Source organism: Equus quagga, chromosome 1, assembly GCF_021613505.1.
Source record: "Equus quagga isolate Etosha38 chromosome 1, UCLA_HA_Equagga_1.0, whole genome shotgun sequence".
In the NCBI taxonomy this organism is placed as follows: Eukaryota; Metazoa; Chordata; class Mammalia; order Perissodactyla; family Equidae; genus Equus; species Equus quagga.
The window spans coordinates 74,849,341-74,993,519 of NC_060267.1; the positions used below are offsets into that span (position 1 = coordinate 74,849,341).

Sequence of the window (144,179 nt, forward strand, 5' to 3'; positions counted from 1 at the left end):
CAGGTAAGACAAGGGGAAACCCAAAGTACAGACAAGAACACAGAAAAATTTTAAGAGAGTACAGATGTCATGACATTTATTAAAAGGCATGCTACAATGCTATACTTATAGGAAAAGAGATTAGAGATATCAAGTAATAGTCAGCAAATATACAAACTGAATGAAAATGGAATATACTGTAGTGTACAGAAGCTTGAATTAACCATGCACTACTCATTTAGAAAATATGTTTTTTAATATTTTATCTTCTCTTTGCATTTATAACATAATTCACTTCAACAATCACAGAATCCTTTTCTTCCAATGCCACAAACTGTTTACAAATGAAAGCTGGTACTGCTGCTTATCAAAATATACAAGACAATTGATGTTTCATATAAAACCACTTTATATGTTAACTTGTTCCCAAAAACCTTTTTTTTTTTTCTTTTTTGGCCTGGTTAAAAAAAATGTTGTTACAAATATTTACAGCATTTTCTTCTGTTAGATGAACATTCTTATAAACTGAAAACGGGAATTTTATGAACAGACCACGTAAAACATAAGACAACGTCCGAGGCTCCTAGCTGTGCTATGTTTTTTTTCCTTAAATACAGTACTGAAAATGCCCATCAACCCCTTGCCATCCTAATCCATTCTGTCCACATTTAAACTCCCATTTTCTCTAAGTAGTCTATTCACCAATAGGAAATAGAAAGTAAAGGCCGCTTTGCACTGGGTCTTCTTTCAGAAAGGAGCTTGAGGAAAACACGCTTAACAGAGAGGAGTTCAAACCACAACAGTCAGTCTTTGGTCAGAGCAATGAGGTGACATTTTGATGCAAAACTTTGCTTGGTCAGCAATTTTTATAATTAGTACTTTCTGGATGTGGGATGAATTTTTAAAAGATCTGGGTAACAATGGTAAGAGGGGAAAAAGGCCAGGGGATGATTTTTTTAAAATGACATCAAAAATAGCTATTTAAATATTTATTATTACAACTACTACATAGATTCGAGAACCGAAAATAACACAACAAAAATCTGTTTACAGTGCTGATTTAAGCTTGCCATAAAGAGCTTGCAATCATGACTATCATCACCAAGGTCACGGGACCACACATATCCCTGTTCTCTGGAACATACGCCTCAGGTTACAAAAACTGGGATGACTACCACAAAGCTTCAGGGTAGCTCTGTCCTGGACTTGCACGATGCTATACACTGAATATTATGTGACAAAGGCAAAAGTGTAACCGAGACTTCATGGACACAGTTACAGTTCTTTGCTTCTATGAACAGCCTGTGGGATAACATTCTTCGAAAACTATATAGTACATATTTCCTGAAAACCAGAATACTGACGCTACCTCAGTCTCAAATAGGAAGAAAAGGTCAATTAAGACTACTGAAGAAGGCACATAAACTTTGGTCCTGTTTTGTTTTTCTCCCTCTATAAAACCCCCAAAACTAATATTTTAGTAATTTTCTATTTTTTAAACCATTCACAACTAACTGTTAGAATCTGCTCTGAAAAAAGACTGCAAATAGTCTTGTAGATAACAACACAGCTCTTTTAAAAGACAGCTGAGTTATATTTTCTCTAAAGGAAAAGTTTTGTGCAATCTAAGTTGTATTCCTTTTAGCACAACAGTAGAATATTTTAAGTCTGGCAGTATTATTCTTGTTAACTACAGATCAAGACAAAGGAAAGGCTAAGAAAAATGCTTTACGCATAGTCATGCTGTCTTTTTGGTTTTAAAAATAGCAGTACACATTAGGTTTTCTAAGAGATATGCTGATAGTTTGGCAAACTTAGGGTTTTTAAGTGACTCATTGGGGGTAAAAACAGATTATTTCTGAGCTTGTCATCTTTTGTCCAAAAATATTTAGTGGAAAGAGAAGAGAAATTACCTGATAATATACTCAACGAATAAACTCTGCTGCATAATGACATGGAAGCTTTGAAAAGTTTCTATGAAACTGAACAGAGACATTCACGAGAGTTACTTCCAATCAACTGAAGCAGAACGTATGATCACCATCCTAGGTGGAGCCCAAACAGGCAGTGCTCCCATAAGGAATTAGGCAGGCAGAAACTGCCTCTCTAAAAACGGTGAGATCTGCCACTTTCAACAATGGAATCAGAAACATTACTACAAACAACTGAATACAATATTTAGTCTTAAAGAATTTATGGCATTCTGTAGGAACTACTGGGTAATTCTGATACTCTCCAGCAAGTTATCACTTAAGATGCTGGGTCATTTTTCTATTTGTATCTCACACAAAACACATTTTACTGCTATCAAGTTATTTAAATCTCAAAGCAAAACTTTTTGGCATTAATTGCTACTGTTAAACGTGTACTGCTATTTTTTAAAGTCCTGAATATATATACGTTGTGTAAAAGTCAAGACACCTCCAAAAGTGATAAGACAATACTCCTTAAAATAAAGTAAACAAACTTAAAAATAGGATACTATGATAGTTCCACAGCGAAAATAAACATTGCTTAGAAGATATCAAATAAATGCATGCCAAAACAAAAAAAAATAAAGATCTAGTTTTTCCACTACCCTGATATTTTTAAATCTTTTTTACAGAAACTATGCCAACACAAATACTGTAGACCTCTATAATTCAAACAGCAAGTAACCCAATATGGACACATCTATGTGCTACAGCTAATTTTAGATGGAAATTGATGGTTTCAAACACACTATTTTAAACAGGAATATCTCACTTTTCCAAATCTTGATTTGGTTAATTTTCTTTGTCAATAAATTAAAATGTATATAATGTGCATATGTATGTACAACATTAGAAGAGTGTATGTATGTATATACACTTATCTATACACACACACACACACACACACACACAAATCCCTGAAAAGGATTCAAATGTTCTCACTCCGATTTAAAGGCCATTCCCTACTTCAAAATTACATTCAACACCATTATGATCTCCATTCTGCTACACTTCTGCTACACTTACACTGAATGCTATGAGAATCATGAATTAAAATCACGCAGGAATTCCTAACTCAAAGCTAATGAAATAATCCAATTTAACATGCTACTGAAAATTCTAACAGTGCCTGTATGGAAGGAAAAAAAAGAAACAAATTTTGGGAGATTTCTCAAAGAAATTTTTTTCCCTCTGCCCATACTCAGTGTTTTGGTAAAAATATACCTCATAGGTGAGAAAAGAAAAACTAGATAAACAATTATACCTACTTATTCAGCCAATGCTAAAATTGATCCATTTGAAAGGTCTCAATTTAGTGTCCTCCTTCCTATTCTACGAACTGTTGCTCAGTGTTGAGTGAATTCTGCTTTTTAACAACCTATATCTTTTGTAGTCTCCAATTTTCCGTAAAATTTCTTTTGTAAAAACCTTCCTGTGTTCAAATTAATGGCTGGAATCTAGCAAAGAGATTGAGATATTCTTTTAAAAGGTGAGATGAGCTACTCTGAGAATCCGAAAAGTGTAAAAGGGGTGAACAAAAATGACACTTGTGACAAATTCTGCTTTTAAAAAATCTGGTCAAGCATTGAAGGAATAATTAACAAAAGCAAAGTTTCTCATTAAAAAGAAACAATTTACATTATACAATCACTGAAGCAAGATTAAAATGTACTCTTACATTCAAACAAAAAGAGAAGGACAGAGTATGAGAAAGCACCCACCTGCTCATCCTGCACATATGTGGGTACTCGGTAACGAAGTTACATTAACAAAGAAAAGCAAGTTCTCACTTGAGTACTGAGAAAAACCAAGTAATCCTGAGACAAATTCTAATGGGTGGTAAAGATTAGACAAGATCCAGAAACTGAGATTGCATTTTATAGCCCCAAATTGGTATGCTATAACTGGCAATGACTGCTATTGGTCACAATGTGAAGAGGCCTACAGGTGTGCACTGTTATTCCCCAAACCATTTACCCTTCCCCACCCCATCTCTGCACCAAAGCACCAAAAATTTGAATAGAAACTATTACTTATTGAAAACCACTTAAAATTGCAATGAAAGAAAACTTTAAAACCTTATCACAACAGGGAAAGAAAAAACAAAACACTCATCAAGACCACAATATAGCTTTCAAGATACTTAGATAAAACTAACCTATCGTATTATAAGCACATAATAAGGCACATAATAAGAAATTAAGTAAATACACAGTAATTCTGAATAAGTATTAGAGATTATAGTGGTACAAAAAACCCTTGAGATTAATTTTTTCTAAAAGAAGACCTTACCAAAAATAACTTTTAAAAAATCTGTCAAACCATATGATAGACCTGAATATTTTCCTTAAGACTGTAAACTTTTTGTTCTGAAAACAATTATAAAAAAGTAGTTTATAAGTAGGACTATTTTTCTTTTTAAATGTTCTAAGATCATATTACATGATTCAGCACATAAGTGTTATTTTGAAATTTAAAACATGATTTTGCCTAACAAAATTATTCATTATTCTGACACCTGAATAATGATTCTGGTTGGATTCCACTTAATTTCCTTGGGGACAGGTGAGACATTTCATTTCTCCAAATAGTCTTAAAAAGTTAGAGATACACATTATTCAAAGGAGTGTCTTACAGTGAAAAACAGAAACCATTGAAAGAAAACATGCAAGTTTATAAATTTGCTTCTAATATACCCAATTTGTTTATGTATAACAACTACCAATACATGTCAAATAATTAATGTAATTTATAAGTGAACTTAATTTCCTATAGGGGTCAAACTTCTGAATCATAAAGTTAAAAACCTGGTTGTAAGTAATTTAAATTACTTACATCAAGTAATTTAAAAAGTCTATTTTAAATTTTGCAAAGTACAAAGGAGTTTAGAAATGTTGTATAAGGCTGATCTGGACCCAACCTAAAAGAAAGTCTGTCCTCTTGAAATCTAATTTAATATAGGGAATTAAATTATTGAAAATTTTTTTTTTCCTGAAGATTATTTTCATAGAAGCTATCGTTCAAAGGAAAAACAAACCTTTGATCACATATTGGCAGGGGAAAAAAGAAAGAGAAAAGAACATCCCTTGATTTTTTTTGAATATACTTGAATATCAAACTCTGAAAGAGTTATTTTTGTGAAAGAGGCAGAATTGGTCTTGAGCTGCTTCAGTCTTATATCTGAAGGTTTTACTGAAATTATGGTCCAGTCTTAGAAGAAAAATTCACAGAAAAGTCAGATTGTAGATTTTGAGAAGGAAACTCTGAGGTGGTGATTTTCTCCAAGGTCATGGTTATGAAGCTCAATGAGGGCCTGGATTGCCTCTTCCACAGATCCCAACTGAATGAGTGCCATTTTGCGATCTTTCCTGGAAATGGTATAAGAGATATAAAAAGTATATACAATTAATTTTGCCTACGAACCTCCCCTCTAACCCTAGAAGACTTTATTGAATTACCTTAAAAATCTACATACCATATTAAAGAATGTTAACGTATTTCTTAAAAGCATGGACTTACTGAAAGAATTTAAAAGCCTTCACTGAACATCCAGCTTCTGTAAAAAGGTTCTTCAGGTCATCCACGGTGACAGAAGGGCTGTGAAAACATTACAGAGAGTCAACTATCTTGGCCCCAATTCTCAAATGAAGCAAAGATTCAATTGTCAATTCAACGGACAAATGCAATAGTCAAATCTCCAGAGTATCTTACATTTCAAAGAAAATAAAGCTATGCAATTAAGGCATGATTTGGATGTTCAAGGTTGACACATATGTGTCCTCAAACAATGGAATTTTGTCTCAAATCTTCTGCATAAAATGCAGGCAGGTATATAAAGAAGACGACTTTTCTATGTTCTTTTAGAGGGATTACTAGCCATACCACTGCCTTTAGTAATTAACTCCAGTACTTTCAAAGCTACTCCCCTAGTTCTGACTTGTCTGCTAAAGTCCAGAGTTCTACACTTTCAACTGCTTTCAGAGTAATTATGAATATGCGTATGTGATAGCCAGGCTCTAAGATGGCCCCCAATTACCCCTGCCTCCTAGGATCCATGCCCTCGGATATGCCCCTCCCATAATGAATAGGGATGTCAGGTTACCCTCTGTAACCTTTAGGGTATTGCAGAAATGACATGTGTGACTTCCCAGACTGAGAGATACTGCAGTTCCCACCCTGAATCACTAGCTTTGTACGAAACTAGCTGCTATTTCATGAGGACGCTCAAGCAACCCTATGGAGAGGTCCTTGTGGCAAGGAACTGGGGCCTCCTGTCAAGAACAAGGCACATGAGTGAGCCACTTTGGAAGTGATCTTCTGGCACCAGTTAAGCTTTCAGATGCAACCTTATGAAGCACTCTCAGCCAAAACCACCCAGCGAAGCCACTTCTGGATTCCTGACTCACAGGAATGGTATGAGATAATGAACATTTACTATTGTGTTAAGCTGTTAAGTTCGGGGGTGATCTGTTATGCAATACAAGATAACTAATACAGTGGTTTATCACAAGAGAGTTAACTGACTAAAAAAAAGTAGACTCTTCCTCATCACAGGATACAACAATAATGGCTCTGCAGGGAGACAGATATGAGCTCACATCCCATTTCTCATTCGCTTGGTATGTTACATTGAGTAAGTCACTTAACCTGGGCGTCTCAGTGTCATGATGAAATGAAACTAATGACCTTACTTCAAAGGCTATTATGAATAAACTGACAGAAAGAAAGTAGAGTAGTGGTTACTAGGGGCTGGAAATAGAGGGAAATCAAGAGTTACTGATTTAACGGGAACAGAGCTTCAGTTTGGGATGATGACAAGATCTGCGGGCTGGGCCCATGGCCCAGTGGTTAAGTTTGCATGCTCCGCTTTGGCGGCCCAGGGTTTCACCGGTTCAGATCCCGGCCGCGGACATGGCACCGCTCATCAAAGCCATGCTGAGGTGGCGTCCCACAGCACAACCAGCAGCACTCACAACCAGAATATACAACTATGTACTGGGGGCCTTTGGGGAGAAGAAGAAGGGAACAAAACGGATGGATCTGGCCCATGGGCTGTAGTTTGTCGATCCTTGAGGTAGAAGATGACTAAAGAAGAAGTCTGCTACAACACTGGTTAATACAGGTGGTCACAAGAAAATAATTTTTAGCTTTTAAGTAATCAACATGCATATGGCTTTGCAGCTTATAGATTAATGGAGAATTCATTTTTAACAAATTCTTAGATATACAAATCATTTGACTTTGCTCTCTTGGTTACTTGAGTCTTTACTTCTCTGCAAAGGGATGAACAAGTATGTACTGATGTAACATTTCTGCATTAACTTATTTGTATGCCCTTTTATAACCTGAAAGGCAACTAGTTGCTAATTCTCTGTTTGGAGAGAAAATTTTAAAATATTGCTATCTTTTACTTTTGGAGTATATGACTGGAGATATAACCTTCTTAAGACATGATGGCAAATAAATCACCTCACAAAAAATTAGTGAATAGGACAACTGCTATGTTAGAATAATTTCAGAGTTTCTACCTCTGCCAAACAAAATATTGTTGATTATTAATCATCTAAATGAATAATAACTAATTAGGTACATACGGGATGTTGGAAAGATGCAGAGTGGCTGATGGTGGGAAAATGTTCTGGAAGTTTTTAGAGCCAGGCTTTTTAAAGCGATGCAATGGACTATTGCTAAAATCCTTAGTGAGACCTTGGTCCTCCTGTCCCTCTCGAGGAAGCTGAACAGCTTGATGTTTGGACAGTGTAGCGCGAAGCACTTTCCCGTAAAGTCTCTGACCACTGAGGTGGTTCATTGCTGATGCACAGGAAGAAAATAAGGACAGTTTGAGTATTAAGATACAGTCTCTGTAACACTTGTATAAATTATCATAAATTCTTCTTATTCGTTATTTAAAAATATACTGTCAGTTTGAGGGTTAAAATGGTTTTAAATCCAAAAATGCTTACATATGGAAATGTACTAAATTGACTTTGTTTTACTATAATAAAAGAATAGCAATCAAACAAAAAATGACTATCTTCCTAGCAGAGTGCTGGGAACTTAGCAAGTGCTCAGGAAATGTGCTGAATAAATAAGTTTAATCTCAAGCAAAGAATTTTTTACAAAAAAGTCTGAGTAATAAGATGTCAACGTCCACTATATAACAATGAACAGTGAGGCGATGGAACGACATTTTCTTGCACCATCATTATGAAGTGTGCCCAAACTTTTAAGCCATTCAAATTAAGTTCTAGAGAACTTAATTTGGAAACAAACGAACGAAATAAAATGAAATAAACTAAGTCATATTTATTAGTCTAAACTTAATGGAAAAATGCCAAAATCAACCTCGAAACAGCAATAATATATTCAAGTATATAAACGAACTTCAGACTTCAAAGAGTAATAAATATTTTTCAATCTTAAAATATAAGCAGGTCCAAATAATAATGAAGACATTAGCATAAAGAGGTACTCTTCAGTAAAATTATATTGCTAGCAGCTGTAAGCTAATTTTATAGGAAAATTCAGACTTAAAGGGGCAGGTTATCGGACCATGATTACTTATCAGTACCCAGCTGAGCTTGATTTGCATCTGCCATCTGAACCAAGGCATTTTCTTTCTTATTAAACATAATCTTCACTCGATGTACATCACCATATACTCCTAATTAAAAAGACAAAACAGTTTTTAATGCCTGACTGTGTAATGTTTAATTAATTTTACTAAAACATTTAAAGAAGGCTTTTCTCATATTATATTTTATATATTCCCTGAGCACTTTCATACATACGCTCCTAAGTTTGTATCTCTCCTATGTTCCACATCTATTAATCTACTCACCCTTTTTCTCTTGGATGTCCCATAAACACATCAAATTTAGTATGTCCCAAACTGATTCATCTCCCCTTTCTCCCCACTTCCAATGTTGACTAACTCTGTTGATAAATATTACCATCATCCACAGATCTGCTCCAGTGAGACACCTGGGAGTCATCTTTTGGCTTCTCCCTATCCTTCAAACTCTTACATCCAATCAATCGCTGGCACCCATTGATTCTAGGGCCTAAACGCCCCTCACTTTCGTCCACTTCTTCCGTTCCTCACTACTATCAAAGCCATCATTGCCACTTCACCTCTGGCCTATCATAAGAGCCTCCTAACTGATCTCATCACACCCGATTTCTCTGTACTGGAGCTTCCCAAAGTGGGCTCCACATTTCAAAGGACAGGCAAAGAGATTCATTGGGGTGTGGGGGGAAAATAACCAAACTCTTATTGATACTGATTTGTCTATATAAACCAATAGGACAACTAAGTTTTTACTATATAGATGAAATTACAGGCAGATGCTTCTACAATATGAAGGGCATTCTCTCACTTTTTTCATTCCATCTATGAAAATATATTGCAGTTTATGTATTAGAGGGTATCGCCAATATTATAAAAATAAGACCCTTAAATAGTAGCATCATTACCATACTTTGCTATGTGATGACAGAATGACTAAAAGAATCTTCAAGGCATACAAAGGAGTGCTGGTTATCCTGTGGGCAAGCATCTAAGAAGAAGTGAACTTAGAGATGAGCGTACTTTTAAAATTTAAAACAAAAAGACAAGTATTCCAAATTAGCTGTCCTTCTCAGAAATGATATGTGGCTGAAATAGATATTCTTTAAAAAATAACACATACAATTTTTTTTCAAGTTGAGGGTGACAATTTTTTAATGAACGAGAAATTAACTACTTTTAGAAAGAAATGTCCTTTGGCTATTAAAGAGACATGAAAATGAATCATTAACACATAATTTTGTTTCTGAAAATTACATAAACGCACCATGAATAAAAACTTTTACAGTAATGGCAAATGAGCATGAGGGATCTCTGTGGGGAGATGAAAGTGTTCTAAAATTGGACTGTGGTAATGGCTGGACAACTCTGTAAATTTACTAAAACTCATTGAGTTGCATACTAGAGGAGATGAATTGTATGATTATAAAATTATACCTCAAAAACTGCTAAAAAAAATAAACTCTATTACCCACTAAAAAAATCTGAAACGATTTTCTGTTCTATTAAAAATTCTTTCAAACGAAGAGTACCAGTGAGTTTTAATCCCATTTGCTAATAAAACTATTCTAATGCAACAGTTTTCAAGATCAACTAATTTACGAGGAGGAAAAATGGAACTTTTCTAGGTAAAGTACAACAAAAATTAGTGAATTAGACTGGAAAATTGGTATCATAATTAATTAGGTACAGTGACAATGAAACTTCCATTTATATCACGTATCTTTTTCAGTTATGACAACCATGAAAATCAAGTACTAAAATAAGAGTGAATTTAGAATCAGACTTTGGAATAATGAATCAAAATGAAAAAGATTTTTGAAAATAATGAAGCATATTAAATCATATTTATCACTGAATATTAACAGTTTTTTTTGGTGAGGAAGATTTGCTCTGAGCTAACATCCATTGCCAATCTTCCTCTTTATTTTCCTGAGGAAGATTAGCCCTGAGCTAACATCTGTCCCAATCTTCCTCTCTTTTGTATATGGGCTGCCACCAAAGCATGGCTTGACAAGTGAGTGGTGTAGGTCTCTGCCTGGGAACTGAACTTGTGAACCCAGGCCACCAAAGCAGAGCATGCCAGACTTAACTACTACGCCATGGGGCTGGCCCAATATTGATAGGTTTTACAAAAAAAGTTTCATCATTAATAAAAATCTTTAAAATATTAAGTATTGCTTATTTCATTGCTCTTACATTTCTGTTTGTACATAGTATACTACACATAATGAGTATAGTAAAAGATGGATGAAATTTATGAATAATTATTCATACATAAATTAGGAGTACATGCTCAATTTTTTTTTAAACTGAGAGAGGAACACTATTAGAAAGTTTGGAGACTTTTCTAAAAACCTGAATCTCATTATGCCTCTCTCCTGCTTAAAACTATTCAGTGGTTTCTCCCTGTTCTTAGGTCAAAAACCAAGCTCGTTAATTTAGTTTTCAAAGCTCTTCCTGACTTCGCCCCATCCACCTGTCCAGCTTCAACTCCCTTACACTCTCCATCAGGCTTCCTTCACTTCCGAGCTCCAGGAGCTCTCTCTCTCACTGCTAGTATCTGTAAAAGGACATCCCCCTCCCCACCTTTTACCTGGTTATCACTTGCTCATTCTTCACAAGTCAACTTAACCATCAATTCTATTGGTAACTATCATTTCTATCTTTGATTCCCTCAGCTAGGTTAGGCCTCCCAGCTATATGCTCCCATTACAATCTCTAGTTCTCTTTTTATAAAACTTTATTGTAGTTGTAATTACTTACTAAGTCTTATCTGCTACTCTATCTTCAGTGTCGAACACACTACTTGGCACATAGAATCAATAAATATTAGTGAATGATGAAATGTGTTCAATCCACATCACAGATAATATTAAAAAAGCAAAAAAGTACTTACCAAATAGGATAAAAAGCCCATGCGGTGTGACAAGCTGTTTGAAAAGGATAATGCAAGATATAAGCACCTAATTTAAGTAAAAATTTAAAACAAGTTTACTTGTGATAATGACAGCTGACTTTGTTTAAAGCATTGGTTCTATACGCTTCTTCTATATATACTAAGGATGAATTTTAATAAAAATCCTTAAAACAAAACGTAACATTTCATTTGAATACAACCGTAGGTCAGAAGCTACTATACCTCCTCCTGAAAGATTATTTACATATAATACTTTTCAACTCACATCAGGATTGAGATTGGTGACAAGTAGAACAGAATTTCCTGGTATACCACTAGCCCCAGGAATGGCCATCCTTCCAGTGACAGCAGAGGAGGTGATTGCGAGAGGACCGAGAGCTCCAGGAACAGTTTGGACTGATAAACCTTTTTAAAACATCAAAAGCATTTCATATTCTTGTTATCTGGATAAGTTATATCTTGATATAACTTAAGTAAACAAATGAAGACAAAAACAAAAATATAGAAGAAAATGTGTCAAAGTACCATAAAGATATCAGAGGCTAGTTTTCTGCCTGTCTGTCTGAAAAACAGGTTCCTTATCCTTTAACATTATCACACTCAGTACTCTATTATTTATATAGTACTTTGAAGAGCAACTGAATTCACTGGTTGTAAAAGCCATTAGGCTCTTTGGAGGGTCTATCAACTACTAGCACTCCCTCTGTTTCTTGAAATAGACATATTCCAGCACATTTCTATTAAGGTGACATAATTTTCATATTGAAAATCAGATATAGTAAAAAAAAAAAAAAAAAAGTCCTTCAGCAGAGGTCAAATATGCATGCTAAGTAGTACTGCATGTTCTAAAATTGGACTGTGGTAATGGCTGCGCAATTCTGTACATTTACTAAAAAATCACTGAGTTGTTTACCTAAAACAGGTGACTTGTATACATGCAGAACGCATGACGTTCTGAATGGGAAAAGTGTTTGTAACCTTGTGAAGTGCTATGTAAACATTATTGCCATCAACAATATAGATTTACAGAATTCAGAATTCTTTTGTAACAAGAATTCTCAGAGCTCTCTACTCCTCTAGATATTCCAGAACAACCGAAAATTCTATAATACTGAAATATTGACATTATACACTATACTTAAAACAGCACACTTTCTCACAAGGTCCCACTATTTGTTTTCAGCTTAAAAATTATCTAAAGTAAAACCTCTAGTTTATGTAAAATGAACCAGTTCCTTAATTTATTGATTCTTTAAGATCAAAATTCCTTATTACAGATGGAGCCTGGCCTCTTTACCACAAATTATGTAATAAAATTGCAATAGAGTAGACACTCAGATTATTCTGCCCAACAATCTAAAAAGGTTATTACTACCATCATCCTGCTGAATTTTAAAACTGCACAGACCACCTTCTCAGGCTAGATACTTTCCCAAGAAATCTATACTCGCTAGTCCTTCAAATGACCTCTTCCTACGCCCCTCCACCCAACCCTGCAACTTCTGAATAAATAGGTCTCCTATATACTGCCGACAGAACACCTTAGCTATGCTCTAGGGTGTATACGTGTGCGTTATACATACCCCTCTACTAGACCTTAAAAGTCTTATCAACTCAGGAGCCTTCTTTACACAATTTTTCTTTCTTAACTTCTACTACAGTGTTTTATACAGAGTGTGTCAAAAAGAAATATCTAAATATCGAAAATGAGGGAAACCATACATCACTATTTCCAAATGTATATCGATTAAGCTTCAAATACATAAACAAAACGTATAATGCCTTGATTTTAATGGAATAGGTAGAGAATTCATGCAATTAAACATAGGTTAAGTCTTAAAACTAGCAAAAACCTCAAACTTAAACCTCAACCTTCTTACCACTCCATCCTTTTTAGTTAACTTCAACCTCTCCATTGACGAGAGAGTGGCTAAAATTCCCAGAATTAGAAAGGTAGGGTAGAAAGATTATTGCCAGAAAACAGGTATGTCGCAATTGAGTTATATCCATGAATCAGCTGGAAGCTGGAAATGTAACACGCAGACTAGGTTCAACACTCCAGGCTCCTGACCACCAGCCTCAGTGCTTGCTTTAGGCACCAGAGATAAAAACATAAAGTAACATTTTTTTTCTCCTTAAGTCATGACCAAATTCATTTTGTTTACTATCTGGCAAAGAGTGAGAGAGCCATTATCAAAGTACTAACCAACTGCTATTTCTTAATTACCTCTATTAGCGAAAGAAAAAATATATACATCGCCTGAAATAAACAGCATGCCTACCCTCTATAGTTATATTCTTAATCCATTAATGGCAAAAAAAAAAGGATTTACAAAAAAGCTGAATACTAAATGTTTATTAATTCAAATATTTACTGACTGCATAATATGTATTAAATGCCATCAAGGACACAAAAATAAATAAGACACAGGTCTGTTCAACATGTAATTGATACACCTATCAGGAAAGACAGAAGCAGCCCATACATTTTATATAATAACTGAAAAGGCAAACCTAGGATTATTTAATATAGTCAACATACAGTTATCTGGCAAGTACAGCGGCAAAGTACAAATGATGTAGAACATATAATGGAATTTTGGGGTTCAGAATGGAACCTAAGAGAATTATCTGTAAATACAAGAAAGCTGTGCATCACACAATGAGCCACTTTTATGATGGAGAGACATAATGCTGTTATTGTAAATGCTCCAAATATGCTAACATTTTTCATCTTAAGTTCCTAGAAAATACAGAACATCATTAAAAAATCATTTCAAATTCAACTTTTTAAAAGAGTCACCTGTACCTTGAGGAAATCCAATGGCTGGGGCAAATCCAGCAGCCCCTGCATATGGTGAGGAAATTATACCGGGTGCACCTAATGGGGAAGAGAAGCTAAAATAAATATACTACCTTCTATAAATGTTAGCAAAGCAATACAGAATGGTTCTTGGAGGGTGTATTATTGATAAGGAGATTCTGTTATGGAGGAAAGATTTGTTCAACAGGCAATCCTTCGTGTATAAGTAAAGAGCCTCTGCCACTGCCAGAGGCTAACTCCTTTCAACTGGGTTTAAGAGCACAGCTTAGCTGTTATTTGGTTTTGAGTTATTAGTTTATTTAGTTTTAGTTTATCTAGTTTTGTTACCGAGGTTGAGATTCTTGCCCTTATTTAGAGCATTGTTTCTATGTGAAAAGCAACAAATACTTATTACATTGCAGTGTACCTATGGGGTACTGACAAGAAGAAACACGAAATAAAAATCCTTGGCTCTGAGAGGCTCAGAAACTAAAAGTATGAATTATAGGAGATTCATATCTTGAGCGTCTAGTGGTTTAAACACAAATATAAGGCAAGTAGTCTAACACGAAGGGATCACAGAGGATTCACTGTGATTGATGGGAGAAGGTTTCTGACGAGGTAAAACTTGAGCTACACATTACGTAACTGAAAAGCACAGGCTTAGTGTGTACCAGATGCTAAACAAATGCTGGTATTCTTCCTGTTCCTTTCAGAAGCCTGGTGATTGTGGCCCATCAACAAAAACAGAAGTTACGTCCACTGGAGGAGTCGGTACAAGCAGGAAAACATTTTAGTTCTGGAAACTGTGAAGGTTGAGTGATGGTAAGACATTCAAATGGAAATGCCCATAGGTGGAAATGAGGGGGCAAACTCAGAATAACTTTTTTTTTTTTTGAGGAAGGTTAGCCCTGAGCTAACTACTGCCAATCCTCCTCTTTTTGCTGAGGAAGACTGGCCCTGAGCTAACATCCGTGCCCATCTTCCTCTACTTTATATGTGGGACGCCTACCACAGCATGGCTTGCCAAGCGGTGCCATGTCCACACCCGGGATTCAAACTGGTGAACCCCGGGCCACTGAAGCAAGAATGCGCGCACTTAACGACTGCGCCACTGGGCCGGCCCCAGAATAACTATTTTAAGACACATCTTTGTAAATCACCTATGTAGAAATAAATGTGAAAGTCATGAAAATGAGAGCTCCAATAAAAAGGGTACAAGACAAGAAATGAAGAGAGCTAAAAACAGAACCTGGGAGAATTAGTACACTTAAGTGGTAGAGGAAGAGGAACATTCTAAAGGAAAGAGAACAGCCTTAGAAAAAAACAAAAACAAGTGAATTACATAGTCCCTCAGGATCTAGAAGAACAGAGCTTGGGGGAGGGGGGTTCAACAGAAGTCAAAAATAATGAGAAATGTAAAAGGTAAAGAATAGTTTTAGAGCAATAGCGAGATGTTAGATTTAAGAGCCAAAGGGAGGTGTTCTTTTTTTTAATGATAGTGTAATGAGCATATTTATAGGAAGAAGCATGCAGGCTGGATTTTCCAAAGGAGGTAAAAGCTCATTCCCTTCATTAAAGAGAATTATTTACCAGTATTTGTTAAATAGGCAGCTGTGAATTATTAAAATAATTCAAGACAATATAGTCATTAAGAGACTTCAGGGATAGAGCTAGCAGAGCAAGCTTGAAATAGAAAATAAATGAAGATACAAAAAATGAGAATTACTGATAAAATAAGAAGGGAAAGGGGCTGGCCTGGTGGCTCAGTGGTTAAGTTCACATGCTCCACCTCAGCAGCCCAGGGTTTGCATGCTGGGGTCCAGGGCATGGACCTACACACTGCTCATCAAGCCATGCTGTGGTGGTGTCCCACATATAAAATAGAGGAGGACTGGCAACAGATGTTAGCTCAGGGGCAATCCTCCTCACCAAAAAAAAAAAAAAAAGAAAAAGAAAGAAAGAGAAACATATTTCTTGTAAGCACATTATGAGCCAAACATCCTTCTAGTGCTGAGGAAGCACTGAACAAAGCAGACAAGAATCTCTATCCTTGCTAAACTTACAGTCAAGTAGGCTCTAGATCATAGGTAAAATAATTTATTTTCAAAACAGACATAACTATATTTAAGGAACAAAAGAAGACTTAATTACTGTTGCCAAGTATTCACTTGTCTCTCTTTTTATTCACTTGTCTCTCTTTTTTTTAAAGATTTTATTTTTCCTTTTTCTCCCCAAAGCCCCCCAGTACATAGTTGTATATTCTTAGTTGTGGCACGTGGGACGCTGCCTCAGTGTGGCTTGATGAGCGGCGCCATGTCTGCACCCAGAATCCAAACCCACGAAACCCTGGGCCACCAAAGCGGAGCATGTGAACTTAACCACTCGGCCACAAGGCCGGCCCCTCACTTGCCTCTTCCATGTATCTCTGATGGGTCATGTGACTCGCAGTGCCTCCTATGGGAGGAGCGTATGTTTCTATGCAATTCCCACTACACTCAGTTACGTGAGAGGAATACACACACGGCAGGTACCACCTCTATACAGAAGCTTTAAGAGGCATTGTAGGTTTACACAAGCTCTCTTATTTTTTACTTTCTGCCACAAGAACGCCCTGTCTCAAATGGAGTGACGCCTTCAGCCTAGGTCCTCAATCACAGACATGTGAAGGAGGGTTGCAAAAGCTGATTCACAGCTGCCTAAAGGTCAGTCACGTGAGAGAAATAAATGTTTACTCCTGCAAACCACTGAGATTTAGGGGAAGGGCAAAGGAGGTTCTTTTTAAACACACAAAAAGATTAATACAGATGGCTATGGTGGGGGAGGGGTGAGGCAGAAGACTAGCATTAGGTTTTAGAGAAATGAAAAATTTTGAGATAACTATCAAAGAACATTAAACAGTGATAAACGAAAGAATTGGCAAACAATTACCATGGGCCAAATTTTAAATAATGGTTTCCAAGCAAAATACAATTAATAAGAACATTTGTTAAAATGTTACAAAAGAATCATTTATAAAGTTTTCACAAATCTATACTCCTCAAGTAAGCAGAAACAGAAACATTTTAGCAAAGTAACCTGTTAGACAGAAGGTTAGTATCTTTATGAAAAGATTATACAAACCTCTAAGGAAAAGGTTTAAAATTTGAATGACTAAGAATAGGTATTTTACATTTGGAGAATGTACCACCACAATAGCAATTAAGGCAATATAAATTAATAGATAACATTTTTACCTATGAAATCAGTTTATCAGTGTTATTTATAACAGCAAAACTGCAAACAAATAAGCTTAATGTCCAAATTGGAGAAGGATTAAATAAATTGAGTCAGATAAAAGAGAGAGACATTTAAAATATCGCCAACAGCATGTACTATGAAAAGACAGCACAATTATGATTTTTAAAAATGTGGGTACAGTAGCAGACTGAATAATACAGACCAATGTTACTGCAGAAAATGCGGAGCGAAAGAGTAAAAAGATCTTTAAAAACCTAATGGCTGACAAAATGATATTAGGCCAAAAACCTAACCCTGTGAAACTGACCTTTGGTTTTGTCAGCCTCACGGGGTAGGAGACACGATGCAAATTCCAAGGTTAGCCCAAGGAAGGAAGTCAACAGGAGACCCTCATGGCAGTAATCTAGAATTGTAAACCTAAAATAATCCACCCCATTTACACTCACAAGACAGCAAGGAAAGTTGGCCGGCCTTCATGCCTAGCAGAAAAGGGGCTAAAAAGTTCCTGAAAAGTTCTAACCAAAAGCAAGCTGACATGCAAATTCGCAGCCAAAATTCACACCTCTTAGCAGTCCAAAGGAAAATTAATAAAGTTGTGGACTTAGATTGAAATGGTCTCAAACACAGAGCCTTTTATGTCACAGACTAACAAATTCTCTCTGGAGGAACATACAACCTTGACCCTAAGCCTCAAAGAACTCTCACAATTAATCCTCTTAAGTAAAATGAATAACTCAGGCAAAAGAAAAAAGAGAAGTAATATCTAATTGCAGAAAGACAACTGCAAATATTTCACATGCTGGAATTATCAGATGAAGACTTAAACAGTATGTTTAAAGGAATAAAAGACATGCCAAAATACCCGGAGGGCAGGAGACACTTAAAAACAAAAGAACCAAATAAAATTCCTAGACAAATTTAACAACAGAGTAGACAAAAATGAAGACACCATTAGTGAAATGAAAGTTAGTCCCTAAGGAATTATTCAGAATGCAGCTCAGAGAGAGAGAGAAACAGAAAATATAAAAGAAAGTTTGACAGACTCAGAACACAGTAAGAATATGTAACAGGTCTAATCAAAGTTCCAGAAAGTAAGAAAAGAAACAGTGGGAAGAGGAAATATGAAAAGATAATATTTAGAAACAATACAAGACAACAATCCACCAAATCAAGAAGCCTAATGAGCTCTACTCAGAATATAAGTCCTTTAATAGACACATCACACTGAAACTATCAAAGGATATCAAAGATGAAGACAATGTCTAAAAAATAGCCAGAGAGAAAAGAGCTGAAGTTTAGTTGACAGTTGACTTTCTAAGAACAATGAAAATCAGAATATCATAAAATGATGTAATATACTGAAAGAAAAATACCTGTCAACCTAGACTTCTATACTAAGCAAAAATATCTTTCAAAATTGACCAAAAAAAAAAAAAAGACATTTTGGACAAATAAAAACTTCAAATATGTTACCACAGACTTCCTTAAGTGAATGCTAAAAGATGTCCTTCAGGAAAAAGGTAAGTGATCCCAGATGGCATATCTGAGTTGCAAGAAGGAATGAAAAGACCAAAGAGTCATATATGATTTAATGTGAATTAATAGTGACGGTATAAAACAATACTAACACACTGCCAGGTTAAAGTTTAAAAAAATTTAAATAATATCATGAGTTAGGAGGAGGTAAAAGGAGTTAAAGTGTCCTGAAGTTATTGTATTATGCAAGGAAAGGGTACAGTACCATTAAATTTATATTTTGGTAAAATAAATACAGAAATTAAAAATCCTAGATGAAAAAAAAAATCCTCGATGAGGGTCTTGCCCCGTGGCCAAGTGGTTAAGTTCGAGCGCTCTGCTTTGGGGGCCAGGGTCTCACTGGTTTGGATCCCGGGCGCGGACATGGCCCTGCTCATCGGGTCATGTTGGGGTGGAATTCCATATAGCACAGCCAGAGGCACTCACAACTGGAATATGCAGCTGTGTGCCAGGGGGCCTTAGGGGAGAAGAAGAAGAAGAAAAAAAAAATCCTAGATGAAAATACAAAACAGTGTTAAACTTCAAAAACAGTAGTAGGAAAAACAGAATAATCAACATTAATTCAACAAATATTTTTTGAGTGCCTATTTTGTGCCAGGCACAAAAATCAGTAAACTAAATAGAAAAAAAACCCTACCCTGGTGAATCTTAATTCTAAGTGATAAAAACAGAATAAAAAATAAACACAGTAATTAAGTTAATAAGGTAAGAAAGTGATAAGCACTATAAAAACAACAGAAAGACTCAGGAGTACCGAGGGAGGGCTGGTCAGGGTAGGTCAAAGAAGGCAGCATGAGCAAAATTTGAGGGTCTCTGGGAGAAAAGCACTCCAGGCAGAGGGAATGACCAGTAGAACTATCCAGAGGTGGGAATATACTTAACATGTTTTGAAACAGGAGACATGTCAGTTTGGTAGGCAGAAAGAGCAATGGGGGAGCATCGAAGGAGATACATATGTCAAAAAAGTAAAACTGGAGTAGACGGTATAGGGCCTTGTAATCCAATTTAAGGATATGGGCATTTCCTCTGAAAGAAATGGGAATTTTTGGAGGGTCATCAGGATTTGACTGAAATGATGTCACTTATTTCTCTCTTCTTATTTACATACAATAAACTGTACACATAGAAAAGGTACTTATCTGAAGAGTCCTGATGTATATTTAAAACACGTGAAACCATCATCATAATCAAAATATTTCCATCACCTCAAAAATTTCCTTGTGTCCCTTTGTAATCTATCTCTCTCCAAATCCTGTCCCCGGGCCACCAGAAATCTGCTTTCTATCACTACAGATTACTATGCATTTTATGGAATTATATATAAACAGAACCACATAGTAGGTGCTCTTTTTGTTTGTTTGTTTGTTTGTTTGTTTGTTTTTGGAGGAAGATTAGCCCTCAGCTAACTACTGCCAGTCCTCCTCTTTTTGCTGAGGAAGCCTGGCTCTGAGCTAACATCCATGCCCATCTTCCTCCAGTTTATACGTGGGACGCCTACCACAGCATGGCTGCCAAGCAGTGCCATGTCCGCACCCGGGATCCGAACCAGCGAACCCCGGGCCGCCGAGAAGCGGAACGTGCGAACTTAACCGCTGCGCCACCGGGCCGGCCCTGAGTAGGTGTTCTTTTTTAATGTGGTTTTTTTCATTCATAATAATGTTTTGTCTGGCTTTTTTCATGTAGCATAACCCTGTTGTTCTTATCAACTTATTCCTTTTTGTTGCTGAAAAATATTTCATCACATCGATAAACTACATCTTGTTTATCCATTCACCTACAGAACATTTCTAGAATTTAGAATAGAATATTTCTAGATTTTGTCATTACAAATAAAATTACTATAAACATTTATTTATGTACAAGTATTTGTGGACACAAACTTTCATTTCTCTTGGGAAAATGACGGGGTAAAATGGTCAGGTCATATTGCAGGTGCTCATTAAAACTTTTTAAGAAACTGCCAAACTCTTTTCTAAAGTGGTTGGACCTAAATTTTACATTGCCGCCAACACACTATGCTAGAGAAAGATGTTCCACATCCTTGGTACAATAAGCTTTTTAAATTTTAGCTATTCTAATGGGCATGCAGTAAGATCTTAGTGATTTTCATTTCCATTTCTCTGATAACCAGAGATGCTGAGCATCTTTTCATGTGTTTATTGCCATTCATACACCATCTTTTGCCCATTTTCAAAACTGGCTTCTTTGTTTTCTTATTATGGAACTATATGAGTTCTTTATATAACCTGATATAATTAATTTGTCTGATACATGTGTTGCAAATATTTTTCTTCAAGTCTGTAGCTTGCCTTTTGGTTTTCTTTTCCTCTTCTTCTTCTTCTCCCCAAAGCCCCTCAGTACATGCTTGTATATTCTAGTTGTGGGTCCTTCCAGTTCTGCTAATGTGGGACTCGGCCTCAGCATGCCTTGATGAGAGGTGCTAGGTCTGCGCCCAGGATGCAAACAGGCGAAACCCTGGGCAGCTGAAGCAGAGTGCAGGAACTTAACCACTCAGCCACTGGGCCGGTCCCCTTGGTTTTCTTGCATAAATTTCCCTTTATGGTTTGTGCTTTTTTGTGTTCTATCTAAGAAACCTTTGCATGTCCTCAGAGGTTACAAAGATTTTCTATGTTTTCTTCTACAAGTCTTATAGATTTAAATTTTACATATAGGTCTAAGATTCTTTTCAAGTCAATCTGTCAGTATGGTGTGAGATACGGATCAATGTTTTTTTTCCCCAATATAGATAGCCACCTGTACAAAAACTATGTGTTGAAAGATTTTTCTTTCCCTTTTGAATTTTTTTTTAAAGATTTTATTTTTCCTTTTTCTCCACAAAGCCCCCCAGTATGTAGTCATATATATATTTTAGTTGTGAGTCCTTCTAGTTGTGGTATGTGGGATGCTGCCTCAGCATGGCCTGATGAGTGGTGCCATGTCCACACCCAGGATTCGAACCAGTGAAACCCCAGGCGGTCAAAGCTTATCGCACGAACCTAACCACTCGGCCACGGGGCTGACCCCTCCCTTTTGAATTTTACATTGGCAATTTTGTGGAAAACCAACTGACTACATAGGTATGGGTCTATTTCTAGACTCTCTATCCTGCTTTACTAATCAATATATCTATTCTTTCAACACTACAAACTGGCTTGATTATTTTCTTTTCCCATTTCTATACAAATTTTACAAGTTCAGTGCATCTTACTAAAGTAAGAAAAAGAAATTATTAAGAGTTTATCAAGATTGCTGAATATGAAATGAAGAAACAACAATGCATTTCTATATTAGCAACAGCTAGAAAACAAAGTAACAATGATAGCTAAAACTTACACTGTACCTTTCCCAGGAACCATTCTAAACTCTTCATGTACATTAGCATATTTACGGTTCATCATAAGCCTACCAGTTAGGTACTATTTTTATGCTCATTTCACATATGAAGAAAGAAAAGAGCAGAGCAGTTCAGCAATTTGCCCAAGGTTTCACAGATCATAAATAAGAGGTCTAAAATGAGAATCTAAAAAGTATGGTTCTTAGGAATAAATCTAACAAAACATGCAAATCTTTACAGAGAAAAGTCTCTTTACTTTACTGAAAGTTTACTGAAAGATGTTAAGGAACATTCGAATGAATGGAGAGATGTACAGTGTTCAAAGATGGAAGAGTCTACTGTAAGAGGGTCAATTATCTTCTAAGTGACTCATAAAGTCAACGTAATCCAATCAAAACCCCAGTAGCTTTATTTTTTTTTTGAGGACTTGACAAGCTGACTCTAAAATTCATGTGTAAATGGTCAGGAATTGTCAAGATACTCTTGAAGAATAAGGTAAAAAGACTTCCTCTATCAGATAGTGAGACTTGTAGTAATGACGAAAGGAAAGACAGACAGACCAATGAACAACTCCCAGAAAACTATTTAAGCAAATATTAAGCTGAAGGTTAATGGTATATGTTAGCAATTCTGAAAATACCTTTTGTATATTATATAATTGAGCAAATAAGTAAAACTGAGGCTAATGAAAACTAGATTTCTCATTCCTGAAGAAGGGCGTTACAATATAAAAGGGTGCTGGATTAGAATTGGAGGTATCAGTTAAAACTTGTGGTTTTTTTAAAACAAAAACACAGAGAAATATATTTATGAAGTACATACATATATTTATCCTAGTCATGTCCATTTAAAGTGCTTAGAAACAATGATTCTCTATTAGCAATGAGCACATCTAACGCCTAGACATTGATTTCCAAACGTCATTTCCCACTAAAAGGAACCAGGATTCATTGGAGAAATGGCTGATTGCAGTGTTAAGGCAGGGAAGGTAAAAATCTGAAATTATCTTCTGCCAGAAAGAAGGGAGTGCTCAAACAATGATGGAGACATGGCAAAAGGCCACATAGGCCAAAGTGAAAGAGCTCCTACTGGCCAAATTTGGGATAGTTTGAACATAAAATGAAAAATGATAGTACAAAATTATAACCCATAGAATAAGAATCTACAAGTGCATACTGACACGAAAATATAAATAAATATAACGAGTAGCAAATAAGCCATAGAGATGTAATGCACAGTATAATATAGACAGTAATACACTACTACAATTATGTGATAAATATCACTTAATCAGCAAGTATATTACACTATATTAATGTATAAAGGTAACACATTGTACACCTTAAATTCACCCCATGTTATATGCCAAATTTATGCAAAATAAATGAAGGAAGGAAGGAAGTGGTGGTAAGAAAGAAGTCCTGCATAATAAAATCCCAGCTAATAAATGTAGAAAGCATGATGGTATTAGCAAATCACCAATACGGCAACCATCAGTTAACAATTTCGGACATGGATGCTAAAACTAAAGGATGAAAAGTGATAAGGAACAGTATATTCATATAGTCTCAATGTCGTTTCCCTACAAATAATTACAAAAAGAAAACCGTAACTTTCCTGGGAAGAAACTTGGTACAAGCCACTTTAATAACTGATCAAAGTTAATACCACCAGGAATAGGATAAACTGGCATCATGGGCCTCCTGATGTAATGAACTAAGAAAGACACATAATTTCAGGAAAAAAATTAGACACTCATACTGAGAGACATTCTATAAAATATCCAACCTGAACTCTTAAAAAATGCAAAGGTCATGAAACACAAAGAATGAGGAAATGTTCCAAATTAAAGGATTCTAAAGAGACATGACAGGGGCCAGCCCTGTGGCCGAGTGGTTTAGTTCACACGGCCCACTTCAGCAGCCCGGGGTTCACTGGCTTGGATCCTGGGCATGGACCTAGTACCGCTCATCAAGCCATGCTGTGGTGGCATCCCACACAGAGGAACTAGAAGAACCCACAACTGGGATATACAACTAGGTACTGGGGCTTCGGGGAGGGGAAAAATGGGAGACATGACAAATAAATTAGCCTGATACTGGTTTGGATCTTTACCAGAAAAAATTCCTGTATACAGAATACGATTTTGCAACTGGCAAAATCTTAAAAAGGTCTATGGCGTAGATAACAGTATTGTATACATGTTAATTTCCTGATTTTGATAACTGAACTGTATTTACATAAGAATGGCCTTGTTCTTAGAAAATACATGATGAGTATTTAGAAGTAAAGGGGCATCATACCTGCAACTTACTCTTCAATGATTCAGGGGGGAAAAACCTACCTACCAAACCCCCCTCCAACGCACACACACACAAAATCAGGAGATGATAAAGCAAATGGGACATGATATTAACAACTGGGGAATATGAATGAAGGATACAAGGAAATTCTTTGTACTACTCTTGTAACTTAAATTGTTTCAACAAAAATTTACTAAAATACCATGAACTTTAGAATATAAGTATATATCTTTATAATGTCAGGGTAATAAGATTTCTTATAACAAAACACAAAATATAAAGGAAATGACAAAGAAATTTGACTACATAAAAATACCACAAAGAGAATGAACCAATAAGCCAAAAATGGGAGAAACTATTTGCAACACACATAACCAAGAAAGGACTAGTGTCTGGGATATATAAAGAATTCCTACAAATAAACAAGAAAAAACAAGAAACCAAACACAAAAATAGGGAAAAGAGTGGAAGAGAAAATTCATAAGGGAGAATGACCAATACACAAATAAGTTCAACTCATCAGTACATCAGGAAAATTTCATAGCAGCATTGTTCAAACAGCCACAAACTAAAATAACCCAAATGTCTATCAACAGGAGAATGCATAAACAAACTGTGGTGTATTATACAAGAATCTGTATCTCACAGTACTGAGAATAAGCGATAGCTACATATATGGATGTGGATGAATCACAAGTCACACACACACACAAAATAAACAGCACGATTCCATTTACATAAAGTTCTAAATATAAGAGGAAAAGATTTTAAATTAGCACTTAGGGCTGCATAATGAGTGGTTAAAAAAACAAGCAAGACGCAGAAAAATAAAAGAACGATTATGATCAAATTTGAGACTATAGTTATCTTGGGGCTGGGAGAGTAGGAACACAATCAATGAGAGGGTTACAAAGAGTGTTTCTTCAGTATGTGTATATATTTTATTTCTCAACCTGGGGGGTAATCACAAGGGTATTAAAAAATGTATTTACATATTCTATAAACTTTTCTATAAGTATAATATATATCACTAAAATCAGGGACTGAGTGTTTACAACTTATCCCTAAGAACTTTAAAAGGCAACTTGTACAGCCAGAAAGGTAAGAAAAAAGGCAGGAAACTGTGGTGTTTCAGAAGCCAAGAGAAAAAAGGAGGGAATAGTGAACTCTGTCAAACACTAGTGAGAGGCAGAGTAAACTTTCACAGGATATATAAAAAAGTATTATTCTTTGTTTGATGAATCACTTATCTTAGGATGTAGACATTACTTTGCAATGACTAAGGATTTACTAATACACTGAAAAAGGATGTTAATATTCTATTTCATATTCAGAAACCCAAATTCTTAATCATATTTTTAAAATGTTCTCCTCCCACAATGCAGAAGATGAATTATACCAGTAGTCTATATTCAATTACTGGGATAAGTGCAGTTCTGCATTTGATAGCCAAGTTTTAGCAAACTTGAGAGCCTTAATTTCCATCACTGTTATTGAAATGGTAATTTCAAAGACTTTTGGGTCTGCCAAATCAGACATATAAGTAGAGACTGGCAACAAATATAAAACACAAAAATTTGGTCAGACCAAAACAGAAACTTTAAAAATTTTAGGAACATGAACTGAACAATTCACTTGACTTTTTCAGTTACAGACAACAAAAAGCTTTTATCTTAAAGTTACAAACTGTTTCCTAAGAAATTTTGGACAACCATTTGGCCAAAAATTCTTTTTTCTCAATGAAAATGGACTAAATACCACTTAGGGTCTCAATTAGCAATATTTTATGCTGTCATTTGGGAAAGGAAAACAATCACAAAGGGAAATAAAACTTCAATACTTTAAATAATAAACCACACTTTTGAGAACTGCAGAACCACAAAGTACATATGTTAACCTAATGATACACCAACTGGGTCCTCCACTGCTTCTTCCTTTACAGAAAGGTTCACTTTTAAAGTATAAATATATTGAGAACTAATTTTAAATAAAAAAGGAAGCTCTTCAATGTGACGTTTACAGAGACAATTCAGAAGGCTGTATTTTTATTAATGCAAAAATGCAACTTCACATAAGCTTATGGTAAAGATGGAAGCTCTGATGTTTAAAAAACAAAGCAAAATAAAATATATCTTCTTCTTTGAATAAAGGAAGAACATACCACTAATTTAGGCCCTTGTTTTAAAATATTACTACTTAAAAAGGGAAAATTATTTCTCCCAAGAGCACTTATGCCAATATTCTGTTGACTATAAACCAACATATTTAAACAAACGTTAATACGTAACACTATTAACTTGAAGCAAATGGTTGTACAGCTTATAAAGAACGAGTAATATTAATATTAGAAAATAAATTTGCGACTCAATTTCAGAAATTCACTTGTTTTGCCAACTAATAGAATCTACTAACATTGAGACTCTTGCTTTCCTTTAGAAATCCTGACAGAATCCAAGAAAAAGGCTAACTGACATATATGGATTAATAACTGAAACTTGCAACTTCAGAAAACTTGCTTCGTGACCCAAAACAGAACTACTCACCAAAAGCAGCAGCCATAGGCGGCTCAAGGGATGGCTGGCCATCACCAGTAGGAAGGTCTAAGCGGGTGAAGTCTCTGCTTTTGTCATTATTATATTTCACATTAAGGCTGGTGAGCTTGGAGAAGTCAATACGCAGAGTGCAGCATGCATTATAGATATTCTGGCCATCCAGAGCCTAAAGCATGTAAGAAAGGAACTCATGTTTTGCAAGACAACAACAATGATAAATCACGTAGCCTCTACTTTGACACAGAGTAGCAATCAGGTGTAAAGCAGAGAGCACTGGACTAAAAGCCAAAGATCTGTTTATCTTCCACCTCTGTCACTAACTGTGTGAGCCTAAGAGAGAAAAAGAGAATCTCTAACTCAGTTTTTTCACCTGTAAAATAAGGATAATCTCTATCTTGTTAGTAGTAAAATCAAATGAAAGAGGAGAAATGCAAAAGCATGGAAGACTATTATACATTACCGTACACTGTACTAGCTGTTATTATGGTTATTTTGTCCATAGCAAATATTTAAAGATATTTTAATTTTACATTTCATCTTAATTCTTTTTAGTCTGGTTTATATAGGTTAAGATAAAGCCTTTATAAACGGTATTTGTCAGAACCACAATAGATGAAATATTATAGGCTACTTATTTTTTCTCTTGTAAATTTATTTTGAATATTGAATATCTGAATAATAGGCCAAGGAAAATTTGGAGTCAGTTCTGATACAAGACTAAAGATCAATAACCCCTCCCTTCACAATAATACCAATTTAACAAAAGGATATTTGTAGCCACTTATGGCTTCAACGAATGCTCAAATTTATAAAAATAGATACCAGAAGCTAAAACACATAAAAATACAACCAAAAAATACACAAAAACCCCTGACTTATAGTAATAGTTATCGACAAGTATGCCATCATAAAGGTACAAAATCATACGCACAAGAAGAAGGTACAATAAATATAAAGGCTATCTTCCTAATCAAGAGCCAGACACTGTATGGCACACAAAAGTAATATAAACCTTAGTCCCTATCTTTGAAAAGAAATTAGAAATACATCAGATACCGATGCAAGACAGAATTAGGGTTAGGGAGAGATCTCAACAGGAGATGGGTCAAATATAACCAAATTGAAGGTGAAGTTCTAAAATCCTGTCAAAAGTCAAGCAACTCATGTACTAAAAAAAAAAAGGACACTGAATTGCCAGCAGCTTATTTCCTAAGATTTAATGTCTTCACCAATTCAGAGCTCAACAAGATTCAACACCGAATATGGGTGCAAAAATAGTGAAATCAATTAATCTTTAGCTGATTTAATAGAAGTAAATGAAGGCACAAGGGCAAAATAATTCTATTTTATTAGTCAGATTATGTCAGGAGTACTGTGCTCAACTCTAGACTTTAAATATGACAAACAGAAATGAGTCCCAGAGATTTGAGAAACGATAGGTGATTTGAAACCATTTCATACGGAGAAAGAAGTAATTTTTAGCTCACTATAATTACCATTTTGGCATAATGCGCATTCAGTGGGTCAGCATACTGAAGCAAGGCTTGAAACTGATTATTCTTTGTAAAGGTGATAATCTTCAAGACTGTGCCAAATTTAGAAAATATCTGGAAAAAAGTTCACATTAGGTCAAATCTAAGAAAAAAAATCAAGTTAGTGTTCCTTTGTAAATACAATTTGATTCATGAACCCCATTTTTAAATGAAAATAATTTCCTCTATTAAAACTATTGGTACCAAAATGACATAAATCAAGCCTAAGATGTTAATGTTTCAACATCCATGTGTGACTTAAAACTGCGCCTGACACACAACAAACACTCATATTTAACCTATTTTATAGCATGTCATAAACGGCAAAATGCTAACAGGAGGCTACAGCAAGAATTAATGCTGTAAGATAATGGTCTTACAAAGCATACAGATGGACGTAGAACACTCACACGGATCAACCACTTCACCTTGAGAATCAGCATTTACTTTTTATAAGCATTTTTTTTTTTAAAGATTGGCACCTGAGCTACCATCTGTCACCAGTCTTCTATTTCTTCTTCTTCTTCTTCTTCTTCTCCCCAAAGCCCCCCAGCACATAGTTACATGTTCTAGTTGTGGGTCCTTCTAGTCCTACTATGTGGGACGCGGTCTCAGCATGGCTTCATGAGTGGTGCCATGACTGTGCCCAGGATCCAAACCGGCAAAACCCTGGGCCACTGAAGTGGAGTGCTTGAACTTAACCACTTGACAATGGGGCTGGCCTTCCTACTTTTTTGAGATTTTATAGACAGAGAAACCACAAAATTAGAGGCTGCTGTAGTAATTCATCAAATACGCACAGAGCATGGTTCTAGGCACTGGGAAATAAGCAGTGAACAAAACAGAGATTAGCCTAAGTCTCTGCTCTTATGAAGATGATAAACAAGCAAATAAATAACAAATGTTTGGTCATAAAAAAGTGCTATAAATAAAAATAAAGGAAAAGGATGAGAGTGAACCGCAATGCAAGTTGGGAAGGTACAAGAGTGGTGAAGAAAGGCCTCTCTGGGGGCCAGTCCTGTGGCTGAGTGGTTAAGTTCGTGCGCTCCGCTTTGGCGGCCCAGGGTTTTGCCGGTTCGGATCTTGGGCACAGACATGGCACCACTCATCAGGCCACAGTGAGGTGGCACATGTCACAGCTAGAAGGACTCATAAATAAAACATACAACCATGTACTGGGGGGATTTGGGGAGGAAAAGCAGGGGAGAACGAAAAAGATTGGCAACAGTTGTTAGCTCAGGTGCCAATCTTAAAAAAAAAAAAAAAAAAGAAAGAAAGAAAGGCTCTTTGGAGAAGAGGAATTAAGAGAGGGCGGGGAAGGTTTCCTGACAGATCCCTGTCTACCAGCGCTCTTACAATACTTATTCTACTTTACCACCACAAAGGTTCACGGCCACGTTTACTACAATGCATTTTGTTTTCCTCTAACATCCCATTTTAATTTTGGATCTTAATAAGCCAGAAACTTGACCTTCTGCTCCTAAGAATAAAAGATATAAGTACTCCCTATGCTGGTAAAAAGTGGCTGATATCAGGGCTGGCCCACGGCCAAGTGGTTAAGTTTGTGCGCTCCACTTTGGCAGCCTGCGGTTTGCCAGTTTGGATCCTGGGCAGGGACCTACACACCGCTAATCAAGCTGTGCCATGGTGGCATCCCACATAGAAGAACTAGAATGACTTACAACTAGGATGTGCAACTACGTACTGGGGCTTTGGGTAGAAAAAATGAAGAAAAAGAAAAAAGAGGAAGACTGGCTCAGGGCCAATCTTCCTCAGTAAAAAACCATAAAAAAAAAAAAGGCTGTTATCAAATACTATGTATGAGTGTCCTTAATAGGCAAATGGTCCTGCTTTCTAATTATCAAAAAAGAATGATCAAAACATACAGATAGCCAACAGACACATGAAAAGATGCTCAACATCACTAACCAACAGGGAAATGCAAATCACAACCACAATGAGATACCACCTCACACCTGTCAGAGTGGCTATTACCAAAAAGACAAAAAATAAGTGTTGGCGAGGATGTGGAGAAAAGGGAAACCTTGTACACTGTTGCTGGGAACGTAAATTGGTGCAGCCATTATGGAAAACAGTATGCAGCTTCCTCAAAAAATTAAAAAATAGAACTACTATATGATCCAGCAATTCCACTTCCAGATATTTATCTGAAGAAAACTAAAACATTAACTGGAAGAGATACATGCACCCTTACGTTCATGGCAGCATTATTTACAATAGCCAAGATATAGAAGCAATCTAAGTGTCTATCAATAGATGACTGGATAAAAAAGAGGTGGTGTACACACACGCACACACACACACACACACACGACAATACCACTCAGCCATAAAAAACAATGAAATCTTGCCATTTGGGACAACATGGATGGACCGAGAGGGGATTACGCTAAATGAAATAAGTAAGAGAAAGGCAAAAACTGTATGACTTCACTTCGGTGTGAAATCTAAAAAACAAAACAAACAAAGATAAAACAGAAACAAACTCATAGATACAAAAAACAAACTGGTGATCAGCAGAGGGGAGGGAGATGGGAAGATAGGCAAAACAGGTAAAGGGGATTAAGAGGTACAAATTTCCAGTTATAAAAAAAAGTAAGTCATGGGGATGTAATGTACATCCCTTTATCTACAAACACTCCCTAGGTGAGGCCATCCAATCCAATGGCATTAATTACCACCCATATGCTGATGATCACCAAACCTTCAGCCCTGAATTCCTTATGCCCAATCCAGATTTCCCAATTGTCTATTCAACATCTCCCACCTGAATGTCTAATAGATATCTCAAACTTAACATGTCCAAAACACACTCTTGATTCCTGCTATACCTCCCATCCCTGCCCCAAATCTTTTTCTCTCCCTAGTCTTTACTAACTTAGAATAAGAACTCTATTTTACCAGAGGCTCGCATCCAAAATCTGAAAGGCATTCTTGATTACTCTTTCTCTTCATAACCCACATCTATTCAACCCATCAGCAAATCCTTTCAAATACATGCATAATCACCACGTCCCATGCCCATGTTCTCACCTGGGTCACCACCATCTCTCATCTAGATTATGACAAGAACCTCCACTTATGCCAACTTAACAAGTTAATGTTTATTCTTAACAAGAGTGATTATGTTAAAACATAAATCTCTCATCTCACTCTTCTACTCAAAATCCTCCAACGGCTTCCCATCTTACTCAGTGTAAAGATTATAAAGGTTCTGCATCAGCTGGCTCCTAACCCCTTCTCTGACCCTAGCATTTATGGCTTCCCTACTTTTCACACTCCAATGACATAGCTTATCTCTGACACTTGAACACATTAAGTATGCTTCCATTTCAGGGACTTTGCACTTGCTGTTCTTTCTGAATGGGTCACTATTCTACCACATATACAGGTAACTTACAACCTCATATCCTTCAAGTTTCTATTCAAATGTCATCATATTGGAAACACCTCCCCTAACTTGCCTCATCTGAAATAGCACCACTTCTCAGTCACCCTCAATCCGCCTTCCATGAGCTAAAGGAAAAATACTAGCTTCTACAGACGTTAGAAACCAGTTTAGCTAATGCCAACTCTTCAGCAAAGAATATAAAATAATCCGCTAATTAATTATAACAGGTGTAACCTACTCCACACTTCCAGAAATTATATCTTACTCACAAAACTACAAGGGCAAGAATCAATTTCTTACAATGCAATTTACTAGCATTTGATAATTACAGTTAACATTTCTTGAATACTTAATATGTCCCAGGCACTGCTCTAAGTGCTTTAAATGCATTAATTTGTGTAATCCTCACAATGAAAGTACAAAACAGACACCATCTTCATCCCCGTTATACAAATAAGACAAAGATGGAGAAGGGGTAAGTTACTGCCCAAAGCTATAGAGGCATTAAGTGGTAAAGGCAGGATTCAAACCCGCTCAAACCCTGTATCCTTAATCATTATGCTATACTACACTTTAGTTGGCTAATGGGATAGAGTGCCGGGGGGAGAGGGCTTAGTTAATGTAATTAGAGAAAGACTCTCTAAGGAGGGGAATTTGAGCTGAAAACTGAATGATGCAGATTCAGCTAAGTGACTCTCTCAGTGAAGAACGTTCTAGGCCTAAGAAACAGAAAACAAAAATGGACTAAGACAGGAACGAGCTCAGGGAAGGATGCGGGGTCAAAGTGCCAGAACAGCCAGAGTGCTAAATGAGCAGAAGAGCATTAGGAAATGAGGTTAGAGATGGAGAGAGGTCTGCGTGTGGGGACCTTAAGGGCCTTGGTAAGGAGTCTGGTTTTACTCCAACAGAAATGGGAAGGAGGATTAAACAAGGGAGTGTTACACCTGAAAGGCTGGGAGTCCTATCCCCGTGGTCACTGTGGAGGACTCTCAGAATTACTGCTCTTCACCTCAAGGACCTTATGATCTTTTGGGAAAAAAACTAGGTTTCTTACTGCTCTCAGGGAGATGATAAATGGAATGACAGGACAGGACCATATGACCCTGGCTAAGCTCACTGCTGACTGAAGGCGGTGAGCCACAGGTGCAAGAACATCTTTTGTAAATCAGTATAAGTCAACAGTAGTACAGTGTTACAGTAGCAAAGCCAAACACACACTGCTGACGGATCACAGAGTGTTCAATGTCACTTTGTGGGACAAACAGAAAAGAAGAAAATCCACCAAGAACAAAGCCAATCACTTAAGTAACTGCTGAACCCTTTTAGGGAACAAAAGGTGGCTATGGATACCACTGTTAAAGCCCTCCCTAGCATATGCTTCACAAATGCACATATTCAGAAAATGGTACTCAGGAAACCATCATAGGGAACACAGTAGGTTTTTTTTTAAACATTTTCATTTATTTATTTTTTGAGGAAGATTAGCCCTGAGCTAACATCTGCCACCAATCCTCCTCTTTTTGCTGAGGAAGACTGGCCCTGAGCTAACATCTGTGCCCATCTTCCTCTACTTCATATGTGGGATGTCTGCCACAGCATGGCTCAACGAGCAGTGCATAGGTGCACACCCAGGATCTGAACCAGCAAACCCTAGGCCACAGAAACGGAACGTGCAAACTTAACTGCTGTGCCACGGGGCCGGCCCCCACAGAAGGCTTTAATAAATTTTATATTTTGAAATTTACAGGCATGGCACAGAAACTGTACTGGGAAATGTATCTGGGCTCTACTGCCAATTGGTACAATGACTATGGCAAATTAACTTTACTTCTAAGGGTCTCATTTTCCTTATGTGTAAAATGTGGTAATAGGGTAAGATGCATTTCAGTTCTTAAATACACATGCACACACACACTCCTATGACTCTTCACTTAGTAGTAAAAATCCAAAGGTTTGGAAAACAGTTAAATGATTCTGGACTGGCATGGCATCATGCTGTTCAAAGTACATTGATATATAAATATGAAAATAACCATATAATATGTTTTAGTGTTTTAATATTTTAACATATGAGACGACAAGTATAGCGAAATGGAATCAATAAGTAGTTAAAGGGGACAAAAACTAAATGAAGCTTTTGGGCTGGACGTCAAATGTTTATGTAAACAGTAGCAAATAACTGCATGTTCCATTTTGAGAGTATGTATACATGAAGTATTAGTTAAAAATATAACAAGCATACAAAACAAAACACTGGACTTCACATTAGGAGGCTTGAGTTCTCATCAGTTTTTAAATTAGTTGTTCTCTACACTGATGGTACTTTATCAGGAAGAACTACTACCAGTGCTTTTTACAGGATTCTATGCTTTGTTCACTTTCATGCTTAGGTATAAAAAATATATAGAGAATTTCTCACACTCCTTTTTAAATCAGGGATTTTAAGTCAGAAAAAAGAGGCTGTCAAAAAATTATCGCTGATACTATTTCTTGCATAAAACAGGATGTTGAAGATTTTTTCATTATTTAAACAAATGTATCAACCAAAATCAACAACCTAAAAAACTACAGATATGAAACATCCAAAGTTACAAAGGTTCCATTTGACTGCTGTCACGAGCGCTCCTCCTTACCTGATGGAGAACTTCCAGAGTGACAGGGTAAAAGAGGTTTTCAATAATGATTCGGAGCACAGGGCTCTGCCCAGGCAGGACTGTGCCTTCATTGGTAGGAGCTCCAGGAAGGGCCAGACTTCCCGACTGGACAGCACTGACAGCCTGCAGCGCAGCTTGGACTCTCTATATAACAATCCAAGATGAGTACTTTTGGTTAAAAAGAAGCATTATATAAGAATCCTCAATATTAGCTGATGTAAAGTAATAAGTAATATAGTTAAATAAAAATACACATATCTACTCTCTTCCGGATGCACATATCCTCCATTTATAATCAGCTCAGTCAAAAGATTTGCTTTCTTATCACAATGTTTAAATCAAATAATTTAAGAAAAGTGCTTAAATTTACTTTAAGAAATGAAAAAAACACATGACAAAAAAGATGGAAAATTTGGATATGGTTTTAATTTCCTAATTTTTTTTCCTAAAGATTGGCATCTGAGCTAACATCTGTTGCCAATCTTCTTTTTTTTCCTTCTACTTCTCCTCCTCCTGAAAGTCCCCCAGTACATAGTTGTATATTCTAGTTGTGAGCGCCTCCAGTTGTGCTATGTAGGAGGCCACCTCAGCATGGCCTGATGAGCGGTGCCATGTCTGCGCCCCAGATCTGAACCAGCAAAACCCGGGCCGCCAAAGCAGAATACATGAACTTAACCACTGGGCCAAGCCAGCCCCTATTTCCTAATTTTTAAACGACAATAGGAAAAAAGACAATGTGAAAGTAACATTAAAGACCACTTAAAAACCAATCAAGTCTCTTTTCTTTTTCCCTCCCTAAACAATTGCATTCTAAAGCCTTTGGGTGGCATATGAGAGGTGTAAATATGGAGAAGAGGAGCTGCGGTGGTTCAGAGTCCAGGTGAGAAGGACATCCTGGCATGGAGCATGAGAGCCCGAGGAATGTAAGGAAAGCATCCATGTGGTAGGGCTGTCTGGCTAGCAGAACTGGAGTCCAAACAAGGTAAGGAAGGTATCTACCCACGTGTGGGGCTGGCTCACTGCTGGATATCAGAATCTGAGAAGCATGAGAAGGGTAAGAAAGGCATCCAGAGGAAAGAAGCCTGGCCAGGAGCGTCAGAGCCCAAGGACCAGCAGGAAGGGGTCCACATGGTGTAGGTAGCCAATGTGGTAAAGACAGTCTGAGCAGGGTGAAGAGGTCATCCCTGAGGGCCTGAATGAGGTAAGAAGGTAATTCAACAGAGGGGTAGGTTCGCATGGAACATTAGAGCCCAAACAGCGGAAGGCTGACAAGTTTCTAAATATCATATTCCACTAAAAGCAACCAGGGTGCCCTAAAAAATGTCTAGTTCCAGAGCTGCAGCAAGAAAAGCACAAGATGAGTGTATATCTTTTTTGTTGTTATTGTCGTTGTTTTTACCAGACTTCAAAGAAGTGTTCAAAGAATGACAGGAACATGCCAAAAGAACAAAGAAGACAGGTTGAGGGGGCTCCGTCGGCCAAATATAGGACAATTTGAGAATCAAAATAATGATAACCAATAATAACTCATCAAATAATACAGAAAAAACCTTAAGTCCATACTGATATAAACAGACAGCTGATAAGGAACAGTATACTTGCATTGCCTTAAAGTACCTTCCCCCAAAATACTCTTATTTCCCCCTTTGTAAGTCCTAACTTGACAGTGGAGAAGCCAGGCAAACACCAGCCAAATCAAGTGATTGAGGAGCACATGACCAGTAAAGCAACATACTGAAATTACGTACCACCTGATATGATGCAATGAGGGAAAAAAAGAACGTTACTTCTGTGATGTTCCCGTCAAAGCTACATACACTGAATGTAATAACAAGGAAACATCAGACCAACTCAAATCGAGGGACATCCTAGAAGATTTACTGCCTTTAATTTTCAGAAGTGTCAAGGTCATGAAAGTCAAAGAACTGTTTCAGACTAAAGGAGACTAGGAAGCCGGGACTTTCAAAGAGAACATGTGATTCTGAATAATGCTTGTTTTGCTCTAACAAACATTATTGGGACAATTGGAAAAACTTGAATGCGGTCTGAGCACCGGAAGGAAGTAATGTATCAATGTTAATTTCCTGATTTTCATCGCTGTATTCTGGTTCTGTAGGAGTGTCCTTGTTTGTAGGAAATGCACACTAAAAGTACTGAACAATGAAGACAGACCAGATTAACACCTTATTTACAAATGCCTCAAGAAATCAAAAGTTGTTTGTACTGTATCTACAACTCTTTTCTAATTTTGTGACTGTCTCAAAATTTAAAACATTTAAAGGGGCTGGCCCCATGGCTGAGTGGTTAAGTTCCCGTGCTCCGCTGTGGCAGCCCAGGGTTTCGCTGGGGACATGGCACTGCTCATCAGGCCACGTTGAGGCGGCGTCCCATATGCCGCAACTGGAAGGACCTGCAACTAAGACATACAACTGTGTACCAGGCGGGATTTGGGGAGCTAAAGCAGGAAAAAAAAAAAAAATTGGCCACAATTTCTAACCCGGGGCCAAATTTTAAAAAAAAAAAAAAACATTTAAAAAAGTAGTTGAAAGAAGGAAAAACTGAAAGGACAAAAGCATGATTAATGATTATTGAATTTAAACGCAAGTTTTCATCAATCTTTTGTTCTACACTTATCATTTCTCAAGAATGGTGATAATCAGTAAAATGTGCCACAAAATGAAAGATACCACCACTTTAACGTAGCTTTCATTTTTACATAGTGAATACTTGCAATTTTAAAGATCACACTACTTTGTATGTTATTTTAAATTAACATTTCTTGCGTTTTGTTTTCATGACTTTAATTTTTAGTTTACTATTATACTATCTCTCTAATGTGAGATATGAACAGTTTTCCAACATTTTGCTATGATAAGTAACACTGAGTCTCTTTCTGAAAATTGGCAATATTTTACTTTCTGTATGCTTAACAGTTGAACAAATTCCACTTTTATACCTATATACAACTCTTTCTTCACACTTTTTAGCAGCATTTTTATGCCACATACAGATTTTTATGCATCAGGCAATACACACACTGTCCAATATTCAGTTTCCAAGGCATCATCATCTTTGAGAGAAATATATGAATAATTTCCTGAATATTTTATGTCACTGGTTTTCAAAACTATGCTCTTATGGAAGTCAAGTGTGTGGAACAGTGAGCACCCCAATCCCGCTTCAAATATGTCAATTTATCTATTTTACACTGGTCTCCCCAGTAATATTTTATCTGGGAAAAGGGGTTCTACTGCTTTCAAGTTTGAAAACTAATCCAGACTTTCCATTTTGAGCCTAGAGTTACGGGGGGGGGGGGTGTCAATCAATCAAAACAAGAGCCAAAACTAACACAGGGGTTGGAATTAGCAGAGGACATTAAGGTAGTTAGCATAACTGCAGTGCATGCACACACACAAAGGTAAGTAGAGACATAGAATATAAAAAACAGTGCTGTCCAACAGAATTTTCTGTGATGATGGAACTGCTCACTATCTACACTGTCTAATATATGGCCACCCTGAAATGTGCCTAGTACAAATGAGGAAATTAATATTTTATTTTTTAATTTATTTAAGTGTAGCTAGTGGCTACCATATTGGACATCACAACTCTAGAATGTCTAGGAAAAGACATCATCATAGTGAGGTTCTAAGTAGAATAATGTTTCCTTTTCCTCTTAGATTAGGATGACTCAATCTTATCAAAACTAAGCCTGTATGGGGCCGGACCCATGCCAAGTGGTCAAGTTCCTGCGCTCCACTTCAGCGGCCCAGGGTTTCGCTGGTTTGGATCCTGGGCACGGACATGGCACCGCTCGTCAGGCCACGTTGAGGCAGCATCCCACATCCCACAACTAGAAGGACGTGCAACTAAGATATACAACCGTGTACAGGGGGTTTTGGGGAGATAAAGCAAGGAAAAAAAAAAAATATTGGCAAGAGCTGTTAGCCCAGGTGCCAATCTTTGGAAACAAAAACAAAAAGAAATGAGAAATGGCTTCTTAATATAAAGAGATATTTTAGATACACAGGAGACGTATATTCTGTGTATCCGATGCTAAAAATTATAAGGCAGCAGAATTCCTACTATGGGAGATAATTTTTAAATTTTTCAGCAACAAACTCTGAAATGGTTACATTAACTATTAATAAAGGAAATAGTATGATCAGAAAACCAACAAATATTTTATTGAGGTGAGAGAAGGAAATATATTGCATGTAAAATTTAAACATGCCTAGGGGCTGGCCCCGTGGCCGAGTGGTTAAGTTCGCGCGCTCCGCTGCAGGTGGCCCAGTGTTTCGTTGGTTCGAATCCTGGGCGCGGACATGGCACTGCTCGTCAAACCACGCTGAGGTAGCGTCCCACATGCCACAACTAGAAGGACCCACAACGAAGAATATAGAACTATGTACTGGGGGGCTTTGGGGAAAAAATAAAATCTTTAAAAAAAAAAAAAAATTTAAACATGCCTAATGTGAAGAAGACATTTAAAATTGAGATATAAACGAATATACAATAAAATGCAGAGATTCTAAGTTTCATTTTGATATTTTTTTAAGGAAAATACTTCCATGGTCATATCTGCAGATTTATAAACTTCCACCCACAAGGTCAAGGAAAATTGTCTATATAATAATGACTGTTATTAATACAACTATTTTTCAAATGCTATACCCACAAAATATGATCTAAAATTTTTAACTATAACTTTAGTTTAAATCAAGGGACAAAAATAATTGATATTCACCTGACCCTCTGGCAGGTAAGTTTATAAATTAGAAAAGAAGTTATGGGCATGTTTTGGGATATCTTGCTATCCAGAGAAGAAAAGAGAATCAACAGTAATTTATCAGCTTCCCAGGGCTCTCAGAATAAAAAGACATCTGGGACATTTTATATATGCAAACAGGTACCTTCAATTTTGACTTCAGCTTTGGTGTAGGACTTTAAATAAAAGAAAAACTATTATATTTTATCAACCATCAATGCATAAAAATTGCACAAAAGTAACAAAATGGAAAGGGTACAGGGAAGAAATCAAGCTATCTAAGAATAAACTGGGTCATTTGGGCTGACTTTGGTTGCCAAGTAACTGGGATTTCTCACTGTTTCCCTTTAGAATAATGCAATCTTTAAGAGTTTTATTAAATTGTTTATTTCTTCTTCAAGACTTATACTAACATATTTAGGAATCAAACTAATGAGAAAAATGCAGGACTTGAAAGAAAGTTAAAAACACTACTGAAAGACAGAAAACAAAATACAACTTCCTCTTCAAAAGGATCAGCGAGTGATATAAATATATTAATTATCTTCAAATTCATCTATAAAATCAACCCAATTCCAATTGTGTTGGGGGAGGTTATCAGAAGAGATTCTAGTATATCTGGAGAAATAAACTAAATATATCAATCAAGCAATTTCGGAAAAGACAGTAAAGAGGGTCTTAATATATTACCTTCCAATATATTAAGCCATAGGGACAATGAAATAGGAATGGAACAGAATGGAACCCAAAAGGTAGTCCAGATTAGACACAGAGTGCTAACCATGTGTATATATGTGTGTTGTAAGCAGGCACAGCATGTGCATAGAAAACTAGAATACGACAAAGGACAAGTTTCACATGAGTAGATAATAAATGGGTTATTCAAGGGGCTGGCCCCGTGGCCGAGTGGTTAAGTTCTCGCACTGTGCTTCGGCAGCCCAGGGTTTCGCTGGTACCGATCCTGGGCATGGACATGGCACCGCTCGTCAGGCCATGTTGAGGCAGGATCCCACATGCTACAACTAGAAGGACCCACAACTAAAATATACAACTATGTACTAGGGAGATTTCGGGAGAAAAAGCAAAAAAAAAGAAAAAGAAGAAGAAGAAGAAGATTGGCAATAGTTGTTAGCTCAGGTGCCAATCTTTAAATAAATAAAATAAATAAGTGGGTTATTCAAAAGATGACACAGGAGAAACTGATCACTAGGAATAAACATAAGACCAAAGCTCTACCCTCACTCCCCATTCTCAAAATATTCTTAATAAAACAAAGACCTAAACATTAAAATAAAAACAACTGAAACATAAAAAAAGGAAAGAAAACACAGGTAAAACATTTTTTTAAAATCTTACCATACTAGGTCTTTATGAGCATGGTACCAAAGTCAGAAAGCATAATACGATCTTAAGAGATTGGACTACTGTATAAAAATATCTTAAAAACTGCAGCAGCAGACAAAACTCATAGAGAGAGAAAGTAGAATGGTGATTGCCAGGGGCTAGAGGGGAGAAGGAAATGGAGAGTTACTGTTGAAAGGGTAGAGGAGTTTCAGTTCGGGAAGATAAACTTCCGGAGACAGGTGGGGGTGACAGGTTGCACGTGTGAATGTACGTAACGCCACTGAACTATACAATTAAAAGTGGATAATGGGGGCCGGCCCCGTGGTCGAGTGGTTGAGTTCGCATGCACCGCTTCGGCGGCCCAGGATTTCGCCAGTTCAGATCCTGGGCGCAGACATGGCACCGCTGATCAGGCCATGCTTCAGCGGCTTCCCACATGCCACAACTAGAAGGACCCACAAATAAAAATACACAACTATGTACCGGGGAGCTTTGGGGAGAAAAAGGAAAAATAAAATCTTAAAAAAAGAAAAGAAGTGGTTAAAATGGTAAATTTCACATTATATATATATTACCACAATTTTAAAAATGGGGAAAAAACAATAGGAATCACCGTAAGTACTTCATAAATTATCAAAGAAAAGTAAGTAAACAGTATGATATAATTTCTCACCAATCATATTAACAAAGACAGACAGAAGAAGTACTTGCTCATCCTTTGTCAGTGGCACCCTAAATTGGCACATAATCTCTACAGAAAGAAATTAGACAACATATGCCAAAATATAAAATACCCATATGCTTGGTCCCAGCAATTTCCTTGCCAGAAATGTAAACCAAATAAGATAATGCTGCAAGTGTGCCAAGATATCTACTATAAAAACAATCCTAAAGTACTATTTGTAAAAGTATAAAACTGGAAACAACCTCAATGTCTATTAACAAGAAACTGGATAAATTATGGCTGTCCCATAGAAGGGAGTATTAAGCAGTCATTTAAAAATTGAGAAGGAGTTCTGTATTTGTTGTCATGAAAACAACATCCATGATATATTATAGAGAAAAAATAATAGCTTTCAAAACGTTAGGTTTCCATTGGTGTAAAATCATATAATAGACAATATACCTGAACAGAGAACGGGTACGCACCAAAATATTAGCAAAATGTTAATCAGTTATCTTGGGGTAACTAGATTGTTTTTTGGTTTTTTTCCTTCACTTTTCTGGAACTTTTGAATGTTTTGCCATAAGTATGGATCCTAATTTATAAGGTAATTTTTCATTTAAAAAAGTCTATATTTTAAAATATCTAAGGGGCCGGCCTGGTGGCGCAGGAGTTAAGTTTGCACATTCTGCTTCGGCGGCCTGGGGTTTGCTGGTTCGGATCCCAGGTGTGGACATGGCATGGCTTGGCACGCCATGCTGTGGTAGGCGTCCCACACATCAAGTGGAGGAAGATGGGCATGGATGTTAGCTCAGGGCCAGTCTTCCTCAGCAAAAAGAGGAGGATTGGCAGCCATTAGCTCAGGGCTAATCTTCCTCAAAAAAAAAAACAAAACAACAACAACAACTTTATGTTTCATTTACTGTTAAGTTTGTATATTATATGCCACTAATTTCTCTTAGAACAAGTTAAGGATTATGTGTAGGAAATGTCACTTTTTAAAAATGTAGAAAACTACAATTTAAATCCAGCAGCTTACATTATAATGATTTTCAACACAGAATCAAAGAGCTGGGGGCGTTCTTTTGCCTAGAGCAAGAGTACAGGGGTCAAATATGCTCTTCACATAATAAAAAACCTCTTTCTTAAATTGTACTTGCTTTGTGGATAAATTTTTCTACCCTTAAGAAACTTCAAATTAGTATTTTAACTACTTAAAAATCAACCTGGAGAGACATAAAAGATTCAACATGAACTATATCAAAATAAAAACTGGAAAATGAGGTGAGAAATGCTGACATTCTACATTCCTCATTCCACATCGCTAGAAGAGTCAAAAATCACTTAATGAACATATCTATACAAACTATTATTAACGTCTTAAGTCCAGTTACTTAACATCACAATAGAAGCATCACTCAACTTAATGTCTTTGTTATATATCTTGTAAAAAGAAGGGACTGACTTCTAAATATATAAATGTTATATATTCTGTAAAAAGAAAGGATTCACTTCTGAAGTTCCTTTTAGATCTGAGATTTTAAGAAATTTATAACGCAAGTTTTTTCTTTTTTCTCATGGAATCAGTTTCAAGGAAAAACTAAGTATCTGCCATTTCTAACACCATAACTTCAAACATATTTCTAAATGGCACTATTTTCTCATTCTTAAACCTTCAGCTAAGAAACACACAATCTTTACTAACACAGCATCTCAAGATGAAGAAAAATACATGATTTTTTCCCTTCTGAAAAATACAAAATTAATTTTACGTTATTATACCATGCGTTCTTATAACTATTTTTAAAAATGCCTTGAATACTTACAGCTTGATTAGGTAGATTGTCAGTCTTAAGTTCTCTGTGATTGGAATACTGAATAAAAACAGGCTGGCTTCGGAGGTGAGGAGTAACGGGCGTGTAATAATTCACCATAGTAACAGCAGCTTCCTCAGAAGCCATTTCTAAGAAAGCCTGCAATAAACACAAGAAGGTAAAGTGAAAGCTCATGTTTTTGAAAGACAGTTAAGAACCGTTTTGTCATTCTAGCTTGCTCTAAACTCACGCATTCTCAACAGAAATAATATTGCCCCCAAGGGGATGAAAAGACTTTTGCTTCAAAGTGTATCACTGATGTTAACTGGAAACATTTGAAAAGCTGGGTTCAATACAGGCTTTGGGGCTGGGAAATTGCCAACTGATTAAATGATTTCACATAATTTTTTTGTCTTCCTCTTATTTCTGTTTTTTCTAAAATCTACAAATAAGTAAAAAGGCAAAAATAAATGTGTGCATCAACACCGTAAATGGATGCTCTCAGGGATTTAACAGTGCCTTCCTAAAAAGTTCTCAAAGAAAGATGGGGCAGAACGATTTGCTCTCCTTTACCTTCTTATAAAATAGCTATTTATGAATACAGTTAAGTACACCATTCAAGTGCAAAGCCTCAGATGTTCAAATGAGGGAAATGGGAGAACTTCCCACATGAAGTCAACACTGATTTGAGTCAATCGAGTGATCTTTGTTTGCTATCTGTAATCACTGTACTAATCCTAGATATCTGAGGAATAACACAGGAAGAGCTGAGATGGAGGAAGCTCCTTGGTATCTGTCTTCTTTTCAATACGGCTGCATCTAGCTGTCAGGACTCCTGGAACTTCTGTGACGGAACAGGCTACTTACAGAGCTTTAAGGTAGCAGGTTTTGCCACCCTATCTTAAAGGTTAGTTAGGAAGATAAAATATAGACATATACTAATCATTCTGAGCTCTCAGAACTACCTATAAGAACATCTCAAATTTAAAATGCAGGAAGAACCTCTGATCCAAATCAACACAAATTTCTAGTTAGACAAGTCATTCTTTTTTTTTTACTACAACAGAGCATTTAACTTGCAAGCATATAGTAACCACTTCAAATTACATATAAAACATCTATGATTCATTTATAAAATATTATTGAACACAGGACATTCACTGAACACAAGAAAAGTCAAACTATTTCTTTGTTTATAGTTACTTTACTTGCCAAGTGTTTCCATTTGGCAAATATTCGAGTAACCCTTGACAAATGTTTAAATATGATGCTTAACTGTAGCAATTAAATATCACAGCTGACTCAATTAAATGCTTCAATTGAGAGGCCAGCCTGGTGGCGTAGTGGTTAGGTTTGTGTGCTCTGCTTCAGTGGCCCGAGTTCGCCAGTTTGGATCCTGGGCCTGGACCCAGCACCGCTTATCAAGCCATGCTGTGACAGGCGTCCCACATATAAAATAGAGGAAGATGGGTACAGATGTTAGCTCAGGGCCAGTCTTCCTCAATAACTAAAACAAATAAATAAATAAATGCTTTAACTGACTAACAATAGTCTATGAAGTAGTAATGTAAGCCACATGATAGTGGATCAAATACCATTAATTAATTGATCCACAGTAAACAAATGAAACTCTACCATCTTCAAAAGACAAAATAGATTTTGAGTCATTTATACTATCTAAAAGGTATAAATGTCCATGACATGTTTTAAAGCCATTACCCAATTTTATCAGTAATATACATTTTGTAATTTTTCTTAAAAAAAGAGGATGAAAATGATCAAGCTAACAAAAATAGCTATGGCAGTACTTCCTAACTATATGGTGGTTAATCATCTTTTCAACAAATAATTTGTAAACCACATTCTAATAATACTCACTACATGGGGAGAAAGTATATTTCTGTAAACTCCTTGCTAAATGTTAAGAACTCATTCAGGGTGTAGTGGTTAAGTTCAGCGTGCTCTGCTTCAGTGGCCCAGTGGTTCACAGGTTCAGATCCTGGGCATGGACCCACACCATTTGTCAGCCATGCTGTGGTGGTGATCCACATATAAAAGTGGAGGAAGACTGGCACAGATGCTAGCTCAGGGCTAATCTTCCTCAAGCAAAAAAAAGAATAAGATTGGCAACAGATATTAGCTCAGGGCTAATCCTCCTCAGCAAAAAAAAGAAAATTTTTTTAAAGAACTCATTCAATGTCTAACATCAGTCACAAAAAGGAAAAGCTAAACAATGTCTTTGGAATACACAATTCTTGTTGTAAGAAGTTTTCCCTGAAAGGATATATAACCCAAAAATTCACATGTAGAAACAAAATTTTCCACTTGGAGCCTGATAAAGGAATTATTTACGTTTTTCCAAAGTATCTGTCAAAGGGATCAATTTTCAAACTGTGAGGTGGAGAGAAAACCAAAAGTCACTACTCACAAAAAGGCTGGTGAAAATAACCCCTACTCTGCCCTCAACACTCCGCCTACAAGTACCACAGGTAAGATTATGCCTTAAAGTGGTTCTAGTGACTCATATAAGAATCTCTTGCTGAAGTGTGTTATTAACAAGATACTTTCTAAACAGGATTTATGATCAAAAGACAAGCAATTAACATTAACAAGTCAATTAGTACTGCACATAAATAGAAACCCAGAACCAATAGTAGAAACAAAGGAAACTGTCACTTTGCCTCCTGCCTCTCACAGCCATTTGACATAACGTACAGGATATGCTACATGAAGCATGATAATGTACATGATACATGGTTAGCCATTAGACATCTCACAGCCATCAGACATGGCCATTCTGGCTCTTTTCAAACCACGCCAATCATATTATTCAATAGTGGTAACTGTGCTCAAATACACAGCAAGTGCATGCACCTCTCCAAAAGATGTGAGATAAATGTGTAAACACAACAAGAGCCAAATACTAAGACATGTTATTTAACTTCTCCAGATCTTAATAACCTTATCTGAACTAAACAGGGATATTAATTAATTTACTAAAGTCAGGTGTTTAAATCAGACATCATCATCCAATCTCTTTCATGCCCAACATTAATCAATCTACTTATTTATAAAAATATACTTATAATGTGTTTCTTAAACTTGTTTACGAAAAGCATAAGAAACATAGTGACTTATCACGATGTACTACAAATTACTAGGGCCTAGATTTGTTGTCCTCTTCTTGTCAGCAATGCTCTGTGTAAAAGATTTTTAGGACAATCAAAAACTAGGAAAGAACTAAAGAATTCATCTCAGTGGAGTCTGAGTCAGAACAAGAAAGTACTGGATTAGTACTGTGACAAGTACTATATTTTTGTCATGGTCACCACAAAAGCAAGTTTCCTTATTCATCTTAAGTTGAAAAACCTATTAACTTCTGAACTAAAGAATCTCTTACAGTCTCTTTCAAATTATTAAAGAAGCTACATATTAATTCTACAACTAAAGGATACTAAACATTTCTACTTAGATTTTGGAAAACTCAAATGTTCTTTAATTTGCCAAATAAGGTATTATTTACATCCTCTCTCTTTCTCTGTGAGGGGCTTATGATCATCATAGGATATTTTCATAAACCATTTTGTAATTAAGAATATAAAATATACTTTTTGTTAAGGAGGAAAAAGACAAGTTAATGAAAACAGAATCTTGTATCCTGTGTCAATCTTTTTGTTTGCTGCTTCCTGTCATACAAAAAAGAAAAATTCTGTCCTAGAAACTTTATGTAAATAGAGAGAAATTTAGAAAATACAGAAAAATTCAAGGAAAAAAATCATCTTTAACACTAACACCCAGAGATAAGCACTGTGGGTCAACCTTTAAATATTACATACCTGGCTTTTTCCTTTCAACATCAAAAGATTAGTTACTTTGCCAAATGGTAGACCTAATGATATGACCTCTGCTTCGGTGACATCACTGGGAATTTTGCGAAGATGCAGAACCCGGGAAGGCGAACAGGAAGGTCTATCTCCTTTAAATTTCTTGTGGTCATTCCCATTCGCTAAAAAATATAAGATTTTTTTTTTAATTACTGACACTAATTTGGGTTGACAAACTACATTAACCAAATTGTCAAATCTGATCTTCCAAGAATTTTAGGTTTTGAAATTCAGGAAAACTATGGGGCTGATATGGAGAGAAGGGAGGACAGTGGAAAACAAAATCATCCACCTCTCAACGAATGTGTTTTTTTGTTTTTCACTGCAGGTATTAAGTTTTTTAAAAATCAAAGTCTGATTTTTAACCTCAAGGAAAAGTACTAGGTAAACGAATTACATGTTTAGAGGTATCAAATACCTCTAAATAGTCAACTATGTGTTGTGGATAGAGAATATTTATAAAGTCTTTAACGTATTTTTAAAGATATTTTTCTAAGTTGTTCTATCATTAAATAAATAAGAACAATAACTTTTAGAAAAGACTATAATAGAAATTTTATATTTATCACATTCTATGGGAATTTGGATTTATTTGAGCTGTGTTTATGTAAATACAGTTTATTTCTTACGCATTATTTATTTTCTACTAATTTATTTTTAAGTGTATTAAAAAGATAAATTATGGTTTCGGAGGATAATCTTAACCTTTATTATGTAACAGTAGCTCTTAACATAATCGTCACCTGGAATGGGGATTTTCAGCCCTACCCAGATGTACTGAATCAAAAACTAAGGGTGGATCCAGCAAGCTGTGTTTTTTAGCAAGTCCTCCAGATGATTCTGATGCAACCTGAAGTTTGAGAGCCACTGCTATAAAATAAAGACATCTATCATCCCAGTTCACAGCTAAATTTTATTTAAGTCTATTGTTTTGAACTAATATGTGTAAGGAACACTCAAATTTATGTACATAAGATTCAGAAATTTTTTCTTCCCAGGAATAGCACCATGTAAGACTGAATGAAAATTAGCTGAAAGCCAAAAGTTTCATTCAAAAATTTTTCCTTCTCCCCAAAGCCCCCCAGTATATAGATTTTAGTTGTGGGTCTTTCTAGTTGTGGCATGTGAGACGCCGCCTCAGTGCGGCCTGATGAGCGGTGCTAGGTCCACGCCCAGGATCCAAACCGGTGAAACCCTGGGCCGCTGAAGTGGAGCGCGCGAACTTAACCACTCAGCCACAGGGCCAGCCCCAACAGTACCCTTTTTTTTTTAATACCAAATACCATACTTAGCATTACTAAAAGGAAAATTTCCAAATGGCAAAAATTCTCATTTTTCTAAACACTAGAGGAACTTTACAGTCAGACGTATGTGATCCTAAAGAAATTTCATGAGGACCTCATAAAAATTATATGACAATATTTTGTACCATACCTGTGGCATAAAACTCAACTTGCTTACAGGTGACTAGGCTGACTTAATAAGCAAACCAGCACCTGCTCCCAAATTCTCTTATGTTCGTGAATGCAGGCAGTATCCTACGGAGACCCAAAAGACGTTATTAATTCTTAGATGTCCTTTGATGTCTGCGCCTGTATAGAGCAAATGCCTGCGCCACACTGAGGAAATTAATAGGCAGTCAAATATTTACTGGAAATTAATCTGGGAGGCAAGATATTCCTCTCCTCCTCTTTTCTCACCAATCATCACGAAATACTGATTTTTCCCTCCAAAATGACTGATTACATCTTCATCTCCATTCTCAATGTCACTAGCCTCACTTAGGACCTGTCCCCTTCTGCACTTCCTTGCTCCAGGTCTCACTCCCCCTCTAGCCCTACATTGATCCAACATCATATCAACCTAACCAAAACAGTGTATGATGTCATCATCCTGCTCTAAAAACCCTGACAGGCTTCTAACTACCTAAAATGTCTGCTAGTTTCTAGTTTTCACACTTTTTTCACTTACACTGCCTCATTTGAGTTGACACAAAAATATGAGTTAAATCTTACTAATTTTAACAGATTAAGAGACAGGTTCAGAGATTAAATGATTCACTTTTGTACACAGCTAGCAAGGGAAAAGTTTTATTCAAACTAAAGTTTAAAAGTAATATTTTTTAATCACAAAAATCTCAGTGTCTTACCATCCCTAGAAAAAAATAAGCAACTTGACACTGACACAAATTTTCAAAGTGCATGCAGATTTATGTGGATTATAACAACACTGTCACTAGATTAGAACACCAAACATCAGGTCCTGGGTAGGAGTGAAAGCCAAGCATGGAGTGCCTTTCTGCGCCCTCCGGGTAGGCCTAGAGCTAGCCACCACCACCACCACCTTGTGCTTTCTTAACCAGCACAAGGTGTTCAAGGCTGGAAAAAGATCCTAAGGGCAAAGGCTTTTATCAGTTTACCCAGAATATTCCAAAATGAATGGACGAATATTAAGGTTGTTTCTTTAACAGAGATAGTCATAATCTCTGTGAAACTATGTATGTAGTAGGCTATACAATCTAGGTTTGTCTAAGCATAGTCTATGACGTTGACATAACAATGAAATTGCCTAAGGACAAATATCTCAGAAGGTATCTCTGTTGTTAAGTGACATGTGACTGTATCTATACCAGCTATTTGAACTTTTGTTGCACTATCAAATAAAGACCTATGGTGACAAACTTTTATCAAGAAATGCTGAAGTACAAATCACTACTTTAGGTTGTTAATTGTTCTGCACTATAAACGTGCCTGAGCTATATGTTAAGAGCATGAAACCAGACATTCCCTTCTGGGCAAGTTATCTGACATAACCCAGCCTCAGAGTCTTCTCCTGTAAAAAGAATATAAGAAAGAGGCTATTTTTAAAATTAAATTAGATAACATATTTAAATATCAGGTGTAATGCCTCATACATAGTGATCAATAATATACATCTAGATTTTCTTAAGGAGGACTGTTTTACCTGGAAATTATGTTCATTTTACTTTTTTGGTTTAAAACGATGATTGTATGTGATAGTGACTTTTCTCTCTTGATGTCCTCTTTGCGAAATTAACAAGTGATCAAACTTAATTGAAAATTTTATTACTCTATGATATCTAAAAATCTAAGCACTACTCATCCAGATGACTCAAAAAAGGTTCTATCTAAAGACTTAATAAATATAATAATCTGAAAATGGAAAATGTATATGTTATCATATGGCCATAATTTAATAAAAGTCAACAGGAAACAAAATTCTAATGCACTGAATACATAACTTTGAAGAATTATTCTCTGTATAAAAGGATACACTACAGACTTCCCAAAAGTTTTATTATGAAAATTAGCATTTAAGTACTTAGCTTATATAAATCTTGTATTTTATTAAACAATATATTGAAAACCACTGGATGCCTACTACATATTAATCATGTTCCCAAGAGATAAGTGGAAGCTTTTCCAAAGTCATATATTCCCCTCTCCAAACTGGAGGAATCTAGGGCCAGCCCCGTGGTCCAGTGGTTCAGTTTGGCACGCTGCACTTCAGCAGCCCAGGTTTTGTTCCCCAGCATGGAGCTACACCACTTGTCAGTGGTGATGCTGTAGTGGCAGCTCACATACAAAAACGGAAGACTGGCAACAGATGTTAGCTCAGGGCAAATCTTCCTCAGGAAAAAAACAGTAAAAAAACAAAAAACAAAAAACCTAGAGGAATCTTACTGGGAAAACTATCCTAGAAATATGGATCTTTTTAAAAGTCCAACTTTATTACGGTATACTTTAGAAACAATAAAAGCCATCCACATTTGAAACTCAGAATTTGACATCTGACAAATGTATATACCCAAATGACCACAAAAATCAAGATAAAGAACATTTCTATCATCCCTAAATGTTCCCTAGCACCCCTTTGTAGTCAGTCCTGCCTCCAGCTCCTCAATTAATATGGCCAGCATTTGTCACTAACAGTCTTGATTACTATAGTTTCATAGCAGTTTTCAAAATAAAGTACTTATCTGAAGAGAATCCATATCCTAATAATTTTGAATCATCCAAACCATACATATCATGATATCTCTCTGCATTCCATTTAGGCGTTCTTTAATTTTTATCAGCAATGTTCTGTGGTTTTCAGTGTAATGGTCTTCTTGCACAAACTTTGACGCATTTACCCCTAAGTACTTCATAATTATTAATCAATTTACAAGTAACACTTTTAAATTTTTATGTTCCGGGGCCGGCCCCATGGCTGAGTGGTTAAGTTCACGCGCTCCGCTGTGATGGCCCAGGGTTTCACCAGTTCGAATCATGGGCGAGGACATGGCACTGCTCATCAGGCCACGCTGAGGCGGCATCCCACAACTCACAACTAAAAATACACATCTATGTACCGCGGGGCTTTGGGGAGAAAAAAGGAAAAATAAAATCTTTAAAAGAAATTTTTTTAAATAAATAAAAAGTAAGTAGTTTTTTATATTCCAACTAATCATTCATAGTATACAAGAAATACAATTGATTTTGGTATACTGACCAACCGTATTCTGCAACCTTGTTATTCTTAAGCATTTTCTACATACAGTTTTATTTCTTACTTTCCAATCTTTTCTTATTCTAGTTTTATTGAATTGGCTAGGCCTTCTTGCACAAAGTTCAACAGAAATAATGAGATTGTACACCCTTGCATCATTCCTGGTTTCAGAGAGAAAGCACCGTCCTACACCATTAAGTATAATATTTTTTGTAGTTTCACACCTTTACCAGGTTGAAAAGGTTCCCTTCTATTCCTAGTTGGTTGAGGGCTTTGTTTATCACGCACAGGAATTGAACTTTTTCAAATGCCTTCTCTGGGTATATTAAGATGACCATAAGGTTTTTCTCTTTTGTTCTGCTAATACAGTATATTATATTGACTAATTTTCAAAAGTTAAACCACTTTGTATTCCTGGAATATAGCCTACTTGGTCATGATATATTATCTCCTCTCTCTTCATATGTGTGTGTGTGTATACAGCTGAATCTGATATAATACCTTCCTAAACATTTTTGTGTCCATATTCATGAAGGATATTAATCTGTAGTTTCCTCCTCCTCCCTACTGTGTCAGGGTAATACTAACCTCATAAAATGAACTGGAAAGTGTCTTCTCTTCTTCTATATTATGAAAGAGTTTGTGTAGAATTGGTATTATTTCTTCCTTAAATGTTTGACAGAATTCACAAATAAAGCCACTGAGCCTGGACTTTTTAATTATCAATTTGATTTTTAAAACAGGTATAGGGCTATTTGGATTTTCTACTTCTTTTGCACCAGTTATGTTGTAATTTGTTTTTCAAGGAAATTGCCTACTTGATCTAAATTGTCAAATTTATTGGCTTAAAATTGTTCATAACATTCGCTTGATATCTGTCTTAGCCTGCTCGGGATACTGTAACAAAATATGACAGATAGGGTAGCTTAAACAATAAAAATTTATTCTCACAGGGACTGGCCCCGTGGCCGAGTGGTTAAGTTCGCGCGCTCCGCTGCAGGCGGCCCAGTGTTTCGTCAGTTCGAATCCTGGGCGCGGACATGGCACTGCTCATCAGACCACGCTGAGGCAGCGTCCCACATGCCACAACTAGAAGGACCCACAACGAAGAATACACAGCTATGTACCGGGGGGCTTTGGGGAGAAAAAGGAAAAAATAAAATCTCTAAAAAAAAAAAAAAATTAATTCTCACAGCTCTGGAGACTAGAAGTCCAACATCAAGGTGCCAGTATGGTCGCTTTCTAGTGAGGGCTCTTTTCTTGGCTTAGAGACAGCCACCTTTTCAAAGTATCCTCACATGACAGGGGTGGAGGGAAAAGTAGTTCTCCATATCTCTTCTTATAAGGACACTAATCCGACTGTGAGGGCCCCACCCGAAAGGCCCCATCTCCAAATATAATCACATTGGGGATTAGGGCTTAAATATATGAATTTGGGGTGTACAAACATTCAGTCCATAAAAATATCTTTTAATGTCTATAAGATCACTCTTGATATTGGTAATTTCTATCTTCTCTTTTCTGCCTACCCAGAAGTTTATTAATTTTATTGGTTTATTAAAAAAAACAGCTATTTGTTTCATTAATTTTTCTCTGCTGTTTTCTATGTCATTAATTTTTGCTCTCATATTGAATATTTTCTTCTATTTTCTTGAGGTTTAACTTGCTCTGCCTATGCAATGCTTAGAAGCTTAGATAATTCATTTTGGACTTTTTTATTTTCTAATATGAACATTTAAAGCTGTAAATTTCCTTCTAAGAACAATTCTAGCTGAACCCTATGAACTTTAATAAGCTGTGTTTTCATTTTAATTCACTTCAAAATATTTTCTAATCTCCCTTGTGGCTTCTTATTTGATCCATGGGTTAAGTGTTACTCTTTTTCTAATTAATTGGAGATTTTTCCCAAATATTGGAGAATCATGCTTTTTTGATTTCTAATATAATTCGAATAAAGTGAGAGAACTAACGCTACATAGTTTTACTGTATTTATATTTATTGAGACTTGTTTTAGGATCCAGCATATAGCCTATCTTGAAGACTACTTCATGTGAACTCAAAAAGAATATGTATTCTGTGGGTTTTGGGGAGATTGTTCCACAGGTCATTTAGGTCAAGCTGGTTGATAGTGGGGAAAACTTTGATGTTAAGGGATCTACAAACTTTTTCTTAAAAAGTCACTTAAATACGTTAGACGTTGTGTGTCATACAAGCTTTGTAGCAACTATTCACCTCTGTAGTCATAGTATGAAAGCAGCCACAGGTAATATGTCAACAAGTGAGACTGTGTTCAAACAAAATTTTATGTATGGACACTGATTTGTGAATTTCATCTAAGTTCCACATATCACAAAATATTGTCATCTTTTTCACTATTTAAAAATGTAAAAATCAGTCTTAGTCCATGAGCAATGGGATAGGAGTTTGCCAACCCCTATTCTGTATCCTTATTGATTTTCTATCTACTATGCTGTCAACTACTGAGAGAGAAGTGTTGAAATCTCCAGTCATAATTGTAGATTTGTCTCTTTCTCTGTTTAGTTCTAATAGTTTTCACTTTATGTATTTTGAAGATCTGTAATTAGGTAAATATATATTCAAGATATATATATTTATCAAGAAACATAAATAAATAAAATGAAATATAAAATCATAAATAAATGATGAATAAAATGGAATACAAAAAGATAATCTAAAGAAAGCCAGGAAACAAAGGAAAAAGAACAAAGAATAAACAGGACAAGTAGAAAACAAACAGCAAGATGGTAGACTTAAATCCACCCATGTCAATAACTACATTAAATAGAAACGACAAAGATTCCAATTAAAAGGCAGAGATTATCAGTCTGGATAAAAGCAAGACTCAATTATATGATGTGAATAAGAAACCCATTTTAAAGATTTTTTTCTTTTTTTCTCCCCAAAGCTCCCCAGTACATTGTTGTACATTTTTAATTTGTGCGTCCTTCTAGTTGTGGCATGTGGGACATCGTCTCAGCATGGCTTGATGAGTGGTGCCCAGGATCAGAACCGGTGAAACTGTCGGCCACCAAAGCAGAGTGCACAAACTTAACCACTCGGCCATGGGGTCAGCCCGAAGAAACTCATTTTAAATATAAAATCTCAGTTAAAAGTAAAAGGATGGAAAAAGATAAATATGTAAACACTAATCATAAGAAAGCTGGAGTAGCTGTACTAATATCAGACAAAGCAGACTTCAGGAACAGGAATATTACCAGCAATAGAGACATTTCATAGTGATAAAGGGATCAGTTTATCAAGAAAATATAATATGTCATGCATAAAAGGCACATATAACATGCACATAAAAGGCAGATAATTTCTGCTTTTTAATTGGAATCTTTGCCTTTTTTTGTAAGTGACTGCTCTGGGGTTAAATCAGCAATGCATCTTTAACTTTGCACAGTCTACCTTCAAATCATATTATACCATCCAGGTATAACATAAGAACTTCCCAAAGAAATATGTCTATTTCCCTCATCATACCCTGTGTTATTGTCCTATATTTTAACTTTTTCACATATGCTATAACCCTCGAAATATATTAATACTATCTTGCTTTAAATATCCAACTCTATTTTCTTTTTCTATCTCATTTTACTCAATGTACCTTGTAAAGCTTTCCACAGGGAGCACTCTATATTTTCTTTTCAATTGTTTTTAATGTGGTGAAATACACATAACATTAAACTCACTATATCTTAACCATTTTGAAATGCAGAATTCAGTGGTGTTAAATACATTCATAATGTTGTACAATTATCACCAAAATCCATCTCCATAACTCTTCTCATCTTGTAAAACTGAAACTCTGTACTCATTAAACAGTAACTTCCCATTCTCCCCTTTTCCAGTCCCTGGCAACTACCGTTCAAATCTCTGTCTCTATGATTTTGACTAAGTATCCTTTCTCATTTTCTTTTGTGCATATTCCATAGCTATTTCTAATTACCTTAGGGATTAGATTTAACATGCTAAATTTATAACATTCTAATTTGAATTTATACCAGCTTAACTTCAATAACATACAAAAACTCTGCTCCCTTACAGCTCTGTCCCCACCCTCTTTGGTTGTTCATGTCACAAAATTACATCTTTATACACTGTGTGCCCATAAACACAAACTAATAATTCTTTTAAATGCATTAGTCTCCTAAATTACATAGAAAACAAAATGTGGACTTATAAACCAAGTGACTCAGCAGCTTTCAGATTAATTTTTTTGAAAACATTATTAGTCTCTTAAATCACACAGAAAATAAAAGTGAAGTTATAAACCATCATTAGAATAACACTGGCTTTTATAACTGCTCATGTATTTGCCTTCATTGAGATCTTTATTTCTTTATATGACTTTGAGTTATTGCCTAGTGTCCTTTCATGTCACCCTAAAGGACTCCCCTGAGTATTCCTTGAAGGGCAGGTCTAGTGGGAACAAACTCTTTCAGCTTTTGAAGGACAGTTTTGCCAAATACATGATTCTTGGTTGACAGTTTTACTCTTTCAGCATTTTGAATATATTGGCCCACCGTCTTCTGGCCTCCAAAGTTCCTGATGAGAAATCTACTCATATTCTTATTGAGGATTCCTTGTATGGAATGAGTCGACTCTCTTATTGCTTTCAAGATTCTTTGTCTTTGGCTTTCAAAACTTTGATTATAATACGTCTCACTGTGGGTCTTGCTGAGTTCATCATTACTCGGAGCTCATTAAGCTTCTTGGATGTTTATATTCACGTTTTTTATTACATTTGAGAATGCAGTAACTCTAGAAATCAGATACTTCCCTTTCACCAGGGTTTTCCAGTTTTTGTTTATCATTTTTCCTTTTTTGATTGTCTTAGGCTGTCTCTGTGCCAAGGATGAGCCTGCTACGTAAACTTAAGGTCTCCTCAGGTTTCTTCTGAGCCTTTTCCTGGGCATGCACAACCACTTTCTAATTTTCCCTAGAGGTGCAGGGGGAGTAGAGAGGCTTGCAACAGTAGGAGAAGATGCAAGCACAATGGCTGCATGTCTCTTTGTCTGCAGCTGTGTGATCAGAAGCAGCAGCAACTAGCAATCAGAACACAGATCCGCAAAAGTTGGAGAACAAGGTCCTATTTGCCTCTGGCTCCTGCAAACTGTTGAAAGCTGCTCCTGGAACAGGTACACAGCTGCCTGCCATGTGACTGAGGGTCGGGGATGGGTAGCTGCTACTGTGCTAAGAGCTAAAAATGGCCAAAATTAACCACAATTTACCATCTAAGTCTTCCCCTGGAACTTGCAGGCCCTCAATAGCTCCAGAATTCCAAATTACTTGCAGACAAGATTCTGCCAGTGCAATTGTTGTGTAGGTAGGGAGACGGATTCCTGGTACTCCTTACTCCTTCATATTCCCAGAATCCTCCCTCAATTATCTTAAATTAATTCAAAAAATGAGGGAGAAAAGTTACATATCCACAAATTTACCACTTTGCGGAGACCCAAGTTTCCACCTGGCATCATTTTCTTCAAGCCTGAAGAATTTCCTTTACCCCGTTGTGAAATAACTCTGTTACTAACAAATGCTCTCAGCTCTTAGTGCTGTAAAGAAGGCTTTAACTTCATTTTTGAAAAATATTTTAAGCTGGATTTAGAATTCCAGTTTGATAGCATTTATTTTCAGCACTTTAAAGATGTTGCTCCATTGTCTTGTGGCTTGAAACAGTTTCAGGCAAGAAATCTCTCATCATTCTTATCATTGTTCCTCTGAATACAATGTAACTATTTTCCTCTGGCTACTTTTAATATTTGTTCTGCATTCCTGGCTTTCAGCAATTTGATTGTGATGAGGCTTGGTGTGGTTTTTCTTGTGTTTATCCTGCTTCTGGTTCACTGAACTTCTTGGATATTTGGGTTTATAGTTTCTACCATGTTTGAAATATTTTCGGTCATTATTTCTTCAGATATATCTGTTTCCCCATTCCCATCTTTTTTTCTGGGACTTCAATTATATGTATGTTTAGACTGAAGCCAGGTACCTGAAGGTTACTGTAAATATTCAATAAGAACATGATTACCCTTTGACCTTGTTCCCAACAAAGACACAGATGAAAAGAAGTTAATTTTGTTAATTTGTTGTTTTCTTGTATAACCTGAGGGTGACTAAAGGGTCACAAGGATTTATGAGCTTGTTTTGCAAGAAAAGAATGCCTTTAAGGAAGATCCAATCACCAACCACTCCCTCACCCTTCCCAGCTGCAGTTGAAATTCAGAAAAGTCTGATTGCCCAAGGGCTCATCCGGAGTAAAAGAAACACATTTCCCCTTTGTTTCTCTGCAACTCCTCCTCCCAAACCCCTTAGCTCTATTACACCACCTGCTGTCTTCTTTCTTAAGGCAGATTTGAGAGAACTTATCCTCCAGTCTTCTCATTTTGTCCAATTCAAATAAACCTTTCTCCATCTTCAAGCACCAGTGTCTCAATGATTGGCTTACTGCACATCAGGCACGGGAACTTGAGATTAAGAGTTTCGGTATCAAGACCACTTGACTTTGTTCTACAGGGTATGAAGATTGTTCATTTATTTTTCGGTCCTTTTTTTGTCTGCGTACTGTAGTTTCTATCGCTGTCTTCAAATTCACTGACCATTTCTTCCGCAAAATATAATGTGCCGTTAATGCCATGCCATGTATTTTCTTCAGACATTATATTTTTATCTCTAAAGTTCCATTTGATTTTTATCTTGTGTTCTTCTCTTTGTTAGGCTATTTTCCTTTAAACCCCTGAACACACTTTAAATTACTGTTTCAAAGTCCAAAATCTGCTAATTTCATCATCTGTCATTTTCTAGATCTGTTTCTGTTGACTGATTTTTCTCCTGGTTATGGGTCACAATGTTGTGGATCTTTGTATGTTTGGCAATTCTTGATTGAACACTTAACATTGTGAGCACTAGAATTTGTTTCATTCCTTTAAAGTGCCAGATTCTTTTCTGGAAAAAAGTTAAGTTACTTTCAGATCAGGTAATTGTCTTGGAGCTTGTTTCTAAGCCTTGTTGGGGTGGGATTAGAGAAGCCTTATGCTAGAGCTGGTGTACCCTGACTGGTACTGTCTGTACGGCTTAATATTCAGCCATAGATTCAAAAGAAGATTTCTAGAGCACTTTTCTCACACAGCTCCCTACTCTCCCATATTCTGCCCCTATAATTCCCAGCTGCCTTAGCTATCCCAAACGTAGATCTCCAACTCAGCAATTCTGTGAGGTTTCCTTCAGTTCCCCCCTCTTTACACGCAGTTTGGGAAAAACCAGGGTGCTTATAGAGCTCACTTCATTTGTTCGCTTCTCCCTGAGATCACAGCCCTGGATATAAGAATAATATATTTGAAATAATACCTGCTTAATAAAAAAGATTAATTTCTTGATCATGTAAAATGGCTAAATGTAGAAATTCCAGATCTGGAATGGTGACATACAGTTATCCCTCCATATCTATAGGGGATTGCTTCCAGGACCCTCTGTGGATACCAAAATTCACAGATGCTCAAGTCCCTTATATAAAATAGGGTAGTATTTGCAGATAACCTACACACGTGCTCATGTATATTTTAAACCAACTCTGGATTACTTACAATACCTAATACACCATAAACACCATGTAAATAGCTGTTATACTGTATTGTTTAGGGAATAATGACAAGAAAAAAAAGTCTGTATATGTTCAGTATAGAGGCAACCATCATCGGCCTTTCCATCCATGGTTAGTTTAATCCATGGATGTGGAACCTGTGGCTACAGAGGGCTGACTGTACAAAGTCATCGGTAACTCAGTATCTAACTGTATCTCTGTTAAGGTGTAGCTCTCATCCTCATCATCCAAGATGGAAGCTGACACTCCTACAGGAAGCAGGATAAAAAAGGAAAAACCGAATCCATGTAGAGATACTCCAGAAGTAACACTTCTACTTATTTCTCATTAGCTAGGGCTTAACCACATGACCACACCTAGCTATAAGGAAGACTGGAAAAATAGTCATTTAATCTGGGTACCAATGTATCCAGATAGAAATTAGGGTTCTGTTACTTAAAGAAGACAGAAAGAAAAGTATTAGTGTACACAATAAACAGACTCTGCCATAATTCCTAAGATTAAATTTAAAAGGAAAAGCGTATGATTTATGAAGAAAAGTGTAAGACATTTTCATAATTATCAAAGGACATAAAATAAACCTAAAAACATGGAATCACATGTCAGGTTCCTACATGGAAAGACAATATCACAAAAAAAGATCAACATTCACATTAGCATATAAATTTAATATAATTCTAATAAGAATCCCAAAAAATGTGTGGGTTAAGATTGAGGGATGAGGGATTATTTGTTTTAGAACTAGACAAAATAATTTAAAGTTCATATGGAAGAAGATATGTCCACAATAAGCTAAGAGATATTTTTAAAGGAATATTAATAACTAATATCTAAGTAGAATGGCCGTATGTCTCAGTTTGCCCAGGACAGTCACAATTTGGCACCGTTGTTCCAGCATCCTGTACAGTTTAACATCTTCACTTAAAAAAAAAAAAATTCATTAATAGTTGCATTGAAATGAGCCCAAACAGGCTTAGTAAATCCTTTTTTTTTTTTTAAACTTCTAGTTTTGCCATGGTCTCGTCTAGTAGTAGTTCATAAACCATATGTACGGTGGTTAAATCTGAAAGTCAATCAGTGACACTGAATCTTTTCACTCACGACCTGTTCAGAGACAACATACAGAGTCTTTGATTAGAAAAAAAGATTCAGTGCAATGGCACACGGGTAGCTAAGGATAGCTCTTAACTCCTTCCACCAGTATTCAACATGCTACCTATGCTGCTGACTTGCCTGCAGGCTGCCCATCAGTGGAAAACGTGAGAATTACACGCCAATGCACATGAAATACAACTTTGTTTACTGCCATTCCATTTTATATCTTGCAGTAAATCCATAAATCTGTAATTCTGAATTAACTGAACTTGCAAAGTTTCTTTTCCATGTGTAAACAGTAAAGTGACATGTCTTAATACGTTGACTCCATTAATAGAACTTCGCAAACAGTTAAATTATATCAGTTTTATCATTATCTGCTAAGATTAGAAAATCAATAATTACCCCAAAATGGTTTAATATTGAATCCTTTCAATGGAATCAAAATAAAGCTTTTGGGAAGTCATTCTATCAAAAGTGAAATATCTGACACTAATAAAAATTCAGTTTACCAAGTTCAACATTAAAGATAAAACATTTTTTGAGGTAATAATACAAATACGAACTGTAGTACAGCACAGTCTCATGATAAAAACACTGGTCTGACAGTCCTGGGGGGGGACATGTACTTGCAATTGGTTTGGTGCATACAGAACTCCTATTACCAAACAAGCAATACTCTACAAAGAGAAAAACGACAGTTGTCAAATTTTATAGATATTTTTAAATCCATACTTAGATTAACTGAACTACAAAATTTTTGTGATGAGGATTACAATGAATATAAAAAAGGTCCTTCAGCACAGTGCTACACATGGCTCTCCTTTATTTGGAGATTTAATCAATCTCCAATGTGATTTTTTAAATTTTTGTGTCTTTGACAAACTACTTAAGTATCTTAACAAACAGATTCAACTCTTTTGTAAATGAGCCCTAAAACCTTCCTGTCACAATTTGTCCAACATCAATTAGAAATCTTTACTCAAAGTAGTCAAGGAATGGAGTACCAAAATCTTCAGCTTTTGAAGCTTTTAGAGAATTGCAAATATTGGATCAAACATTACAAAAATATTTTTAATGTATGGATGACTTCAAGAAAAAAAGTGAAATATCCAGGTGTCAAGAGCCAAGCCCCTCAACAGGCTTCCCCCTCAGTGAAAGGCAAACCAAAATTAGAAATTTTCCATCTACCAGAGTTATTTAACAAGGAAGCCTATCTCTGTTTAGGGATTTTGATGGGGGAAATGAGAATGTTTGCATTTTGAATTTTCTCTTCTCTTCTGGTATAGGAATCCCCAAGGCAACAAATTAACATATATGTTATAACATGTCAGGGGCTGGCGACATCCTAGAAAGTCTAGTCTAGCAGAGCAAACACAAAACTACCCTGGAGATTCTCACAGAAGAAAAACAATTTATCCAAAGATTACCTCACAACAAAAAGTTATGAATTGCACAAGGAAAAATAATATACCATAAGCAAATATCAGCAGATACAAAAAACAAGAACATTAGCATCCCCAAGAACTCCACAATTATAAAATCTGAGGCTATAAAAATTTTATTTTAAATGATTAAAGAACTGGAAAAGAAAAGTAATAGAAACCATAAGAACAGGATGCTATTTTTTAAAAAATAACAAAACTAGGTAGACTTTAAAAATTAATCAAATAGAACATAGAGAAATGAAAAACATAAGCCCTAAAATCAAATACTCAATATGCAGGATTAAACAGCACATTAGACAAAGCTGAACAGATAAAGAACAAATCAGAAACTATTTTAAGGAAATCATCTAAAATACAGGACCTTAAGGAGAAAGAGACGACAATAAATGTAAGAGGTTAAAGCAAACGCAGGACTGGGGCCGGCCCAGTGGGATATTGATTAAGTCTGCACGCTCCACTTTGGCGGCATCCCACATAAAACAGAGGAAGATTGGCACAGATGTTAGCTCAGGGACAAACTGCCTCACAAAAAAACCAAACCAAACCAAACCAAAGCAGGAGTGAATGAGGTGGTCCCATACATGTCTAACTGGAGTTTCAGAAGGAGGTAATCCTATGGAGAGCTGGATTACTCCTAAGCAGGATAAATGAAAGTAAGTCTCCAGCAATGGTCGTCAACCCTGACTGCACCTTAGATGTATCACCTAAGAAGCTTTAAATACAAAACAGTGCCTGCTGGATGTTACCTCAGACCAATCTTCCTCCAAAAGAAAGAAAACAAAACAGTGCCTAGACACCATACCTCCCTCCCCCAATCCCAGAGATTTTGAGATTGGTGTGGGGTAGGTCAAGGCATCAGTATTTCCTTCAACGCTTCCCAAGCTATTTTAGTGAACATCCAGGCTTGAGAACCTGTGATCCATACCCAGACATAGCTAGTGAAACCACAGAACTAAAATAAAGAGAAAAGTGTTAAAAATAACTATATAGAAGTAATACTATCCTCAAAGTAACAACCTAGATGACAGACTTGTCAACAACAGAAGCCAAAAGAACAGAATAGTACCTTCAAAGTGCTGTGAGAAAATAACTTTCAACCTAGAATTCTAAGCAGCTATCAATCAATAGCGATAATGAAATAGACATTTTTAGTCAAAGTCTGAGAAGTTACTACTATTTACTGAAATAGCTACTAAGAGGATGTGCTCAGGAAGAGAAACACTGAACCTAGAACAGAACAAGATACAAGAAGAAATTCAAAACGTTAAGAAAAAAAAAAACAAAAAAAACCCCAACAAACTGAAGCTGCCAGGTAAACTCACATTTCATACTTCTTTCTTTTCCTAAACAATCAACCAACCAGGATATAATTCTTTCTGGTCACCCATCCCAGTAGTTCGTAAACATGACAAAACAAACGAACTGACCTGAGTTTTTAAAATGAGAACACACACGTGGGCCACACCCTGATGGACTGTAACTCTGGGGAGTAAGGGCGGAACTTTTTTAAAGCCACCAGACCAAGATGATAATCAGGTTCAGGAACTTTAGATTCTAGCATTTCCTTCATCCATTACTCAGTGTGTGGTTTGTTTCTCAAATGGCAGCATCACTATTACCCGGGAACTTGTGGAAATGCAAATTCTCAGGACCCACCCCAGATACCGAATTAGAATTTCTGGGGATGGACTCAGGAATCCGGCTTTAAGAGGCCCTCCAGGTGATTCTGACGCTGGCTCGAGTTTGAGAAAGCTGCTTTAGTCTCATGCCCATGACTGTTCACACTTCCACATGAACAAATCCCCTGCTGCCGCTCTGTCTACAAACTCTTTCCATTTTCCCCTGGAGCAATGTACCATGGTCAACCAATTCCCATACATTCTTAATTTGGTCATTGACTTTTCTTTTCATCTTTTTGCCTTAACTAAAGCCGGTCCACTTCTCTTATAGAGTCCACATATAAAGGCTGTTCACTCTCCCAAACACCATGTAGCTCAGGGTCTGAAAAGTGAGGTCCACTCATTTCCTAACTCCCCTTAACTCTAAAAGCAGTTGGGTAAAAATCTCACCTTTTCTGAGACTCCGCATTCTCATGGCTTCAGTCATCAACTACGTATGATATTGACTTCCAAATTTCTCTTGTGATGTTGAGACCAGAAGAACCCAATGCCTACCTGACTCTTCTACTTGGATGTTCCAAAGGAACCTCAAACTTAACACATAAAAATCTTAACCTGCTGTGTTGTCCAATTCCGTTCTTCCTATGTTTTCTACTATAAATGAATGGTACCACCATTCATCTATCCAATTATCCAAGTTCAAAACCTGGAAATCATCGACAGAATCTCTTATTTAAACATTCAATTAATCAGCCATTACTATCAATTCCACCTTCTGTAAGTTCTGCAGTTCTGTCCATCACAACTGTTACTGCTATAGTACAAATTATCATCCCTTGCTCAGATATCCTATACAGCAAGAGCCTCTTAACTGCTCACTCTCTCTCCAGAATGAATTCCTCCAATTCATTTTACAGTCCCCAAATTTCCAGAACATTTATTGGTACCTTATGGGATGTGAATTATATTTCAATTTTTAAAAATCATGGGATCTTATAGTTTTAATACTTCTACTATTCTAAAATCCATCATCACTCAACAAAAGTTTTTAAATCTAGCTCTGTTACTCAATTGTTCTGGTTCACTTACTTATTGACAGTTTTATCACAACTATGTAACACAAAGAACATCAATCAAAAAATGAATTATTGAATTACATCCAAATTAATCCTTAAAGTTTAAGACAGCTTTAACTAGTAACTTCATCTGTATGAACTTTACTGAAATAAATTTTAGTTTGTGTTATAAATAGTGGCACTTCACCATGTTTATAAGATGAGAAAAATAAGAACATTGTAAAAAGAAAAAAAATCTTGAAACTCATGGAAAGAAAATATTCCAGATTTTGAAAAAAATAAAACTCACCATACACACCTGTAGGAGTAGAACTGTTCATGGTAAAAGGTCCGTTAATGATGTCAGAAGAAAGAAGCTCATCAGATCCCCGCTGAAAGCAAGAACGATATTCTATTAATAAAACAAGTTTTGGATAATGGTCTATATTACTACTGAAAATGTTAAAATCTAGTAATATTACTTTATCTGAATATCAAGACATTTAAGGGGAAGTTCTCTAGAATCACAAAATCTAAATGTTGGAAGTAAATTTTACAGTAAAAAAAAATTACTGAACATCCACATGATTGTTAGTTATGAAAAACAGAACTGCCATCACATAACTGGCATAATCCTGCAACCCTTTTTGATCAAACTTAATCCTCTGAGATGCTACATGTGAATACCAGAAACCCTATTAGGGGTTGCATTGTCACGTTGTTTTTGTAGTATGTATTTTAGCATATTAAGCATGTTAACTTTTCATAGTATTTCTTAAGTATTTGCATGCAAATAATTTGTGCAGCACTCCTTCAGAATCTTGACTTTTCAATACCTACATTTTTTTTTAAGTTGAACTCAAAGATGCAATTTATTTCTATACTGGTAAAATTCTTCCTAACAAAGTGATTTTTTATCCATTAATCTTCAAAATGATCTTTAATGTGTACTATTTCTTAAACAACTACTATTTAAGTAATTTACTCTTTTGTTCAGATAAAAGTTTTGACCAATTCCAACACTGAACTCTCAGTGCTAAAAGACAAGTCAGACAGGCCTTTTCATTGTAACCCTAAGATGTATTACCAAGGTTAAAAAGTTTACGTTTGGGGCTGGCCCTGTGGCTAAGTGGTTAAGTTCTCGCGCTCGGCTTCGGTGGCCCAGGGTTTCGTCGGCCCAGGGTTTCGCCGGTTCGGATCCTGGGCGCAGACATGGCACCACTCTTCAGACCATGCTGAGGTGGCGTCCCACATGCCACAACTAGAAGGAGCCACAACTAAGAATACACAACTATGTACCAGGTGGATTTGGGGAGAAAAAGGAAATATAAATTTTTAAAAATCCATTAAAAAAAAAAGAGTTTACGTTTAAAGACAACAAACACCGTGTACAAACTTAAAACCAACCTATTTCAAATGTTATTGTTTGTTTAACTTGGTCAATTTTTAAGAACAAATATTTTGGTCTACTGGATGATAAAACTTAATCCCCAAACTATCTTAGAAATATCAGAATAGCAATAGTGCCCCAACAGATATTTAACGTTCAGGGGTCAGGAGCAGTTCTGGAAAGAACCACTTTAGCCTCTGCTAAAGAAACGCAAACCACCAATGTGTTTGCACAATAGAAATACAATGATTTAAGCAATTCCTGTATTAAACAGCCAGAAACTATTCCCTTTGGTTCTTTCACCAGAAGTTTACAGAGAGGGCTTGGGACAAGAGGAAGGAATTAAGTAAGCACGTAACGAAATAAAATTCAAAGTCTCAACTTCTAGAAAAACCAAGGTTATGGCCTCACCTAAAGCAGAGGCCTTCCTGATAACACCCGAAATACAGACACTGGTAGCCAAAGACAGACTTTGTAGTTCACTGTCTTGCTGCAGACATGGAAAGGTGAATTTCTGAGGTTTTAAATGTAGTAAAAATTTTAACGTGCCCAACACGTTTTTATATATGAGGAATTTGGTAAAATATGTTTTACTAATAGATATATCTTCTACATATATGTGAGTTTATATCAATATGTAAGTTGGTTAATTTGATCTTAGACACCACTTAGAGGTGACTTTAGTTCTTTTCTAGTGTGTTAAAATGCCAACTATGGGGCTGGCCCCATGGCCAAGTGGTTAAGTTTGCGCACTCCGCTTCAGCAGCCCAGGGTTTCTCTGCTTCAGATCCTGGGCACGTACATGGCACCACTCATTAGGCCATGCTGAGGTGGCATCCCACATGCCACAACTAGAAGGACCCACAACTAGAAAACACAACTATGTAATGGGGGAATTGGGGGCGAAAAAGCAGGAAAAAAAAAAGTCAACTGAAGATTACTTCTAGGTGGATTGCAGACTGAAATGTAAAAGGCAGGGGCTGGCCCAGTGGCACAGCAGTTAAGTGTGCACGTTCCACTTCGGCAGCCCAGAGTTCACCAGTTCGGATCCCAGGTGAGGACACGGCACCACTTGGCACGTCATGTTGTGGTGGGCATCCCACATATAAAGTAGAGGAAGATGGGCACAGATGTTAGCTCAGGGCAGTCTTCCTCAGCAAAAAGAGGAGGATTGGCAGCAGTTAGCTCAGGGCTAATCTTACTCAAAAAAAAAAAAAGTGACTATATCAAGTGTTGATAAGAATGTGGAGCAACAGAACTCTTATATGTCGCTAGTGGGAGTGCAAATTGGTACAACTTAATGAAAGTGACTCAATATACTACAGTTGAATATATGAATATCCTAGGATACCTATGGTATTCTACTCCTATGGATATACTCAAGAGATTGCCTGCTTATGTGCACCTAAACATATGAGAATGTTCTCAGCAGCATTATCTCTACTAGCCAAACTGAAAACAACCAAATGTCATCAATTATAGAATGGATGAAGAAATTTTTGTAAATGCATTCAACGATTTATAGCAATGAGAATGAACTATTACTCCACACAATAACACAGATAAATCTCACAAACATAGGAAGTCACAAAAGAATGCACACTATATTACTGCATTTATATAGAGTTCAAAAATAGTCAAAACTAAATTATACATCTAAACTATGTATCTACATGCAGAAGATGAATGTTGGACCCCTTCCTCACACCATATACAAAAATTAACTCAAAAAGGGTGTATATCTAAATGTAAAACTATAAAACTCTTAGAAAGAAACACAGGAGTAAATCTTCATGGCTTTGGGTTAAAAAATGGTTTTCTGACACCAAAAGCACAAGTGACAAAAGAAAAGAAAAGATAAATAGATAAATTGGACTTCATCAAAAATAAACACTTTTGTACTTCACCATCAAGCAAATGAAAAGACAAGCCAGAGAATGGGAGAAAATATTTGCAAACCATATATCTGACAAGGGACTGGTATCTAGAACATATAAACTCTTCTAACTCAATAATGAAAAGACAAATAACTCAATTAAAATAATAGGCAAAGGATTTGAATAGATATTTCTCCAAAGAAGATATACAAATGGTCAATACGCATATGAAAAGATGCAGGGCCGGCCCCGTGGCCAAGCGGTTAAGTTCGCGCACTCCCACTTCAGTGGCCCAGGGTTCTGCCGGTTTGGATCCTGGGAAAGGACATGGTACCACTCATAGGGTCATGCTGAGGAGGCATCCTACATGCCACAACTAGAAGGACCCACAACTAACAATACACAACTATGTACCGGGGGACTTTGGAAAGAAAAAGGAAAAATAAAATCTTAAAAAAAAGAAAAAGTCCACCAGAAAACTATTAGAAATAATTAACAACTACAGTAAAGATGCAGGGTACAAAATCAGCTTAGAAATATTAGCTGCATTTCTATACTCTAATAACTTACAGAAAGGCAACTCAAGAATTCCATTTACAATTGCAACAAAAAGAATAAAGTATCTAAGAATAAATTTAGGTATACTAAGAATACTATTAGGAATAATACTAAGAATATTACTCAGTCATAAAGAGAGACAAAGTCATCCCATTCACAACAACATGGATGGACCTGGAGGGAATTATGCTTAGCGAAATAAGCCAGACTGAGAAAGACAAACACCGTATGATTTCACTCATTTGTGGAATATAAACAAACACATGGACAAAGAAAACAGTGGGATGGTTACCAGGGGAAGGCGGGTAGGGTACACAGGGGGTGAGGGGGAGCACTTATGTGGTGACAGACAAGAAATAAGGTACAACTGATATTTCACAATGATGTAAACTATTATGAACTCAGTAAAAAAAAAGAGGAAAAAAAAAAGAGGAAAAAAACCCCATGTGAGTTCCTCATGGGAATCTATCTATACGGGAAAGGAAGGAAAGAATCAAAGGGAGACAACATACACGAGAAAAATCACACAACCTGAAATTACGAGCAAGTAATTCCTAAGACTTAAAAAAATTAAGAAAATATAATAAGCTCTCCTAAATAAAATACTAAAGGATATAACAGTTTAAGAGAGAGGTAAGTGGGAAATCTACCAAAGGACTTAGAAGACAGATTAGTAAAACACAAGAATAAAGCGGTATCACAAAAGTCAACATTTCAAAGAGAAGGATGAGAGAACCCAAAGTGCAAAACACCTTTCCATCACCCAAAGAAGTTACCTACTGGGAGGAACCAACTCTTAGCCCGTAATTTTGATGTCAAAAAGCTGGAAAGAACAAATTTTCAGGAAAGCACTCGCTTGGAAGCACATGAGATTACCTAAAAGGCATCTAGAGAAAGTGCTCAACTGTTAACACAGGCCCCAGGTAACGCTTGCCAGCTATGAATCCAAAAAGTTGAACATAGTCGTCTTAATGCACACAAACCATTTCAGTTTCAGTTTGGGGAGAGAAACGAGTTTGCTCATGGTTCTTTCTATTTCCATCTCAACTCAATAAACTGTGTTACCTAGTTTCCTAACAAATAAATCTCCAAGCAACCATCAACGTAAAATTATTCCTTGCTTACCAATTCGAGTCTAAACATACTGCGATGGCCACTAAAAGCTCTAATCTAGACTCCTACTTACAATAACACCTGTGAGTCTTGTAATTTTCCCCCAAATACATCATATTTATTCTTGCCTCTTTTTACGCTTTTCTCCTGCCTTAAACACTATCCCTTCACTACATATCCAGTCCTACGTACTGCTGACAGAAAAATAATACCACACCCTTGAAAATTTTTCTATCCCAAAAGTGAAGAGGTTGAAATTAATTCTGATTGTCTTTCAACATTAAGATGTGTACATTTCTAGGACTGTAATATACTTCACATAATATAGTCTATCTGATAACTATCAATAGCACATATTTTATCAAATACGTACACAAAGTTTTTTATCAGCCACTGTGATGTCTATTGTTGTGCCTTATACTTGATAATATTCCCTCATATCCTATAGCAGAGTTTCAGGTGCCATATAATGGCTCTCTGCCTTGGGTACGCATTACAATCATATATCCAGTTTAAAACCAATACTACACACTAGGTTCTATCCCAGAGATTCCTAACCAGTAGATCTAGGCTGAGGCCTGGGCACCTGTACATTTCCAAAGCTCTGATGTGTAGCCAGTTGAAAACTACTATAAACAGATGCTGTAATGAAAATAGAAGCATCATGGTTTAAAAAGGTAGTTTTCCAGAGTAGTTCAGATCTAGGTTTTAAGAGGCTCCTCAAACTTAATTTACCTTTGTATGATGCTACATATTATTTAACCTCTCCAAGGCTCAGTTTGCTCATTTTAAAATGAGCATCACAATGGTACACATTATAGGCTGCTTTAAGGATTACTAATTCTAATACATAGGTCTCATTAAATACTGGCCAATAAATGCTAATGATTAATTACTTAGTCCTTTTCAAAAGCTATATATATGCCAAGTCACATGTATTCAATGTAATTAGTATTGGACAGTAATCTCCTAGAGGTGAAAGACACCATTCTTTTTTTTTTTTTTTTTTTTTTGCTTTTTCTCCCCAAATCGCCCCAGTACATAGTTGTATATTTTAGTTGTGAGTCCTTCTAGTTGTGGCATGTGCGACGCCAACTCAACACGGCCTGATGATCGGTGCCATGTCCATGCCTAGGATCCAACCAGGGAAACCCTGGGCCACCAAAGTGGAGCCCGCGAACTTAACCACTCGACCACAGGGCCGGCCCTGATCACCAGTATTTCAATAAAGGAAACCTTTCAAAGTTTTAAAAAGAAATGCCACCTCCCAATCCTAACAAAAATTTCCTTCTCAGGTGAAGTGATGAAAGACTTGATTTCAATAAAACATGTTTAAAAACAGAAAGCAACAACTTTCACATTTTATGTAACAAACTCAAAATACATATTCAATTCTAATAACTAGAGTTGAAACTCCCTTTGTATATGATTGCACAGGAGATTTAATAAAGTCCCATTTGAGAATGAGAAAGGATAAAGCATGCATCTGCCCGGGCATTAGGATTTTTCCTGCAGAACACTGATGAGAGTCACTTAGAGAAAACAGAATTAAAAATTTTCACTGTAACCATCCTTATTTAAGCATCTTTGCATACTCATCCAATTATCTCACAATAAATCAGTAGATGTTAAAGAACTAGATCGTTTTTCATTTTGATAATTCACTTTTATCTCAATATGCATTTTACAAAGTTATAATATGAATCTATGCCCCCTCTCTAATCCTTTTAACTGATAAGCTTTTGCATCACGTTGTTACAGACTCTTCATCATAATTATTTTTAAGGGATTCTTAAAGTTGTATGGTGGCATAATGGACTATTCTATTATTAAATATTGATGTTACTTGCATTTTATTTATACCATAAATTATGCTGCATTAATTCAGAATACAGCATTTTCTGTATTTTGTATTCTATCCAGAGAATATTCAGAAGTGAATTAGACAATTCTTCCCTTTTTAAGTGGAGGTAAAACTGCAAGAAATCTTAAATTCCTAATTAACAGTGGAGAGTAACTTCAAGTTACAACTACAGTACAAATGATTACTAAGAAGCATTTTTATTTCTACAGGGGTCTCTCAAACATTATTAGAATTGGCACATGACCACCTCATCTTAATGTTACTCAAGAGTTTGGCTCACAGTGTGAGTAAAGAATTTACCCCCTGCCCAAAGAGAGGTCTGACTTTTGATCTCTCCTGGGACGTAATCTCCAACCCACGGGGAAGGTCATGCCTGAGAGAGGTGTCTGTTTTTTACCTAGAGGCTTTGGGTAAGTCTTTGGGCAGTCTTAGGGTGGGGGATGGCCACACCAAAAAGACTAACATGATTTAGGTGGGTGCTTTTAGCCACACCTGGAGAGGCAGAGACCGAAGTCTCTGATCAGCCTCAAGGGCAATCAATTATGCCTACATAAAGGAGCCGTCAATAAAAAATGTAATCACCAAAGCACAGACAGCCTCGCTGTTTGACAATACTCCAAGAGTACTGTCACACATTGATGCTGGGAAAGTAATGTGTCCTAACTCCACCGTGGGGAGGACAAAGGAAGCTCTGTACTTCCCAGACTCTGCCCTATGTGTTTCTTCCCTGGGCTGATTTAAATCTATATCCTTTCCCTGTAACAATTAGTAACCACGTGTATAACAGCTTTTGGTGAGTTCTGCAAGTCCTTCTAGCAAATTACAGGACAACCTGAGAGCGGTTTTGGAAACTCACAAGACAGAAGTGAGGGTAGTCTTTTGTGGACTGTGTCCCCTAACTTTACAGTTGGCCCAATTCCTCTCATGGTTAAACGAAGAATCAATAGAGGAAAGATAATAAAACTATTCCTTTAACAGATTTTTTACAACTTTATTCTTGGGGCCAGCCCCGTGGCAGAGTGGTTAAGTTTGCACACTCTGCTTCGGCAGCCCAGGGTTTCCCAGGAGCGGACATGGCACCACTCATTAGGCCACGCTGAGGCAGCCTCCCACATGCCACAACTAGAAGGACTCACAACTAAAATATACAACTATGTGCTGGGGGCATTTGGGGAGAAAAAAGCAGGAAAAAAAAATTGGCAACAGTTGTTAGCTCAGGTGCCAATCTCCAAAAAAAAAAAACTTTATTCTTAACCTCTGAATTACCATTTGGACTTCTAACTGTAAAAGAAAAACTTAGTCTAAAAATGTGATCAAATATTCAAGTATAGAAAAAAATGGGAAAACTACCTTAATTTATATTGTATCTTAAATTAATGCAACATCAGTTAAGTCGTGTTCAATGTATTCACACCACATATAAACTATCATAATAAGGAAATGGTGAGAATTGCAGTCTTCAAAATAAAACCACTTAAGTTTGGTAATTCTACTAGATCTTTCTACAGTAACAGGAAGAGCTTGTAAAAAGGAAGATGCCTAAAATAATGCATAAGTGAAGGAAACCCTACAGTATTAGAGTAAAGTGTTGGAGTGGCTATTTTTGTTTTTATCGTCTTATTATACAAGAAAAACTAAAATATTTGATCCTAAAGGTTCATATCTGGAAATTGTCTTACATGAGAGATGGGGTGTACTATTCATTATATAGAATAAACAACACATCTCTCAAATAATTATACTTTAAAAAACTGGTAAGTTTTTTACCCTACTAATTCCAGGATATGATACACAAAAGACAAAGAGAGTAAAAGCAGTTTACATGTGAAAATGCAGTGATAAAAAAAAAGTATTCTGCTAATTGCAATTTACCGGCCAAGTTTTCTCCCCCTCCCCCAAGAATTCAAATTCAAATCACAGAAAACAAAGGTTTTTTAAAGCTTAAATCTCAAGAGTCATATTACTCTGTAAAGCTTTGTAAAAAGATGAGAAAAACACAATTAGTTCTGTATTAAATATGCCCCTTTTAAAAACAAAACTTTTCTTTCCTTGACATAATTTTTTTCTCCTGAAAACACATCACTACCTATAATTACAGACTACTTCAGTGCAAAACAAAAGTATTTCTGAAAATTATATTTAGTATTTAATATACATCCTAAGTGTCTGAAAAGCAATTTTCCATTATAGTAAAGGAAGAGCAGGGCAGATCCAGGTACAAATGAGTACCTCTCTCAAAAGGTCTGACTGCTATGATGAGAGATTATGGTTGAAGAGATGGATGGAAGATAAGCAAAATGAAGACCAAAAAAATGATGGAAAGCTTATCTGGATGAGTGACTACAGACGATCAACAGAAGGAAACTGTTAAAAAGGGAGAGAAAAAAGACTGTACCACAGGGAAACAAATTAACATACACAAGAAGGCTTTAACAAGCTAAATAATGAAGATATCATGGCGGGGAGGGGGTTGACAACACTGGATCAACAGTCTCCTTTGAAACATGCAGTAAATTTACATAAGTGTAGCAGTCGTTCTGAGGACTTGTTGGCTCTCTGGCTAAGTCAACACACCAGTCAGCTTCATAGCCTCAAGTATCCATTGTCAAAGCTCTCTCCAAATGAAGAATAAATACAAAGGGCCAACAAAGCAAAGGAAATCTGTAATTAAGCAGCACAAATAAAGTGTTTCATTATCAAATATGATGGGAAGTAGTTTTATTTAGCATTAAAGTGAGATTATTAATATGATAAAAGGGAATCCACACAACTGAGAAACAGCCACTAAAGTAACATGTAAGGAAGATTCTGCATGGTTAAACTTCAGATCATACCTAAAATCCATATGAAATTCAGGAACAAGACATCATTTGTTTTAGTCTATCAAGACACTATAATCATAAAAAAAGGCTATCAAAAAATTGCAGAGGGCCAGTCCCATGGCCAAGTGGTCAAGTTCGTGTGCTCCACTTCGGTGGCCCGGGGTTCGTTGGTTTGGATCCCGGGGGCAGGGGGGTGTGGGGAGAGAACCTACACACCACTTGTCAGGCCATCCTATGGGAGCATCCCACATAGAAGAACTATAATGACTTACAACAAGGATATACAACTATGTACTGAGCCTTTGGGGAGAAAAAAAGAAAAACAGGAATATTGGCAACAGATGTTGGCTCAGGGCCAATCTTCCTCACCAAAAAGCATACCTTCAAAAAAAAAAAAAAGGAGAGAGGAAAACAAATTCACAATTTTTCATGATCCTAGAACTATCTATATTATATATTTTTTTGGAAACTATTATGTTATTATTAAGGAATCCACTTCTATGAGTGTCATAAAGCCCAGGTTGTGTTAACAGTGACAAGTTCTGGAGGTAACTACATCCAACTCTGGACTGTCCGGTTATAACCACTGTCCTCTCTCTATCTCAGCTGAAAACCCAGACCTGTGAGGCTTCAATCCCTGCCCTCCCATTCCTGGAAGATGCCAAAGCCAACTACGGAGGAGGATTTTTCAGAGAAGATGACTGTGTCTTCCCAGAAGACAAATCCTCTACCCTGCTTTATGAGGTAAATAGCACCCCCAAACTACGGACAGGGTGGGACCTGTGCAGTATTTTTTTTTAAATAAAAGAATCCTAAATACCAAAAGTAATATCCAAGTCCTACCTTGAAGCCAACGTAGCCCCCTCTATAAAATTTCCAGCAGATGGTCTAGTGACCCTTTGTGAACACTTCCCAGAACAGACAGCTCACATTAATCCTGCTGTTTCTGTTTTTCCATAAACAGAAATAAAAGTGATATTATGTAGAGTCTCACCATACTATATACACTTTTTTCTTTTTCGTTTTTTTTTTCTTTTGCTGAGAAAGATTTGCCCTGAGATAACATCTATGCTAATCTTACACTATTTTGTATGTGGGTTGCCACCACAGCATGGCTGACAAGTGGTGTAGGTCCATGCCTGGGATCTGAACCTGTGAACCTGGGCCACCAAAGAGGAGCACACCAAACTTCACCACCACACCATGGGGCTGGCCCCACTATATAAACTTATTGATTATGTTCTCCTGAATACTCACTCACATATCCTACTCCACAGAACCTACTATAATGTTTTGCATGTAATCTATGTTCAAAACTTTTTTTGCTTAAAAATAAATAATAACTATAAGGATAAGGGAATAAACTGAACATTCAGTGAAGGTTTCAGAATAATTGTGAGGCAGTTCGTGGTAACTCCAAATTTTTTTTTGACATTTAGTCTTTTGTTAACATTTACCCTTTCACAGCCTCCTGTTACTCTAAACACATCCCAAACTCAAAGGCACTAGCTATGGGTAACTGTACCCTTACAAATGATTTGGAGATCTTATCCCCACAAACACTGTAACCCATCAACACTCTTCATCTGCTAAACGAGTGTGATTATCCCTAAGCATATTTCCTAAACAACAGTTACTCCCTCCCCCCAAAAAAGAATAGTCACCAAATTGTTCACTTGCAACATTTTCGGGTCCAAGACTGCTACTGTTGAGATTTTAGAACAATGAGAATAAAAAAGGTGGTAATTAAAGACGGGGCACACTCTTCAAATGTAGAGCTGTGGCACTGTTTAAAATCTCCTGTTTATGATACAGTTTCAATAAAATGACTTTGATTGCCTTAATTTTATATGGACATCTTAGCAATAAAATATTAACACTTTTTTAATGGCGAGCAAATTATTCCTCCAAAAGACTTCTAATTCATGACATCCAACCAAAATGCCATTCATGTGAATATTTATTTAGTTCCTACCATACAGGAATAGCTCTTACATATTAAATTCAATGTGTATAATTGTCTTAGCAATAATATTCATTCAACAAATCCAACAAGCAATTAAGGAGTACCAAACTACGAGCCAGGTCTTTAACTCCTGGGGAAAATCCCAGTGAACAAACAAAAAACAAAGATCCCTGACCATATCTTATGCAGTTTACCATCTTGCATAGGAAACAGATAATAATTAAACTTAAAAAATTATGTAACATGTTTTAAAGTTATACCGGCTTTTTCAAAAATAAGATAACGAGCAGCCAGGGGTGAAGAGGAGAACTGTGATTTTTAAGTGGTCACGGAAAGAATTTAAGAGAAAGTGACATTTAAGCAAAGTCTTAAAGCAGGTAAGGAGTAAGCTATGTAGCTATCTGAGAGAAGAACGTTACAGGCAGAGAAAACTGAGATAGTAAGCCTTGCACGTTCTAGGAAACAGGGAGGAACGGTTTTTTCCTCCCCAAAGCCCCCCAGTACACAGTTGTGTATCCTAGTTGCAGGTCCTTCTAGTTCTGCTATGTGGGATGCTGCCACAGCATGGCCTGATGAGCAGTGCTAGGTCCATCCCCAGGATATGAACCTGCAAACCCCAGGCCACCAAAGCGGAACATGTGAACTTAACCACTCCGCCACCGGGTGGGCCCCTACATGATCTGATTTACTTTTTTTTTTTTTTTTTTTTTGAGGAAGATCAGCCCTGAGCTAACTACTGCCAGTCCTCCTCCTTTTGCTGAGGAAGCCTGGTCCTGAGCTAACATCTGTGCCCATCTTCCTCTACTTTATATATGGGACGCCTACCACAGCATGGCCTGCCAAGCAGTGCCATGTCCGCACCCTGGATCCGAACCTGTGAACCCCGGGCCGCCAAGAAGCAGAACGTGTGCACTTAACCGCTGCACCACCGGGCCGGCCCCCTGATTTACATTTTAAAAGATCACTCTGGCTGCTGTGTTGAGAAGAGTCTGTAATAACGCAAGGAGGGAATTAGAGACTCCAGGCAGGAAACCATCACGATAATCCAGGTGAGGGGCCAAGGGAGTGGCAGTTACTGTGGAGAGTGGTTGGATTCTGAATCTACTTAGAAAGATCTGCTAATGAATTAGACACAGGGTGGGACAAAACGAAATCAAAGATGTCCCAGTTGTCCCAAATAGGCCTTAAGGTAAAATATTCTTGTTCTGTGGTCAGTCCACAGACATTTTTAAGATTATACACATATTCTGTAATTCTCACAACTCTGCAAAGTAGGTATTACTATCCTTTAAAGAAAGTAAGAATTAGAGAGGGTAAAAGGTACAATTAAAATCTAGGCTCGGTTTATTTTTCTGGGCCCCTACATACCTGTTTCTCTTCTTCTAATAAACAAATCTTCCCTCAATATGTTATGCCAATCCTTTAATCCCTTTATTCCACATCAAGACATCATTCTGTATTAGATATATACACTGTATATAAAGATATATTTATGTAACCATCCCTTACAAGAGCAAAGCAAACAAAATAAAGGATAGTCAATACACATTTGAGGCACAAATGAGTTAAGTAACTTACACAATCACACTACAAATAAAGAGTTGGGGTCAGGATTCAAATCCACATGGGCCAATTTCAGAGTCCACGCTTTTAATGGCTACACTAAAATGCCAAAACATTTTATTGATTGCTTAGTATGTGCCAGGTACTGTTCTACTATGTGCTTTATCATACATATTTCATGTACTCTAAGAAGCCTTCAATTGTAAGACCCATAACTTTATGGAACGTCTGGAAAGAAAAACTGCTGTCAATTACATTATAATACACTATGAACTTTAAGATGCACTCTGATGTCAGAAATGTTAATATAAAAAAAGTATGCCTCAGGGGCTGGCCCAGAGGCATAGTGCTTAAGTTTGCACACTCCACTTTGGTGGCCCAGGGTTCACAGGTTCAGATCCTGGGCATGGACCTACACAGTGCTCATCAAGCCATGCTGTGGTGGCGTCCCATATACAAAGTAGGGGAAGAATGGCACAGATCTTAGCTCAGGGACCATCTTCCTCAAGCAAAACCAGGAGGACTGGTAACAGATGTTAGCTCAGGGCCAATCTTCCTCTCACACACACACACACACACAAAGTATGCCTTAGAATCAATGAAATATCAAATCCTCAAAAAATTCTGAGGATTGAGTACTATTATGGTGACCAATGTTGGTTCAAAATATTATGTCTCATATCCCATTCATTAAAAATTACTAGTTTTATCCTTTTCCTTTCTGCATTTAGGTTTTGAGCCTCTTTCAACTGCCTTTCTTTCCTCAAGGTGACAACTAATGAAATATTAGTGCGTAACTTTGAAACCACAGGCTCTTATAAACTATTTGTGAAAGAAGTATCTGTGAGACAAGAGGATAATGTTCTCTCCTCCACTATCGTTGCAGAAAGACACAATTCTGGTCATAAAACTGCTTACAAATGCTATTTCTAACAAAGGAGTCTTGTGATCACCTAAACTCTGGAAAGCACAGCTACGATCTGTAAAAGTAACAAAGGTCTGGGTTTTGGTTAGTCGTCCTACTTAATACTTTACTGCCCTAGTAGTAATACTTAAATTGACAGCTAGTTTCTGAAATATATATACACCTGTAAGTTTTGTTTTATTAAGCCAATCATTGAAACTTCCTTCTTCTCACACATTCATTAACAAAACCTAACAATTTTTCAATTTCTCATAACAAAGAGCTGGAAAGCCTAGTATCATTTCACGAATGAGGAAACTAAGGCACAAATGAGTTAAGCAACTTACACAAATCACACTACAAATAAAGAGTTGGAGCCAGGATTAAAACCCATGTAAACCAATTTCAGAGTCTATACTTTTAACTGCTACACTAAAATGGCGAAATATGAAACCATCACTATGTTCATAATAAGAGATTAGTTAAATGAGTTACAGTATACCCATGCAATGAAATACTAGGTGGTTACTGGAATGATGAAGCACCATACCTAACGAGCTGGATATAAATTCACAAAAACAATGTTCATTCTGAAAACAACATATATTCGTCATAACATGTATTATATTTCCTATTTTTGTAAAAATAAAATAATAAAGATGCACATATACTGTAAGCATATATGTAAAGGTCTAAAAAGCAAATTCACCTAAATGTTAGCAGGGATTAATATCTGGCTTTCATTTTCTCTTTTATATTTGCCATGTTTAAATATTAATCAATCAGAGACAAAGGGGCTATTTTCATTTTGAAAAATAATGAACTTTAAAAACTTTGCCAACATTTTTCTCACGGTCCGTAGCTCGGTCTTTTTTTTAAAAAAAGATTTTATTTTTCCTTTTTCTCCCTAAAGCCCCCCGGTACATAGTTGTATATTTTTAGTTGTGGGTCCTTCTAGTTGTGGTGTGTGGGACGCCACCTCAGCATGGCCAGATGAGTGGTGCGATGTCCACACCCAGGATCCGAACCGGCGAAACCCCAGGCCGCCAAAGCCAAGCACACAAACTTAACCACTCAGCCAAGAGGCCAGCCCCGGAGCTGAGTCTTTCAATTAAATACATTTCACGAAGACTTTTGGTCAATTCTACCAGTGACTATTTTATTGAGCATATTATCATCTCCAAAATGTTAACAAAATGTTTTTTTAATTTAATATTTATTTTTGCATCTTTGAGTGATTTGCAAGCACCTCTGAATTTTATAATAGTCACACCGTATAAACTTAGGCTAATTGTCACGCTTCTTTAGTTCAAGAAAGAGCATTAGGCAATGAGAGTAAATGGTAATGAGCCCCAACAGATGGAATTCCAACGCATCACAAAAATAGGGTTGTATTCTAACCTCCTTTTCATCTTAGTGAAACTACAAATATACTTTACTGCTTTAGCTGACCGAAAGCTATGCTTCTATCTCTAATTCCAATAAAATGGTATACTATTTGTACTAGAACAGACCCAACTTCCAAAAATAATGGAGCTTATTAACCAAATACTGTCTGGAATATTAATTTTCCTAAAGCCAGCAGAGACACCATAGTGTAAAAACAAAACGTGTGCTTTGGGAACAAACCTTTGTTTGAATCCAGCCCCTGTCACTTATCAACCATTTGACCCAGGATGTTAGGTTACAGTAACATCCTAGGTTTGGTATCATCTTCTGTAAAATTGGTCTAACATTATAAAGATACACAAAGTGCCCTTTTAAAAGGACTTTTTGGATACTGATACCTAGCAGGACAGGGATAAAATGCATTTTTAATCTGAGACAGGGGGCGCAGAAGCAGTACCGGTGAAGAGAAGGTTAACATTCTGTCTACTTACTCTATCAATAATTAAGAGAGGTGCTGGAATCTACGACTAACGACGGATTTGGCTATTTCTTCTTTCACCCAAAACTGCCGTACGACTTCTCAAAAAAATGTCTTATTTTCCTGAGCAGGAGTCCTTTCCTAAATGACCAAGTCTAAAATGTCAGGAGCACGAGGAGCTCAGCCTACAAGGTTGATTCTCTTCAGCTACTTGGTTGGTGATGCTATTGTTGCAACGTGTCATCACCAGCAGCACAGCTGCTGAATGAGGCTCCTGTCTGCAACAGTGACTGAGCACAAACCACTGTTAATCTGCCAACATTCCCTCTGCGTGTAAAGAAAGGAACTCTCCTCTGGTGTTACTCTCAGCCACTGTTGCTCCCAACCTCCCAAAGGTGCAGAGCTCTCCAATTTCAGACACATTCATTCCTTCCCTCCCTCTCTCCCACCCCTCACATACACACACTCCCCTCTTGCCCAAACCACAACAAACATTTTAGTGTCAGTGTCTAGAATTAGCCTCAAGACCACCCCAGGTCCAAGAGTTCTCTAGAGAAGACTCACAGACTTGGCAGATAGTTGTGTTCACGGCTAAGACTTACTGCAGTGGAAGAATACAAAGCAAAGTCAGCAAAAGAGAAAGGTGTACAGGGCAAAAGCTGGAGGAAACCAAATGTAACCTTCCAAGAGTTCTCTCCCAGGGGAGCCGCACGGAACACACTTAATTACTCCAGCAATGAATTGTGATTAACACATGTGGAATGCTGTCTACCAGGGAAGGTCATTAGAGACTCATTGCCCAGGGTGTTTTCATTGGGGGCTGGTCACACAGACATCCTCTGCCTACCATGCACCAAAATTCCAGACTCTGAGAAAGAAAGTACAAACCTTATCATTTACGCAAACAGTCTAGGCACAATCAGCCACTCTTATCATTTAAGCACAGGTCATATCAATATAGGAAGCTGTTTACCAGCCAAGATACCAGCCAAGGGTCAGCCTTATAAGCAGCCTTTCTAAGGACAGCAGTCTGCAGCCTGCTACATTAACTATTTTCTGCACACTTCCCCAGCCCAAATGGCCAAGCAAGCCTTAACTTTTCTTGCAGCTGTCTGGCAAGGCTGGGACCTAGACATACTTCTTTAGTTGAGGTTCTATTTCCACAGTCTTTGCTGCTGCTGCTGCTGCAGCTCCTGCTGCATTGGCAACTGATTTGAAAGTGGGGGGAACTGGAGGCTCTCTGCTGCCTCCATAAGATCAGAGACAGAGAGGCCGACCCCGTGGCCAAGTGGTTAAGTTCGCGGGCTCCGCTGCAGGCGGCCCAGTATTTCGTTGGTTCGAATCCTGGGCGCGGACATGGCACTGCTCATCAAACCACGCTGAGGCAGCGTCCCACATGCCACAACTAGAAGGACCCACAACGAAGAATATACAACTATGTACCACAGGGGCTTTGGGGAGAAAAAGGAAAAAAAATAAAATCTTTAAAAAAAAAAAAAAAAAGATCAGAGACAGAATATTGTGTTGGGTTAAATAGCACAGGCTATGGAGTCACGCACTCTGGATTCAAATCCTGGCTCCACTACTTACTATGTGATGGATAAGTTATTTGATCTCTTTGTACCTCAGTTTCCACATCTGAAATGGGGAAAATACAACATCTTCCTCATGGTGTTGTAGTGAAGATTACATGCAAAAATACACATAAAGGACTTAGTACTTATTATTATTTAAAAAGAAGTTTCCCTCCACCTCTGCCTATCATTCTATCTCAGGTTAACTAATTAAAATAACCAGGGTCTTATACCCAAGGTCATGACACTACATTAGCAACAGCTAAAGTACCAAAGTATATCATCAATTTACAGTAGAGGAAATGGACTTTATAATCAATGGTATTTGGACAACTGGGTAGCCATTTGGAAAAGATAAAATTGACTCCAAACCTCACACCACACAACAGATAAACCCCAGATGAATCACTATCTAAATGTGAAAAATATTCATACAAGTATTAGAAGAAATCATGAGTGAATTCCATTACAACCCTAATGGGGAAAGCCTATCTATGCCTCAAAATCCAGAGCTAGGGGCCGGCCCGGTGATGCAGTGGTTAACTGCGCACATTCTGCTTCGGCGGCCCAGGGTTCACCAGTTCGGATCCCAGGTGCGGACATGGCACCGTTTGGCAAGCCATGCTGTGGTAGGCGTCTCACGTACAAAGTAGAGGAAGATGGGTATGGATGTTAGCTCAGGGCCAGTCTTCCTCAGCAAAAAGAGGAGGATTGGCAGCAGTTAGCTCAGAACTAATCTTCCTCAAAAAAAAAAAAAAAAGAACAAAATCCAGAGCTATACTAAAAAATAATAATAATAACAAATTCAATTATCTAAATATCAAAAGCCTCCACATGGCAGTAAGTTTCAAAACTAAGTCAAAGGACATATTGGGGAAAATAGTCGCAATTCATTGTAGACAAAGGATTTACCTCTCTAATTTATAAAGAGCTTCTAGAAGTTGAGAAGGAGAAGATTGAGCCAATAGAAAAATAAAGTTAAAGACCAACATCCCAAAGAAAAGGGAACAAAAATGACCCTTAAAGACATAAAATATGCTCTATCTCAGTCATAAAAGAAATGCAACTAAACTGGTAACATTTCTCACCAATAAGACTGGCAAAAATCCAAAAGTTCAACAGCACTATCTTGGCAAGAACTGGGTGGTGCAAAATACTACTACCCTAGTAGAGGTGAATTGGGCCTATTTATCTAGAGACACATCTAACCTTTGATCTAGCAATCCCATGTCTGGACTCTATTTCATAGATACACCTGTATCACATAAAATGACGAACTTACAAGATTACTCATGAGGAACTGTTTATTAGAGCACAGTATTGGAAATAAATTAAGAGTCCATCAACAGAGGACCTAACGAGTAACTTTCTATACCCACAAAATAAAATATTGTTGTGTAGCTGTTAAAAAATTGGGGGGGACTTTGAGGAAGGTTCTCTATGTTTTGATGAAAACATCAAAGTGCCGAACAGTGCACATAAATATGCTGCCTTTTGTATTAGAAGAGTAAGAAAAAATATATATATTCGCTTTATTTGCATTAAAAAGATACTAGAAGAGTAAAGAAAAAACTAGTAACCTTTGTGGGAAAGATGTGAAGGCAGACAACACCGCAAATAAGAGTTCTCCACAGATACACAGTTGAATTTATTTTTTGTTGAATTACTTCTGTTCTTTTTACTTTTACTCATAAATTTAATTTTTATCAAATACATGTACTACAACAAATCAAATATTACAAGAAAGTTTATATGCTAAAAGCAAATCTCTCTACCCTAATGCCAATCTTTAGTGGGTTCTTAGCTATTCTAACGGCTGTCCCCATAACCTTGGAGAGTATGCTTATACTACTACTTATGAGTTATCAACTTACAAAATAAACTGACTGACCTATAAGACGAAAACTTAAGAATTTACGTCTTACACTTCCTTTTTCTGTCCTCTGAATATGCGAAATATATGCTACTAATTTTAATTCTTATATAAGTATCTCTGAACTTTAAATACTACATTTATATCTTTATTGCTTATTTTGTCAATCTGACATTACCTCGTGATTCTCCATTTTGAAAGACAAAGCTATTGAGTGCTCTGTAATCCGTCTCTGCCTTCCTCCGTCTGCCACATTCACTTTTACTTTTTTATTGTTATGATTGTTACATTCTGCTCTGCAACAACGGCATTCTGAGCTTTATCCATTCATGTCCTGGCCAAAGGTTGACTCAAAGCTGAAAATCAATAAACAGCATTTATACTTTTATGACTATGCAAATATTGTTCAAGGAAATAGAATCCTGGCACACTTCACTTTTTTACTCTATGGTCTAATGTCACAACCTCAGGACCACTTGAACAAGACCGTTCCTAGATTCAAGGTCGAATGAACTCTTTATTATACTTTACATCAACTTCCTAACATCATGCCACATTCTAATTTGGTTCAGTTAGACCACGATTTTTTTTTTCTTTACATGACAGTTTTAAGTGCCTTTATTTTCCTCACATTACTATCCTTTATGATATCATCAAATTTTTCCCAAACTCTTTGTGACAGCATTCATTCTATCTAGCCCCATTTTTCTTCCCAAGATCTTCCTAAAACTCATTCTTCCTGCTTCAATCTAGAATGACTGCTTTCTACGCCTCTGAACAGCTGGTAACCTCAAGCTTCTTTTCACTTTTCTTCCGGGTTGGCTCAACTTTTTCTTGAACTTCCGTCCTCCTTGTCCTTAGTTTACTTTATCATTTCACTGGAATACATCTTTAAATCACTACCTAAATGAATGGTAAAGAGAAGGTAAACTTTCTGGGTCCAGGCATGTCTGAAAAGTCTATCCTCATAATTGTACCCTCATAATTAATCATTTGACTTAGTGAAGAATTCTGGGTTAAAAATTATTATAAACACTGTCCTATTTTTATCTAGCACATAGCGCGGCCGGTAAGGTGCCAGTCTAACATTCATTTCCTTGAAGTTGACTGGTTTTCTCCCTCCCTGGAAACTTTCAGAATCATTTCTTCACCCATGGAATTCTAAAATTTCACAATAACATATCTAGGTGATGGTCCTTTGTACTCACTGTACTAGGTAATAAACAGATTGATCTGAAGCTTGAAAGTAACAGGAGTTAACTCCCATCTGCAAAATCAAGCCTGGAGAAACTGTAGCTGCTAGACGGATGTGCGGATTTCAGGAACTAAAATAATGAGAGAAAAACTGTGAGAAAGTTGAAGGCTAATCTGAACTGTGATGGAGGTGACAGAGATGAGTGGCTACAAACTGCAGTTAAGGAAAAGTATCAGTGAGGGGACAAGCTGGAAGAAAGCATTTAAAATTCCATTCTTGCCGAAACATATTCTCAGAAATACAAAGCCTCACCAGATTTGCCACACAAAGATACAAGTTATAAACTTTTGGGAAAAAATACTCAAATTAATTGAAAAACAAAGCTAAGAGATGACATAAAAGATATAAAAAATAAAAATGATCATACATCTAGGTCAAGTTTATATTGCTATAAAAAAGAAAAAGATGAGGTCTAGAGAAAATGAGAAACTTTGTCTATTACAATCCAGAACTAAAATTCTGGATCGTCACCATTATGATGAAATATAAGGAAAAAAGATAAACAGTTGAGTGGAAATTTTAATATACCCCTCTTAGAAACCAATAGACCAAACATATAAAACATGACCAGAAAAAACAAATAATACGTATCAGTAACTTGAGCTAATAGATATACTGAACGCAGAAGTGACATCCAGCTAAGAACACACATTTACAAAAAGAGACATTGTATCAGGTTGGCAAACTCTATCTGTAAAGGACCAAATAATCTCAAAATTAGTGTGAAAGGAAATACAGAACTTGAGTTAACCATAAGAATTAAAAATAATGAAATAATAGACAAAGACCTCCCATACCCTTCTCCCAAACCAGGCCCAGATGGCTTTACAGGTGAGATCAACCAAACTTTCAAGAAAAAAACTGTTCCACAAAACAGCAAAAGAATGAGAGTTATCTGGTTCATTTTAAGAGGCTAGTATAATCTTGATTCCAAAAATAAAATTAGAAAATCACCACTCTGCAACTATCATAAGAACTAATTCAGGCAAGAACCATCAATGGATGCTAAAACTAATAGGTAAAAGTTTGAGAATTAAAATAATATTAACATCTCAAAGTATCACTCCACAAAATACTTATTAGTTACAAAGAGAAAAATGGTAAATCTACAGTGGAAAGAAAACCTGGCAAATACAACCTTAACCAAGTGATCACAATTAACATTACAAAAAATAAGATAAATCAGTCTCCTTTGTCTTCTGATAGAATACACTGAGAAGAACAGAACATCATTTCTGTGGTATTCCTACCAAAAATACACAACCTAAATCTAGTTAGGAAGGAATAGATAAACTCAGAGTGAGGGACATCCTACATAGTAACATGCCTGTATTCTTCTAAAATGTCAATGTCACGAATCAAAAAGACTGAGAGACCATTTCAGATTATCAAAATTATCAAAATTTCCTGATTTTGATAATTATACTACAGTAATTTAAGGAAACGTCTTTTTTTTTTTTTTTTTTTTTAGGCAATACACTCCCAAGTATTTAGGGGTTAAAGAATAAAGTAAAATATATCAATGAAGTTTCAAAAAAATCTCCTCACAAATTATTTAATGATTAATTATGAAAGGAAAAGTAGTAACTTAATAGTGGAGAAGCCTGGCTTACTATTCCATTAACCAAGTGATGATTCAAAAGGAAAAAAAGCAAAAGGATAGGGGCCAGCCCCATGGGGTAGTGGTTAAGTTCGGCATGCTCCACTTCAGCAGCCTGGGTTCGTGGGTTCAGATCCCGGGCAGAGACCTACACCACTCGTTAGGCATGCTGTGGTGGCAACCCACATATAAAGCAGAGGAAGACTGGCACAGATGTTAGCTTAGGGCTAATCTTCCTCAAGGAAAAAAAGAGGAAGACTAGCAACAGATGTTAGGTTAGGGCTAATCTTCCTCAGCAAAACAAAAAAAGGGGGGAAACACTGAGAGAGAGAGATGTATATGTATCTACAGAAAGTTATATATATATTATACACACACACACACACATAAAGTGAGAGAGAGACTGAATGAATATGAATGATAAAAAAGAAAATGGGGCAAAATGTGAACTACCTGGGTAATGGTTACGTAAGTTTTTTGTACCATTCTACAACCTTTCTATAAACTTGTATTAAAATAGAAAGTTAAGATATCAATGAAATTCACTACACTAGTACACTAAGAAAAAAGAAAACCTTTAAAAAAGGAAAATCAAAGTATATATGAAGTACAGTAAGCTAGTTAGAGAGAAAGAATGTGGTCATTCAAAAAAGTTATATGCATAATGATTTACAACCACAAAACATTTTCACTTATATGATCTTACTTTGATATTAATAAGCTATATTATTATTCATTGTTTCAATATTTATTCACCACTTTGAGTTAGGTAGTCTGTTATCTATGTATGCATAACAAATCATCCTAAAATTCAGCAGCCAAAAAAAACCCAAGTACTTTTTAACTCGGCTTCTGTGAGTCAGGCATCTGGGCATGGCTTAGCTTGGTCCTCTGGCTCAGACTCTGTCACAGGCTGCAATCATCTCAAGGCTCAACAGAGGAAATGGAGGATCCACTTGCAAGCTCACTAAAGTGGTTGCTGGCAGGATCCAGTCTGTATATGAGCCTCTCCATAAGGCAGCTCACAGCGCGGCAGCTCACTTTTATCAGTGAGCAAAGAGAAAGCAAGAAAAGCCAGTCTTTTGGAAGCTGATCCTTAAAGGAGATTTAAGCCCGCCATCTTGCTCTTTGTTGTCTCTTTGGCTCATCTGTTCTTTAACCTATCTTAAACACAGACAGATTAAAAGAAGAGAAACAGATACCACACAAATACTAAATCGTAAGAAAACTGGAATGACTACATTAGAATCAAGACTTCACGAGGAACTATTACCGGAGATAAAGATCTGTATTTCAAATGATAAAAAGGTTAATTCATCAAGAAAAATAACATTCCTAAATGTGAATGCACCTAATAACTGAGCTTCAAAATACATAAAGCAAAAACTGACAGAACTACAAAAAGAAACAACAAATCCACAATTATGGGTGGAAATTCCAATATTCCTCCCCTCTTTCAGTAATTAACAGAACAAATAGGAAGAAAATCAGCAAGGATAGAGAAAACTTGAATTTTCAACTAGCTTATCCTATTGACATTTATAAGGCATTATACCCAATAAAAGTAAACCATACATTCTTTTCAAGTGTATACAGAACGTTCATAAAGATAGATCATATCCTTGACATTAAAACAAGTCTCAGGATATGTAAAAGGACTGAAAGAGCACACTGAATTTAACCACAAGGCCATAGGACAGCCCCAAACAATACCATTCTTATACAAATTCTTTCTAAAAAGGAGGAGGGAGGGGCTGGCCCAGTGGTATATTTGTTAAGTTCATGTGCTCTGCTTCAGTAGGCCAGGATTAGCAGGTTTGGATCCTAGGCACAGATCTAGCACCACTTGTCAAGCTGCACTGTGGCAGCATCCCACATAAAATAGAAGATTGACACAGACGTTAGCTCAGGAACAATCTTCCTCAAGCAAAAAGGAGAAGATTGGCAACAGATGTCAGCTCAGGGCCAATCTTCCTCACAAAAAGATAAATAAAAATAAAAAGGAGGAAGGAACACTTTCCAACTCATGTCAGTTTGGGTCATCTGACAGTTTCTGTCTTTCAAGGAATTTGTACATTTCATCTAAGCTACTTATTATTATTTCCTTCCTTCTATTTTCTCAGGGTTTGATTTACTCTGAATAAAAATGACAACAGGACATAGCAAATTTTTGGGATGCAGCTACAGCTGTGTTTAGAGGGAAATCTGCAGCATTAAATGATTAAACATTAAAAATATCTCAAGTGTTGGCGAGAATTTGTAATGATGGTAGCTTTCACACAGTGCTAGATAGTAATCTGGAACTATCCTAGTAATGCTGAACATGTGCATTACTCCAGCTACCCAGCAATTTCTCTTCTGGTGTGGTAAGCACACTTCTAAGATGGTCCCCAATGATCTCCACTGCCTAGTATTCACACCCAGATGTAACTCCAGATCCTTAAGTGTGGGCTTCACCTAATGACCCGCTTCTAAGAGAATATAGCAAAAGTAATGTGATGCCACCTCTGAGATCAGCTTTCAAAAGACTGACGTCTCCCTAACTTTTACTCTGTCTCTTCCAGGTTACTTGAGAGAAGCAAGTTGCTGAAGCAATCTGCCCTATGGGAGAGCAATCTCTCCATGACAAGGAAATGAGGGCAGCCAACAACCAGTGAGGAAGTGAGGCCCTCAACTCAACAGCCCAGGAGGAACTGACTCCTCTCAACAAACACGTGAGTGACCTTGGAAGCAGATTCCTCCTCAGATGCCTGGGGCACCTACCAACATCTTGCAGCAGCTGTGTGAGAGCTCCAGAGCCAGAAGACCCAGCAATCCACGCCCAGATTCCTGATCCACAGAAAATGTGAGACAGTAAATCTTAGTAATAATAAATAAATGTTGTTTTAGGCTACTACCAAAAAAAAAAGTCAAGAAAAATTAAACCCAACATAAATAGAAAAAAGGAAATAATAGCGAAACTGAAAAACTAGAAGAATCAACAATACAAAAAACAGATGAAACCCAAAACTAGCTTTCGAAGAAGATCGGTAATATTGAAAGCCTCTAGCTAGACAAATCAGGAAAAAAACAAAACATAAATTACCAATATCAGGACTGAAAAGATGGAAATCATTACAGATCCTAGACAGATCAGAATAATAATAAGAAATATTATAAACTTTTTGCCCATATATTCAACAACTTAGCTGAAATGTACAAATTCCTTCGGAGATCCAAATTCAACATCCACTCATGTTATCAAAAAACAGCAAACAAGAAACAGAAAGGAATTTTCTCAACCTGAAAAAAGGCATTCAAGAAAAACCTACAGCTAACAAAGACTGACTGCTTTTCCTTAAGAGCAGGAAAAAGGCAAGGACGTTGTCCCCTCTATTCAGCATTATACTGTAGGTCCTAAATTTTGCACTATGGCAAGAAAAAAATTAAAGTCATCCAGATTAGAAAGGAAGAAATAACACTATATTCACAGACGACATGATCATGAGAATTTAAAAATCCTAAGGAATTAAAAAAAATTAATACAATCATAGCAATGTCATAAGTTACAAAATCAACATTCAAAGTATTTCTATATATTGTTAAGAAAACATCATTTACATTAGCAAAGAAGAATGGGACACATTTAAAATATACATGCAAAACCTATAAACTAAAAACTACAAAAGAGCACTAAAAGAAATAAAAGATCTAAAAAATTGAGATATTCTATTTCATAGATTAGAAGACAATGTAGGGGCTGGTCCCGTGGCCGAGTGGTTAAGTTCACGTGCTCCGCTGCAGGCGGCCCAGTGTTTCTTTGGTTCGAATCCTGGGCGCACACATGGCACTGCTCATCAAACCACACTGAGGCAGCATCCCACACGCCACAACTAGAAGGACCCACAACGAAGAGTATACAACTATGTACCGGGGGGCTTTGGGGAGAAAAAGGAAAAAAATAAAATAAAATAAAATCTTGAAAAAAAAAAACACGACAATGTAGTTGAAATGTTAATTTCCCCCTAAATGATTTATATATTCTATACAATCTCAGTCATAATCTCAGTTTCTTTTGTAGAAACTGATAAGTGAGTTTAAATTTTTAAACAAAATTCAAATGACTTAGCATAGCTAAAACAATTTTGATAAAGAACAAAGTTGGAGGACCTATACTATTTGATTTTAAGACATTATAAACCCACTGTTATCAAGACAGTGTGACCTTAACATAAGAATAAACAAATAGATCAACAAATAAGAATACAGCGTTCAGAAACAGACCCACTCACATATGGTGAACTGATTTTCAAATAATGGCACCAACACAATTCAGTACGGAAAAGAAAATCTTCTCAACAAATTGTGCCGAACTAACTGGATACCTATACGGAAACAAGTGAATCTCCACCTTTACCACAAACTATATAAAAAAAAAAAATCTGAGATCCATCTTAGACCTAACCTTTTACAAACGCTAAAAGTACAAGGCTTCTTAAAGCAAATAAAAGAGTATCTTCACATCCTTGGGATAAGCAGATTTCTCAGATAAGAAACCAAAAAGAAAAAAGGAAAAGAAAAAAATTTAACAAAATTAAATTCTTCTGTTTATCAAAAGACACCATTAAGAAATGAATAGAGAAGCCACAGACTGAGAGAAAATATTCACAATACATAAAACTGAGAAAGGACTTATTTCAAGGATATATAAAGCACCCTTACAACTCAATAACAAACACATGAACCCTATTTCAAAGAACAGGTAAGAAAGATTTCCAGGTCAGTAAAGAGCTTGGAAGTTGTCACTTCTATCCTCACAAAACAAAAACACTGAACAAACTAAAAGACAATGGCTATTCTTGGACCCATCAGAGAACCGAGGTCATGGAGCAAACTCTCCCTTTAAACTTGTTCTCCCTTTAAAATGCCCAGTTAGCTCTACAAACCAAAGTAGAGTTCAATTCATGATGTACTCTTTCCCCTACTGCAATAGTTATTACCGATTAAAATCTGTTCTTAGCACTTTAACAGTGTCTGGCTTTGTTTATCTTTGACACCACCACATCAAAGGTCTCCAGTATAAGCAATGGATTACAGCTGAAAAAAAGCTGCAAGGCTCAGTCTCTGAGGAGACATACACAAAAAAGGACAATAGTTGATTTTGAAACCTCTGGCACCAACAGCTACAGCAAACATTAAACACAGCCCAGCTCCTAACAAGAATAACATAAAACCTCACACTTAAAGGCCTCTTTCCTCAGTTCCTACTCTCTGATACGTCATGTCAGGCTTTCAACAGAAAATTAGAAGGCATGTTAAAAGGGAAGGGAAAACATAGACTAACAAGACACAACGAACATCAAAACCAGACTCAGATAAGACACAGATTTTGAAATTATCAGACAGTGGTTTAAAACAACTATGATTGGGGGCTGGCCCAGTGGCACAACGGTTAAGTGCGCACATTCTGCTTCTCGGCAGCCCAGGGTTCGCTGGTTCGGATCCCGGGTTCGGACATGGCACCACTTGGCAAAAGCCATGCTGTGGTAGGCGTCCCACATATAAAGTAGAGGAAGATGGGCACAGATGTTAGCTCAGGGCCAGTCTTCCTCAGCAAAAAGAGGAGGATTGGCAGTAGTTAGCTCTGGGCTAATCTTCCTCAAAAAATAATAATAATAATTATTATTATTATTATTATGATCTATATGTTAAAGGTTCCAATGGGAAAAGTACATCACATGCAAGAAAAATGGATAATGTAAGCAAAGAGATGGAAACTCTAAAAAATAATCAAAAGGATATGATAGAAATCAAAAGCACTGTTAGAAAAACAAAGAATGCTTTTGATAGGTTCATTAGCAGACTGCAGACAGCTGAGGAAAGAATTAACGAGTTTGAAGATATTTCAGTAGAAACTTCCCAAACTAAAATGCAAAGAGAAAAATGGGGGGGGGGGGGGGGGGGGGAGAGAAAAAGAGAAAATGGAACAGAAGAAACATTTGAAAGTAATAATTGCCAAGAAATTTCCATGATTAATGATAGAGATCAAACCTAGATCCAGGAAGATCAGAGGACAACAAGCAGGGTAATACCAAAAAATGTACAACTCAGCTTATCATTCAAACTGCAGAAAACCAAAGACAAAGAGAAAAAGTTGAAAAAACCAGAGGGAAAAAACACCTTACCTACAGAGGACTAAGGGTAAGAATTGCAGATGTTTCTTTCTCATGAGAAACCACGCAAGCAAGGAGAAAGTAGAGTGAAATATTTAAAATGTTAAGGGGAAAAAACCCACCAACCTAAAATTCTTTTTTTTTCCTTCTCCCCAAAGCCCCCCAATACATAGTTGTATATCCTAATTGTGAGTGCCTCTGGTTGTGCCATGTGGGATGCCGCCGCAGCATGGCCTCATGAGCGGTGCCATGTCTGCACCTGGGATCCAAACTGGTGAAAGCCCAGGTCACTGAAGTGGAGCATGCGAACTTAACCACTCAGCCAGCGCCAACCTAGAATTCTATATGAAAAGTATCCTCCAAAAGTAAAGGAGGAGCCAGTCCCATGGCATAGTGGTTAAGTTCAGAATGCTCTGCTGTGGCGGCCCAGGTTCATGGTTTTGGATCCTAGGCGGAGTCCTACACCACTCATCAGGCCATGTTGTGGCAGTGACCCACATACAAAAATCAGAGGAAGATTGGCAGCAGATGTTACTTCAGGGCTAATCTTCCTCAAAAAAAGTAAAGGAGAAATAAAGACTTTCTCAGATAAAAACCAAGGGAATTTATTGTCAGTACACCTGCCCTACAAGAAATGTTAAAAGAAGTTCTTTGGGGAAAAGGGAAATTATATAGATCAGAAACTTGGATCCACATAAGGAAAGGAAGACCGTTGGAGAAGGAATAAATGAAAGCAAAATAAAGTATTTTATAGTTCTAATTCTTAATTGATCTAAAAAACAACTGTTTACTTAAAGAATTCTAACAATGTATGGGGTTATTATTGCATATGGTTAAGTGAAATGAAAGGTGACAATGTCATAAGGCAGGAAGGAAAAATTGGGAATGCTCTGTTAGAAGGTGCCTGCACTACACATGAAACAGTATAGTGTAATTTGAAGGTGGACTGAGATGAACTGTAAATGTGTACAGTTGGCCCTCTGTATCCACAGGTTCTGCACCTGAAAATTCAAGCAACTGCAGATCAAAAGGCCTATGAAGGTTCCATCTGTACTGAACGGGTACAGACTTTCTTTTCTTCTCATTATTCCCTAAACAATACAGTATAACAACTACCTACACAGCATTTACAGTGTATTTGGTATTATAAGTAATCCAGAGATGATTTAAAGTATGTGAGAGGATCTGCATAGGTTATCTGTAGTAAATACTACACTATTTTATATGAGACTTGAGCATCTGCAGATTTTGGTATCCTTGGGGGTCTTGGAACCAATCCCCTCACTCCCTTATAGGTCAACCAATAAAAAATGTTTAAGGGAAGGACAATTAATATTCTAAGAGAGGAGATAAATGGAATCATACAAAATGCACAATTAAAACCAGAGAAGTCAAAAAATGAGAGCAAGAAAATAAAAACAACGAACAAGCCAATGAATAAAAAACAGTTATGAACAAGGTAGATATTAATCCAACTAAATTAATCATCCCTTAAAGTGTGAATGGTCTACATACCAATTAAAAGACAGAGATTGTCAGAGTGGATTAAAAAAAAGACCTAACTATATGCTGTCTACAAGTAACCCACTATAAGAGAACAGGCAAAAGACTCAATAGATATTCACAAAAGGTGAGTGAATGGCTAATAAGCACATGAAAAGGTACCCACCACCACCAGTCATCACATCAATGCAAATTAAAACAACGAGATACTACTAGCCATTCTAATCACAACCACTAGAATGGCTAAAAGTAAAAACCCGCAATACCAGGTGTTGACAAGGATGTGGGACAACCTGAACTCTAATACAAAGCTTGCCAGAGAGCAAAGTGGTACAACATTTTGCAAAACAATGTGATAGTTTCTTACAAAGTTAAACATACAAATATCCAATTCTACTCCTAGGTATAGTGTAGAATAAAACATACATCTACTCAAAGATACATACAAATGTTTATAGTAGCTTTATTCATAACAGCCCAGATCTGGAAAGAATCCAAATGTCCATCAACACGACAAGGGATTTTTAAATACTGTGATATAGTCACACAATGGAGTACTCTCAGAAATAAAAAAAACGAATGACTGATACATGCAACACAGATGAATCTAAAAATCATTTTGCTGAGTAAAAGAAGCTAGACATCAAAGAGTTTACATTGTATATATTAAGTATGAATATTCTACTCCATTTATATGAAGTTAAGAAACAGGGAAAATTAATCTATGGTGACAGAAATCAGAACAGTTGCCTAGATTGGGTCTAGAAAAAGGCAACGGGGAACATTTTGGATGGATGTACTACTATCTTGACTTGGGAGTAGGAAACACAGGTGGACACATCTGTCAAAATTTATTGTACTATAAGACCTGTGCATTTTACTCCATGTAAATTACAGCTCAGTTTAAAAGAGAAAAGATTTCCCACAAAGGCCTTCTATATTTTCTATAGTTCAAGCACAGCAGCAGGCAAACTTTTTCTGCAAAGGGCCAGAAAGTAAATATTTTAGGCTTTGTAGCATATGGTCTCTGCTAAACTACTCAATCCCGCCACTGTCCCGTGAAAGCAGCCAGACAATATGGAAATGAATGAGCGTGGCTGTGTTCCAACAGAACTATTTACAAAAACAAGTGGCAAGTAGGATTTGGTCCACAGGCTGTAGTTTGCTAACCCTCGGTCAAACAAATAGAAAATCTATCTTCAAAATTAATTTAAATATGCTGTATTGTTCTTTCCTATATAGTCGCACGCTGTAATTACTAGAAGCCAATTATAGTCCTTCCTAAACATGTGGCTTTTTCTACGTTCATCTAATCACGTAAAATAGGAAAATAACCCAAAAAAGACTTAAGCATATTTAATATAGATTATCATTTTTAAAAATCTTTGATTTTAATAGCTACTGTAATATTTTGAAAAAAAAATAGGAAAATTCCAGTTTAAGATAAACTAGCTAGTAATAATTAAAGCATAAGCTGGAAATTTAAAATACACTTAGGTACACACTTAAAAAGCTATGTTACCCACAATGCTGACACTTTATCTGGTATAACAAAGTTCTTGAAACATGCCCAGTATCACTCATAATCACCTGGTTGGTTCTTCATCTAAAAGAATTGAAAATTAAGGATAGCAATCACTTTTCACTGTTTTTAAAGGCATTTCAAAATACGAAATAACATGAGGAAATAAAACAAGTATTTCACGAAAAGTACCAAAAGCTAATTTTCTTGCCTAACTTAGGCAAGGCTCGAAAACTGATATCCTACATGGAACATCCAGGGTATATGACCAGGTATAAGTAAATCTCAAACATGATATAGCCCCAACTGCCTGAAAATGTTTACCTGTCTTGAAGAAAATTCCAATCTAAAAAATGAATTTAATTCTCTCTCACCATGGTATATACCTAATAGAAGAAACACTAGCAAAATTAGAAGGCTTGGGTTCCAGTACCAGTTTGCCACCTAACCAGTTGTGTGACCATTTGGCATACATCCATTCATCAGGTATTTCTGAGAGTTTATGTGCCAGACGCTGGAAACACACTAGTGAAGCAAAGATCAAAATCCCTGCCCTCATGACACGTTCTAGTGAGTCACTTAATCTCTAAAAACAATTCAGGGGCCATCCCAGTGGCACAGCGGTGGAAGTGCACACATTCCGCTTCTCAGCGGCCCAGGGTTCGCCAGTTCAGATCCCGGCTTGGCCATGCTGTGGTAGGTGTCCCACATATAAAGGAGAGGAAGATGGGCACAGATGTTAGCTCAGGGCCAGTCTTCCTCAGCAAAAAGAGGATTGGCAGCAGTTAGCTCAGGGCTAATCTTCCTCAAAAAAAAAAAAAATTCAGCTTTCTTTCTCTAAAATAATGGATTTCATACTTAAGGGTATTTTTAATTCTTTAAAAATGAAATCCATACTTTCTGAATCCAGGAAAGCAACTTACGGAGCATAACTTGAAATCCATTCTTGCCACTGGCTAAAACTATTTGTTGTGTCATCACATTCAGACAGCAAACCGAGGAAGATAAGTAACTGACATTCTTGACTTTTTTAAATTTGCTAATTTTGGTTTACACAATCTAGACAAAACATGGGCCTTACTGGCCTATTACTTGGTAACTAAACTTCCTTGGATGGGATCCAAGGAAGAAGCAGAAAAATCTTACGAGAAATTTCTACACATAATGAGTAATTTTACAGACATTTCTAGTATTTAGATCTATAAAAACATAGATTGCCTCGTGAATCAACTAATCAGCTTATCCTTTCTTCAAAGTAGAATCTGATCTTTGTTTTCAAAGTGCTTGCTGCAAACAGGTAGTCAGAAATCCAAATCGTGTATTCAAATCTGGTTCCTGTGCCTAACATTTAAATTTTTCTTGTATTTATCACCAAGATATGTTTTTCCCCACAATAAAACAGGCATAACAGTCCTTCAAGCATAATTCCTCAACTCCAAAACGGTAAGTTTTTTAAATGTCTCACATATTCATTTTTCCCAGATAAACTGTAGAATCACAAATTACATTTCTGCTAAGACCAAATCAACATTCACTTTAAATTCCCTTCCCTCATGGGCACCTACAGAGACACCAAAGTGACCCTACCTGTGAGCCTGCAGTTTCTAATCTGAGTATCATTCTCAAATGAGAAATTGATTTAAGTCTCTCCAAAAAAAAAAGCATATCTCACAAGAGGCTCCTCCATTTATTTTAAGCTCATAAAGTATGTTCAAAGTTTGCCAAAGCAAGCTAACTCCACCCAACTTCAAAAAGTAGTAGTTCCCAATTATGCTAATCTAGAACACAGACTATTCTCTTAGCGTCAAATGCTGTTTGCTGTATTTATGCTTATTTGTTTAAGAATCTTACGGATATGAGCAACAGTAAGTGCAGATACACAAAAGTGCTGAAAGCGCTAGCAAGAAGAGCCAATGGACAGAAAGTGGTGGTAACTTTACATAAAATACATATAAACATGAATTATTTCTTTTCATTTCCCACAGTAATCTGAACTGTTAAGTGGCCTCTAGAACTAGGTTCTCACTTCAGCTCTATCAAATACCAAATTGCTAAAGGAAATTTTAAAACACCCATTTATATTTTAAAAGCCTCATATTGATGAACACTGTTAACTTGATTTTAGAATCCAATAAATGAGAAGATTTTGATAAAACTGAAATGACATAACTTAGAAGAATCGCTACTGTAAAATATTAATTATCCAGCTCGCCTACTGTTCACCTTTTGGACAGAACCCTCATTTACTGGCAGCTAGGTATAATGAAAAGAAGAGTCAGGCTCTGCAACCAAGAAGACATGGGTTTGAACTCTGGTGAACGACACCTTGAACACAAACTTTCTGAACCTATTTTTTCATCTCTAAAATGGGAATATTAATACCTACCCTGAAGGACTGTTATAATAATTAGTGAAAATAATGGAAAGCAGAAGGCACACACTAGCAATGAAGAAACTTTAGCTGCTGTTATTTTATTACTCATAATCACATCCAAGAGAAGATGTACGAAAGGACATGATAGAAAAGTAAATCTGAGCCTAGGTTACATTTAAATACTAAAACAAAACAAAACAAAACCACACACCCTGACAGTTCAAGTAAAACTCTGGGCTAAACTTTTCGTTCACATTTTAAATACAAGATACTACTGTAGCCCCTCCTTACAAATATATAAAATCCCAAATTAGCTACACGTCTACTTATTTCGGAGCTAAATAAAAATGAAAGATTATTGTCACACAGTAAAACATAACTTTATGAACAGGTGAGATGATTTCACCATTGGAAAAAAACCGCCAAAACTAAGATTTAAAAATGCTTATTATGAAAGGAGAGTAAAAGATTCCTACCTTTAAACCGACTGCTATAAGATCTGTAACAACACTGTATGGAAAAAGTAAAAAGAGAAAATGGAAAACAAAGTTAGAGAACAAGTTTTTAACAGACAGGATAATAAGATTAAAGAAAAAAGAAAAAGCATTATAATAACAAATAATAAAAATAAGAATGTGATGAGTTGTGACACGTTTACACAAAGAAAGGTGACGGGACAGTCTAGCAACAGCAGAGCGTAGAAGCAAAGCTTTGACAGCAATGTAAGAAACAATTCAAATTCTCTTTCGGTATCTAGAAAAATACAGTTGTGTTTCAATAAAATGAGTAGCTACGTGTTTATCCATTACATCTATTTAACAAATCTAAACCAAAACTTAAATCACTCAAGTTCACTCTTTTAAATCACTGGTACAAATTATCATGTTTAAAGTTTAAATGAAATAAAACCAGCAAGCGGATTTTACAGAAATAGAAGGTCTCCTGCAAATTTGCAACTACCCCCCAAAACAGCTCACCAAAATATAGCTAAGATAGTCTCTCAGAACTAAAATAAATACAAACATCAAATTTCGGATATCAAAATTTTCAAAGATTTTCTTTTTAAACAAATTCTACCACATCAAAACTGTGTTTAAGTATAAACTATCTCAGGAGGAATGAACACACATACACACACAAAAGACAGCTGGTAGTTGAGGAGGAACTAGAAAGATGTGTTGACTGGGGATTTGTTGTTTGTTTTTTAACTATTCAAAATAACGAAAGAGGACCTTTCTCAAGCTGTGGGAAAATGGAGAAATTTAATTAGCCTCCTGAAAGGAAATATTCACCGTGTTCAAAACCACATCCCTTAACGCCAAGGTGTAAAAACCCCTATAAAGTTCTGCCAAACAAAAATCCATCTCTAACCCCAAAGAAATTGTCTTTAATTAAGTTTGTCTCCATATCTCCTAAAAGAACGCTATAACTAAATTCTACATATTGTTAATAAACTATAATGTCACCATTACTTAAGAAAAATCAACAAATTTATTACTCTGAATTGTTTGAGGCAATTTTAACTGTTTTAAACAATAAACACGTAGATTTTTTATTTTTCCTTATAGACTTTTGAAATTTGAAATTTAAATATGATAAATAACTGTGCATAAAAAAACAAGATTGTGTAATATACTATAGTATTGGTCCTGTTGCAAAGAGCAAACAGTGCTCCTATCTGAACTCCCAAATGAACTTACCTTCCAGTATCTGTCTTACTGACCCACACATTTAAACCAATAAACTCATTCTTAGCTTTAAAGCCACATACGGAGTGAAGACTTAACTTCTTAAACACTATCCAAGATTAAGTCCGCACTTCACAGTTGTCCAAGAGTTCAAACCCAAGACCCATGACCCAAGAACCCTCTTTATCATCACTATCAATTTTCCAATATAAAAAGCTAGCCTGCTTCCGCATCTCCAGTCAAACCATCTAATGACAATTCACAACACATAATGAAACACTAATTTCACAGCTTTCCTGAACTGAAATATTGGCATAATTACACAAATAATTAAAATAGTAAAATTTCCCCCCCACACACAGTGTAATTGAAGAAAGAGATGTGAAATGAGTTCTCAACAATGCTCTCAGAGAAGCTTCAATTAAACAATAAAAATAGCTTCAGTTAAATAAAAAAAATACTTTAAAGAACATCACAACCATAAATGAAATCTAAAGTTGCACTTTGTCTAATGTCTGGAGCAGTGTGCAATCTGCATTCAAATGAGTTAAACCAATATATCACACAGACTTATGATGAAACCAGGAAAATGAAATCCAAGGGAGGCAAAATTGCTGGAAGAGTCCATCGTCTTTCCACAGCATGACAACAAACATCAACTATAGGGCACCATGTACACGGCTTCTACTGTTCAAGCAAATCCCATATATTCTACAACCAAGAGGTTTACACAAATCTTGTCATCAAAAGCAAGTAAAAGGCCAAATGCCTAATTAAAATAAATGAGTGGATCTGCGGGCTCTACCAGAGTTGGAGATTTTGTAAAAAAAAAAAAAAAAACAACTTGAATGTACACACACCACGACCTTCCATTAACTCCTGAAGATTCTAACCTAGTAGCTTCCTTTATCATTTAAATATCTGTCAGGTCCCACCCCATATCCCTGGGTCCCCAGAGAAATATTTACACCGGTGATTCCAAATCTCTTTACTTTGCTCACGGACCTCATCAACTTTTAGAACGTTTGAGAATTGCACTTATACAATATTTTACGTACACGGCAGGGAATTCACCAAGTTTCTCTGGGGGGGGTGCAAGGGGGTAGCGGCGTCCAGGGTCACCGAGTCCAGACGCCTGGCGCACACACATCGTTAACACGGCTCACAGCACACACATCCGGAGACCCGGCCGGTCCCCCGCACGCCGAGCCCCCGCGTGGGGCCTGGCTGCGGGACCAGGTCGCCGCCCAGACGTGTCCAGGCGCGTGCACCCGCCACTCGGCGGCCGCTCGCCTCCCCGCCAGGGGAAGCTCCAGCGCTCGCCCCACCTCGCCGGTAAACAGCAACTCCCCGAGCGGGAGGACGCCCGCCCCGAGCGCCGCCTCCGCCCCCGCCTCCCCCAGCGCCGCGCACCATTTTCTGAGAGGAAGTGTCGGGAGGCCGGGCCGGCTTCCCCCGACTCTCGGCGCGGAGGGCGGCCCCGGGAGCTGCACCCTCCGCTGCCCCGGGCGAGAGTGCGAAGGGGCGGACGGCACCGGGGCGCCCCGTGGGGGCAGGAGACGCTGCGGCGGGCCGCCCCTCCGCGACTCGGAGCTCCCCGAGGAGGCTCCCGGAAGCCCCGCCGTCGGGCCCGACCGGGGCCGCTCCTCGGGCCGCCGGCGCCGCGCACGGCTCCCCGGCCTCGGCGGGTCGGGCCGAGAGCGAAAGGAAGCGGGGCCAGCGCAGCCCGGCGCGGCTGCTGCGCCGCCGAACACTTACCCATCCATGGCCCAGACGGAGGAGCGCAAGGTGCAGGGACTGACGGGCTCCCCGCAAGCGGAGGGAGGGGGCGGCGGCAGCAGGGCGGCTCCGGGGACCGGCAAGCGGCGCCTCTCCGGAGCCCCGGCCGGTCGGAGGTGGAAGGAGAGTGGGAAGCAGGGGCGGAGACCAGGGACGCTCCCGCCACCGCCGCGCCCCCGCCTTCCCCACCCCGCGAGCGCGTCCCCGCCTCGCCGCGCCCCGCCCCTCGGCGTCGCCGCCCTCCCTCGGCCCCGCCCCCCGCCGCCCTCCGGCTCGGCTCCAGGGCGCCCTCTTCCTGCGGGCGCCCCGAGACTCCGCCCCCGCCTCCGCCTGCCTTCGCGGGAGCGCGCGCCTTGTGCTTCCCGCTTCGCCGCCCCGCCCGCCCTCCCTCCCGCGGGCTCCGCGGGCCTTCCGGCTCCTCCGCCCCGGGCGGCCTAGCTTGGACACCTCCCCCTACCGGCGGGAAAGGCGTGGGGAACCCGACTCGGGAGAGTAGGCAGGAGCGTCCCGGGAGGACCGCAGCGCGGCGGCGGGATTTCCCGGCGTGGAGGAGGCTGTCGGTGGCTCGGCCCCGAGCGCGGAGGCCAGAGGCGGGCTGTGCACAGTCTTCGGAGCTCCGCGTCCTGCAGCGCAAGGAAGTCCGGACTCGGGACTCTCGGGCGGCGGCCAGCTCCAGCCGGCGCGGGACCCGCCGGTCGCCCGCCCGGGGGCTGGGAGGCATCCTCCGGGACGCGCACCGGCCCGATAGGTGTGGTTGGGATGACGACGAGTGAGGTCAAAGAGATTGCCCCGAACTTGAGGGCAGTGAAATTTTTCGACAGTTTTAGTCTCTGCGTGCTTTTCGACCCGACAGTCTGGAATTGAATTTACATGAAGCGTTCATTGCGTAGTATGGAGTGGCCGCTATATTTTATAAAAGTTTCCACTTTCCTCCGTGTAAAAACACAAAACCAGAAACCTACGAGGGACTGATTCCCGTTTTTCAGGTGAAAATTTAGACACGAATAGAGTGATTTGCCGACAATTTCACAGCCTCTAGAGCAATTTCCTCTGGTCTGAGCAAAATTTTAACTAGTGGCAACTCGCTTGCTTTTTTCCCTTTTATATTCTGTCTGGTTTTGAAATTGATTTTCAATTCGCAGATCACCAAAGCGTGAGCCACTAAACAACCGAATTCTTAATCTCCTGAGTAGAAAGAGGGGCTGCACCTCCTCAGGCCCTCTTTTGAAAAGCGAGTAGCAAGAACTTAGTCATCTATCCTTGCTAATACCCTGCTTTTAAATAAGTGAGTGCTTCTGAAAAGATTTAAACTGTCAGTTCATCCGTCATGCAATCAGTATTTGTTGAGTGTTTACTATGTGCCAAGTGCTCTCCCGGATACACAAGAAAATCAGGTTCCAGCCTTCATGGATGAATGGATTCCTCGGTCAGTTTATTTATTATTTATTTATTGGCAAAAAACAATTTTCAAATAGCTCTGATATCCTACTCAAGGAGGCCATTTTTAAAGTACTGTGTCTAACCTCAATCCCTCTTTCCAAAAGGTCAAATATATTTTGGGTTTTTTTTTTTTTTTTTGAGGAAGATTAGCCCTGAGCTAACATCTGCTGCCAATCCTCCTCTTGTTTTTTTGCTGAGGAAGACTGGCCCTGAGCTAACATCCGTGCCCATCTTCCTCTACTTTATATGTGGGATGCCTACCACAGCATGGCTTGCCAAGCGGTGCCATGTCCGCACCTGGGATCTGAACCTGTGAACCCTGGGCCGCCAAAGCGGAACGTGTGCACTTAACTGCTGCACCACCCGGCCGGCCCCTAGGACCATTTTTAAAATCTTAGGTATTCCCATAGTCGATAAGCATGGGGAAAACCATGGCCTTCTATAATTTCAGCAAAAGTTTCTGAGTTTCTGGAATGATCAGATGTCACCCATGCGACCTGGCTTGTTATGAGAACTTTATATTCTGTACACTGGCTTCTTAATGGTGAAGATGGTAACACATTCTCGATTTGCTAATTGCTGTATACTTTTGAAAAGTAAGACAGAATAATTTGGTTTGTGAATTTTCCAACATTTTACCTTCCTTGTGTTAGAAAATTGGTCTTAGAAATTCCCCTGAAACATTTTCATCTGATAAGAGACACCCCCCCACCTGCTATTATTATGTTTGGAGAAAATGTAACCTTTGAACATTAGCCCTAAGGAGTTCTATTATGCGCTGATAGTTAACATTTAACCAACATTACCCTTTGTGTTCACAGGTAAGACTTCTTAAGATATAAAAGGAATACACATGTACATCCAAAAATAAACAAATTAAAGGAAAAAAAAGTAATACAAAGATGCCAATATAGGTCAGAAATAAGACCAGCCATTAGGTGAATCTGGGAGGTGGATGGTTTAATATCATTTTATCCCTTGACAAATACAAAATCATAATCATTAACAACATTCCCTAAAATGGAAACATCTGAAATTATACTGAGCGAAAAAAGCTAAACTCAAAAGTTTAGATACTGTGTGATTCCATTTATATAACATTCTCAAAATGACAAAATTATAGAGACGGAGAACAGATTAGTGGTTGCCAGGGGTTAGGAACCGGGTGGGAGGGTATGGAGAGAGAAGGCCATGGGTGTGACTAAAACAGAGTTGCAAGAGGGATGTTTGTGGTGATGGAACAGTTCTCTATCTTGATTATGGGGTTGGTTATACAAATCCACACATGATAAAACTGCATAGAACTTTAGACACAACTACATATGAAACTGACAAAATCTGAATAAGATTTGTGGATTGTACTAATATTAATGTCCATTTCCTGGTTTTCTTATAGTTATTAAGATGTTACCATTGGGGGAAACTGGGTGAAGAGTACACAAGACTTCTTTGTACTACTTTTTAAACTTACTGTGAATCTATAATTACTTCAAAATAAAACACTAATTAAAAAAAAGAAATCTTACAGAGTGTTCCCTTAATACTCGTTGCTATTTGTTCAATAGTTAAGCAATATCAAACTTCAAAGGCTTAAGAAAAGTGTGTGGGAGTATAATTCCTATTTTTCAGGCTGTATCACCTTAGTAGTCAGACTAGGTTATAATAGCTGACACATACTGGGTCTGACACACTCTGCCCAATTTGTTGAATTATGAGCCTTCGAAGTCCTTTCCAACTATTTGAAGAGGAGGCTTGAAAGTGTCTCCTACATACTCATGACCTCTCTGCCACCATGAGTCACGTGCATTTTCCTCATCCTGTGCCTGACCCTGATGTAATAATCATGTCCCTGTGAAGCTCCTGACAAGATCAGTGCCTGGTTCAGAGGACTCCAAAGTTTGCGCTGCACATGCTGTCTCCTGTCACTGTCCTACAGAAGGTGTCCACGCAAAATAACCAATAACCGTTCTGTAGATGAGAGAGAGAAATTGAATTTTACTTGAGCCAGGGTGAGGATTATGACCCTGGAAGGCAATTTCCACAAAGGAAAAAAGCGTTCGGAAAGGCATGGTTTTCAGTACAATCTTATACCTTTTTAGGACAAAGAACATACATTAAACATGCCCAGGATACATATTCATCTAAGTTTCAAAGAGGTATTCAGTTGCACATCAACAGGTCAACGTGACCCTGACCTTAGGAAAGGGACTAATAAGGGCATTACCAAATTACCAGTTGGGCGTAGGAGGGGAAGTATGCATTCTTATCTTGAGTGCATTCTTTACTTTAATGGTTAAAATGGATGTATGAGGTATGTCTGATAGGCGTAAGTCAGGCTGCTTTAGTTTAAGCCGAATCAGAATGGTTACCCCATATACCTCAATGGGTGAAAATCTCTTGTCCTCAGAGTTGCCAGCTCAAGTCAAAGTTGCATTGGCTTTTCTGGAGCACTTTTCTGAACCGGGAAGAATTCCTTTCCCCTGTCTTTTTGTCATACTTCGGCATACCTAAGTCCCAGTGTCTCCAAAAGTTTTTAATGAGACCGCCCTTTCCATTTGTATTCACAGAAAATCCTTAAGGCTTTAGGCAGAAGTCTGTGGGGCTAGGCCAGAGAGCAAACCGAGTGACAATCAGTACACTCTTGTGACCAAATCAGGTTTGTTTTGCCGGCTGCACAAATATACCAATCACCAAGATGATGAATTTGCAATGAGAAAGGATTTAATCACAAGGCATCCAAGCAAGGAGACAAGAGAAGCAATCTCAAATCCACCTCCCCCAAAATTGAGGATTAGGGAGATTTACGAGATAAAGGGCAGGGCCGTCTGAAGTGTGGGAATACATGATTGGAGGTAAGGAGAAGTGAGGTAATTGATGATCTTTGCGAGCGTAGTCAAGCTTCACGGCTCTTCGCAGGGCACCTGTTCACAAAATGGCAATGTCACCATGATCTGAGGGTGGAGTTTTTGGCTGTTTGATGTCAAAGGATCACGGAGTGGTCATCTGCACAGGCCCAGCTGGTGAATAGGTCATCTTAACCAGCCTGAACTGAACAGGGAGTTGAATCTTGGTTCCTGAAAAATGCAAGCACCCATTAGCATAGTGACCCAAGTGTCAGAGATGTTATCTATAGGGTGGGTTTTAGTAACGCGTTATCTAACTGCTTTTGCAAATAGAAAACTGAGTATAGTTAAAGCAAGTTGCCCTCCCTGCCTTTTCACTATTCTAAGAACCATCATCCCGCTTAAGCACTGACCTTTTGTCCTTAAGACTGGTGCACCCCACTCTCTACCCTGAGGGTAGGTTCTTACCTAGGAGTTTCCTTGGCCCCACTTAGAAGTAGATCTCTAGGAAACAGAGGTCGTCACACTTCTTCAGATATGCTTAAGTATATTTGATCCTGCTTAATTTCAAGCTGAGACTCCCACGCCCACAAAAAGAGAGCCAGTTCTCTTCACTGACCTTATTTATCAAAGAACTATAAAAAGGGCACTATTTGAGTTAAGTAGTGGAACACCTCTGCCTAGGGAATAAAATGAATAGTACTGTATAGTAGTTAAGATTGTGATCTAGAGCCAGACTAGCTAGTTTAGAATCTTAAATCTTTGTGAAGTCTGCGCAGCGTTGCATTGCCCTGGCTCAGCTCCTGCTGGAGCAGAACTTCCCAGCCCTTGCCATCCACTGTCAGACGCCCCAGGAGGGAAGGCTTACCTCCTTATCAGCAGTTTAAAGATTTTCAACAATGAATTCTTGTGGCTCCCAACTTATTCAGCTGAGGCATAAACATCTCGAGGGTGAACATTGCCTTTAACTACAACATGCCCGAGGATCCTGACACCTACCTGCATCGTGTGGCTAGAGCAGACAGGTTTGGCATGAAGGGCTTGGCCATCATTTGTGTCAGATGACAATGATGCCAAGATCCTCAGTAATGTGACCTCTTTGAGGTCAATATTAGTGAGTTTCCGATAAGATAGACATTTCCTCTTAACAGTAAACAGACACGGTAGAGGACTCACCCACTTGTTCTAGAATGTTCCAGTCTGTCCCTCTTCAGGAGACGACACCAGGTGTGGGAGTGAAGGAGGCACTACTGCCACATCCCCCTAACAACCCTCAATCCCCACCCCATGAGTTCCCTCGTTTGCATCACCGCCACTCCTAAACCCCTATTTCCTGATTTGTCAGAATGTTTCTATGGACCATCACTTGCTAAATGTGTGAATTGGGACAAGATATTTAACCTTTCTGTGCTTCAACTTCCTGAACTGGAAAGAGGGGCTGATAACTACTTATCTAATAGCTTTTGGGGAGGTTTAAATGAATCAATAAATGAAAAGTACTTAAAATGGTGTTTAGCACATGGTAAGTGCTCAATATGCTTATGCTTATTACTAATTATTATTTTGTATTACAATTTTTAGCTTACAAAGCAGTAGAATTCCTTAAGAACATAATTTGAGAATCATTTATTTAGTTTGGACTGTGGAATGGTGCTGGTTTACAAACACTACTAGTCCCTAACAAGAAAAGAATGGAATATGAGAATAAGTGTCTAGAAACTTTCAGAGCAATTTGACAGAGAAATATTATTTCTATTGAATCTAATAGTGAAAAATTTGGATTCATATTCTGTATTTGTTTTTTATTTCAATTTTTTTTTTCCCAGGAAGATTAGCCCTGAGCTAACATCCACCACCAATCCTCCTCTTTTTGCTGAGGAAGACTGGCCCTGAGTGAACTTCAGTGCCTGTCTTCCTCTAATTTATATGTGGGATGCCTACCACAGCATGACTTGCCAAGCGGTGCCATGTTCACACCCGGGATCCGAACTAGTAAACCCCGGGCTGCCGAAGTGGAATGTGCACACTTAACCGCTGCACCACCAGGCCGGCCCCAGCATTTGCATTTCTATCAGATTCCCAGGTGATGCTGACGCTGCTGATAGTATGGGAGCCAAACTTTGAGAATCATAGATGTAGCCGGTTAAGATTTTTCTGCAACCCTTACACCAAGAGTTGGACCCCTTAGTCTAAAGCACTAAAGCATGTGTTTCTTGCTAAACCCAAGGTAGACTATTAGAATATATTCCCAGTACCTTTTTTTTTTTTTACTAATTGAAGTCCACAGAATGTGCTTTTCCAGACTTTCTATTAGGCCATCTACTTCTTGAGACATGATAACAGAATTTTTGCCTTGCCTGCTCTTCACATTCTTGCTTCCTTGTTCCTTTTTCTTATGAGCAACCTAAGTGTCTATGAAGTTCTCTTTCTCCTCAATTGTTTTCTGATAGTCTTACTCTAGGACTCTCTACATCAATATTCCGACATTCTTGTTTCATCTATGACTTTACCCACTCTTCACTCCACTCAATTTTTGTTTTCCATTTTTTTAGGAAAAATTTACATACATTGAAATACACAGATTTTAACTCTACAGTTTTTTAAAGGATACACACGTAACCTACACCTCTGGACTACTTTTTTTTTTTTTTTTTGTGCAGGGAAAGATTCTCCCTAAGCTAACATCTGTGCCAATCTTCTTTCTTTTTTCTTCCTTCCCCCCTGCAAAGCCCCAGTACATAGTTGTGTATAGTTGTAAGTTCTGGTTCTTCTGTATGAGCCACTGCCACAGCATGGCTACTGACAGATGAGTGGTGTAGTTCTGCACCTGGGAATGGAACCTGGGCCACCAAAGCAGAGCACACTAACTTTAACCACTAGGCCGTGTAGGGGGGGAAGACATTTCCTCTACCTGCTCTGGGTCCTTCTGGCTGGTAAACAAATTAAATTCACATGAGACAGAATAACAGGAAAAAATTAAACAAAGCTTTGTAACATGGATACATGTGAGTGGCTCAGGCAAACTGAGCAACTTGCCAAAATGGCGGAAGCTCTCACCTTAAATATCACCCTCGGATAAAGACAAAGGAAGATGTTGGGGATGGGGGAAGTCAATCATGGGAGGTTACCAAAAACGCACAGTAAACAAGAGTATGGTCATTATGCAGATTTAAGTCCTTGCCTTCTACATTGATTTAGAGTTTCTAGAGATAAGGTCATCCTTCCTTCTTCTTGCTACAGAGAGGGAGACACCTTTACAGATGGAGATTTCCTTTACAAATGTAAATGTCTCTTAACAAAGGGTAAGTAAATTCTACTTTTCAGAGCTTCTTTCCTGTCTGCAGTTTTTCAAAAAGTAACCAGCCCAAAATAATCCTCATGCTGAAAAGACATATCTTGGGGTGGCCAATTTCAGTCCCCCACAGCCATCAGGGCTGGCTCTGGACTGCTTTTAAAGAAAAAAAGATACTCTTCAGCATTGACTTAAATAGTTTTCTTTCTTTTTCTTTTCTTTTTTTTTGAGGAAGATTAGCCCTGAGCTAACATCTGCTGCCAATCCTCCTCTTTTTGCTGAGGAAGACTGGCCCTGAGCTAACATCTGTGCCTTTTTTCCTCTACCTTATATGTGGGATGCCTGCCACAGCAGTGGCTTGACAAGTGGTGCATAGGTCTGCACCCGGGATCCGAACCAGTGAACCCCCAACCACCAAAGCGGGACGTGCAAGCTTAACCACTGCACCACCAGCTGGCCCCTAAAATAGTTTTCTTAGAATGGCAGTTAAATATTTAGAAACATAAGACTAGATTCTTATATAACAATAAACTAGGGGCCAGCCCGGTGGCGCAGCAGTTAAATTCTCAGGTTCCGCTTCTGCGACCCAGGGTTCACCGGTCCGGATCCTGGGTGTGGACATGGCACCACTTGGCAAGCCATGCTGTGGTAGGCGTCCCACATAGAAAGTAGAGGAAGATGGGCACAGATGTTAGCTCAGGGCCAGTCTTCCTCAGCAAAAAGAGGAGGATTGACAGCAGATGTTAGCTCAGGGCTAATCTTCCTCAAAAAAAAAAAAAAAGATTTGGTTTGGTTTACTTTGAGAGTTTTAGGAGATCTAGCCTGTCACAGAATTTTTATCTTATGGTTACTGTTTGTTTACTCTGTTTTTCCAAAGTCCACCTATGTCTTTAGTAGTTATTTCTTCAGGTTTCGGATTACTGCTGGACCTTTAGGACCATTTCACTTACTTTCTAAAAATGGCACTGATTTACTATTTAGAGGAAATGCTTGTCAAATCTCACTGCTTTCCTTAATTTGAGTACAAATTGGAAGGTATTCTTCATTATCTGTGGTGGTGTTGTATCAGTTCCCTAGTTTCATCATCTTTGAAATTTTCTCTCTGGTTTTGGTTCATTTTTGTCCATTTTCCTAGACTTCCACATTCCCTGGAAGTTATGTAACAATTAATGGCTTCCATTAAAATATTTCCACTCTTCTCAAGCAGCCATGGATACTGTCCTTTCACCAACCCTTAACATGAATCTCCCTTAATTTATCTATCCCTAACCAGTTAACTAACATGCGATTCACCTCAGGCTTCTCCAAGAAGGGCAGGTGGAGCAATAGCTGTGAGGAGGGTGGCAGAGGAAAAAGGAGAACTCCCTTTTTTTTCTCTTTTCCAATTAACCTGTTATCTATAACTCTTCCTCCCTGAACTGTAGCCTACTGTACTTAGAGTTGATTTGCTTTCCCTGCCTTGGTCTTCCATTTATCTACAGATATATGAAATCGACACATATTATAGATGCCTATAAGATTGTAAATGTTCTTATACGGGACAAAATAATCCCTTCTTAGGTATCTGAGAGCCTATCACTCATAGGAAATATAAATTTTATTTTGCAACTAGAACAAGGCCTTCTCTCTGGGTACTCATTAAAACCTTCTCTAAATTTTTTGACATAACTGTTTAACAAGGAGCCAAATAGATTGGTTAGAGTATATCTATTTTCTTTTTCCTTCTTTGCCCTTCGTTGAAATAATAGCCTTGGGCAAAAGGCAGATCATAGTGTGCAAGATTAGTAGAAAGTTCCCTGGGAAGCCAGACAACTGGATAGAGCTGTGGTTCTCTCTCCCCATTGTGGTTCTAAAAAATGTTTAACTGCAGATGATCCCACAGGGCTTAGGCAAATGTTCAACCTTGAACAGGCAAACAAGCAAAAGGTCAGTGGCAGAAAAACAAAACAAAAGAACAATCTGGAAGGCTTCTCTATGAGAATATGTTATTTATGTAACGGGAAAAGCAAATCTCCTCCCCAACCCCACCCTTATCCTTGGCAGCGGAGGATTACTTATATCAGAAGATAATAAATCTTCATATAGCCTCTCTTGTACTGGAGCAGTGGGAGTGTGAGACCTTAATCAAGAATTTAATTTAGTAGAGGGTAGGAGGAGGATGACACCTACAAGAATTTAATTTGGCAGGGAGTAAAGACATGGGGTAATTCCAAAGCTTGATCTTTATGTAGCAAAGTAGTGGCCGTTAGGAGATAGATGGTTCAGTTGCAGGGCTGCTTCTTAATCAAACTTCAAATGTCCTTTTTTCCCCCCAAAATGCCTAGTAGGCAGATTTTGGAAGCTAGAAGATAAAAAAGAACTGACATTGTTCTGCAAAATAAAATGTTATCTTTATAGTGAGCAGGGATGAAGATATATTGATTATAGAAGAGTCAAATGTTTCTCCTTCTCAGCATGGAAAGAGTACACAGAGTCCTGTGTCTCAGAATTAAGGCCTGATTTGGGGAGACGTGGGTGTGTTTGACATCATAGTTCTTGCTGGACACCAGGAAAATTAGGTGGAAATATGTCCAAAAAAATATCTCTCTACTGGCCTTGGAATACCCACATCCACCCTGGACTCTCTTGCTAAGGCATATTCTAAAGAAAACGAGTAAGTCAAGACTTGAGAAAATGTTTGGCCTGAGAAAGGAGGATGGATCCTGGTATGAAACCAACCCCCGTGAGAAGAGCATAGGGTCTCCTGAAAGGGGGTGGGGATCTTAAAGGCACTTTGAGAGAAGACAATTTGAACAAAATTGATGCTCTCAGGGAGAAAAGCAGAGTGAAGACATAGAGCAAAGCTAGGGATTTGGGTGTGCTCAAGAGGGAACCCTCGGCAATGGCTTATATTCTTTTGATCCTTTTGCCTTGAGACAGAGCATCATTTAAGAGTTAGGTTCAGACTCATATAACAGAAAGCTAAAAATAACAGTGCCTTAAACTAGATAAAAATTTCTCTCTCTGGGTCCAGCCCAGTGCTGCAGCAGTTAAGTTCGTGCACTCCACTTCGGCGGCCCAGGGTTCACCACTTTGGATCCCAGGCATGGACCTACACACTGCTCATCAAGCCATGCTGTGGCAGGCGTCCCACATATAAAATAGAGGAAGATGGGCATGGATGTTAGCTCAGGGTCAATCTTCCTCAGCAAAAAGAGGAGGATTGGTGGTGGATGTTAGCTCACGGCTGAACTTCCTCAAAACCAACAACAACAAAATTTATTTCTCATGCAAAAGTATAGAAGTAGTGGTTTCAGGGCTGTTATGGCACTCCATGTCCATCAAAGACACACTCTTCTTTTTGTTCCATTATGTGAGCAAATGGCTTTCATTCTTAAAGTCACAAAATGGCTGGAAGCTCTTTAAAGAAGCTTTCCCAGAAGTCCTTCCTAACATCTTCTACTTATGTCTCATTAGTCATAATTTGGTCACATGGCCACCCCTGGTTGCAAGGGAGGCGGAGAGATGCAGTCTTTTTACTGGGCAAATTGCCACCTCTAATAATAGAGAGATACTGTTGGTAGCAAGTGGAGAATGCATAATGGGTAGGCAAATAGCAGTCTATGACATAGCAGTTGTCATATAAAGTATAAATTTAATTTTTTAATGTATGTAGTAATGCCCTCATGTAATCTTCAACTCTTTGGCAAAGAGTTGTGGGGGATGGTATAGTAAACAAATCAACAGAGCGAAAAAGTGAAATATGGCACGATCCACACACCTACTCCACTACTTGCACTCATGCAAGAGAGCATTTGTTTCCTAAGGAAACTGTTGCCTGGAATTCGAAGAGATGGCCTGCTGCAAAGTGAGGAAAACCCACAGCGTATCCTGGAGCAGTGGGAGTATCAGAAAGCTGAGTGGGAGACTCAGGAGGGTTCTGAGACAACCGCCCCCAACTTTCCTTCATGTGTATTAGAGAGAAAGTTTACCATTGAAGGAGCTATGGGAAAGGGGAAGCCTAGTTCCCCTTATGGTTTCAAGACAGATGCAGCTGTTTCAAGCATCACATCCAGAAATAACATCTAGAAGAAAAGACGCAACTGGAGCTGGCCAGGTGGCGCAGAGGTTAAGTTCTCATGTTCCACTTCAGTGGCCTAGGGTTTGCTGGTTCGGATCCCGGGTGGGGGCCTATGCACCATTTGTCAAGCCATGCTGTGGCAGGCATCCCACATATAAAGTGGAGGAAGATGGGCACGGATGTTAGCTCAGGGCCAGTCTTCCTCAGCAAAAAGAGGAGGATTGGCAGCAGATGTTAGCTCAGGGCTAATCTTCCTCAAAAAAAAAACAAAGAGGCCATCTATTCTGTGGCATCTTTCTTAAAGAAAGAAAACCTTTTCCTGCAGACCTCACATTTGCCAGAACTGGATAACACGCCCACTTCTAAACATGATACTGACAAGGAGAATAGGATTACATCAACCAGGATCAGTGATCCTCAATCTTGGCTGCTATTAGAACCACCTGAGGGGCTTTTAAAACTACTACTTCCTGTGTGTATCCCAAACCAATTAAATTCGAATCCTTGGGAGTAAAACCCAGATATCAGATTTTTTTTAAAGATCCCCAAGTGATTCCAATTTACAACAAGGTCGAGAACTACTGGCCTACACCTTCTGCTGTCTCAGCCACCAGTATTAGCATCACCTGGAAACTTGTTGGAAACAAATTCTTCAATTCCACTGTCCAAGACCTAATGAAGCAGAAACTCTGGAGTTTGGGCCCATTAATCCATGTTTTAAAAAGCTCTTCAGGTGATTCTGGTGCACACTAGAGTTTGAGAAACACTGCCCTAGACTAATTAGGATTTTATCCTAAGCTGCAGTATGGTTACTTTTTCTGAAGCATAGATGAACAAAATAAGCAAGGAACCAGCAGTTGAAAAGCAAGGGCAGGCAATCAATATTCTCAGCTAAAAGCATTTTTATTCATTTAAACAAAACTTTTTAGTTTGAATTAATTTCACGCTTACAGAAAAGTTGTGATAATAAAAGAAACTCTCATATATCTTAACCCCAAATCACCAATTTTTAACATTTTTCTACGTTTGTTTTTGCATCCTCTCTACACACACACACACACACGACAGTTGGTGCGTATTCATTTCCTTTTACTCCTTAATACTTCATACTAAGAACACAGACATTCTTTCTTTTTTGTGTGTGAGGAAGATTGGCCCTGAGCTAACATCTGTGCCAATCTTCGTCTATTTTGTATGTGGGTACCCACCACAGCATGGCTGCCGATGAGTAGTGTAGGTATGTGCCCAGGAACCAAACCTTGGCCACCAAAGCAGAGCACACCAAACTTAATCTCTAGGCCACAGGGCCAGCTCCTGTAACATCTTTTTAGTCTTATTTAATCAATTACAGATCCCCAGTCTTTTTTTCTTTTCTTTTTCTATTTTTTATGATGCCGACATTCTCATTCACTTCTGTGATGGCGTAAACAACCAGGGCAATTTTGCCCTCCAGGGGACTTTAACAATTTCTAGAGACAGTTTTGGTTGTCAAAACTGGAAGGGCAAGAGATGGATGATGGTGTTGGTTGCACAACAATGTGACTGTACTTAATGTTACTGAACTACACACTTAAAAATGGCTAAAATGTTAAACATTACGTTATGTACGTAAACACATATATGGGGGCGGGGAGCTACAGCATCTAGCGGGTACAGGCCAGGAATGCTGCTAAACATACTAACACACGTGACAGACTCCTACAACAAAGGATTATCCAACCCAAAAGGTCAACAGTGGCAAGGTTGAGAAATCTTGGTGTAAATTATTAGTACTGCCTTGCTAAAGGGTATTAAGTGTGTATACCCATTGAGCAAATAGTCTCACTTCTAGAAATGTATTCTAGGGAAATACAGTATGACTAGTGAACAATGATATAGGCACAAAGGATTTTATTTCAATATTATCTATAATAGAGACAATTTTGAAACAACTTAAATGTCCATCACAAATGAGAATCGTAAAATTAATTTGAAGTACATTCATATAAAAGAAAACGATGCAACTGTTTTTAAAAAGTTAAGGTAAGCGGCCAGCCTGGTGGTGTAGTGGTTAAGTTGGTGAGCTCCACTTCAGCGATCCAGGGTTTGTGGGTTCGGATCCTGGGTGCAGACCCACACACCACTCAACAAGCCATGCTGTGCCAGCATCCCACATACAAAATAGAGTAAGATGGGCACAGATGTTAGCTCAGGGCCAAACTTCCTCACACACACAACAAAGTTAAGGTAAACTTTTAGGTGTAACCTTGGAAAGATGTCTCTGATACATTAAGTAAAACAAAAACAGGTTCCAAAACAATATAGTGTATATAATCTCCCTATGCTTTGAAAATGATCAAAATCTATATAAACATTTCAAAGTCTTAAAGGATACGTGTTAAATTGTTAACAATGATTATCTCTGAAGGGTGGTATTAGAGGTAAACTTTCACTTTCTCTAGACTGTTGGAATCATGTATTATCAGAAAAATAAAGACATTAAAATACAACAATGAGGTTAATATCCAACAGTTACTAATTAAATCATGACCGGCAATAATTCACTGAGCAGCAAAAGTGCAGCTAGGGGTCCTATGCAGAAGATTTGGTACATTATTAGAAGTAACTGCTATACCCTCAAAACCCCAAGGATTTCTCATTTGGCCTTCTGAACCAGGCTAGGCTGTCTTGTGGGTGAAGGAAATGGAAAGTTTCAAAAGATCTCTTACTCTCCCACAGCCATTGAAAGCATCTGCTCTTAGTCACATTGTATTGTTAGCCTCTGACCATTAATTAGTAATTTTATATCTGACCGCAGATGCCTAGAATATCTTAAAAGTCAAGTTGAAAAATTGCAATAACAAATTACAACACACGAAAGCAGCGTTTTCCAAAAGGTAGCTTATGATCCATTAATGAGTCATCAAAAAAACTTAGATTATGATGAAGTTTTTTTTTTTAAACAGGATACGATATAATAGATTTAAATAAAATAGATAAAAAACTGGGTGTGTACTGGATCTGTATGAAAAATTTCTTTTTTTATGTGAGTTGTGGTCAACAAATTTGAATGTTACTGTATTATACACTTTAAAAAAAATGTATTCTTATGCAAGGTCAGGGTTACGAGTCCTTTTGTGGTAATTTAAAATTAAAGTTGTTTTCAATGTCCTCCCTTTGATATCTTAATTTAAGACAGCATTTTCAATCTCCTATGTATTTGAAAATTACTTAATACAGTAATGGAGAATTACACTTGATAGGATTTAGAAGTCACAAAACAAGATAAGTTTGACTATTTAATGACAATTTAAGTAATAATGCAAAATGAATTAGAGTATCACATCCTGTTTTAATGAATCAAAGTATTATTTTTTTTAAGGGATTTAAAATTTATACCTCTTCTTATTTCCTCTTTATGGAGGAAATCCTATAGAGAACCTCATGCTATTTTTGCCTTAATTCAAGTCAGATTATAATATTAATATCACAATATTGTAAATAAATTAACATTTTGCAGTAGCATATAATTTTGAATCATAAAGTAACAGTGCCATCTGGCGGTATTCTGAAGATATGTTTTTCATCTCTTGGGTAGACATATATCTAAGAGTGGAATTACTCTTTTGCATGTGGATATCTGCCAGCTTAACTATGTTTAACTTTATACCTTTTTTTATTTTTGAGGAAGATTAGCCCCGAGCTAACATCTGCTGCCAATCCTCCTCTTTTTGCTGAGGAAGACTGGCCCTGAGCTAACATCAGTGCCCATCTTCCTCTACTTTATATGTGGGACACCTGCCACAGCATGGCTTGCCAACCGGTGCCATGTCCGCACCCGGGATCTGAACCGGCCAACCCCGGGCCACTGAAGTGGAACGTGCGTACTTAACTGCTCTGCCACCGGGCTATGTTTAACTTTAAAAAAATATTTTTTGGTGAGGAAGATTCCTCCAAGCTAACATCTGTTGCCAATCTTCCTCTTCTTTTTCTTTTTTGCTTGAGGAAGATAAGCCCTGAGCTAAGATCTGTGCCAATCTTCCTGTTTTGTCTGTGGGTTGCCACCACAGCATGGCTTGATGAGTGCTATATGTCCTCCCTGGGATCCGAACTGAGAACCCAGGCCACGGAAACAGAGTGTGCCAGACTTAACCACTACCCTATGGGACTGCCCTGTTTAAGTTTTTGAGGAACAGCAAAACTGTTTTCCAAAGTGACTGAGCCATTTTCTTTTTTTTTTTGAAATTTCAGTTGTACATTTTTGTTAGTCATGTTGTGGGTACACCACTTCCCCCTCCGTACCCTCCCCCCACCCCCCCTTTTCCCTGGTAACCACCGATCAGATCTCCTTCTCAATATACTAATTTCCACCTATGAGTGGAGTCATATAGAGTTCGTCTTTCTCTGACTGACTTATTTCGCTTAACATAATGCCCTCGAGGTCCATCCACATTGTTGTGAATGGGCCAATTTCGTCTTTTTTTATGGCTGAGTAGTATTCCATTGTGTATATATACCACATCTTCTTTATCCAATCATCAGTTTCTGGGCATGTAGGCTGGTTCCACGTCTTGGCTATTGTAAATAATGCTGCGATGAACATAGGGGTGCAACGGACTCTTGAGATATCTGATATCAGGTTCTTAGGATAGATACCCAGTAATGGGATGGCTGGGTCATAGGGTATTTCTATTTTTAACTTTTTGAGAAATCTCCATACTGTTTTCCATAGTGGCTGTACCAGTTTGCATTCCCACCAACAGTGTATGAGGGTTCCTCTTTCTCCACAACCTCTCCAACATTTGTCGTTCTTGCTTTTGGATGTTTTTGCCAATCTAACGGGGGTAAGGTGATATCTTAGTGTAGTTTTGATTTGCATTTCCCTGATGATTAGCGATGATGAACATCTTTTCATGTGTCTATTGGCCATATTCATATCTTCTTTTGAGAAATGTCTGTTCATGTCCTCTGCCCATTTTTTGATCGGGTTGTTTGTTTTTTTGTTGTTAAGCAGTGTGAGTTCTTTGTATATTATGGAGATTAACCCTTTGTCGGATAAGTGGCTTGTAAATATTTTTTCCCAATTAGTGAGCTGTTTTTTTGTTTCAATTCTGTTTTCCCTTGCCTTGAAGAAGCTCTTTAGTCTGATGAAGTCCCATTTGTTTATTCTTTCTATTGTTTCCCTCAACTGAGGAGTTACAGTGTCCGAAAAGATTCTTTTGAAACTGATGTCAAAGAGTGTACTGCCTATATTCTCTTCCAAAAGACTTATTGTCTCAGGCCTAATCTTTAGGTCTTTGATCCATTTTGAGTTTATTTTGGTGTGTGGTGAAAAAGAATGGTCGATTTTCAATCTTTTGCATGTGGCTGTCCAGTTTTCCCAGCACCATTTGTTGAAGAGACTTTCTTTTCTCCATTGTAGGCCCTCCGCTCCTTTGTCGAAGATTAGCTGTCCATAGATGTGTGGTTTTATCTCTGGGCTTTCAATTCTGTTCCATTGATCTGTGGACCTGTTTTTGTACCAGTACCATGCTGTTTTGATCACTGTAGCTTTGTAGTATGTTTTGAAATCGGGGATTGTGATTCCGCCGGCTTTGTTTTTCTTGCTCAAGATTGCTTTAGCAATTCGTGGTCTTTTGTTCCCCCATATGAATTTTAGGATTGTTTGTTCAATTTCTGTGAAGAATGTTCTGGGGATTCTGATTGGGATAGCATTGAATCTGTATATTGCTTTAGGTAGTATGGACATTTTAACTATGTTTATTCTTCCAATCCATGTGCAAGGAATGTCTTTCCATCTCTTTATGTCATCGTCAATTTCTTTCAAGAAAGTCTTGTAGTTTTCATTGTATAGATCCTTCACTTCCTTGGTTAAGTTTATCCCAAGGTATTTTATTCTTTTCGTTGCGATTGTGAATGGGATAGAGTTCTTGAGTTCTTTTTCTGTTAGTTTATTGTTAGTGTATAGAAATGCTACTGATTTATGCACGTTAATTTTATACCCTGCTACTTTGCTGTAGTTGTTGATTATTTCTAATAGTTTTTCTGTGGATTCTTTGGGGTTTTCTATGTATAAGATCATGTCGTCTGCAAACAACACGAGTTTTACTTCTTCGTTACCTATTTGGATTCCTTTTATTTTTTTTTCCTGCCGAATTGCTCTGGCCAGCACCTCCAGTACTATGTTGAATAGGAGTGGTGAAAGTGGGCACCCTTGTCTTGTTCCTGTCCTCAGAGGGATGGCTTTCAGCTTTTGTCCATTGAGTATGATGTTGGCTGTGGGTCTATCATATATGGCCTTTATTATGTTGAGGTACTTTCCTTCTATACCCATTTTACTGAGGGTTTTTATCATAAATGGGTGTTGGATCTTGTCGAATGCTTTCTCTGCGTCTATTGAGATGATCATGTGGTTTTTGTTTTTCATTTTGTTGATGTAGTGTATCACGTTGATTGACTTGCGGATGTTGAACCATCCCTGTGTCCCTGGTATAAATCCCACTTGATCATGGTGTATAATCTTTTTGATGTATTGCTGTAATCGGTTTGCCAAAATTTTGTTGAGGATTTTTGCATCTATGTTCATCAGTGATATCGGCCTGTAGTTCTCCTTCTTTGTGTTGTCCTTGTCAGGTTTGGGGATCAGAGTGATATTGGCTTCATAGAATGTGTTAGGGAGTTCTCCATCTTCCTCAATTTTCTGGAACAGTTTGAGGAGAATAGGTATTAAGTCTTCTTTGAATGTTTGGTAGAATTCTCCAGAGAAGCCGTCTGGTCCTGGACTCTTGTTTTTGGGGAGGTTTTTGATTACCGTTTCTATTTCCTTACTTGTGATTGGTCTATTCAGATTCTCCATTTCTTCCTGATTCAGTTTGGGGAGATTGTAGGAGTCTAGGAATTTGTCCATTTCTTCCAAGTTGTTCAATTTGTTGGCATATAGTTTTTCATAGTATTCTCTTATGATCTCTTGTATTTCATTGGTATCTGTTGTGATTTCTCCTCTGTCATTCCTGATTTTATTAATTTGCGCTTTCTCTCTTCTTTTCTTGGTGAGTCTGGCTAGGGGTTTGTCAATTTTGTTAATTCTTTCGAAGAACCAACTCTTTGTTTCATTGATCCTTTCTATTGTCTTTTTTGTTTCAATATCGTTTATTTCTGCTCTTATTTTTATTATTTCCCTCCTTCTACTGACTCTGGGCTTTGTTTGTTCTTCTTTTTCTAGTTCCGTTAGGTGTCGTTTGAGGTTGCTTATGTGAGCTTTTTCTTGTTTAGTGAGGTGAGCCTGTATTGCGATGAATTTCCCTCTTAGGACTGCTTTTGCTGCATCCCAAATGATTTGGTATGTCGTGTTCTCATTTTCATTTGTCTCCAGATAATATTTGATTTCTTCTTTAATTTCTTCAATGATCCATTGTTTGTTCAGAAGCGTGTTGTTTAGTCTCCACATTTTTGCACCTTTCTCTGCTTTTTTCTTGTAGTTGATTTCTAGTTTAATAGCGTTATGATCAGAAAAGATGCTTGATATTATTTCCACTCTCTTGTATTTATTGATGTTTGCTTTGGTTCCCAAAATATGGTCAATCCTTGAGAATGTTCCATGTGCACTTGAGAAGAATGTGTAACCTGCTGTTTTTGGATGAAGTGTTCTATATATATCTATTAAGTCCATCTGGTCTAATTTTTCATTTAATTCTATTATTCCCTTGTTGATTTTCTGTCTGGATGTTCTGTCCATTGGTGTTAATGGTGTGTTGAGGTCCCCTACTATTATTGTATTGTTGTTGATGTCTTCTTTTAGTTCTATTAAGAGTTGCTTTACAAATTTTGGTGTTCCTGTGTTGGGTGCGTATATATTTATAAGTGTTATGTCCTCTTGGTGGAGAGTCCCTTTTATCATTATATACTGTCCCTCTTTATCTTTCTTTATCTGTTTTGCTTTGAAATCTACCTTGTCTGATATTAGTATAGCGACACCTGCTTTCTTTTGTTCATTATTAGCTTGGAGTATTGTTCTCCATCCCTTCACTCTGAGTCTGTGTTTGTCTTTGGGGCTGAGGTGTGTTTCCTGGAGGCAGCATATTGTTGGATCTTGTTCTTTGATCCATCCTGCCACTCTGTGTCTTTTGATTGGGGAGTTCAATCCATTTACATTTAGAGTGATTATTGAGACGTGGGGGCCTACCACTCCCATTTTGTGTCTTGTTTTCCGGTTTTCTTCAGTTTCCTTTGTTTCTCGTCCCATGGTTTAATCTGTTCTGATGTAGAGCTGCTACTCTCTGTTGTTGTCCTTCTACTTATCTCCTCTGCTCTTGGTTTTGTAGCCCCTTTCCTTTTTTGGATTTTTCAGGAATGAGGGTTTTCCTGAGGATTTCCTGAAGAGGAGGTTTTGTGGCAATGAACTCCCTTAATTTTTGTTTATCTGGGAAAGTTTTTATTTCTCCATCGTATTTGAAGGATATTTTCGCTGGGTAGAGAATTCTCGGCTGTAGATTTTTGTCCTTCAGATTTTTGAATATATCATTCCACTCTCTTCTAGCCTGTAAAGTTACTGCTGAGAAATCTGCTGATAGCCTGATGGGGGTTCCTTTGTAGGTTAGTTTCTTTTGCCTGGCTGTCCTTAATATTTTCTCCTTGTCGTTGACTTTTGCTAGCTTCACTACTATATGCCGTGGAGTTGGTCTTCTTGCATTGATAAAGTTTGGAGATCTATTGGCTTCTGTCACCTGAAGATCCATCTCCCTCACCAGATTTGGGAAGTTCTCAGCCATTATTTCTTTGAATAGGTTTTCTGCCCCTTTCTCCTTCTCTTCTCCCTCTGGTATACCTATAATCCTTACGTTGCATCTCCTAATTGTGTCTGATAATTCTCGGAGAGTTTCTTCATTTCTTTTAAGTCTTGCTTCTCTCTCCTCCTCTGCCTGCAACAATTCTATATTGCCATCTTCCAAATTGCTAATTCTTTCCTCCATATTATCGGCCCTACTGTTCAGAGCATCTAGATTTTTCTTAATCTCCTCTATTGTGTTCTTCATTTCCAATATTTCTGTTTGGTTCTTCTTTATCGTATCAAACTCTTTTGTGACATAGCTCCTGAACTCGTTGAGTTGTCGGTCAGAATTCTCTCTTAACTCATTGAGAATCTTAATGATGGCTGTTTTGAAGTCATCGTCATTTAGGTTATACATCTCATTTTCTTTGGGATTTTTTTCTGTGTATTTGTTGCTTTCTTTCTGTTCTGGAGATTTAATGTATTTTTTCATATTGCTTGATGTTGTTGATTTGTGCCTCCGCATGGAAATAGAGTTTAGTTGCTCCTTTCACTTGTTTCAGCTGCTGCGGTGGGAGGAGCAGCTATTTATATTTCACCAACCAGGAATCCTGTCCGTAGTTGCTAACTGGGCCTGGGCCCCTCTTCGTAGCCACAGTGGCCCTTTGGATTCCCTCCTCTGCCGTGGGGGCCGTCACAGGGGGGCTTCAGGCTGCAGGTGCCTACTGTTGCAGCCCACCTAGATGTGCTCTCTCCTTGGGGTCTGCAACGGTGTTATGGGCTTTTCCAGCAGCCAGGGGTGGGATCACTTATATTTGTCGCTCCGTTGCTGTCGGCACCCACCAAATCTCACTTGTCCTCTATAGGTCGCAGGAGAGCTATTGGCATCTTCTACAGTCTGTGGTTAGTACACCTAGCTATGCTGCTTTTGCCCTGGGGTCTTCCAGCCTTGTGGCTGGCGGCTGGGTGCCTTCTACTGGTGCTGTGCAGAGGCTTTCCCTAAGGCTGCTGTGAGCCTGTAGGGTTTCCCCCTAGGCTACTAAGCTGGGTCTCTGGAACTCTCTCCAGCCCCAGTCCTCTCTGAGATCTCCAGCAATCCCTAGCCTCACGTGTGGGCAACGGCAGCTGGGGGTCGCCCCGCCCTCAGGGATTCTCTCCGGGCCTCTCCCGGAGCCGTGAATGCTCAGCGTGGCCCCTCTGCTAACGGCAGACAGAGAGTTTTGTCTGCTGCTCGGGCGGAGCCCCGGTGCTTCCCCTCCGGGTCGCAGGACCGGCCTTTTGAAAGTTCCCCCAGCCCCGGTCCTCTCCGAGATCTCCGGCAATCCCTAGCCCCACGGGGTGGGCAACGGCAGCTGGGGGTCGCCCCGCCCTCAGGGCTTCTCTCCTGGCCTCTGCCGGAGCCGGAGCCGTGAATGCTGGGCGTGGCCCCTCTGCCAATGGCAGACAGGGAGTTTTGCCTGCTGCCCGGGCGGAGCTCCGGCGCTTCCCCTCCGGGTCGCAGGACCGGCCTTTGAAAATTCCCCCCGCCCCGGTCCTCTCCGAGATCTCCGGCAATCCCTAGTCCCACGGGGCGGGCAACGGCAGCTGGGAGATCTCCGTGCCCTCCGTGTCTCTCTCTGGGACCCTCCGGGCGCCCCGAGCACCAGGCTGGATCCCCCCGCCAATGGCGGGGAGAGACTCTCCCCGCGGGCTCAGGTGTGCAACTCCAAAGTTTCCCTCTGCGTTTAGGAGTAATTGCAGGGGGTTTAGGTAGGGTTCTGGTCACCTGTTTCCACCGTCGCTCCTCTGTTGTGTTCTCGCTCCTGCCCTAGACGTGCGTGGATCCTCTGGGGGCGTCCGTTGGAAGAAAGCCGCTTGCGGGTACCAGGCTGCCCGTCGGGGTCGGAGAGCCCTCACCTATTTCCACATCCTCCCGGAGGAAAGTCCATCCGCCTTCCGATGTATAGTCGCGTGGGTGTCTCATACGTCCTGAGATGCTGTCTGGATATCCTTTGTCAAGCGATAAGTGTCCAAATAATTGTAGACTCGAAGGGCGAGAGACAAAGAGGACTACTCATGGCGCCATCTTGGCTCTTCCTCTGACTGAGCCATTTTCCATTGCCACCATAAATCTATGAGGATTACAATTTCTCCACATTCTGGCCAACACATTATTTTCCATTATAGCCATCCTAGTTGGTGTAAAGAGGAATCTCATTGTGGTTTTCATTTGCATTTCTCTAACAACTAATGCTGTAGGGCATCTTTTCATGTGCTTGTTGGCCATCCGCATATCTTCTTTAGAGAAATGTCTATTCAGAGTCTTCACTCATTTTTTAATTAGGTTGTTTATCCTTTTGTTGCTGAGTTATGAGTTCTTTTTTTTTTCTTTTGAGGAAGATTAGCCCCAAGCTATCATCTGCTGCCAATCCTCCTCTTTTTGCTGAGGAAGACTGCCCCTGAGCTAACATCCGTGCCCATCTTCCTCTACTTTATATGTGGGATGCCTGCCACAGCACGGCTTGCCAAGCGGTGCCATATCTGCACCTGGGATCTGGACCGGTGAACCCCAGGCCACCGAAGTGGAATGTGCGAACTTAACTGCTGCACCACCGGGCCTGCCCCATGAGTTCTTTATATATTCTGAATACCAGATGTTATCAGATATATGACTTGCAAATATTTTCTCACCTTCCGGAGGTTGTCTTTTCACTTTCTTGAGTGGAGTGTTGGTTTTTTCATCTAACATTCCCTATCAACACTCTTTATAAAATATCTAATATTTACAACAGTCTCAAGAACACAGTGGCTACTCCTCATTCCTCCCATATGCGTGGAGACCTTGTCCTCTCTGTCCTGCTGTATCTCCAGTGATCTGCATGCAGTAGGTGCTAATATTTGTTGAATAAATCCCTCCAGAGTCTCTAAGGACCGTATCATGGATGGCAAATTCAAATGCCTATAGGATACTGGCAAGTGATAACAGATGAAGAAATAGAGCCATTTCCGCCTTGTAATAAATGGGGGAGTACGTACCCTATCTCCAGGCTAGTTTCTTTAACTAGTCCCCATGTTACAAGCTCCTCATCACCTTGTTCTACCCCTTAAACATACAAAGCAATTTCTTAATGTTCCCCTAAAAATATGCCAGTCTTTAGTTCATTTAGGGTAGCTGAGTTATGTTCAAAGTATACCACCAAAAGCAATACTGGATCCCACACGTCACCTCACTCCTGCACTGAGTTTGGAAGTTTCTTCGCTGAGGTAATGACTAAGAGTGAAAAACCAGAGCTAACTACGAATTCTCCAGCGCGACCATTGCAAACAGCTCTGATGGACGAGCTGCCCCTCACCACGGGCCACCCACAGGCGCGCGAGGGCGGCCCGGCTTTAGCCTTGATGCGCAGGGGGAGGCGAAATGCGACGCCGGCCGGCTTCTGCCGGGGAAAAGCGTTCCCAAGGGGGCCTCCGAGGGAGCGCGCAGCCCAGCAGGCGCCCCGGCTTGGGAACGGAGGGAGGGAGGACGGAGAGCCACCGCACGCCCAGCGCAGAATGTGTTGGGGGAGAAGCCGCACCCCAGCCCTCAAGGTCCCCGCTGGAGGACTCAAACGGCCACCCCGCTGGCACAGGAAGGCAGCGCTGCGACCAGAAACCCTTCCCAGGCCGGGGACAGGCGTACGCAGCAGCTGACGTGCCCACTTCGCCAGGCGCCGGCGGGAGCCCGATTGTCACCGCAGAGCCCCGGGGCAGGGGCGGGGTGGAGCTGTCCTTCACTGCGCTTGCGCAGGGAGCCGGTTTCCACAGACTAGACAGTGGGGAGCGCCAGGGAGGACCGCTACGTGCGCAGGCGCACTCAGCGCCCTCTCCCTTCTTCAAGCGCCCATTCCCTGCAGGCCTGGGGCGGGGTCTCGGGGGGCGAGGTCTGGGGCCGGGGCTAAATGCGCCGAGAAGATCCGCCTCTCTCTGCCAGCTCGCTGTCGCTGTTTTCGCCATCGACTGGGATCTACGAAAGTCATGCTACCCAACACCGGGTAAGGGGCTGCGGGGATTGCGCGGCTAGGTGGGGCCGGAGTGGATTTCCCGGGGGCCCGGCCCCGGCGGTGGGAGAGTTACTGGAGCTGCCGGGCGCGCTCTGGAACGCTCTTCCGCGCTGCATTTCGTGTTCTTACCATCTGCAGTTAACGCGTGAAAAGTAACCCAAAGTTGGGTACTTAGGGTGGCAGCCTTGGAAAAACCTCTTCCACAGGTAAAGGATGCAGAGTTGGTTACCCTGCAGTACCCAGGCGGGCCCTACCTTGGGTTTAGCAATAGCTGGGTGTCTTGCTGAAGGCGTGCAAGTTCTAGGTGAAAGGTCGCTGGAACACTCGTGCCGCTGATGAGTCTCCACTTGTTCCGAGCGCTCAATTCTGGAATAATAAAATAATGGGGTGTTTAGAAAATGATTTTCAAGTTAGTAACAAAACCTTAAAAGTATGGGTAGCTTTTGGGGGGTATATGTTTTTCACTTTAAAAAGATTTTTAATTGTGGTAAAATACACATGACGTAAAATTTGGCATCTTAACCGTTTTCAAGTGTACAGCTCAGTTGTATTAAGTACATTCGCACTGTTGTGCAACCAATATCCGGAACTTTTTCAGCCTGGAAAACAAACTCTGTACTGGTTAAACAACTCTTGTGTCCTTCCCCTCAGCTCCCGGCAACCACCATTCTATTTTCTGTTTCTAGAAAGCATGGGTGTCTTAGCTGAGAGGCATGTCCATTCTGTAATTTGCTTGAAACATACAAGCTCATGGCCAAAAGACTTAAACAGCTCAAAAGAGTGAATGGTCAAAAGTGAGTTTCCTCATCCTTAACTTCCAGTCCCCCAGTGGCTCTCTGGTATGTTTCCAAAGATATTCTATGCATTTATAAACATTTTTTGTTGCGGTTATAAACATTTTATACACCACCCTAACACCCCCCTCCCCCCTTTTAATAGGAGTAAACTCTCTTCTGGGCTTTGCTATTTTACTTAATATGTCTTGGGACACACTTTTTCAGTGCATGTAGATCTTCCTCCTTTTTAATGGTTACATACTATTCTATTGATGTATCATAATTTATTTAACCATGTCCCTAATACTGGATACCAGATCGTTTCTAGATTTTTATTATTCCATTTTTACTGCAATGATTATCTTTGTATTAACCTGTTTGCACATATTTAAATGTATCTGTATGATAAATTCCCGAAGCTGCTAATACTAATAGTTCTCCAAAGAGGATGCACACCCAAAAGGATGAATCAGATTTCCTAATCCAGCATGTTGGCCAACAGCAAAATATTTGATAATAAAATTGTTTGTTTTGATGATAAAACCTAATTAGAGGGGCTGGCCTTATGGCCGAGTGGTTATGTTCAAGCACTCTGCTTTGGAGGCCCCTGTTTTGCTGGTTTGGATCCTGGGCATGGACCTAGCACTGCTCTTCAAGCCATGCTGAGGTGACATCCCACATCGCAGAACTAGAAGGACCTACAACTAGAATACACAACTATGTACTGAGGGGCTTTGGGAGAACAAGAAGAAGAAAAAAAAAAAAAGAAAAAAGATTGACAACAGATGTTAGCTCAGGGCGAATCTTTAAAAAAAAACCTAATCGGAGAAAAAACATTGCACCTCATTATAGTTAAAATTTGGATCGTGAGTAAGGATAAGGATTTTCTTTTAAGATTTTATTTTTCCTTTTTCGCCCAAAGCTCTGAGGTACATAGTTGTGTATTTTTAGTTGTGGGTCCCTCTAGTTGTGGCATGTGAGATGCCTCCTCAGCATGGCTTGATGAGCCATGCCATGTCCGTGCCCAGGATTCGAACCGGTGAAACCCAGGGCCCCTGAATCGGAGTGTGCAAACTTAACCACTTGGAGAGGGGGCTGGGCCCGAGGATATTTTTATATGTTTAAAGCAGTAGTCCTCATCAAAGAGGATTTTGACCCCCATGGGACATTTGGCAGTGTCTGGGAACATTTTTGTTTGTCACATTGAGGGGAGATGCTACTGGTATCTAATGGTTGGAGTCCAGGGATGCTGATAAACATCCTATAATGCACAAGACAGACCCCAACAACAAAGTATCTCGTCCAAAATGTCAATAGTGCAGAGATAGAGAAATCCTAGTTTAAAGCCATGTGTGTATCTTTTTCTTTGCCTGGCTTACACAATTAGGTTTTGATCTTTGAGAGCTCGAGTTTTAAAATTTCCTTCTATATCATATGTGTTACAAATATTTTTCTCGGTGCTTTTCATTTTATCTTGGCTTTCATTTTATTATTATTATTTTTTTTTTTGAGGAAGACTAGCCCTGAGCTAACATCTGCTGCCAATCCTCCTCTTTTTGCTGAGGAAGATTGGCCCTGAGCTCACATCTGTGCCCATCCTCCTCTACTTTCTATGTGGGACGCCTGCCACAGCATGGCTTGATAAGCCGTGTGTAGGTCTGCACCCGGGATCCGATCTGGTGAACCCAGGCCACTGAAGCAGAACATGCAAACTTAACTCTGTCCCACTGGCCTGGCCCCAGAATTCTGTCGTAAACTAAATTCTGTCGTAAACTGCATTCTTGTATTATGAGGGTCTGTTTCTTGACTTTTTTATTCTCTTGCTTTGGTCTGTCTATTCATGTGCCAGGACCAAAACTATTTAAATTTCTCTAGTTTTATAAAATGTTTAATTATCTGGCAAGGCTGGTTCCTGCCCCATTTGGATTCTTTTTCAGAATTTTCCTGGTTATTCCTAGATGTTTATTTTTCCAAAGGAACTTTAGAATAGCTTGTATAGTTTCTAAGTGCTTTTCTTATTAAAAATAATTAAAAATTTTATCACCTTCCCCCTGATTTTGAGGTACCAGAGAGTTTTGGTAAATAGTGGTGTCAGTTGACTCTTTGTTAGCAAGTTTTAGCATCTGCTGATGGGACGGCGGAATTTGGGTCCTTTCTCTCTCGGCTTCCATACTCTGCTCCTAATGCTTTAGAGCTGGAGGAGTTCCTTTGTGGGATAGACTTGGGCCTCAGGTTAAGAGGAGAAGCTGCCTTTGCCTTTCTTTCCACCAGTGCCTGAGATTCTGAGTGAGCAGGAAAATGTCCTTTATCCATCCAACTGGACCCAAGGCAAAGGGTTATTGCTTGTTAAAGCAATAGTCAGCACATTTTCATCTAAATACTTACATTAAAAAAATCACTTTAATTCTCTATGTATTCTGCCTTTTGTATAAAAAAGAAGAGAAAATTACATACATACACACACACACACACGATGTGTTTTATATATGTGTGTGCGTATTTGTGGATTTTTGGAAAAAGACATACAAGAAAGATAAGCCAGAAATTAATGAAGCTGGTTACCTGCAGGCATGGGATTAGTTCATTCTCTAAGTGTACATATTTATAAGGTTTTGACTTTTAAACCATATACATGTTTTACAACATCCCTTACCAAAGATGGAGGAAAACAAATAAACTACCACAACTAGAAGGGCCTGCAACTAAGATATACAACTGTGTACAGGAGGGGTTTGGGGAGATAAAGCAGGAAAAAAAAAAAAAAAAACGATTGACAACAGTTGTTAGCCCAGGTGCGAATCCTTAAAAAAAAAGAAGATTGGCAACAGTTGTTAGCCTAGGTGCCAATCTTTAAAAAGAAAAGAAAAAAAAGAAAGAAAGAAAGTAAAATGGAATGCCAATATAAACAAAGGGGATTAGCGCTATATCAAATTTATCACATTAACATACAAAGAAAAAGAAAGAATTCAAATAATTTTTAACATAGTAATTTGACTATGCACCTTTGGAGGGATTTATTCTAAAGACAAAAAGAAGTGCAAAGAAATCTTGAACTTAGCAGATTTATTATTGGCGGTGGTATTAGTGTGGCAATTCGAATACTATTGTGTCTTACGGTATATACCTGCCTCTTGTTGGTTTCCTTCTTTAATATAAGAACAGATGAAGATCCTTACTCTCCCCGTTGCCATGGGCAAGAGCGTGGTACTGGAATCTTTTGCTATCCCTTACCCTGTCTCACAGGGCTCTTGTCCTTTTTCTTCCAGGAAATTATGTCTCTTTTGGCATCCCATCCTTGTTACCAAAACTATCAGGGTCTAGGATTTCTATTTATCGTGTTGAACCTAGAAATTTTTAACATATATAGAACTTACTGAAGTCTAAAGTGAATATAATTTTACCGTTCTCCCAAATAATACAAGGACCTAGAAAAGTTAAACTCCAACCATCCCATTTTAATTTGTTTTATTTTTTTATTTTTTGAGGAAGATTAGCCCTGAGCTAACATCTGCCACCAATCCTCCTCTTTCTGCTCAGGAAGACTGACTTTGAGCTAACTTCCATGCCCATCTTCCTCTACTTTGTATGTGGGATGCCTGCCACAGCATGGCTTGACAAGCAGGCAGGTTCATAGGTCTGCACCCAGGATCCAAACCAGCGACCCCTGGGCTGCTGAAACGGAATGTGGGAACTTGTGCCACTGGGCTGGCCCCTAAATTAATTTTGTTTTTGAGAAAGTTTAGCTCTGAGCTAATATCCACTGCTAATCCTCCTCTTTTTGCTGAAGAAGATTGGCCCTGAGTTAACAACTATGCCCATCTGTTTCTATTTTATACATGGGACTCCTGCCACAGCATGGCTACTGACAGACAAGTGGTGTGGTTCTATGCCTGGAAACTGAACCTGGGCCACTGAAGCAGAGCGTGCCAAACTTTAACCACTAGGCCATCAGAGCTGGCTCAGGGAAGGATTTCTTAACCCCAAAAGCGTTGTCTGTAAAAGAAAAGATTCATAAATTCTGCTACAAGAAAATAGAGAATTTCTCCTTTTCAAAAGATACTGTAAAGATAGTGAAAAGGCATGCCACAAATGAGAAGATGTCTTAAAGATATATAACTCATAGACTTTTATGAGTTATTCCAAAAAAATTAACTATATAGAAAGATGAGCAAAACTAATTCATAGGAATTACACAGAAGGAACATAAGTGACTAACATATGAAAATATATTCAACTTTATTAGTAATCAGGGAAATGCAAATTAAAACCACAGTGAGATACCATTTCATATCTACCAGATTGGCAAAAATTTTAAATGTCTGACATCAGGTGTTAGGGAGCTGTGGAACCGTGGGAGCTGTCATACATTGCTGCTGGTGGGAATATCACCACTGTGGAAAGAGGTTTGGCATTATTTGGGAAAGTTGAACTTCAGTGTGTGTTTCACTTATCCATTGCTGTGTAATAAAACACTCTAAAACGTAATGGTTTAAAACAACAGTGATTTATCTTTATCCACAGTTCTGTGGATGGGCTGGGTTCTCTTCTGCTCTGCACACTCTAAGTCGAGGTCGTTCATATGGCTGCATTCAGCTGGGTCCTTGGTTGGGGCTGAAATGTCCTAAAAGGCCTCTCACCCTCTACGGCCTCTCTCATCTGGCCTCTCATCAGTTGGTAATCTGTCCCTCTTCTTTGCAACATAGCATCTGGCTTCCAAGACAGAGAAAGTGGAAGCTGCCAGCTGTCTTACAACCTGGGCCTGGGAATCCCAGAATATGATTTCCATCACATTCTATTGCTCAAAAAAGTCTTAAAGCTGACCCAGACTCAAGGGGTGGGGGGGCATATACCCCTCCTCTTGATGGAAGGAATGCCAGAGGATCTGTGACATGTTTAATCTACAGCAATGCCCAATAATCCAGCAATTTCACCAGTAGGTATTTGCCCTAGAGAAGCTCTTGCACATGTGACTGGAAGAAGGGTACAAGAATATTTTTAGCAACATTGTTCATAATAGGAAAAAAAAAACCTGGAGATCATGCCAAAAGTCCATAAACAGTAGAATGAGTAAATAATTTATAGTGTGTTTATATGTGGAATGTTGTATATTAATTAAAATAAGTGTAGCTATTTGCACCAACATGGATAAGTCTCCAAACTATGTTTTATGAAAGAAGTGAATCATAGAATAACATATACTGTATGAGTCTATTATATAAAATTCAGGGCCAGCCCAGTGGCACAGTGGGTAAGTTCGCATGTTCCGCTTTGGCGGCCCAGGGTTCACCGGTTTGGATCCTGGGTGTGGACCTATGCACTACTTGTCAAGCCATGCTGTGGCAGGCATCCCACATATAAAGTAGAGGAAGAGGGGCACAGATGTTAGCTCAGGGCCAAAAAAGAGGAGGATTGGCCGCAGATGTTGGCCAAGATGGGGTAATCTTCCTCAAAAAAAAAAAAAGAAAAAATTCAAAATTAGGCAAAAGCTAAACAGTGTATTATTTAGACCATGGTTAGCCAAACTTTTTCTGTAAAGGGCCAGATAGTAAATATTTTAGGCTTTATGGGCAAGAGGCAAAGTTGGAGATACTATGTAGGTATAAGAGATGTATATATAACATCATATATATATGAGATGTATGTATAGCAACAGAGAACCAATTTCCACAATATTTTTTGTTGGTAAAATTCAAAACAAGTATAATTTTTGTAATACAGATCTACTCATGAGAAGAATGAAATTCTTTTTTTAGGGGGAAGCGGGAGGGCATATTAATTTCCTGGGGCTGCCATGACAAAGTACCACGAATTGAGTGGCTTCAAACAGAAATTTATTCTCCCATAGTCCTGGAGGCTAGAAGTCTGAAGTCAGGATGTCAGCAGGGCCGCGCTCCCTCTGAAATTCTGGGTAGAATCCTTCCTTGCCTCTTGTGTCTTCCCAGCTTCTGGTGTAGGCGGCGCTCCTTGCAGCTGCGTCACTTCAAGCTCTGCCTCTGTCATCACATGGAGTTCTCCTTCTGTGTCTGTCTTTGCATAGTCTTCCCTCCTCTTATCAAGACACCGGTCATATTGGATTAAGGGCCCACCCTCCTCCAGTTTGAGCTCTTCTTAACTGATGACATCTGCAGTAACCTTGTGTCCACATAGGGTCACATTCTGAGGCACTGGAGGTTAGGGCTGCCACGTATCCTCTTGGTAGATGCAGTTCAGTCTGTAACAGGGAGATCATGTTTTGCTTAATTGGGGTTCAGAGTTCGTGTTCCCTCTCATCAAACTGATCATAAATGTTCATCTGTAAAAGCCATTCTTAGCTCTAGGACCACCCACAACCAGATGGAGGGTTGGATTTGGCCCCGGCTTAGACGTAGATATGTAGGTATTAGGAATAGTATGGGGCCAGCCTGGTGGCACAGCGGTTCAGTGCACACGTTCCGCTTCAGCCGCCCGGAGTTTGCCAGTTTGGATCCTGGGTGTGGACATGGCACCACTTGGCAAGCCATGCTGTGGCAGGCGTCCCACATATATAAAGTAGAGGAAGCTGGGCACGGATGTTAGCTCAGGGCCAGTCTTCCTCAGCAAAAAGAGGAGGATTGGCAGCAGATGTTAGCTCAGGGCTAATCTTCCTCAAAAAAAACAAAGAAAAGGAATAGTAAAAAACCAGGGAATGAGTAATAATGTTTATAGTTTTTATCTTGTGGGGTGGGGGAGGAAGAAGGAAGATTGGGTTAGAGAGGAATAGACGGCAGGCTCTGGGGTACTGGTAATATTTTATTCTGTTTCTTGGTATTCATTTTATTTTGTTCTTTGTACATATTAGTTTATATGCTTTTGGTATGTTTGCTGTATTTCATGAAAAATAGTTGCCACCTCTCTGTTTCTTCTCCACTCCCCTTCTTTCTTTATTATTATTATTATTATTATTATTTAAATTTTTCCTTTTTCTCCCCAAAGCCCCCCAGTACATAGTTGTATATTTTAGTTGTGGGTCCTTCTCGTGGTGGCACGTGGGATACCACCTCAGCATGGTTTGATGAATGGTGCTAGGTCCTTGCCCAGGATCCAAACCAGTGAAACCCTGGGCGGTGGAAGCAGAGCGTGTGAACTTAACCACTGGGCCACAGGGCCTGCCCCCATCCCCTTCTTTCTTACCAAACCAGTTATTCTTTATTTTAAAATCCTCCTCCCACACTCACCTCTGATTTCTTAACTTCTGGAGTGTAATCTTCTGGATTTTGGCAAGTGCCTTATGTTCTTTTGTTAACAAGCCTGTCTCTGGTTACTGTCCCCCTTTCTCTTTGTTATTGTCACTTTTGCTGTACTCTCTTCATCCTTCTCCTTAGACAAGCTTTTTTATTTCCCTTTAGAAAGTAAACAAGAAAGTGGTTTTCCTTTCTGTTGTCTGACTTTATTTTAGATCTTTCCTTCTCACCTAACAACTAAGTAGGAAGTTTAAAGTGAAGGTGGATGGATGTAAAGAATGAATGGGCTCAGAGAACTTTCCTTAGTACTTTTGGCTCAGAGAAGCTTTTGATCAATACCCTGAGTTCTTTGCCAGCCTCCTAGTTTTGTGTGAGTAATGGCTTTATTGAGATGTAATTCACACACCACACAATTCACCTGTTTAAAGTATACAATTCAGTGGCTTTTAGTATATTCACAGAGTAGTGCAACCATCACCACAATCAATTTTAAAACCTTTTCATGATCCTCAAAAAGAAATCCCACACCCCTCGGTGGTTGGATATGCCACGTGTTATTTATCCATTCATCAGTTAATGGACATTTCTGTTGTTTCCACTCTCGCTGTTATGAGCAATGATCAGCATCCATTAAGCAATTATTTGCTTTTAGATAATTTCTTTTAAGTGGTATGTATTCATTGTAGAAAATTTGAAGAATATGATAAAATTTACTCACTATCCTGCTACCCAAAAATAAGCTTTAACACTGTAAAAGTGGGCAAGAAAATGCATGTTTATGTAGTTTATTAATTCCTCATTTCTCTTTCAGATTTACTTCTCCTTTGAGCAGATTTTGTTTGCCAAATCACAGCAAGTCTGGCCAACGGCATTTGTAATAAACAGTTTCTAAATCGTACGATGGGAGTCCAGTAGAATTATTAACTATCAGAGGAGGAGGGAAGAGGGTTTAGAGAAAGTTTCAGAGGGGGAAGCATATATTGCGAAAATGTGCATGCATTCCTGACACTGGTAAGTAAATAAAACGTTGAGATTTCTAATAAGGTCGCACTTGTTCTGTTGTAGGAAGCTAGCGGGATGCACGGTTTTTATCACAGGCGCAAGCCGTGGCATTGGCAAAGCTATTGCATTGAAAGCTGCAAAGGACGGAGCAAATATTGTCATTGCTGCGAAGACCACCCATCCACACCCCAGACTTTCAGGCACAATCTATACCGCTGCTGAAGAAGGTGAGTGTGACAATGCCCTTTGCATGAAATGCCCTTCCCGTGGTTTTAATATGTAGAGAATTTGCTGGAGAGTTTAATTATAGCTGTTTGAAAGCTGCCCTAAAAATAATTTTATCTGGCTAAAGAAGTATTTTGACACCTTAGAGTAGGGATTAGGCTCTGTTGTTCTTCTCTAGCAGTTTGGTTTTTTGTTTGTTTATTTTTTTGAGGAAGATTAGCCCTGAGCTAACTACTGCCAATCCTCCTCTTTTTCTGAAGAAGACTGGCACTGGCCCTGAGCTAACATCCATGCCCATCTTCCTCTACTTTATACGTAGGACGCCTACTACAGCATGGCTTGCCAAGCGGTGCCATGTCCACACCCAGCATCCGAACTGGCAAACCCTGGGCCGCCACAAAGCGGAACATGCGAACTTAACCACTGTGCCACCAGGCCGGCCCCTCTCCAGCAGTTTTGAGTAATATGAGAGACTCCCATTAAAAATCGTGTCTCGAGAGGGCAGTGGTTCTTGGATGGGAGCAGAGAGCTGGAGTGGAAGCGGAGAGGAGATACTTGAATGGTGGATGATGTGAACACTTGAAAAAGCTCTCTGTGTGATTTATTCTCTGCACAATTCTCAAGTCATCATTTTAATACTTTCAGTTCACAAATAATTATTGAGTGCTGATATTCACGGAATTGTTTTGGTCAGAGTATCAGGAGGGAGGGCTTAAAATTTCAACTTCAGTTGATATTGCTAGTTTTATTAGTTAGGTTAATAGCATTGTGGTTATGTTAGGGGAATGCATATGGAGTATGTATGAGTGAAATGATGCCTGGGATTTGTTTTAAAATACATCAGCAAAACCCAAAATGGGATTAGGGGCAGATAAATGAAACAAATTAAACAACTGGTAAAATGTTAATAATCGTTGAAAGTAGATGATAGATTCATGCTAATTCATTATACTATTCTTTATGTTTTTTGTATCCTTTTGAAATTTTCCATAATAAAGCTTTTTAAAATTATTTTTCTTTTTTTGCTTTTTCATAGAATTCTTTTAAAATTATCTTCCATTTTTTGTTTTTTATAGAGTTGGTCCAGCTAGTCTGAAGCTGGAGATGGGTTGGTCAATCTTTCCTACTGTAGAATCGAGTTGCTAGTAGTTATGAGACATAGTTATTTATATTGATTTTCTGAAAATGGGATACTAATTTCTTTTGACTCTTGTATCAGAACGACAAGTTTAATATTTGAATGCTTTCATGCTTTTTTTGTTTGTTTATCCTTTGTAGTCGAAGCAGCTGGAGGAAAGGCCTTGCCATGTGTTGTTGATGTGAGAGATGAACAGCAAATCAATAATGCAGTGGAGAAAGCAGTTGAGAAATTTGGAGGTAGTGCCTTAATTCTGAAATAATTGTTGACTATTTTTGCAATATAGGTGTAACTATAATTTTAATTTTTAATTTTTTTAAATTTTCTGAGTCCTTGGAATATAACCCCAAATGAGTATTTGCTGACACAGAAACATAGCTTAAAACCATCTGATGACTTTTTTTAATTGTTGACAATTATTTTGAATAATATAACAAATCTGCCATCCAGTATTGAGTTAGAACCCTGACAATAATGTACATCTAACCAAGTAGTTTCCCAGACCCCATCCACTTGCCTCTCCCCAATTAATCTAACTGTCATTTGATAACTTTTTCATATTTATTGGAAAAGTGCAGATAACTTATTGGCGTTCAAGATATTTCACATTCTGATCTCAACAGACTTTTTTGATTCCATCTTCTAGACCCCTGTGTAAACTCCCTACTCTAGCCAAAATAGTTGACTTCCATCTCCTTACCTTGAATTTTTTACCTCTTCGCATTTTCTCTTCCCCTTCCTGAGGCTCCTCTAGTGCCCAGCCTTCCACCTCCGATCTTTCCTGAAATGCTCCCTTCTCTGTCTTTTGCAATCCCATCTTTCTGTGCTTAAATCTCATCTCCTTCGTGAAGCCAATTCCCTGACCATGCCCACTCATCAGAAGTGTATGTTTCTTTCTCTGAACCCCTAAAACATTCCTTCGATCCTTATCTTGTACTGCTTTAGATCTTAGTAGTTCTTTTTTCTCCCCAGTTAGTTCATAATCTCCTAGAAGGCAGGCATTTGGGGTTGAGCTAAGGTTTTGATGATATTATAGCAAAGCACCTAGCCATGTCCAAATCCTACCCAAACCATTACCACGCTCCCTCCTAATATTCCAGAGACTGTATGGACATACAAGGGATATTGGCCAATGGGAATAAGGTAGTGCTGTCTCCTTAGCGAGGCTTTTGCTTCTAACCCCCAGGGTAGAGAGCTGTGTTATACTGGACTGGAGCATGGAGCTTTGGCTCAAGTGGGGCCTCTTCCTTTAAATCCAAAATCTTACCCCTAGGTGGCCACGTTTCCCAAAGTGATGTGAATGCCCACTTGAGAAGAGGAGAGAGAATGCAAACTTACTGATTTTTTTCTTACTGATAGGGCCATAAATGTGGAAGAGAAAGGAGAGGAAGCCACATTCATGTGCAAGACCTTTTATCTAAAATGACTTCAGCTGCTAGTAAAAGTGGCCAGTTAGTGCTAATAAGGATTGGACTTAATTAGTGTATCCATTCATTTTTTAGGGAGGAATTAAGGGAGGAGGTGCGTGGGGATAGACTGGAACTTTTCCTATCCCTGTATTCATCCAGTTTTAGTTCTGTCTGTTGATCCATTGTGTCTATCAACTGAGGGTGAGTTTATCCTTCTTGGAGAATGAGATCATCAGAATATTGGGGAAGGCTGCTGCCACCTTCATCTGAGCCCTTGCTCAACCTTTATTTCTGTCCTAACAACAGTTCAGTTGTTGTCCGGTATGGTCCCAAGAACCCTCTGAAATGGGTCAAGACAGGACATTAGTTAAAGGTACTCAAGGCCATACTGTTCAGGCCCAGAATTTACCCGCTATGTAACTTTCCATTTGAAGTCTACTTGTGGTGTCCAGCCTGGTTCACCAGAGAGAGTTATACAGTATGTGCTAATACAGCATAGCCCAATAGTATATGCTTGACTGTCAAAATGTGAAGGATCTCCACTTTCCAGTATTGGGCTTGATCAATAAATGGCAAGCAAAAGGATATATTGGAGTATATGGGGAAGACATTTGGTGTAAAACTAATTTGGTCTGAACTTGTTTTTCCAAAAGGGCCTGAGGTGGCCACTGAGCGTGCATTGTGTATCTTTTAAGTATTTACTATGTCCCAAAGATAAGAACAATGCCCTTAAAGATAAGAATGGAACTTCCCCCACATTGGCATTTCCTTAAGGATAAGCATCTCTCTCTAAACTAAGGATTGATTGCTGGCCTACAGTGCTCACCTTGTGACCACCTGGCTTGAAACCACAGACGTGCTACCTGCTGTGTTCATCAATTGCTATGTGAAAAGCCATGCCAGCAAAGCAATCTCGTGACTATTGTAAAAGGGACATTCCAATCATATGTGATACATGCTCTTTGATGGTATATAACCACTGTGTCAACCCGACTTCTTTGGAGTGTTCCATTCCTTTGTGAAAGGACTCTGCCAGGCTATATGGTCCTCAGATCTGGCTCATAATAAACTCACCCCAATTTTGATTTATAGGTTGGTTACAGATTATTTGCATCGACAGGCTCCTACAGGGAAATTAAAGTCTCACAAATGAATTTCTTCTCTTGTTGCCACAGAGAACTTGAAGACCCAAATTGAAATCTTTCTTGGGAAAATTAAAGCTAGAAATCTCTCCTCTCGCATTTTCTTGTTCTGTTTTGTCCCAGCCAAAGAGGTTTCACTCAGATGCACCGGTAGTCTGGGGTTTATTCTCAGCCACGATAGCTTCTTGTTTCCATTGGACCTGGTATCATTCCTTCAGCATCTTCAATGTTGGATTATTCTAATTTTACCTATCATGTGATCTATTTTTCCAGGAGTAGACAGAGAAAATGGAAGGAACATAGGGAAATGTTGGTTTTTGTTTCTTCGGATACCTGTTGATCTGTATTATTGGCCTGGAACTCGTGTCATGGGAACTTAAACTCAGTTGGTAGAAATCTTCAATTAAGAGGTGATGCTTTCCATATCTTTGGGGAAAAAAATCTCCCAATATATTTTGCTGTCTGTTGTTGAGAGGGGCATCTGAAACACTTCTGTATTCTTGCTAAATTTACAGATTGGTCATGGAGTTACTCTATTTTGGAATCTTTCCTAAGATTTCCTTCTCTCCTTAGTATCGACTTTGCTATACAGTGGTCCCCCACCCGCAGCCCTGAGGGATACGTTCCAAGACCCCCCAGTGGATGCCTGAAACCATGTATAGTACTGAACCCTATATGTGCTTTGTTTTTTCCTATACATAATACCCATGATGAAGTTTAATTTATAAATTAGGCACAGTAAGAGATTAACAACAATAGCTAATAATAAAATAGAACAGTTATAACAACATGCTGTAACACAAGTTACCGTGGATCTTAACCTGAGCATATGATTTTGTTCCTTTCCTTATTAAGTCAAGAACTTTCACCTTTTCACTTAAAGCAAGCACTTAACATCTTCCCTTTGGCATATCCGAATTACCAGCATCACTGCTCTTGAGCTTGAGGGCCATTATTAAGTAAAATAAAGGGTTACTTGAACACAAGCACTATTCTACTTGACATTTGATTTGATGTCCAAGACGGCTACTGAGTGACTAATGAGTGGGTAGCAGGTATAGTGTGGATACGCCTGACAAAGGGATGATTTATGTCCTCGGATGGACATTGGGAGATTTCATCGCACTACTCAGAACAACGCTCAATTTAACATTCGTGAATTTTTTATTTCTGGAATTTTCCATTTAATATTTTCTGACGGCGATTCACCACAGGTAACTGAAACTGTGGAAAATGAAACCGCAGATAAGGGGGAACTACTGTATTTAAAAGTTTTTGCTTTCCATTTTCCCATTAACCTCTGCTTTCCTGGCATAACAATGCAGAGTTAAGAGTGAGCGCTGTTCAGCTACTCGGCTGCTACTCTCTCCTAATCAGGATGATGCCCTGTCTATAAGAGATGATTAATAGCCTGCTCTTCTTCTTCCTCTGTATTCTTTTTCCACAGAGATCCCATGCCTTTATTTTTTGTTTGTCTGGTTTCAGTTCCATACTGTGGTTGCTACTCGTATGGCCTTCTGTTTGGAATTCCGTAGACCTTTGAGTTCTGCCTTTTAGGGAAAAGTTTACCTCCGTCCTGATATTTCTCTCTGCTGGATAATTGTCCTTGACAAAGTCCTGAGCAGTTGATGAGCATGCCACCTGGTGCTCCCGATCCCCTTGCCTTCCCTCACCTTCAGAGTTTTTCAGGCCTTGAGCAAATTATGTTATTATTATTTTTTTTTTTAAGATTTTATTCTTCCTTTTTCTCCCATAGCCCCCCGGTACATGGTTGTGTATTTTTAGCTGTGGGTCCTTCTAGTTGTGGCATGTGGGACGCTGCCTCAGCATGGCCTGATGCGTGGTGCCATGTCCACGACCAGGATTTGAACTGGCGAAACCCTGGGCCGCCAAAGCAGAGCGCACAAGCTTAACCACTTGGCCATGGGGCCGGCCCCAAATTATGCTATTTCATAAACCACAGAAACATTCTTTCCTGCCACCTTTTTTTTTTCCTGCAGCTGGCACATATATGCCTTTTGTGTATCATTTCCCACTACGTCCCCTGATCCATTTTAATCTGGCCCATCTGAGTTTAGTATTTTAACCTACCTCTTAAATTGGACCCATTTTTTCTTTATCATTGGCAAGTCAGATATATTTGCCACATCAGTATATCTTCATTCCTCATCTGCTTTCTTTGCTTTTGGGCCCAGAGTTTGTGCTGCTAACATACTTGTCACTTGTTATCACATAGTGAGAGAGATGAAGTCAGTAAAGTCTGGATTTGCCCAAAGAATCCATTGATTGGATCCACTCTCACTAGCTTCAACTTCCTGAATAGGGTAATTCTACACAGGTGGTGTATATATATATATATATATATATATATACACACACACATATATATACCCATCAGTTCAGCATCTCACCCTGACCCTCAATTTGCTTTGCTCCCACCTGGTTTCTTCTTTAGTGACTATTATCTTGTCTTTTAGGCCTGGCAGAGTGGCTGGTGTAGAGTAGGCCCTCGGTGATTATCTCTTAGTAATGTGGTTGAGCAACTAGCTTTGTGGATTGAGAAACATGTCCTAGATTTAAAAATTCTTTCCACGGGCCTTTTCCACTGCTGAAGGCAAGCATTGTTATGTTCATTCTGGAAAGGTGGTAGTCACAGCACCTAGAACTTGTCTCGGATATACAGATGATTTACTTGAGTTTGAGTTTTACTATAATGAAGCTATAAAATGTATTACAGTTAAATCCAAAGCTAGTCTAAGGACACATTTTAAGAAAACGTTAGCAACACAAACTCTATACTAAAGGGTGTGGAAATTGAGGAAGGAGGATGTGATCAAAATTTTATAATGTTGCTATATATGAACACAGGGTGCTTATGACTAAAGTGTTTCAGTGAGTATAATAACCTTATTTAAACCATTATCCACATATTGTGAGAGAGGAGGCATGGCAAAGTTACAAGGATAACAAAAGATGTTTATTGCAACAGTCTAATCCTAGCAGTAGAAATTGTGATATTTCTATTTGGTGGAACATTAAGTGCTTTTTGGAAAGAATTATGAAGTCCATGTAGAAACACAGAGAAGGGTTTGAAATACTTTTGTATTTTATCATTTTAACGTATTTAATTAAACTCATAACTATAAACAAAATATGTTACATATGGGTAGGGACTGGATCGACTATGCAGAAATAATAGTTATTCTAGACTTATTTTCTTTTATTTTATTTTGTGTATGGGTTACAAAACAAACTTGGTCTACTTTGATAATTTCCCTGGAATTGAAACTCTAGGTCTGTTCTCTTTTTCTAGTTCCCAAGACCAGAAAGGAGCTCTCTCCTTTAAGTAAGGGTCTTCGAGAGGAGGGGGAGTGGTGTGATTGGAAAGAGGGCAGGCCTTGGAAAGATGCTAGAGAGGAGGGAAAACTTTAAGGACGTTGACTTAAGGTTCTTGGAGACAGGGAAGGAAGACCAGAAGGTAAGGGAACAGAGAAGAATGGAAGCTACAAACCATTAAAGACTAAGCCTCCTCGTAGTGTCATGTGGAGCTCTGATGATTGGCTGTCTCCGTGGTGCCAGGGAAAATCATTTGGGCCTTTAAACACAGCTACTGAGTCTTACATCGTTGTATTGGTCAGTCATATTACCTAAAGGAAGTATTTGTGAGTCAATTTAGGGTTCAACTATGTGAATGTTTTTATTTCTTTTTGTTATGAAGTTTAAGTTACACTAATAGGAAACTAATTATTTGAAAACAGGAATTGATGTTTTGGTGAATAACGCCAGTGCTATCAGCTTGACCAACACATTGGAGACACCTACGAAGAGAGTGGATTTGATGATGAATGTCAACACCAGAGGCACCTACCTTACGTAAGTTAGAGTTGTGGGAGAGAATGTTGCAATGATTCCTCATAGAATCGTTGTAAACAGATTTGAACTGGATTATCAATACAGTTTAAAATCTACTCAATACTTGTAAAGGCCTAAAAGTACTCCGAGGCAGCAGATAGTATTTTAAGTAAAGAGTTTATTCAGAGCTCCTTTTCTCTGTGACTCTAGGAAAGACTGAAGTATAGCTCAAGCATTTTCAAATGTTTGCGTGAACAAATACATATATGCATACCAAGCCTTTCATAGTCTTCTTATTACTCAAGCCAGCAATAGTCTCTCCTTCCTCTACAGAACACTTGAATTTAAGTTATATAACTAACAGAAAGCTCATTTTGAATCACATTTTAATGTAACTGACAAAAGGCTAATTCTATCTTGAACAATATCAGGAGAAATATAGAATATAGAATGAAAGTGAAGGGTAGTCCAGATCTGTTCTGGATTGATCAGATGGTCCCCTCTTTTGTTTAAGTGTCCATTTGTTTATTTATTTACCCTCGGGTTCTACCATTTTGCTTGTAGACATAAGGATAGATAGAACTTGCTTGTCTGCCTTAAATGTCTCTTATGTGTATCTGCCTTATATGTATAATAGAACAGGTGGTTAGGACCTTGGGCTTTGGAGCCAGACTCCTCTGAGTAGGATTCAAATCCTGCCCCCTATTCCTCATGACTTTCTATCTCGTGACCTTGTGCGAGTAACTTACCTCTTGCAGGTTTAGTGTCCTCATTTGTAAAATGGGGATAATAAAGAAGTATGTCATAGGATTGGTCATGAGGGTTAAATATAAACTTTGTTAACTTAGTCCTAAACTTTGCCCCCAGCTGTGTTTTGTTGGGTTTGCAAAACTTGGCCCTCACCATGTTAAAATTGTTTTTATTAGTTACCTACGTTCAAAATTTCATCAGTTGCCTACATGAAAAAAATCATATTTACACAAAAATGCAGATTTCTGGATTTTCTTGAAGCATTGGAAAATCTGGCCACATAGAGACAGCATTCCTACATGGCTGAGTGGCACAGTATCAGTTGGCTCATTAGATGGGTCATGAGCTCCATTGTCTTCTGAATGTGGAGGATAGGCTAACAAGTTGCCGTTCATTGTTCTTATG

At 38.3% G+C, this 144,179-nt stretch overlaps 2 protein-coding genes across 12 annotated transcripts in view; one reads left to right on the forward strand and one right to left on the reverse strand.

Annotated features, from left to right (window-relative positions):
- Positions 1–216: 216 nt before the first annotated feature.
- On the reverse strand, positions 217–102,150 carry PTBP3 (polypyrimidine tract binding protein 3). Of its 11 annotated transcripts, none has more exons than XM_046657633.1 (15): positions 101,861–101,990; positions 98,891–98,924; positions 64,957–65,029; positions 47,233–47,402; positions 43,409–43,555; positions 34,786–34,950; positions 28,705–28,815; positions 27,200–27,374; positions 14,250–14,321; positions 11,706–11,845; positions 11,420–11,453; positions 8,524–8,616; positions 7,547–7,763; positions 5,472–5,549; positions 217–5,320 (listed from the first exon to the last, which is right to left on the reverse strand). In XM_046657633.1, the coding sequence occupies exons 1-15, from the start codon at positions 101,866–101,868 to the stop codon at positions 5,188–5,190; spliced, it is 1,650 nt and encodes a 549-aa protein (XP_046513589.1). In that variant the 5' UTR covers positions 101,869–101,990; the 3' UTR covers positions 217–5,187. The 11 variants fall into 11 exon arrangements, with proteins under 11 accessions (XP_046513589.1, XP_046513588.1, XP_046513587.1 ...); XM_046657632.1 differs by having other exon boundaries at positions 64,948–65,029; XM_046657631.1 differs by lacking the exon at positions 101,861–101,990 and adding an exon at positions 101,161–101,267.
- A 23,970-nt stretch (positions 102,151–126,120) lies between these two features.
- Positions 126,121–144,179, forward strand: part of HSDL2 (hydroxysteroid dehydrogenase like 2) — a 64,583-nt gene continuing 46,524 nt past the window's right edge. Inside the window, exons 1-4 of the mRNA XM_046644402.1 lie at positions 126,121–126,272; positions 135,322–135,485; positions 136,762–136,860; positions 142,931–143,045. Of these exons, the coding sequence (XP_046500358.1) occupies positions 126,256–126,272; positions 135,322–135,485; positions 136,762–136,860; positions 142,931–143,045 (395 nt within the window). The 5' untranslated portion in view covers positions 126,121–126,255. The remainder of the gene's footprint in view (positions 126,273–135,321; positions 135,486–136,761; positions 136,861–142,930; positions 143,046–144,179) is intronic.

Excerpts from the sequence above, each read along its gene's own strand:
- PTBP3 (XM_046657629.1), bottom strand. The coding sequence starts at position 101,252 with ATGTGTGTGCGCCAGGCGTCTGGACTCGGTGACCCTGGACGCCGCTAC. Across the intron at positions 98,925-101,160 it reads CTTGGTGAATTCCCTGCCGT|TGTTGTTACAGATCTTATAG; the intron begins GTACGTAAAATA and ends TTTTCCATACAG. Across the intron at positions 28,816-34,785 it reads CTCTGGAAGTTCTCCATCAG|ATATTTTCTAAATTTGGCAC; the intron begins GTAAGGAGGAGC and ends ACTTTTTTCCAG.